The sequence below is a fragment of the Eucalyptus grandis genome, chromosome 5, assembly GCF_016545825.1.
Source record: "Eucalyptus grandis isolate ANBG69807.140 chromosome 5, ASM1654582v1, whole genome shotgun sequence".
In the NCBI taxonomy this organism is placed as follows: Eukaryota; Viridiplantae; Streptophyta; class Magnoliopsida; order Myrtales; family Myrtaceae; genus Eucalyptus; species Eucalyptus grandis.
This window is the reverse complement of record NC_052616.1, coordinates 4,069,529-4,194,309: the sequence shown is the minus strand read 5'-3', so window position 1 is coordinate 4,194,309 and position 124,781 is coordinate 4,069,529. Positions and strand designations below refer to the sequence as shown.

The 124,781-nt window shown below is 40.0% G+C and overlaps 11 protein-coding genes and 1 pseudogene across 17 annotated transcripts; 4 read left to right on the top strand and 8 right to left on the bottom strand.

The window, feature by feature from the left end:
• Positions 1 to 8,068: 8,068 nt before the first annotated feature.
• Positions 8,069 to 11,809, bottom strand: LOC104443606 (phenylcoumaran benzylic ether reductase Pyrc5). The gene is made up of 5 exons (XM_039312621.1): positions 11,566 to 11,809; positions 10,809 to 10,943; positions 9,295 to 9,532; positions 8,659 to 8,862; positions 8,069 to 8,575 (listed from the first exon to the last, which is right to left on the bottom strand). The coding sequence occupies exons 1-5, from the start codon at positions 11,746 to 11,748 to the stop codon at positions 8,409 to 8,411; spliced, it is 927 nt and encodes a 308-aa protein (XP_039168555.1). The 5' UTR covers positions 11,749 to 11,809; the 3' UTR covers positions 8,069 to 8,408.
• Positions 11,810 to 22,581: 10,772 nt separating this feature from the next.
• Positions 22,582 to 25,519, bottom strand: LOC120293480 (annotated as a pseudogene).
• Positions 25,520 to 45,763: 20,244 nt separating this feature from the next.
• On the bottom strand, positions 45,764 to 49,068 carry LOC104443605 (phenylcoumaran benzylic ether reductase Pyrc5). Its single transcript, XM_010057099.2, has 5 exons — positions 48,746 to 49,068; positions 48,045 to 48,179; positions 46,930 to 47,167; positions 46,301 to 46,504; positions 45,764 to 46,194 (listed from the first exon to the last, which is right to left on the bottom strand). The coding sequence occupies exons 1-5, from the start codon at positions 48,926 to 48,928 to the stop codon at positions 46,028 to 46,030; spliced, it is 927 nt and encodes a 308-aa protein (XP_010055401.2). The 5' UTR covers positions 48,929 to 49,068; the 3' UTR covers positions 45,764 to 46,027.
• A 13,397-nt stretch (positions 49,069 to 62,465) lies between these two features.
• On the top strand, positions 62,466 to 67,051 carry LOC104443604 (calcineurin B-like protein 9). The gene is made up of 9 exons (XM_010057098.3): positions 62,466 to 62,651; positions 63,282 to 63,451; positions 63,863 to 63,945; positions 64,799 to 64,858; positions 65,182 to 65,290; positions 65,424 to 65,476; positions 65,868 to 65,948; positions 66,306 to 66,418; positions 66,499 to 67,051. The coding sequence occupies exons 2-9, from the start codon at positions 63,373 to 63,375 to the stop codon at positions 66,560 to 66,562; spliced, it is 642 nt and encodes a 213-aa protein (XP_010055400.1). The 5' UTR covers positions 62,466 to 62,651; positions 63,282 to 63,372; the 3' UTR covers positions 66,563 to 67,051.
• Positions 67,052 to 68,860: 1,809 nt separating this feature from the next.
• LOC104443603 (cyclic nucleotide-gated cation channel beta-1) lies at positions 68,861 to 72,020 on the top strand. The gene is made up of 3 exons (XM_010057097.3): positions 68,861 to 69,577; positions 70,542 to 71,275; positions 71,622 to 72,020. The coding sequence occupies exons 1-3, from the start codon at positions 69,376 to 69,378 to the stop codon at positions 71,838 to 71,840; spliced, it is 1,155 nt and encodes a 384-aa protein (XP_010055399.2). The 5' UTR covers positions 68,861 to 69,375; the 3' UTR covers positions 71,841 to 72,020.
• Positions 72,021 to 74,314: 2,294 nt separating this feature from the next.
• LOC104443602 (60S ribosomal protein L37a) lies at positions 74,315 to 75,797 on the bottom strand. Its single transcript, XM_010057096.3, has 5 exons — positions 75,689 to 75,797; positions 75,370 to 75,409; positions 74,892 to 74,980; positions 74,742 to 74,824; positions 74,315 to 74,637 (listed from the first exon to the last, which is right to left on the bottom strand). The coding sequence occupies exons 1-5, from the start codon at positions 75,689 to 75,691 to the stop codon at positions 74,574 to 74,576; spliced, it is 279 nt and encodes a 92-aa protein (XP_010055398.1). The 5' UTR covers positions 75,692 to 75,797; the 3' UTR covers positions 74,315 to 74,573.
• A 579-nt stretch (positions 75,798 to 76,376) lies between these two features.
• LOC104443601 (SNF2 domain-containing protein CLASSY 4) lies at positions 76,377 to 82,063 on the bottom strand. Its single transcript, XM_039314057.1, has 3 exons — positions 80,096 to 82,063; positions 79,137 to 79,292; positions 76,377 to 78,694 (listed from the first exon to the last, which is right to left on the bottom strand). The coding sequence occupies exons 1-3, from the start codon at positions 81,851 to 81,853 to the stop codon at positions 76,775 to 76,777; spliced, it is 3,834 nt and encodes a 1,277-aa protein (XP_039169991.1). The 5' UTR covers positions 81,854 to 82,063; the 3' UTR covers positions 76,377 to 76,774.
• Positions 82,064 to 96,044: 13,981 nt separating this feature from the next.
• LOC104443600 (probable serine/threonine-protein kinase PBL19) lies at positions 96,045 to 99,764 on the top strand. 3 transcript variants are annotated; one of them, XM_039314147.1, is made up of 5 exons: positions 96,045 to 96,256; positions 96,641 to 97,186; positions 97,954 to 98,214; positions 98,565 to 98,687; positions 98,840 to 99,764. In XM_039314147.1, exons 2-5 carry the CDS (start codon positions 96,836 to 96,838, stop codon positions 99,269 to 99,271), a joined length of 1,167 nt encoding a protein of 388 aa, XP_039170081.1. In that variant the 5' UTR covers positions 96,045 to 96,256; positions 96,641 to 96,835; the 3' UTR covers positions 99,272 to 99,764. The 3 variants fall into 3 exon arrangements, with proteins under 3 accessions (XP_039170081.1, XP_039170082.1, XP_039170083.1); XM_039314148.1 differs by having other exon boundaries at positions 96,626 to 97,186; XM_039314149.1 differs by lacking the exon at positions 96,045 to 96,256 and adding an exon at positions 96,263 to 96,446.
• Positions 99,765 to 100,959: 1,195 nt separating this feature from the next.
• Positions 100,960 to 105,151, top strand: LOC104443597. Of its 5 annotated transcripts, none has more exons than XM_039313114.1 (3): positions 100,960 to 101,094; positions 101,209 to 101,322; positions 104,684 to 105,151. In XM_039313114.1, exons 1-2 carry the CDS (start codon positions 101,027 to 101,029, stop codon positions 101,318 to 101,320), a joined length of 180 nt encoding a protein of 59 aa, XP_039169048.1. In that variant the 5' UTR covers positions 100,960 to 101,026; the 3' UTR covers positions 101,321 to 101,322; positions 104,684 to 105,151. The 5 variants fall into 5 exon arrangements, with proteins under 5 accessions (XP_039169048.1, XP_039169046.1, XP_039169049.1 ...); XM_039313112.1 differs by having other exon boundaries at positions 101,209 to 101,344; XM_039313115.1 differs by lacking the exon at positions 104,684 to 105,151 and adding an exon at positions 104,285 to 104,634.
• On the bottom strand, positions 102,657 to 105,786 carry LOC104443598 (beta-amylase 3, chloroplastic). Its single transcript, XM_010057090.3, has 4 exons — positions 105,212 to 105,786; positions 104,666 to 104,876; positions 103,910 to 104,020; positions 102,657 to 103,675 (listed from the first exon to the last, which is right to left on the bottom strand). Exons 1-4 carry the CDS (start codon positions 105,730 to 105,732, stop codon positions 102,887 to 102,889), a joined length of 1,632 nt encoding a protein of 543 aa, XP_010055392.2. The 5' UTR covers positions 105,733 to 105,786; the 3' UTR covers positions 102,657 to 102,886.
• Positions 105,787 to 111,302: 5,516 nt separating this feature from the next.
• Positions 111,303 to 115,793, bottom strand: LOC104443596 (poly(U)-specific endoribonuclease-B). The gene is made up of 8 exons (XM_010057089.3): positions 115,550 to 115,793; positions 115,347 to 115,433; positions 115,185 to 115,253; positions 114,635 to 114,709; positions 114,461 to 114,529; positions 113,195 to 113,806; positions 112,640 to 112,711; positions 111,303 to 111,738 (listed from the first exon to the last, which is right to left on the bottom strand). Exons 1-8 carry the CDS (start codon positions 115,682 to 115,684, stop codon positions 111,505 to 111,507), a joined length of 1,353 nt encoding a protein of 450 aa, XP_010055391.2. The 5' UTR covers positions 115,685 to 115,793; the 3' UTR covers positions 111,303 to 111,504.
• Positions 115,794 to 119,722: 3,929 nt separating this feature from the next.
• On the bottom strand, positions 119,723 to 121,346 carry LOC104443595 (FCS-Like Zinc finger 3). The gene is made up of 2 exons (XM_010057088.3): positions 120,851 to 121,346; positions 119,723 to 120,238 (listed from the first exon to the last, which is right to left on the bottom strand). The coding sequence occupies exons 1-2, from the start codon at positions 121,120 to 121,122 to the stop codon at positions 120,052 to 120,054; spliced, it is 459 nt and encodes a 152-aa protein (XP_010055390.2). The 5' UTR covers positions 121,123 to 121,346; the 3' UTR covers positions 119,723 to 120,051.
• Between the last annotated feature and the right edge of the window lie 3,435 nt (positions 121,347 to 124,781).

Here is a 124,781-nt window from a genome sequence, read left to right as displayed (position 1 = left end):
CTTCCTTCATACACTTTCAAAAGGTGTCTTTCCATCGTAAGATATCAAGACGAAACAGTGCATTCCAATCACACCCCATCATGGACGTACTCATTAAGTACATCATCTCCCACTCAGACATGATGAGCTTGATAATGTTTTATCAAGAATATAATGCATTCAACATTCATTAACTTTACAAAACAATTCATACTGGCAAGTAAGCTGTGCAACCAGTAAGTACACCTGCACTTGGGAGCTCAAATTATGCACTTGTTAGGGATGACATAATGGCTACAACCTTGAAAAGAAATAAATAATCGATATCCTCACAGTGCCTCAAACTTATTTTGTTACATCAATCCAAGTATATCTATCCCTTAAAGATTATACTTGACTATTCTCACAACACCATATATTTATAATTATATCCACAACCACATAACGCAATATAATTGGTCGACCAGTAAATACATGTGATAGATGTAAAACAATAATAGTCTTCCTTCGCACTCATGTTTCTCTCCATTTCAGAACAACTACTTTCTTAGACACGTCCCATAAGGCTATATCTATTCATGACCGCCGATAACATGTTAAAGTAGCAATATCGATCTTTCACTTTGAGAACATAGTCAGAAATAACGTAGGGCACAAAATGAGGTAAATTATAAATTACCTCAAGGGCTCACACAATGAGTAAATAGGGATAATTTTACTCACCTTCCCTTGTCGGTCGAACAATGCACGTGTAGTATGAATTACATGTTATAGTGGATTTCTCTTTCTTTAAGGGTGTATGTCATTTATTAAATATATCCACTATACAAATCTTAGCCTAAATATAGTCACGTGCTTCTCACGTACTCATGTTTAGCTTGAGTGCTACATCAGCTCGCTTTCTATAGCGCCCAATTAAGTACTCGCATCCGGCATCTTTCAAACATACATAATTGTGGGACTATCATGTTCGGTCTTATTATAAAAGAATCACAGATCTCATCTTGACTCCATTCAAGACGACATATTCTTTTATGTACTAAACTTGCTTTTCCGCATTCATTTGTACATAACGTCTCATCTCAACGTGCTAACTATAACACTTGAGGTGATTGCTCGTGTGAGTGAACCAATCATTGCCTACTAACATACTTTTCAATAATATATGGGTGTATGTGCTAGTCTCATAATGGATTTGTACTTATTGATAAAACATTAAGTCACTAATAAACAAACAAGTACAATATATATGTCCACAAATACATAAACCAATGATCCTCTACAATAACACATATCATATTCTACACAATTCTAGTGACATCTTGTGGGTCAAGAATATGTCTTTAGGAATAGCTTTCGTAAATGGATCAGCAACCATTCTATTGGTTGAAATGTATTGTAGGATCACTTCTTTCTACGCTATTATATTTCTTATGAAGTTGTTCTTTATGTCAACGTGTTTCGTCCTTCCATGACACTTGGGATCCTTCACATAGGCAATGGTTGTTTGACTATCACAATGAACTATCATCAGTCTTGGAACCTCAGTGACAATGGCTAAATTTTCCAAGAAACGTTTTAGCCATACTACTTCTTGCACTGCAACAGAACATGCAATAAATTCTGTCTCCATCGTAGACAATGCCGTGCATGTCTGTTTCTTGCTATTCAAAGAAATTGCACCTCCATTAAGCAATAACGCATATCCAGAAGTCGATTTACGGTCATCTAGGTCTCCACCCCAATCAACATCTGAGTAGCCTAATAGGCGTAAATCATTCCCTTGGTAACAAAGTCGATAGTCCATGGTGCACTTCAAGTATCTCAGGATCCTCTCCACTGCTTTCTAATGTGCTTGACTGGGATTTGATTGATATCGGTTGACTAATCCCACGGCATAATATATGTCGGGTCGAATACATATCATAGCATACATCAAACTTCTGATCGCACTAGCGTAAGAAACAATTTCCATCACTTTAATTTCTTATGGAGTCTTAAGACACATTTCAGTACTTAAGTCTTCACCTTGCATGACAGGAGTATCAATGGGATTACAATACTGCATATTGAAACACTCAAGAATTTTCATTATATAAGACTCTTGTGATAAAGTAATGAGTTTCCTTGATTGATCTCTTTCGATCTTAACTCATAATATATAAGTAGCTTCTCCCATGTCCTTTAATTGCAAAATTGGAGGACAATCATTTTTTTATGATGATAACCAAAACCTTGTCATTTCCGGCCAATAGAATATCGTCCACATAAAGTGATAAAATCACAAATTTATCTTTGGACCGCTTGACATATACACAGTGATCTTCTTCGATCATCGTGAAACCAAAAAGTTATTATGACTCGATGAAAACAAAGATACATTTGTCTAGATGATTGCTTAAAGCCATATATTGAGCGATGAAACTTGCAAATTTTATGCTCATGATCTTTAGCTATGAAACCTATTGATTATTTCATATAGATTTCTTCATCTAGTTCTCCATTGAGAAATGCTGTCTTTACATTCATTTAATATAATTCAAGGTCCAAATGTGCAACGATGGCTAGGATAAGGCGTATTGAGGCAAACCTTACAACTGGTGAAAAGGTTTCCTCATAGTCTATACCCTCTTGTTGAGTATAATCTTTCACCACAAGACGAGCCTTATACTTTTCAATGGATCCATTCGTCTTTCGCTTAATTTTAAAGACCCAGTTGTTTCCAATGGCCTTGCGATGAGGTGGTAGATCAACCAAGTCCCAGACATGATTTGCCTTCATAGATTCCATCTCATCTTCTAAAACTGTTCTCCATTCTTCCTTATCAAAGGATGAGAGAGCCTCTTGAACAGTCTTTGGCTCGGCATCGTCTTTCTAAGTAATCATAAAAGCTTCCCCTTTAATCTCAAAACGACGACGATGAATACTTTTACGATTACTTTTACGCAACTGAATTTCTCTTGAATTCAGTTCGTCAGGCGATGCAACACTCCCACTAGGTCTTGTATGTTAAGGTAAATCTTTATTTCCCTCTACAACATTAGTGGGTGTGTTATTAGGGTTTTCCATCTCATGTAATTGAAAATCCTTATCAATCTCACCTCTACTAAGAAAATCGTTCTCCAAAAACGTGATATCCCGTGACTCCATTTCGGTCACACTTCCATCAGCTTGTTAACCTATGAACACATACCATTTGGAGTGTTCAGAATATCTCATAAAGATACATTTCTTCCCTCTATGACCTAATTTACCATATTTATGGGAAGAATCATGAACATAAGCTGTACATCCCCATGGACATAGAATACTTAAATTTGGTTTCCTACCAGTCCACAATTTATAAGGGGTGGAAGTGACCGATTTTAAGAGCACTTGGTTAAGTACATAGGTAGCAGTCAATAATGTATCTCCCCAATAGGAGATAGGTAAATTTGCTTGAGTCATCATAGACCTAACCATTTCCAATAGCATTCTATTCCTTCTCTCCGTTACCCCATTTTGTTATAGAGTATCAGGAATAGTCAATTGTCATATAATTCCCTTTTTATCACAAAGAGTATTGAATTGCTTAGATAGATACTTACGTCCATGATCGGTTCTCAATACTTTATTGTTTTGTTCAACTAATTCTCTACCATCGTTATATATCGACTAAAGCAATCTAATGCTTCTAACTTAAGGGAAATCAGAAAAATATAACCGAAATTCGTGAAGTCATCTATGAAAGTGATGAAATATGAGGCTCCATACCTCGCCCTCACATTCAAATGACCACAAATGTCATAATGTATGAGTTGTAATGGAAATTCGGCTCTAGTCCATTTACCAAATGATTTTCTAGTTGTTTTTCCTACTATACAATGTTTACATACGGGTAGATTAACATTAGTGAGTGTACTTGCATCAATCTCAATATTACTAGAAGATGCAATTAAAGAAAAACAACCATCGATATTAACATTGTATTGATCATAGTCAATGTCTAACACCATAAAATCATTCGATACATGACCTGAACCATAATAAACTATTCCAAACAAAATGTCAACACAATCACCATAGAAATTTAATACATAACCTAGGCTGAGAAGAACAACTACGGAGACCAAGTTTCATCGAATATCCGGAGCATAGAGGACATCATGTAGGAATAGGCTTCAATCACCACGTAAAATTAATTTATATGTGTCGATACCCTTCACTTCAATTTTTGAGTTATTCTCAACATATATCTATCTTCTTCCAGGCTGTATCCGACAATACTCCACAAATGCTTCTCGATCTCTAGCTACATGGTCTGTTGCTCCTAGTCTACATTCCACATTAGATGAGATTCAGCAAGTATTGTAGTGCTAGAAATAAAAACATTACTTAAAGTAATGGAGTAATAGGGTACCTCTTTCGGCTCAGTGCATTCACAAGCAAAGTGACCCATTTTGCCACAATTGTAGCACTCCATCTTGGCTTTGTCCTTCTTCCCACCACGTTTCTTGCGTTGGAAAGTCTTAGCCCTTTTAGGTGTCTAATCAGTACTCTTCCCTTTATTGTTGAATTGATGATTCCTTTTGCATTTTAAACCTGAAGCCTTGCACGAACTCAATTCAGCAACATAAGCATGGGTAGAAGATCTCGCAGCCTCTAGGCACTCATCCTCTAATTCCAAATGACATGCAATATCATCATAAGTGACAATATTCTCATTATGCGTCATATTGATTTTCATATGCTACAAATTATTAGGAAGAGACCTTATAACAACCTGAACTTGATGTTCATCAATAAGGGAGTGACCTGCCGACTTCAACTCACGAATGATGTTTGACATCTTCCGAAGGTGTTGCCTCATCGTTATATTTTGGTGCTTTCGATATGTGTCAAACTTGATGGTGAGTCTCCTCAACTTAGTGGCAAATGTATCCCCAAACTTATCTTTCAAGGCAACCCACATTGCTCGAACTTTATCATAACTTTCAAACTCATACATGAGATCATTTTGCATACAGATCAACAACATGATGCGAGCAATGCTATTTTTCTTTTACCAAGTTTGATAAGTTTTTAAATCTCTCATGTGTTGAGCTGAAGTTCCATACTCAGGTTCATCCATGATGTGGTTGAGGATTTCCAAAACCTCTTGCTTCTCAAAGATGTACTGAACCTTTCGGTGCCAAATATCATAATTGTCACCGTTCAACTTCTCACCCTTATTGAGGTCAGCTATAATGGTCTTGGATGCCGAAACCATAATCAATTGCTATAACACATTAACATAATAAACGTAGAATCAATACTAGCACACTTTTCAGAGTAACACACATATTTAATTTGCAGCAAAGACAAACTAAATCAATGATAATTCAACAAAAGAAACAAAAATGAAAGTTCATTATGTTCTCAATCAGCTCCTATGTACGATTGTTCTATTATCATTAATTAGTTTAATTTGCTCAAATTTTAAGTTATAGGTGAGAACTCCTTCAAATTCTACCAACCTACGAACTCCCACTAGAAAAAATAATTACATGACCTCATGTAATTTTTATATTTTTCCATTAACACAAAAGCATAGCAAGATTTGAACCAACGTACAAAAATAAATCATGTTACAACTTCAATTAAAAACACAATTCAACATGAAACGGAAAAACAAGGATTTTCTACCATTGTTCGAATTTTCTTGGAACTAGAAAATTGCAAGTATATTAAATTGTATACATACTACCATCAAACCAAGCTCTACATGGCATATATTATATCATTTTTATGTAGGCAAGCTACTGTATTTCCAAAACCATAAGAAATACAAGCTACAAAAAGAATAAATAACATATTTAAACCCCAAACATACGCGTACTCAGGGTTCCCTACATATTTTTTATACATTTAAAAAACTCAAAAATATAAAATAAATTTACCATAGTATAGAGAACAACCATACAAACCAAACGCCGCCGACCACGCTCCATCCGACATCACACGCGTCCACACGTGTTGCCTGAGTGTGCGGCGCGTGTGGCGCACGCACCAGTGAGCCTAAAAGGCTCTTGGCCGGTCCGACCGTTGACCAGTCAATGAATGAGTCAGGTCAGGTCAGATCACCGGTCAGGTCCTGGAAGGGTCGAGTCTCGGGTTGGGTCTCCCACCGGCCATCAGCCGACGAACTATGCCAACGGTGACATCATCACTGACGTCATTCGGCGGTTACTGACCATTGGATGATGTCTCGATGATGTCACAGTGATGTTAGCACGCGTTGTTTCATTGATGCGTGCGTGACAGTCACACGCTGGCATGCCCAATGGGTCAGGCGTGTGGCACCTAGCCACAGTGGCTTCTGGCCGTGTGAGTGGGCGCGTCCGGCGTCCTCCGATGGCACTCTACCCATCGTCAGACTCGTCTCAACGAGTACTTTTATCCTGTATAGTTGAAAATTTATTTTGGCCAAAAAAATATTTCGAAAAATGGCCAATACTGTACAGATGTATGCAACCTCGAACCCGTTCTTCGCTTCGGTTCGTTTTTGACGATTCAGATAGCAATTCTGAGCAATAAACATCCAAACAATGTATATTTCATACTCTTGATCTCAATATCAAATGATAAATGAGAAAATTCGATGAAAAACGAGGCAAAAATCACAACCAGGCTCTAACACCAACGTTGTATGAAAGTCGGGCGGAAGACGACTTACCTGTTTCCGATGTGCAATCAACAATTTACCCTGGAACGATCATTGAATTACGGATGAATCATGAATAATATTATGTCATGTTGGTCTGAATGTAATCACAAGGAAAACATCTAATTTCCACAGTGTAAATGCCAATTGTTCTTGTAAAGGAGAAATGGAACGCCTTCCTTTTTCTTTGATGGAAAGGGGACAAGAAATGGAGAATTTCTGAGCGTACGTTCTGCCAACCATGCCAACGCTTATCTTCAGAAGACTTTTATACAACTCCCTTCGTACCCTTTCAAATGGTGTCTTTCCATCGTAGCATATCAAGACGAAACAATGCGTTCCAATCGCACCCCATCATGGACATACTCATTAAGTACATCACTATCCCGGCAAGTGAGATTAGGTAACATATTCCAACAATGGTGATACTACTGAAAAAGAACATTTAAAGGACTAACTAGTTTATGTTTCCAACGAATTCATGATCAAAGAGCTGGGCAAATCGTCCAAAATCGAAATTGAGCACTCAAAACTCTTTACACAGTCGTGACCATTTCAAAAAGAAAGAAGTGAAGTCTACAGATAGATACCGTCCATCCATCTCATTTCATCAAAGCGGAGCTCAATATGAGATCGTGATGCACCTAAACCAGCGAGACAAGAATCAAGGTAACACCAACCTATATCATCAGTCAAATGCTGAACGAACAATAGTAACTTGAAATTGAAATTACTAGGCACAACACGACCTTGATATTCCCAGCCGCTTTAATGGCAGCAACAATCCTGTCTTGGTCCTTTACTTGCACTCGCCCCATAGCAGAGATTGTCATATCGACCTGCTTGATTGTATTCAGTAGAATCTCTTGATCGTATATGTCTCCCTGAAAATCAAATAACCAAGAGTATGCACAAACGATCAATGAAGTTGGCAATCACTTGACTTACCGAATGTTGTCTGAATTTGACCTAGAAAATTGATTGTTATGTCGATCAAACATCCATCAAGGTAGAAAAGAAATCGACAGCCCTGACTTGTGATGGCTGCATGTTCTCCACGGAATTCAAGAACGAAATCTTTTTACAGTAATTGATTGTTACTTCCTGACAAAATAAGCTATTTTATATTTCTTCATTAATTATTCCTGATTTATGGTGGGTTTGGAAAAACTGAACCAAAGACATCCCTAAGTAGACAACAATCCACAAAATGCCGGACTTTTGGGATAAGAAATTGGTTCGAGAGTTGTCCAGATTTATAGCACATGCCTCTTTTTGTTCGTGTTTGTTCCCTGCAGCCTATAAAAGCCCCCAAAAACATTAACGATAACTCGTTTGTGAGGACTTCATTAATCAGTTTACGTTTGTTTTAACTTGTCATTCTTTAAAATTATCCATAATCAGCTCACGACGGAAATTCATCCTTGCTAACACGTTAAGTATCTGACTTCACGATAGTGGTCATCCGTGAATCATTTAGACATGAAAGACAATACGATACACAAAAATAGAAAAACCCATGTCTTTGTGTTAGCTCGGGTTGGCCCATGAATCCAATATCAATCTCCAAAACATAAGTAATTTCTCCGAGCACTTCATAGGATGTCCTCAAACTTTGGGGTTGTACATGCCATGTGATGATCAGCAGAAGCAACATTTCACACTAGGATCCTGAGAAGTAGCATCCTATTTTATTTATGATTCAAGCCGATGTGAGAAATTTAACAAGCACGGTTGGGTTCGATAATCAAACAAATTGATCCAGATACTGATCCACAGTCGTGTACTTGACATCAGGGTAGAGCTCTGAAGCTTCCACTCCGAATGATGGCTCAATCTCGAAGTTGGTTTGGTCTCCTTTCACGAAAACAGCATGGAATACTGCCAATGCATGATTGAGCGGAGCCGCCGCCTCTGTAATAACCGGAAAAGCATTAAATCTTAGAGAGAACAGAGACGATTCATGCACTTAAATCCAATAGAAATGCAGCCCTAACCTTGAATATTCTTCAAAATATCCTCATCTGGAACATACACCCTCTCCAGGGTCTTGCCGATCTTTCTCTCCCACAGTGACACAAGCTCATTAAAAGAGTAGATGTTGGCAGGAGGTTTGATGTACAGAATTTTGTTCAAGGTCCTTGGATCATCCACGGCTTTAATGGTATAGGTGCCAATGTCATCCTCCTTGTTAAATACCGCTGCATATTGACATGGAGAGTTTTAGAATTTGGCTAATAAATAAATCACAGAGCCATTGATCTTCCTAGGGTTACTTTTGGCTCGAATTGAAGAATAATTCTCTCAATAAACAGATTCATTGAACAATCGACAAACAGATGCATCCATATGTTCTTTTCTCAACCAAATACATAAAGAGAACCTTTATGATCTGCCCACTAGGTGGTATTATGCCATGATAAACCACAACACACTCATATCATCTACTAGTCTCTTAAAGTGAAGACTAATGGATGTAAGAGTCCTAATATCTCCAGACAAGGACGTTGCCTCGGAATTCTCAAGCTTCAAGAATTGCCCCTCGCACTAATCACTACCGTAATTAAATCGTGATTAATGTACAGAAAAATCTTAACTATTTAAAATGTGCATTTCGATGAATTGCTTCTCACCTTTTACATTTCCATCCCCTAAGATGACAACTTTATCTCTAGGGGGAGCTGTAGCCCCGAGCTGTGACAATGTCCTAAGATAGTCACCTGCAAAATAGTTAGAAACCACATATGTATAAGGGATTCCCTCAGCCTCAATAAGGCGGCGGATCTTGCCCTTGATAGCATATACAGTTTTTGCTGGCTCCACAGCATGGCCACAATCCGCATCATTTCCAAACTCTGAAGGCAAGAATCTCTAGAAAAAAAAAATTAATTGGAATCAGGAGATACATTTTTATTAGAAAGCAACAAAAAACTAGAGCAAAATCCCCTCATCCAACAAACTTACATGAGTTCTGGCAAAAAAGGGAAATCAAACTCATATGAGACTATGTTTCACTTTTTTCTTTAACATGTGACTATAACAGAGTAAACAAAGAAAACAAACTTACATAAGACTGAATTTAACCTTTTTTTTCATAAACGGACTATAATATAGTAAAAATAATTATAAGTGAGTCAAAATAGCAATTAAGTGATATTATAAAAGTAGAAGAAAAGAAAACTGAAGATTTAGTTGTTAGGCCAATAGCCAGATAACTCTGGCAAGTATAAAATATGCAAAGATGCTGCTTGCTTGTACACTTTTCACAAGAAATAAATTATCAGGTGAGTACATTGCCTTATGTGAGCATGCTAAGCTCCACTCTTTACCGACCGTCAACCCCCTAGGCAACAACTACTAAATTATCCACCAGTTGGGTTTTGAAAACTTATTTGCTATAATATTAATTTTACCGAAAAAAAAAACTTTTGAAAGAATAGGTAGTTCATGTTTCCCATTATTGATCAAAGAATGGGGCACATGACCATAATCCATATCGAGTGCTTGAAACCTTTTACTGTTTTCTTTGACCTAGAGGAAACCCAACCATAGTGAATCCGACATTGTCCGGTACTTGGATTTGAAATAGTTAGCCTCAAATTTCAATAACAACTTCTATAGAAAGTCATGACCGTTTAAAAAATAAAGAAGTGACCGTCAACCCCCTAGGCAACAACTACTAAATTATCCACCAGTTGGGTTTTAAAAACTTATTTTCTATAATATTAATTTTACCGAAAAAAACCTTTTGAAGGAATAGGTAGTTCATGTTTCCCATTATTGATCAGAGAATAGGGCACATGACCATAATCCATATCGAGTGCTTGAAACCTTTTACTTTTTTCATTGACCTAGAGGAAACCCAACCACAGTGAATCCGGCATTGTCCGGTACTTGGATTTGAAATAGTTAGCCCCAAATTTCACTGACGACTTCTACAGAAAGTCATGACCGTTTAATAAAGAAAGAAGTGAAGTCTACAAATAAGTAAGTCAATCCATCCCATTTCATCAAAGTGGAGCTCACAAGGAGAACCTGATACACTAATACCAGAAGAAAAAGAGTTAAGCTTGCACCAACCTATATCATCAGTTAAATGTCAAACGAGCAATGGTAACTTGGATGAAATTATTATAAACAGCACGACCTTGATATTCCCGGCTGTTTTGATGGCTGCAACAATCCTATCTTGGATCTCTACCTGTGTTGGCCCCACAGCAGAGATTACCACATCAACCTGCTTAATCGCAGTCAACAGACTCTCTTGATCGTATATGTCTCCCTGAGAATCAAATAACCAAGAGCATGGACAAACAATCAATGAAGCGACCAATCATCAATCAATCCTATCTTGGCCAGTAAGAAGACTACGAAAAAGGATAGATATGAAGTCCGATGCAGATAAGACTTGAATACCTTCACCAGACAAGAAAAAAGTATTATAAGAAATGAAGCATCCACAGAATTGTCGTCCATGCATTGCCTACCAAATTTTTTGAAAGGTTATAGCAAGGGATTTGCGGTGACATCTGAATTACAGGTTAGTCACATTCACTTTTATATACAAGTTCATTTAGGCAGTACGTAAAATATGGAAGTTTTCATAAGATTTGTTTAAAAATGTATTCTATTCGTACTTCGTATCAGAATGCGAAGCTGAGGTGATTCGTTAGTCAATGTGAAAAATGGCCAATAATACAGGGACAAATTACTAGAGGAGGGAAAATGAAACAGCAAATATCAACTCGATCTTGTGAAAGATTGAGATAAAAGGCGACTCTGATTTTACGATTAAAGACATTTCTCGAAACGACGGATGAGATTAACGGTAGGGGACGCTTCAATTCATCAAAGGAGCACCAAATGCGAGAAACGAACAGGATTGCATCAGAAGAACTACTCACGTGAACTAAATTGACGCCTAAGCTCTTGAAACCTTCAGCAATGTTGGCCTCGGCTGGGTCGGAGAGAGTGGACTCCCTCACGAGAGCGAAGGTAGGGTGACCAAACTTAGCACTTGCTTCCACGATGAACTTTCCGATGCGTCCGGTGCCTCCGATCACCAGGACTCTGCTCTTCTCGGCCATCTCAGAGGGTGCTTTCACAGTGGAGGCGTCGTTCTTCCCGGCGATCTTGGACTCTGTTATACCTGTATGTGTGCATGTGTGTGCGCGCGTGTATATATATATATAGAGAGAGAGAGAGAGAGCTAAAAGGGGGTGGGCTAAAAGGTGGCGGTTCTTGTCTTCGTGACAGGATAGAGTCATTGGATGATTCCGGAAGGGCGTAATCGTCTTTTCATTGAAATGATTTTTCTTGTTGAGATAAATCCTTCATTGGAAAAATGGTACATGGAAACTGGGAAAATAGACAGAAGATAACGATTTTGTCTGATTTTAGTGATGAACTAAATTATTGTGAAGTAAGATAGATTTTAACTTAGCAAAAAACAAGAAAATTTAATTTTGATAGTGCTATGAAGTTAAGTAATCGTAATTGATGAGGAAATAGTTGAAACCACCTTTTTACGTTGACTTTTATCATATGAAAAAGATTAGAAAATGGTATGAAATGGGCAATGAGCTACTCCACATTTATATGATAGCATGATATAATACGGCTTCATAGCTGCTATGCTATTGTTTCGAGGTTCAATAAATTCTTTTTCCTAGGAGGGTTGACACAAGATTACCGCTCTTTAATTGGCCAACCAAAGATTACTATATTTGTAATTCATAACCTCTATGGGAGAAAAAAGCAACAACGCGAGTGTTGAAATATGGAATGATTAGTAGAAAGTTGTTAAACCTTTCACATGTATACCAATTCAATTTTATAATTTTGATTTGATCAATTTAGTTCTAGATTTTTTAATGATTTACCTTGTGATACAATCTTAAGTAGCACCAACACCATACGCAACACGCAAAATGACACGACCCGACATGCCGACACGTCGTTTCTAAAAGAAAAAAGTCGAACACATTAGGATACATCATATATTAAATATATATTTTTATGTATACATGATAAATTATCATTTCTATGATTATTTCAATCAAATTAATTTGATTCAAATTCACAAATAAATAAATAATAATAATAAAGACTAGAATGAATTTACACTAAAAATTGTGAATTATAGGAAGTGAAAGTCAAAAGAGAAGAGAAGATTAGGTTTTCTCCTTTCTCCCTTTTATTATTTTTATTACTATTTATTTTTGTACATATTTACATTTTGACTTGTCGTGTATTGAAAATATTTAAAATCGACCCGTGCGTGTCGAAATCTCGTGTCGGAATTTTGGACCCGCATGTCAAACCGTGTTGGAAGAGTTAACCACATGTCAGATTTTTTTATATTTGTTGACCACATATCGAAACGTGTCAAAGTATAACACCGGACTTACATGTCGGGAGAGTTGATCACAAGTCAGATTTTTCAACACCCGTTAACCACGTGTCAGAACATGTCAAAGCATATTGAACGTGTTGTGTTTTCCCCACAATTGGACGCCAATTGCCTCTTAATTCAATCTAATTTGGCCTCTATAAATTTCATTGTTAAGTCCCTGATCAAATTGGTATTTTTAACTGACCTATCTCTAACCTCTAAGCAATTTTTTACTGTGCCGCAATGATCTCTACAGATGAGCACGATCGAGTAGCCGATGCTTGGTCGAACTCTCAAGTCTATTTGCCTTAAAATCTTTTAATGACTTCCCTATATAGTCTAGTTATCTCATGAGTGATCAACTCTGAAAATATCACTATAGGCACGTCGATAAAATGCCCAATTTATTCAATTGAAAGTAGAATCGAAATTCTAGAATATCACAACTCTTCCCATCTTATAAAAATTCCGTCCTCGAAATTTAAACATTTACAAATCTTAAGCAAAAAGATGAGGGTACAAACGCCTCATTGACTTTTCAGTCTCCCAGGTTGCTCCTTCAGTACTGTGGTGTTGCCAAACCACTTTGACCATCGGGATGGTCTTTGAACGTAGAACTTGCTCTTTTCTGTCCACGATCTGAATTGATCTTTCAACGTATTACACTCGGTCATCCACGTCTAATTCCTCAAAATTAAGCACATGCGTCGAGTCAAGCTCGTACTTCCTCAATATCGACACGTGAAAGACGTCGTGCACTTGCCCCAATCTCGGTGGCAACGCAAGACGATACGCCAGGGTCCCGATTCTCTCAAGAATCTCAAATGGACCTACATACCTTGAGCTCAGTTTTCTTTTCTTGCCAAAGCGCGAAGTTCCCCTCATTGGTGACACCTTCAAAAAAAGGTGATCACCAACTTGGATTTCAAAAGCCTTCGACGCTTATCTGCGTAGCTTTTCTGGTGACTCTAAGCAGTCTTTAATATGCTCATGATTATTGCGACGGCATCCACTGACTATTGAACCAACTCTGGGCATGTGATCTTTCTCTCCCCAACTTCATCCCAACACACTGGTGTTCCGCACACTCTGCCATACAATGCTTCAAATGAGCCATCTGGATGCTCTACTAATAACTGTTGTTGTAGGCAAATTCCACGAGATGAAGCTGCTCTTCCCAACTTCCTTTAAAATCTTGCACACAAGCTCGCAACATGTCTTCGAGGGTCCAAATTGTCCTCTCGGACTGGCCATCCGTTTGAGGATGATATGCCGTACTGTACTGAAGTTTTGTACCTAAAGTACTTTGCAAGCTCTTCCAAAAAGCAGCGGTGAATCTCGGGTCTCGATCTGAAGTTATCGTAAGTGTCACTCCATGTAGTCAAACTATCTGGCGCACGTACAACTCAGCGTGCCTATCCAAGTCAAGATCTTTTCACATTGCAATAAAGTAAGCCGACTTTGTCAACCTATCGACTACTACCCAAATAGAATCATTACCTCTATGACTCCTTGGTAATCCGGTTACAAAGTCCATCATGATATACTCCCACTTCCACTTTGGAATTTCGAGAGGTTGCAGAAGTCCTCCCAGCTTACAATGCTGAGCTTTGACCTGCTAACACATCAAACACTTGGCGACATGTTTTGCGATGTCCGCCTTCATATCAGACCACCAATAGTGTTGACGCATATTCTGATACATCTTGGTAGCTGTAATTACTACAATGAGCTTCTAATAAAATATCATCTCTAAGCTTCAAATCATCAAGTACAACTAATCGTTCTCAGAACTTCAGTGTTCCATTATCAGAAACCTTAAAGTTAGCCTTCCTTTCTTCGATATCCTCTTGCAAAATTTTCTGAACATCCGGGTCTGTTGGCTGAAGTAGCTTAATCCTGATCTACACATCTGGCTCAATTCTGAGGGTGGCCATAAGATGAGAAAGGTGGCTTACCTTAAATTTGAAAACCGAATCTCGAGCTCTCTCGATTAGATTCCACTCCTTAACCAATAAATCAGCAATTGAAGACTTTCGGCTTAAAGTGTCAGCGGCCTTATTTGCTTTTCCTGGGTGATATAGAATATCACAATCGTAATCTTTCAAAAGTTCCATCCATCGGCGCAGTCTCATATTCAACTCCTTTTGAGAGAACACGTACTTGAGACTTTAATGGTCCGTGAAGATCTAAAATCTTTCCCTATACAAGTAATGTCTCCAAATCTTCAACGCAAATATGATTGCTGCGAGTTCCAAGTCATGCGTCGGGTAGTTCAGTTCATGAGGTCTCAACTAGCAAGAGGCGTATGCAACAACCTTACCATATTGCATCGACATGCAACCTAGTCGTCTGAACGACGCATCACTATAGATCTCGTACCCTTTAGGACCAGATGGAATCGTCAGCAAAAGTGCGGTAGTTAGCTTTTGCTTCAACTCTTGGAAACTACACCCGTACTTGTCTGTCCACACAAATTTCTCGTCTTTCTTCTGAAGTCTTGTCAATGGCGATGCTAAAGCTGAAAATTCCTCTACGAATTGTTTATAATAACCTGCCAAACCCAAAAAAAAACTTCGGATCTCTGTTACGGTAGTCAGTCTCGGCTAGTTAATCATTGCTTCAATCTTGGACCGGTTCACGGAGATTTCTTCTCATGAAATCACGTTACCTAAGAACACAACACGAGTCAACCAAAACTCGCATTTACTAAACTTAGCATACAACTGATGAATCCTTAAGGTCTGGAGCACTAATCTCAAATGATTCTCATGCTCCTCAGCACTTCTCAAATACACTAGAATATTATCAATGAACACGATCACAAACTGATCTAGATATTCCTTAAACAATTGGTTCATCAAATCCATAAAAGCAGTTGGAGCATTCATCAACCCGAATGGCATCACAGTGAACTCATAATGACCATACCGAGTACGAATGCTGACTTTGGAATGTCTTCTTTCCTGATCCTCAGCTGATGATATCATGTCCTCAAGTCAATTTTCGAAAATATCGACGCTCCTTGTAACTGATCAAACAAGTCGTCGATCCTCGGCAATGAACACTTGTTCTTGATCATCACCCGATTGAGTTGTCGATAGTCGATGCACAAGCGCAACAAACCATCATTTTTCTTGACAAATAGAACTGGCACTCCCCAAAGTGATGCATTAGGACGTATAAATCCCTTATCCAATAATTCCTGCATCTGCACCTTGCAATGGTGTAGATATGCTAACAACATACTCCAGCAATTCAGGACTTAATCCTATCAACTTAATATACTACTTGACAATAAAGGAATGAGTTGCTCCTGGGTCAAATAAAGCATAAGTAGAATGGTTGTTCAGCGAAACCATATCTGTAATCACGTCAGGTACAGCCTCTGCCTCTGCCTGACCTTGAGTGATAACAAACACCATGCCTTGAACTGGAGGTCTGAGCTGTCCTCCTTGCGGTACATTCTGAGGCGCATACCCTCTAATCTGTCCTAACGGTGGTGGCGGCAGTAGCTGCGGTTGTCCTCTTGGTCTACTAGGACAATCCCTAACCATGTGGCCCTATTGGCCACATCCAAAACAAACACATGGCCTTCAAGGGCATAGAGCTGTACCGTGTCGCCTTCCACAAAAGCGACACAACCCATTTTGATTTGGCCCTAGCTAGCCAACACCACATTTTATGTTGGGTGGGATCTAAAATCTACCTCCAGTCATGGGTTTCTTTCCATGACGAATCGCATCTCTGTTTGAATTAAACCTCAATCCAAATGAGGCGGCTTGTTCGTTCAAACTCCTCTCCAGCAGCTAGGCTTGATTATAGATCTCTCGGTAATCCTTCAAATCAAACAGCATCAATGGTTGTTTCAATTCATTCCGAAGGCCATTCTTGAACCTTCGAGCCTTGTCTTTAGAGTCTTCGATCAATCTTGGCGCGTACTGAGAAAGTTCAGCGAATTTGACCCCATATTGGTCAACAATCATATTACCTTGGCGAAGATGCTGAAACTCCTCCATCTTTTGTTCTTGGGCTACCCGAAAAGTACTGATCATTAAATGCTCTGAGGAAGGCGTCCCACACCGGGACCACACCTTCCGAAAACACTGACTCTTTGGCAGCTCTCCACCAAATGTTGGTGTTACCTTGTAGTTGGTACACCGCCAATACCAATTTCTCTTCTTCGTTACACCTCAAAAGTGCAAATGCCCTATCCATATCCTGAATCCAAAGAGAGACAGTCTCTGGATCTCCAGAACATGTGAACCTAGGCAGGTTTAGCTTTAAGAACTGTTCCACCAGCTTGTGGATCGATCTCTTTGCAGCCACATTCTTTGGCAGAATCTCAGCATGAGCGACAACAAGTGCGGCGACAGGTGCGGCAACGGCTGCGGCCTTAGAAGCGACAACAACAGCAACAGTAGCGGCGGCTACAACAGCGGCAATGAAGGTGGCAACTTGATCCCAGGCCTGTTGCCCCATCAGTTCTCTCATGGCGTCCAAAGCTTGGGTGATCCCAATGGTTCCCTGATCACCTGAGGTTGCTACCCCAGCACCAACAGGACGTGGTGTTACGCCACTCGCGCTAGCCTCAATTGGCGTTTTACCACGACCTCCTCGAGCATCGATCATCATCGACGTCCTACCCCGAGATACAGGCCTCACGATTCTCTTACTAGGAGTCCTCTACTCATGATCGCTCATGGCTCAGTTTTCTACTGAAACCTGTCTTCCAAATCCACACTAGATTAGAAGTTGAGCGATCCACGTAACAAGCAATTCTACCAAACAACTATCACAAACATGCACCAGCATGAATTTAAAGGCATTTCCTACTTACTATCCCATGAACCATCGCACCTTATCACTCCAATTTCTAACAACCACGCTTTGATACCAATAAATAGGGATGTCACGTCCTGATCCTCCAAGCCCGTGCCCATCCCTGCTTGGTCAATATATTAGCGATATCCCAGGATGCATCGTCGACCTATTCATTTTAATATACGCATGCGAAAGCAGTTATATAATCCCCAAATAATAAAACAATGGGATAAGAAAGTAGGACCGCGAATTTTTAAAACCATAACCACACTTATATACATTGCATGCCAGAATGCATATATTACAATCCAAACTACCCAAGTCAGGTCCTACACACAAACCAGTCAAAAAACAAAGTCTGCAAACATAGGTGGGGTTTTCTCAAACTACGGCTACTCGTCCTCCTCAAACTCCTCTTGCTCCACAGCCTCATCCTCATTAGAGCCTTTTGCCGAATACACCGGAGAATCTGGATCATCAAGCTTAGGATCCTTCGGGTCCACCACCGATCCGTCCTTAGGGTCTAACATACCATTTCCAAAAGCAACCTCCATCACATACAGAGGTATCTCACATTCTGGTATAGGGCCCTCCCTTTGGCCATTATGATAATGGCAATACCATGACTGGTATTGATGGGACACATTTTTGGGTAAACTCGCATCAACCCAGACTATGGATTTCATCGACACATATTCTAGTCCTTTGGGGTGCCCATGTATCGAAATGTGGTAACTATGTTCTGTGAATTTCTTTGATTGTCCAAAATGTTCAGGCGGGGCTGCCATCTATGGGCCTAAAATTATTATCCCACAACAGGGTGAGACAACGTCTCAGCAAGTTGAACCCCCTAAGACCTGATTAGGAAGAAAATACACCCTAAGGGCTGCTAAGCACAATCAAGCATTAGAGGACTTACCTTGGCCTCCACTTCTTCCAGCAAGTCAATTCAATTAATTACTGACAACCACATCACCCAATCAAATCAGATCGAACCATCGATCAATCGACTTAGTCGATTACATGTCATCATGACCACTCCTCGGTCAACTCAATTAATACTATCTATAATGTCCTATCAAATCATGACCGCTCACCCAAAGCTAAAAATACATATAGTATAGCTTGCCAAAAACTAATAATTTATTTCGCTCGCCCAAAGCTGATAAATATATATAGCTCGCCCAAAGCTAATAAGAATCGATCACATATATAGCTCACCCAAAGCTGATAATAATAAATTACACATATATAGCTCACCCGAAGCTGATACTAAAATATATAACTTTGATCATCGAATCAATTTATCATTTTTATCATACCTGATAAAAATAGCCGTATGTGGGTACACAGTCGGCTTTAGCCAAAATGCAATAATTTCAAAATTGAACTTCCTCTTTGGTTTATTTGAGTCTAGAAATATGTTTTTTTGGCGCCGTAGACCCACTCCCGATAAATATTCAATTAATTATTAAAATTAATAAAAATTGGGATATATAACCAATTTCACAAAACACAGCCAATTTGCACAAAATAATAATCAATTAATTAAACGGAATGCACCACTGCAATCGACATAAAATTCTGGTCACCAACTATCCCGATCTAATTTCTGGAAATAATTAATTAATTAATTAATTACGCAAATTAATAAATAAATGCAATAAATGCAACTTAGGCCCGGTAAAGCCTAATTGGAAGCCGAGACAAGCCCGGAAAATTTCCGAACCACTCTAGTTTAATACTAGAGCTTGTCTAGGCTCTAATTGCACTAACTATCTACCTAACATGCATCAACAATTAATTAAATTCACTAATCAAATCTAACTAACCACATAATCCTAGTTTAGTCTAAACTAATCAACCCCTAAGCATAATTAACTTACTAAGCAGTAATTAGTGAGTTAAACTCACTTGATTAACGAACCGTTCAGTTCGAAACAACGGGGACGCGGCAGGGCTCAACTATCTCCAAAGCGGGCTTGGCAACCAAGGTTCAAAACACCTCCAAAACGGACCAAAGATGCTGCTGGAAACCCACTTCTTCAGCTATTATTTTGGGCTTAAAGAGAGGAAAACAGGGGCTGGTTGGGGCGAGCAAGGGCAACGAAGGCAGCAAAGGTGCTCAGCGGCAAATGGCGGGGCCTCACGACAACTGAGGTGAGCTGGACGGTGGCTCGTGCTGGCTGAAGGGCTTGCTAGACGCACGAACAAGGCGAATGAAGACGGCTAGGGAGTCGGGGTCGCGCAAGCAAGGTGTGGTGGCGCGCGCAAGGCGGGGCGGCGAACAACGATGGGTGGTGGCTTCTACAGTGGCGAGGACTTCTCTGCAGATTTGGAAGTCCTCAAAGCACAATGAAGGGGGAGGAAGAGGCTGTCGATGACAAGTGAGGGAGAGGGAGAGATGAGGGGACAAGGGGCCTATCAAGCCTTCAACCTTATCAAATTGGTCCCCTTGACCATTCCCTTCCACCAGCTGCACCCCTTAGCTAAAAATTAGCCACCAAAGCTCCATTCTAGAAGCTTGAATTGGTCCATAAGTCATGGGTCGTGGGGGGACTACAAATTTCATGTGTTTTCCCAACAATTGGACACCAATTGCCTCTTAATTCAATCTAATTTGGCTTCTAAAAATTTCTTTGTTAAGTCCCCAATCAAATTTGTATCTTTCCTCACCAATACAACTCACTTGCATCCCAATTGCACGATCAAAAATGGTCCCTGACATTTTCTGGACAAAAACAGCCTTACGGCAACTTTTTCCCAAAAAATCTCGGTTTGCAGAAAAATTTTCGGAAATTGAGTCGACGTTCTTAAAATGACCTGTGACATGATAAAAATTTCAATTTTTGAAATCAAATTCAAATTCGCGGTCAATTTCAATCCAGCGCAATTTAAGCGTGACCTAAGCTACCGAGTAGCTTTCAGAACTTTTTAGTGCAAATGACCCGTGGTCGATTTTCTTCAAGCCACAATGAACCCACTCAACACATTGGCAACTCTAGGTTGTCGTGAAAATCTCGAAGATTCAAATACAGACACACAGTACCAAAATGATAGAAAAATCAATCTAGTGCCGATCGACGAGAATTTTGCAATTTATTGGAATCACCCACTTTTAGCCACACATCTTAGCTCTGATCTCTAAGTGATTTGTAACTATGCCGTAATGATCTCTACAAATGAGCATGACTGAGCAGTCGATTCCTAGTCGAACTCTCAAATCTATCTGCCTTAAAATCTCTGAATGACTTCCCTATATAGTCTAGTTATCTCACGAGTGATTAGTTCTGAGAATAGCACTATAGGCGCGTCGATGAAATGCCCGATTTATTCAATTGAAAGCATAATCGAAATTCTAGGATTTCACAAGGCACGTTCACCCGACTCATTTTGGGGACTGGTTCTCTTAACCAACGCACGACCATTCAACATCGGCCCAAAACACCATGCATTGTACTCAAATGCCTCAATTAAAATAGTAAACATGGTCTATTTTCTTCGTATAAAAAATACACGATAAAATAATTGTGTGTGGGTACACGGTCAATTTGAACCAGAAAAACTAATGCTCTTCCTTTTAAAATCCCACGGTTTGATATATTCTTTAAAACTATTTTCGATATCAAAACCCGACGCTTGGGATTTTCTAATTAAATATTCAAATTTCACAATTTTGGAATAAATAACCAAAATTTCAATCACCACTCAATTTGCACAAATTAACACTCAATTAAGTAAACCAAGCACACAATTGCAATCAGCACGAAATTCCAGTCACCGGCTATCCCGATATATTTTTTGGAAAATATTAAATAATTAAATAAATACTAAATTTAACTAAATAATTCAATTTTAATGCAATAAATAGCAACTTAGGCCATGCTAATCTAACCACCTAAACGGGCCTAGAAATTTTCCGAACCTATCTAGATAAATAGTACGACTACTTTAGTCCCTAATCTATCCGTTCTAACCACCTAACATACACAAACGGATAATTAAATCACTAATCTATTTTAACTAGCCACCTAAACCCTAATTAGCCTAAACTAATTATCCACTAAGCGTCATTAACTCCCTAAACATATTTTAGCAAGTAAACTCACCGGTTTAGCGATCCAGTAAGTCCACAACGACGGCAATGAAGAGGCGGGCAATAACCGAGCCTATGGCAACACCAAATGGAGACCAAACGGGCCTAAAAAGTCCACAAAGCCCGGAGACTAAATGGACCTAAAAACAGGCCACGAAGCCCAAAGACCCTTGCTAGCTTCGGCTTCTGCTCCTAGGCTCGAGAGGCTACTTGAGCGGCTGGCTGGCCTGGAAACGGCAAGGACAGGTGGACGGGGCTGCTGCGAGCAATGACCGGCGATGGCGATTGATCCGACGGCCTGGATGGTGACCTGGCAAGCTGCGACGGTGGCCTGAGGCAACTTGGGACGTGACTAGGCACAACAGGAGGCGAGATAGGCGGGACAACGCACGCGGGCTCACGGGTGGCACGATGGGCTTGCGAGCGGCGAGCGGTGGTCCTAGCGGCTCCGGCGGTAGTCGACGGTGAAGGGGGATCTGCTGGCCGGTTTCTCTTGTTTCTCTAAGCTTCCCAGACTCTCAACAATCGTTAAGTAGCTCACTTGAAGAAGACGAAGCCAGTTGCACCTTGGAGGGTCCCAAAATGCCTAAATATCCCCTTAGTTGATCATTGCATGCCCCCACCACTTGGGCTGTCATCCATGGCCAATTTGCAGCCCTCAATCTTCCTCAACACACTTCCCAAATAGTCCAAAAGGTTGAGCCCCCATGGCCTACGAATTTTGTACATTGGCCACTCAAATTGATTCAATTCCCCTCCAATTCTCCCTTAATTGAACCTAATTTGATGCCCATAAATTCAACCAAGATGCCCACACTTGAATTCACATTTTCCCTCATCAATTTATCCAACTTGAATCCCAAAAACACGACCAAAAACGGTCCTCTGATTTTCCTGGTCAAGAACGGTCCTACTTTGAATTTTCGCCAAGAATCTCGGTTTGTAGAAAAATCTTCGGAGAATAAGTTGACATTCCTTAAATGAATCGTGACATAACAGAACTTTCAATTTTTGAAATCGAGTTTAAATTCGCAGTTAATTTCAATCTAGCGCGATTTTAGCGTGACCTAGCCTATTAGGTAGCTTTTAGGACCCGTGGTCGATTATTTTCGAGCCACATTGTGCATCTTCGACACATTGACAACTCTCGGTTGTCGTGAAAATTTCGAGATTTCAAATACGGGCACAGGATACAAAAATGACAGAAAAATCGGTCTAGTGCCGTTTGACAGAAACTTTGTAATCAGGCGAAATCACTCACACACTAATCACATACCTCTATCAAATCAACCTATCTTCGATCTCTGATCAATTTTGACGGTGTCATAGTGACCCTTGCAGATTAGCACGGTCGAACAGTCAATTTTTAGTCAAATTCTCAAGTCTATTGCATAAAATCCCTTAACAGCTTCATCAGATAGTCTAGTTATCTCGTGAGTGATCAGCTCAAAGAAAAGCCCAACTTATTAAATTGAAAACAGAATCCTAAAAATCAAGATGTCACAATACACGTGCTTAAATCTAATGAAAACGCATCCCTGACCTTGAATGTTCTTCAGAACTTGCTCCTCTAGAACATAAACCCTCTCCAGGGTCTTGTTGATCTTTCTCTCCCACAAAGACACAAGATCATTAAACGAGTAGGTGTTGGCAGGAGGTCTGATGTATAGGGTTTTGTTCAGGGTTCTCAGATCATCCACGGCTTTGATGGTATATGTGCAAATGTCATCCTCCTTGTTAAACACCGATGTGTATTGACAAGGAGAATTTTAGAATTTGGTTAATAACTATAAGCCATTGATATTCCTAGAGTTACGTTCAGCTCACATTCAAAGAACTTTCTCAGTAAACAGAATCACCAGAGAGCTGCATCCATATGTTCTTTCCTCTCCCAACTACATTAAAATAACCTTCATGATCTGCCGCCTAGGCAGTATTGTGCCAAGAAAAACCACAGAATTTTCATATCATCTATTAATATCTGAAAGAGAAGACTAATGGCCAACATCTCCAAATACAGAAGATGCTTGGAATTCTCAAGCTTCAAGAAGTGCCCCACTCTGATTACTACAATAATTAAGTTGTGAAAAATTTCCAAAAAAATCTCAATGAATTAAAATGCGAATCTCAAGTTGCTTCTTACCTGTTACATTTCCATCCCCTAAGATAACAACTTTATCTCTAGGGGGAGCTGTAGCCCCAGGCTATGACAATGTTGGGAGGAAGTAACCTGCAAAAAAGTTAGAAGACACATAGGTATAAGGGATTCCCTCGGCCTCAACAAGGCGGTGAATCTTGGCCTTGATAGCAAATGCACTTTTTGCTGGCTCCACCGCATGGACACAATCTACGTCGTTTCCAAACTCTGAAGGCAAGAATCTCTGAGGAGAAAATTAGTTGAATTAGAAGAAACATTTTTATTAGAAAGCAACAAAAACTAGAGCATATTCCCCTTATCGAACAAACTTACATGAGTTCTGGCAAATAAAGAAAACAAGACTGAATTTCACATTTTAATGTGTTACTATAACAAAGTAAAAAATGATTACAAGTGAATCAATACAAGCAACAAAGCAAATTCGATCCCAGAGGTATTAGAAAAATACAAGAAAAGAAAAATGAAGATGTAATTATTAAGGCATTTGCCAGATAACTCTGTCCAGTATAAAAATGCAAACATGCTGCTTGCTTGGACACTTTCACAAGTAAAAAAATATCAGGTAAGTTGATTGGCTTTTGTGAGCATGCTGAGCTCTACTCATTATAAACCATCAACCCCCAAAGCAACGACTAAACTATCCACTAACTGTGTTTTGGTAACTTATTTACAACAATAATAATATCACCGAAAAAAGAACATTTGAAGGATTAAGTAGTTCATGATTTGCATTCATGATCCAAGAGCTGGGTAGATGACCATGATCCATATTGAGTGCTAGAAACTCTTTGTTCTTTTCGGTGACCTAGAAGAAATCCAACCACACAGGTTCTGAATAAATAAAGCCTCCTGGAGTTTGTAAGCAGCCCAATATCCATACAAGGACCGAGATTGGGGAGAGCACGAGTTTGGGGTCAAAGAACCTTTTTGTTTGTGTAAAGATGTCGATCTCCGAGTAACACGTACGAATATGTATGAATTCATCTAGATGGTACACCATTCATCCATAATGAGATGAAAAATCGACTCCAATTCTAGTGGTAAAAACATTTCTCGGAAATGCGGAACGAGACATAACGGCAGGCGACGCTTTGATTTTCTCAAAGCAGAACCAAACATGCGAAGCGAACACGATCGCACGGGAAGAACTACGCACGTGAACTAAATTGACGCCGAGGCTCTTGAAACCTTCGACGATCTTGGCCTTAGCAGGGTTGGAGAGAGTGGACTCCCTCACGAGAGCAAAGGTAGGGCAACCGGACTTAGCACTGGCTTCTACGATGAACTTTCCGACGTATCCAGTGCCTCAGATCACCAGGACCTTGCTCTTCGCGGCCATCTCTGAGTGGTTTTCACGGCGGAGGCGCGGTGTTTTCCGGCGAACTTGATCGGCTTCTAGAAGCGACTCTGCTGTGACTGGAGAGAGAGAGAGGGGGGGATTAGCGTCGACTCTCGAAGGGCATAATAGTCTTTTCATTGAAATGATTTTTTACCGCTTTCAACGAAAAAGGTACATGTAAAGTTTGCAAATAAATAAACTTCGATAGAAAAAAAAAAGTTTGAAAATAAACAATTCGCCAGAAAAAAAAAGTGAAAAAATTAAACAGAAGAAAATCAAATACGTGTGAAATAAGCCAAAATAAGAAAATTTAATGGTGCTGAAGATTTAAGCAATCATGTAATTTTGAAGTGTGAAATACTCGAATTAATTTCATATTATGATTTTATTTTTTCAATTGCGTATCAAACCATTACGTTTAACATTGGTTTTTCAATTGTCTAGTAAGGAAGAAGTGATCACATTTTAGATTTACTTTATAGTATCGAAAGAAGGAAGTGATAATGGTCTAAAGGGACAATGAGCTATACAATTAGTTCACAAATCCTTAACAACAACAACAACAACAACAACAAAAGAGAGCAACCTTGTTAGATTCATTGAAGGATTGAAGAGCGAGCATGATTTAAGTGAATCAGGCACATAACCCAATAATCTGTTTATCATTAAATGTAAAGGATTTTAAGATTGGACCGTTACTTAATTTGTAAAGTAAGCGAGATATTTGGAAGTTCCATGATCAAGAAAATGACGCACGCCCACTATCAGACCAGCTGCCTATCATTTTCCTGAACTCAGCCTAGTACGCTAGGAGAAGGGCTTCACGGGAATCAAGGCGGGGAGAACCGTTTAAGGTTTGGTCCGGTCTCCTCCAGTTATCATTATCTCATTTTACTGTTGGGGTTAACTCCGATAACAGAAGCAGTTTAAGGACATGCTCAAGTCCAGTGTATCAAGCCATTACATTTAACATTGGTTTTTCAATTGTCTAGTAAGGAAGAAGTGATCACATTTTAGATTTACTTTATGGTATCAAAAGAAGGAAGTGATAATAGTCTGAAGGGACAATGAGCTATACAATTAGTTCACAAATCCTCAACAACAAAAAAAAAAAAAAAAAAAAAGGAGAGCAACCTTGTTAGATTCATTGAAGGATTGAAGAGCGAGCATGATTTAAGTGAATCAAGCACATAACCCAATAATCTGTTTATCATTAAATGTAAAGGATTTTAAGATTGGACCGTTACTTAATTTGTAAAGTAAGCGAGATATTTGGAAGTGCCATGATCAAGAAAATGACGCACGCCCACTATCAACGAATGGTCGGGCTTTAGAGATAGGAACTTGGTTCGAGAAATTGTCCAGGTTCTTCATCATGCATTTGCCTTTTCTTCTTCTTGTCAGTTCCACGCCTGCAAGATTCCTTGAAACATTAACATCAATTCGATAAATCCCAAGTATCCATAAATTTTTGTTTAATCTCGTTATTTCTAAATTTATCCTTAATCTCGTTATTTCTAAGTTTATCCTTAACCAATTCACTTTGGAAATTTCATCCTTGCTCGCCAAAAAAAAAAAATCTGCAAAGCGAAACCTCGGGTTTCAATTATGACGAGATTTTTTAGGACATGTAAAGTATTCGAAGTTATATTAATCTCTGTACCTTCACCATTTTCTTAATCAAGTATCTATAATTTTAATTTTTATAATCAAGTGATTCTACTCATGTAACATGCCTAGTCGATCTCTCCATCATCAAATTCGGCCAAGTCCAATTAACATGTCTGTCGAATGATGCCAAAATGTGTTGTGGATCATATTGCCTACTGGTTGTTGAAAACTCTATCCAAAGCTTAGATCCCCATACTTTTCTAGTCAATTAATTATTTTTATAAGTAAGCAATATTTGATCAACATCACATTCTGGCAGCCTTAAACAATCACGTCAATCGAATTTAATGTTGAAAAAACTTGATTAGATATTTTTTGAAAATTAAAAATAATTTTAGAATAATTGAAAGCGTGGGGAAATCATTAGAAATATTAGTGAATTATAGGAACGAAAAGTATGAAACTTTTGTAAAAATATGGGAAAATATTGGATAGTCAGTGTTGAACGGGCAGCTTGTGTAATTTCAATTTTACTTTTCCACTTTAATTTATGTAACAACAACCATGTAAATTGGCTTTTTGCAACGGTTTCTGATTTAATAAAAAAAATCTTCAGATTGTCCAGATTCATGAAGATGTCCCGATTCATCATTTTCGAAAGGTGGAGGTATCTACAAAAGTCTTTGAAGCATTAATGAAGTTGGGACCTTTCAAAGCATTGACCAATTGGTGTAAATCCTGCTAATCTTTATAAAAGTAAATATGAAGAAATTTAAAAGTAACACCTTTCAATACAATTACAATTAGATATTTTAATAAAATCGCTTGCTTCAATGGGGGCTGCCCGGGCCATCTTCATTTCCCTGAACCCAACCTAGTATGTTAGGAGAAGGGCTTCACGGGGATCCAATGGTGGGTCCCCTCCCTTGTCGGGAGTTGGCGGGGATACCCAATGGGGACTTTATCCCGTAATTCCCAGTTAAACCCCCTGTAAATGGGGGCTAACTGGGCACCCTGGGATGCCCTATTCAAGGTAGAGCAGTTTAAGGACCTGCTCAGGTCCATATATTTTAATAAAATCGCTTGCTTCAAATAATTAACTTCAAATTTTCAAATCAAATTTAATAAGACTTAACATGTGCCTAAGGAGCACTCTTTGACATTTTCCTTTTATCCATCTCCTTAATTTAGTAAATGGTCGTCTAAAAGTTCATCCAACTATAAACACTCTAACATTGAGAGATTTACGCCGACATGAAACTATATGGGCAATGGTAAAAACGATCATCAATGGGCCATTTAAGCCTTGACGGTCGGTGTGAAAAGAATTAGCCAACGAACATAAGAATTAAGAACCTTAAATAGCACGGGCATAGTTATATGCACATTAAAACGTATTACAAGCTAAAGAAAAACCCCTTTTAGCATGTTATCACAAACAAACAATTTTCAAAAGGTAGTTATATGTCTTAGTCAAGTACACCAAGGCCATTTTTTTGGATTAATGCCCTGAAAAATCCCAAACCGGTACACCTATAACAAATATACCCCAAACTAATTTTTTGACGATCAAAAACCTCAAAATAGTACATTTTTGACAAATTTACCCCAAATAGTATTCTTTTAATCAATTTACCCTACATTAGTTTCTGTTAAATTTTACTGTCAAATTATTAAGTTGAATGACATGTGACAATTCGTTGGTGTACCAATTTGGGATTTTACTCTCCATTAATCACAATTATACAAATTTTGTAATTTTTTGTGGTATTAATTCAATTTAATTAAGGGTATATTTATCACAAATGTACTAGTTTGGGGTTTTTGGCGATATTATAAATTAGTTTAGGGTAAATTTGTCATAAGTATACAAATTTGAGATAAATTTATCATAGGTATACCAACTTGGGATTTGTCATAGTTAAAAAAATAGTTTAGGATAAATTTGTCACACATATACCAGTTTTAGGTTTTTTAAGGTATTAACCTTTTAAAGGTATTAACCATTTTTTTTTTTTTGGAAAAGACCATCAAAAATTTCAAACTATACTCACTCTTACACATTTACCCTAGCCTAGTGCTATAGTAAAAGTGAACAGTGATTTGCTACAGTGAAACTATACGGATTCAACGGTCTCGTCCATCACGAGCATTGTAGCTACACACTGAGTCATCCGAATTGTCTTCTAGGAGATGTGTCTCGTACTTCTGTTCAAGGGCTTCAAGGTCTTCTGGTGAGAGGATTTGGTTCAGTCTTGACGAGGATGCTTGTTCATGAGCCCAATGTGATGCTTCTTCTTCAGCCCAGTTTGTATTTTCATCTTCTTGAAGGTCAGGAATTCTTGGCTGAGGCCAATTGGATGGCTCTGCATAGAAGGATGTGTCCATGCTTTGGAATTGTTCGTAGGGATCTTGGGACAGAGGTCCTCCAAAGCGTGCATAGGGGTTCCTGGGTGGACTGGACAATGTCATCTTCACTTGTCATTTCAGGCTCTTGGAACGATGAGGCTTGTCTGTATTGTCCGAGTGCTTCCTTAGCTTCTGGTGCTCGGTCATAATGATCCCACGTAGTGGGTGCATTATTCCAAATATCTTCGGGAATGGTCTTGTTTTCCTGGCACAGGATTCTTTGGAGTTCTCGATATTCGTTTTCACAGAGTCGAACAGATCTAGGATAAGATCTGTAAATCCGAGCTTCTCGACTGTTCAAGTTAGGTTTATAGGCTGTGGTTCCTATTTCCAGTGGTGCATTGAGAATGCTTCCATTATTTCTGCAAAAATTCCAAGGACGTCGAAAAAACAGGATGGTATGGACTTCAGGGTTTGGCGTCATCGATCTCAGTTCTTTTTCTAAGTCTTGTTTCCAACATGTAGGGGGATAGAACCAATTTAGAAATTCTAAAAGATTTCTATCACATTCCTTTTCAATGTTTCTTCCGAGCAAGAATATCCTTGTGAGGTTAGCAATGAATCTTCTGGTTGGGATTTCAAAAGCTATTAGATACTTATTGGTTAAGTACCATAATAACGTTTTGAGCTGCTCAGGAAAATCATCTTCCTTCCGGATAAGAGGATGAATGAATGGATAATTCATATTTAACCCAAAAGGATAAAGAATCGAACCTCCATTGAATCTCGAATAGGTCCGTGTGGCTTTGCCACATGAGGTTCTCCGGGTTCTCAGCAAGGCTGTCGTTACGGATCTCGATTCCGCCGAATAATCTCGGGGGTATTTCCAGCTCGTGAATCTTTGATGTTCTCGATTTTGTATTTTACTCCATGGTTGAGCATGTGGAAAGCAGGCCTTTTGATATACATGTTGATCTCGGCTGGTGCTTTTGGCCTTGATAAGAAGTCAGCAAGTACATTCTTCTTTCCAGGAATATGCTTAGTTTCAAAGGAGTATTTTGAAAACCATTCAGCCCATCTAAGCAGTTGTGAATTTGGAATTTGCTTTTGTTTAAACTTGGTCATCTGAGGAAAAGATGCCATGTCTAATTCCACCAGGAAGTGGTGGCCGATGAGATGAAACTCAAACTTTTTGATTCCATTTTTTTGCTAGGATTTCTTTGAAAGTGGAATGGTAATGCATTTCAGCTTGGGAAAACTTTCCACTTTTATGAGCACAAAGGAGTCTCTTACCATCAATTTCTTCAAAAAGAACAGCCGTCCAATATTCATCACTGGCGTCAGTTTGGAGAATTCTTTTGCCTGTTGACGGTATTTGTAATGGTGGGAGATTCTCGCATAATCTCTTTGAGTTCAAAGAACTGCTTTGGTCCGAGTTTTTCCCCAAGGTGGAGAATTTTTCTTCAGTATGGATTGCAAAGGGATCAGAAACTTTGCAATATTTGGGACAAAAACCTTGAGATAGTTAATTATCCCAAGAAATTGCTGGACCTGCTTTGTTGTGAAGTTATCCTGAGGAAACTTCAATAATTCTTGAGCGATATGTGGCCCTAGGTAATATGTACCTTTGTTAAGGTGCATACCAAGAAATTCAATTTCGTCTCGGGCAATATTCATCTTCCTTTGCGAGAGCATAATACCATGCTTCTTTACGATTTCTCGCAAATTGCTCAAGGAGTTGGCGGTGTGACTGTTCATCGGGCGTAGAGCGAATATCGTCAATGTATACAGTTGCACTTGATAGAATTGGTTGGAAGATGCGACACATGGCCTTTTGGAAAAGGGATGGTGCTACCTTTAAGCCAAAAGGAAGAACTTTCCATTGGAAGTGTTGGTTCGGAATACGTAATCTGTCTTGGATCTGTCTTCGGGATGGATGCCAATTGCCAAAATCCGGCTTTGAGGTCGAATTTGGAATAGATGTGGGCTTTGGTTAGACCACTAAAGAGTGAGTCTCTAGATGGTAAAGGGAATTTATCATCTTGGAGGAAAAGATTGAGGGGTTGATAGTTGATTACCAATCTCATTTTTCCTCTGTTTTGCTCGGCACGCTTATTGACATAAAAGGCTTCACAAGCCCATTGTGAGTCAGAAACTTCAATAAGGCCTTGTTGCAAAAGTTCCGAGCATTCCCTTTGGGCTAAACCCAAATGTTCTGGTTTCATTCCCATATGGCTCGCCTTGGTTGGGTTTATGTCTTCATTTTTTTTTAAAGGAAGGCGAACAAAGAACTCCGGGTTTTTCCATAAAGGATGAGAGCACTTTTGAGCAAATTCTGCATGGGATTCTGAACAAGATTCTAACAATTTTTGCATAATTGGATCTAGTAGACTCATTTCAATGGAAAACAGTCTCTGGATATTAACAAATTCAGAGAATTGATCTTTATATCTAAGACCTTTTCCAGGAATGCTGCGAAGCTAGGAGATTTGAGTCATGATGTCCCACCCAATTATCAGATCTTTATTGGGAAGGTTAGATCCAAAAATCTTTGCAGTTATGGAACCTTTGCGGGAAGAAGCTGGACGATTTGGGAGTGGTTCGACATTTGTGGAGAAAGTATCTCTCGACACTGAGAAGTGAAATATCGATGTAAGGGGTCCAGAATTCTTCGGGAAGAATTTTGGTATCTAGGATAGAACAACTTGCTCCCTGTGTCAATGAGAGCAATAACGGTGATAGGCTTAGCAAACTTTGATGTAAGGATTTTTACGGGGAAGTGTGGACGGTGAGTCGCTCGAAAATATGTCAGATTTGGTTCGGGGATGATGGTGATATGTGGAAAATTTCTTGGACTCGAGTCCGACTCGGTTTCACTTTGGAAGTTTGGTAAGAGGGAATGGCACAAAGAGTTTGGTCGATGGTTCTTCATCAGCAGAGAATAAGGATTCTATATCATCATTTTCGAGAGAAATACCTATTTCGTTCTCAATATGATGGATTAGATGATTCTGACCTTTTCTCGCTTGAGGGCAATTTTTGGCAAAATGTCATTTCTGATTGCAGATGTAGCAACGATTTGATTTCTTGTGGCTTGTGCGATCCTTTCTTTTGCGTAGGTATCGCCATTTCTTCTTTTTCCGGAAGTGCTTGGAACCATGCTTGGATTTCTTTATCCAAAACTTCTTGTAGTGTTTCTTCTTCCGAGAATATTTGCCACATGTACCATCACAGTCTTTCTTGGAGCATTTAATTTTCAGCTCTTGACGGGGAGCGGGCTGATTCGAGGCGTCGTCATCGTGATGTATGTTTGCACCATCTTGCGTTTTAAGCATAATTCTTCTAGGCATAGATGGATTTCTTGCTGTATTTCCCCTAAGGGAATATCTTGTACCCGCCTTTGCTTTCCAAAGAACGATCTTTCAACCATCTGGGATAGTTCTTTCGGGATGGAAGTAAGGAAGACATGCTTCAAATTTGGGTCTGCTCCAACTTGATAAAAGGTTTGAAGCATTAATTTAAAATGCTTATCAAGATGTTTTTTCTGGATGGAGCAGCATCTTCTTTCAAAGAACTCTCTTCTTTTTATCTCTATGAGATCACCGGGTTTTCCCACAAAGACATGATATAAGAGAGTAAGGGCATGGCTGAAATTAGGTGACATCGAAATGAATCGGGTCTGTTCGACGGTGATTGCCACGAACTTCAAGCTTCTGTGAATCTTGTAACAAAATTGTACAAGACATCATTCATATCATGATTGGTGATAGATGGGTCTTGACCATGTATGAAATTCTTCAAGACGGTGCGGCCATTTCGGTAAGGAATATCATCAATGGTGAAGAATTGTTTTGATGTAGTGGACACATGGGGAGTGGAGTTGCGAGTAGGATTGCTTGTCGACCCATTTCCATATCGAATAATCGGATTCCATGTCATCATCGGTGGGTCAGCCATGAATATGGATGAAGTGGCGGGTGCAAAGGGGAGGGTATCGGCGTAGGAATTGAGAAGGATGAGGAGGAGGAAAAGGATATTGACGACTGTTTGATATCATGAGAAGTTTGCTCTCTGCGGGAGCAAAGTTTTTGGAGGATCGGGTTGTTCAGCTTTGTTGGATAACGAGTGAGGTTCTGGTGCCTAAATCCTTTAGAAAAGATTCTAATGGATTTGATAGCATCATCATTCCGGCCTTTCTCTTATAACAATGGAACTTGATTTTGTAGGCGATGCCTTTTCGGGTGATGCCTTTTCTTTCCCCTATCTTTGCGGGGTTTTGATACGATTTCGTAAATTTGCCATATCTCGGTTCTCTTCTATAAGGATCACGGTGGAATAGTGGCAAAAATGGAGGTTTGAGGTGGTGGGGGTAAATACCCGGTTTTAACGGGAGGTGCTAATGGGTCGAATGGTCGAACCTTCCTTCTTCAAGAAGCTGGATTTGGGTTACGAGCTTTTCTATTTCGGTGTGGACTTTCGAGATAATGGTACCCAAGATGTTGTCCTAATTCCAAGGCGTGGAGCCTTTTCTGGAATTCAGAAAGTATCTTCTTGGTACTTTCATCATACCTTCGGAGATCTTGTTGCACACTTCCAATTTTGGAGTCAATTGCCTTGAAGGCATTGTTTTGTGCTAACATAGTCTCGATTGCCAATTTAGAACGACTTCGGCAGAGGTTTTTTTCTGTTTCCCATGTTCATCTATATCGGTGGGAGTAGGAATTTTAGGAACATGGCGATATCGCCATGAGGATCAATAAACTCTTCGCGCGGGGAATGAGAGTTTAGAACTTTCCTTGACAAGAGGAGGAAAGTCGGTATCTGAAACATAGCAATTGAAGAAGCGAGATGGTACTTCTTCGGAATTTCGAGGGGGTAAGAATGCTTCTTAGCCCATTTACGGATTGGCTTATAGAATGGAGAGAGGACTTGCTTTTTCGGGGAGGAGATGGCGGTGGTGTTTTTGGTAGATCGGTGAGTCTGGGATGTAGTTTTAGACTCGGTGGTGGAGGTGGTGTATAAGAAACCATGAATTGGTATTTGTCACATTCACCAAGAGTATCAACGGAGGAATCTCCGTCTAAGTACCTTTGGAACATCTTATCCTTTGGCCTTTTCCGTCGAGGTGGGGTTCTTGCAAAGGATCTACCTCATCGGGGAATTTGTACAAGTGAGAACATTGACAAAAAGGATCCCAAAATAATGACCATAATTGTCTTTATAGTAATGAACAGGATGTCCATCACCATCAAAATGCCTAACATGCTTTTTGGATCTGGCTCGGAAATAGATTGAGGAACACATGGTTCAATCATGAAGAGAGTTTGGAAGATAGAAGGACTTTCTTCCTTTTCCTTACCAAATTTGATGGAAACAGTTCCATCCTTTTTTCTTACGAACTCTGAGTCCGTAGACTGGAAAGGTTTGTTATGCTGATGTAACTTTTCGTAGTTGGTAATCCAGGTCTCTGGAAGGAGCTTGGCCAACGTATCCTTTGGGATCTATATGGGAACATGGATACAGGATGCTGGTCATTTTGCATGGAAATGAACAAGGCATCTTCATTACCATTGTTGAAGTTGAGGTCAAGTGCATGGTTTTGTACTCGATAAACCATCGGTAATGTAGTGTTGCCGCTACGGAGTCGGCGGTTTGAGGGCTCCAGTAAGTTGAACTTGGACTTTCATAAAAGAAATGGCGGGGATCCGAAAGAGCGATGTTGAAGTTGGGATATAGAGTGACAAAGACTGTTTCGCATTCAAGGTAGTTTGAACAAGTACCAATGCAAGCATTTGGTATTGTAAAACCTGGTGTCTAGCAATGCTACTCTTGCCACAAGCGGCAAACCTTTTCGACCGTGGAAAGTCGAGCAAGACGAACAGCTCCATAATGGACATGAGTGTATCCTGTTGAGCCCATTGTCCGGGAAATTGCGGAGGGATCGGAGAGTAACAAAATATTCCTTTTCAAGTAGCGGGAATAGGATCTTTGGTCGAATTTGGAGGATTGGACATACTCTTTTACTTGCTTTGGGGTTTGGTGAATAAGTTGGCGAATGGAGCGAATGGGTGAAAATGAAGAGGTTGGTTTTGCGAAAGCAGAATAAGGGTTCATGAGGGGAAGTTGGGTTTCAGAAATCTTGGTTTCATCACTAAGAGAGACTTCATAAAGATAGTCGATCTTAGAAGCATTAGAGACACGAAACTCAGGAGGGGTTGAGGATGAAGACGAAGGTGTAAGGGACACTGGTGCTTCGAGGATTTCAGGTTCTGTAGACATGATGAGAAGAGATCTTCTCAGCACTGGATTCACCTATCAAGCGCATGGAATGGATAACATTAAAAACGAAACCATGGCTCTGATACCATGAATGGGGTTGTTCGCCCGCTGTGGGATGCATACCTGCAGTAAATTTACTCTCCTTCCCTGGTTCTAAGTCTAGGTCCATTCATGGTATCAGAGCCATGGTTTCGTTTTTAATGTTATCCATTCCATGCGCTTGATAGGTGAATCCGGTCTTTGAGAAGATCTCTTCTCATCATGTCTACGAACCTGAAATCCTCGAAGCACCGGTGTCCCTTACACCTTCGTCTTCATCCTCAACCCCTCCTGAGTTTCGTGTCTCTAATGCTTCTAAGATCGACTATCTTTATGAAGTCTCTCTTAGTGATGAAACCAAGATTTCGAAACCCAACTTCCCTCATGAACCCTTATTTCGCTTTCGCAAAACCAACCTCTTCATTTTCACCCATTCGCTCCATTCGCCAACTTATTCACCAAACCCCAAAGCAAGTAAAAGAGTATGTCCAATCCTCCAAATTCGACCAGCATCCTATTCCTGCTACTGAAAAGGAATATTTTGTTACTCTCCAGATCCCTCCAGAATTTCCCAGACAATGGGCTCAACAGGGATACACTCATGTCCATTATGGAGCTGTTCGTCTTGCTCTGACTTTCCACGGTCGAAAAGGTTTGCCGTTGTGGCAAGAGTAGCATTGCTAGACACTGTGTTTTTACAATACCAGCATGCTTGCATTGGTACATTCAAACTACCTTGAATGCAGGAACAGTCTTTGTCACTCTATATCCCAACTTCAACATCGCTCTTTCGGATCCCCAGTTACTTTCTTTTATGAAAGTCCAAGTTCAACTTACTGGAGCCCCTCAAACTGCTGACTCCGTAGCGGCAACACTACATTACCAGATGGTTTATCGAGTACAAAACCATGCACTTGACCTCAACTTCAACAATGGTAATGAAGATGCCTTGTTCATTTCCATGCAAAATGACCAGGCATCCTGTATCCATGTTCCCATATAGATCCCAAAGGATACGTTGGCCAAGCTCCTTCCAGAGACCTGGATTACCAACTACGAAAAGTTACATCAGCATAACAAACCTTTCCAGTCTACGGACTCGAGTTCGTAAGAAAAAGGATGGAACTGTTTCCATCAAATTTGGTAAGGAAAAGGAAGAAAGTCCTTCTATCTTCCAAACTCTCTTCATGATTGAACCATGTGTTCCTCAATCTATTTCCGAGCCAGATCCAAAAAAGCATGTTAGGCATTTTGATGGTGATGGACATCCTGTTCATTACTATAAAGACAATTATGGTCATTATTTTTGGGATCCTTTTTGTCAATGTTCTCACTGTACAAATTCCCCCGATGAGGTAGATCCTTTTGCAAGAACCCCACCTCGACGGAAAAGGCCAAAGGATAAGATGTTCCAAAGGTACTTAGACGGAGATTCCTCCGTTGATACTCTTGGTGAATGTGACAAATACCAATTCATGGTTTCTTATACACCACCTCCACCACCGAGTCTAAAACTACATCCCAGACTCACCGAGATCTACCAAAAACACCACCGCCATCTCCTCCCCAGAAAAAGCAAGTCCTCTCTCCATTCTATAAGCCAATCCGTAAATGGGCTAAGAAGCATTCTTACCCCCCTCGAAATTCCAGAAGAAGTACCATCTGCTTCTTCAATTGCTATGTTTCAGGATACTGACTTTCCTCCTCTTGTCAAGGAAAGTTCTAAACTCTCATTCCCTGCTGCAGAAGAGTTTATTGATCCTCATGGCGTATATCGCCATGTTCCTAAAATTCCTACTCCCACCGATATAGATGAACATGGGAAACAAAAAAAACCGCCGCCGAAGTTGTTCTAAATTGGCAATCGAGACTATGTTAGCACAAAACAATGCCTTCAAGGCAATTGACTCCAAAATTGGAAGTGTGCAACAAGATCTCGAAGGTATGATGAAAGTACCAAGAAGATACTTTTCGAATTCAGAAAAGGCTCCACGCCTTGGAATTAGGACAACATCTTGGGTACCATTATCTCGAAAGTCCACGGCCAGAAATAGAAAAGCTCGTAACCCAAATCCAGCTTCTTGAAGAAGGAAGGTTCGAGACCATTCGACCCATTAGCACCTCTGTTAAAACCGGGTATTTACCCCCACCACCTCAAACCTCCATTTTTGCCACTATTCCACCAGATCCTTATAGAAGAGAACCAGATATGGCAAATTTACGAAATCGTATCAAAACCCTGCAGAAAGATAGGGGGAAAGAAAAGGCATCACCCGAAAAGGCATCGCCTACAAAATCAAGTTCCATTGTTATAAGAGAAAGGCCAGAACAGATGATGCTATCAAATCCATTAGAATCTTTTCTAAAGGATTTAGGCACCCAGGAACCTCACTGTTATCCAACAAACGAACAACTGATCCTCCAAAAACTTTGCTCCCAAAAAGAGAGCAAACTTCTCATGATATGAAACAGTCGTCAATATCCTTTTCCTCCTCCTCATCCTTCTCAATTCCTACAGTCGATACCCTCCCCTTTGCACCAGTCACTTCATCCATATTCATGGCTGACCCACCAGATGATGACATGGAATCCGATTATTCTGATATGGAAATGGGTCAGACAAGCAATCCTACTCGCAACTCCACTCCCCATGTGTCCACTACATCAAAACAATTCTTCACCATTGATGATATTCCTTACGTAAATGGCCGCACCGTCTTGAAGAATTTCATACATGGTGAAGACCCGATCTATCACCAATCATGATATGAATGATGTCTTGTACAATTTTGTTACAAGATTCACAGAAGCTTGAAGTTCTGGTGGCAATCATTTCGAACGAACAGGACCAGATTCATTTCGATGTCACCTAATTTCAGCCATGCCCTTACTCTCTTATATCATGTCTTTGTGGGAAAACCCAGGTGATCTCATAGAGATAAAAAGAAGAGAGTTCTTTGAAAGAAGATGCTTTGCTCCATCCAGAAAAAACATCTTGATAAGCATTTTAAATTAATGCTTCAAACCTTTTATCAAGTTGGAGTGCACCCAAATTTGAAGCATGTCTTCCTTACTTCCATCCCGAAAGAACTATCCCGGATGGTTGAAAGATCGTTCTTTGGAAAGCAAAGGCGGGTACAAGATATTCCCTTAGGGGAAATACAGCAAGAAATCCATCTATGCCTAGAAGAATTATGCTTAAAACGCAAGATGGTGCAAACATACATCACAGATGACAGACGCCTCGAATCAGCCTGCTCCCGTCAAGAGCTGAAAATTAAATGCTCCAAGAAAGACTGTGATGGTACATGTGGCAAATATTCTCGGAAGAAGAAACACTACAAGAAGTTTTGGATAAAGAAATCCAAGCATGGTTCCAAGCACTTCCGGAAAAAGAAGAAATGGCGATACCTACGCAAAAGAAAGGATCGCACAAGCCACAAGAAATCAAATCGTTGCTACATCTCGCAATCGAAATGACATTTTGCCAAAAATTGCCCTCAAGCGAGAAAAGGTCGAATCATCTAATCCATCATATTGAGAACGAAATAGGTATTTCTCTCGAAAATGATGATATAGAATCCTTATTCTCTCGCCGATGAAGAACCATCGACCAAACTCTTTGTGCCATTCCCTCTTACCAAACTTCCGGAAACCGAGTCGGACTCAGTCCGAAGAAATTTTCCACATATCACCATCATCCCCGAACCAAATCTGGACATATTTTCGAGCCGGACTCACCGTCCACACTTCCCCGTAAAAATCCTTACATCAAAGTTTGCTAAGCCTATCACCGTTATTGCTCTCATTGACACAGAGCAAGTTGTTCTATCCTAGATACCAAAATTCTTCTGAAGAATTCTGGACCCCTTACATCGAGATATTTCAGTGCGTGTCGGGAGATACTTTCTCCACAAATGTCGAACCACTCCCGTAATCGTCCAGTTCTTTTGAGTGTTCCATAACCGCAAAGATTTTTGGATCTAACCTTCCCAATAAAGATCGATAATTGGGTGGGACATCATGACTCAAATCTCCTAGCTTCGCAAAGCATTCTGGAAAAGGTCTTAGATATAAAGATCAATTCTCTGAATTTGTTAATATCCAGAGACTATTTTCCATTGAAATGAGTCTACTAGATCCAATTATGCAAAAATTGTTAGAATCTTGTTCGTAATCCCATGCAGAATTTGCTCAAAAGTGCTCTCATCCTTTATGGAAAAACCCGGAGTTCTTTGTTCGCCTTCCTTAAAAAAAAAAAAAAAAATGAAGACATAAACCCAACCAAGGCGAGCCATATGGGAATGAAACCAGAACATTTGGGTTTAGCCCAAAGGGAATGCTCGGAACTTTTGCAACAAGGCCTTATTGAAGTTTCTGACTCACAATGGGCTTGTGAAGCCTTTTATGTCAATAAGCGTGCCGAGCAAAAACAGAGGAAAAATGAGATTGGTAATCAACTATCAACCCTCAATCTTTTCCTCCAAGATGATAAATTCCCTTTACCATCTAGAGACTCACTCTTTAGTGGTCTAACCAAAGCCCACATCTATTCCAAATTCGACCTCAAAGCCGGATTTTGGCAATTGGGCATCCATCCCGAAGACGGATCCAAGACAGATTTCGTATTCGAACCAACACTTCCAATGGAAAGTTCTTCCTTTTGGCTTAAAGGTAGCACCATCCCTTTTCCAAAAGGCCATGTGTCGCATCTTCCAACCAATTCTATCAAGTGCAGTTTGTATACATTGACGATAATCTGCTCTCTGATCTCCCGATGAACATACACCGCCAACTCCTTGAGCAATTTGCAGAAATCGTAAAGAAGCATGGTATTATGCTCTCGCAAAGGAAGATGAATATTGCCCAGACAGAAATTGAATTTCTTGGTATGCACCTTAACAAAGGTACATATTACCTAGGGCCACATATCGCTCAAGAATTATTGAAGTTTCCTCAGGATAACTTCACAACAAAGCAGTCCAACAATTTCTTGGGATAATTAACTATCTCAAGGTTTTTGTCCCAAATATTGCAAAGTTTCTGATCCCTTTGCAATCCATACTGAAGAAAAATTCTCCACCTTGGGGAAAAACTCAGACCAAAGCAGTTGCTGAACTCAAAGAGATTATGCAGAATCTCCCACCATTACAAATACCGTCAACAGGCAAAAGAATTCTCCAAACTGACGCCAGTGATGAATATTGGACGGCTGTTCTTTTTGAAGAAATTGATGGTAAGAGACTCCTTTGTGCTCATAAAAGTGGAAAGTTTTCCCAAGCTGAAATGCATTACCATTCCACTTTCAAAGAAATCCTAGCAGTCAAAAATGGAATCAAAAAGTTTGAGTTTCATCTCATCGGCCACCACTTCCTGGTGGAATTAGACATGGCATCTTTTCCTCAGATGACCAAGTTTAAACAAAAGCAAATTCCAAATTCACAACCGCTTAGATGGGCTGAATGGTTTTCAAAATACTCCTTTGAAACTAAGCATATTCGGAAAGAAGAATGTACTTGCGACTTCTTATCAAGGCCAAAAGCACCAGCCCGAGATCAACATGTATATCAAAAGGCCTGCTTTCCACATGCTCAACCATGGAGTAAAATACAAAATCGAGAACATCAAAGATTCACAGAGCTGGAAATACCCCCAGGAGATTATTCAGCAGATCCAGAACGACAGCCTTGCTGAGAACCTGGAGAACCTCATGTGGCAAAGCCACACGAGACCTATTCGAGATTCAATGGAGGTTCGATTCTTTATCCTTTTGGGTTAAATATGAATTATCCATTCATTCATCCTCTTATCTGGAAGGAAGATGATTTTCTGAGCAGCTCAAAACGTTATTATGGTACTTAACCAATAAGTATCTAATAGCTTTTGAAATCCCAACCGTAAGATTCATTACTAACCTCACAAGGATATTCTTGCTCGGAAGAAACATTGAAAAGGAATGTGATAGAAATCTTTTAGAATTTCTAAATTGGTTCTATCCCCCTACATGTTGGAAACAAGACTTAGAAAAAGAATCGAGATCGATGACGCCAAACCCCGAAGTCCATACCATCCTGTTTTTTCGACGTCCTTGGAATTTTTGCAGAAATAATGGAAGCATTCTCAATGCACCACTTTGGAAATAGGAACCACAGCCTATAAACCTAACTTGAACAGTCGAGAAGCTTGGATTTACAGATCTTATCCTAGATCTGTTCGACTCTGTGAAAACGAATATCGAGAACTCCAAAGAATCATGTGCCAGGAAAACAAGACCATTCCCGAAGATATTTGGAATAATGCACCCACTACGTGGGATCATTATGACCGAGCACCAGAAGCTAAGGAAGCACTCGGACAATACAGACAAGCCTCATCGTCCCAAGAGCCTGAAATGACAAGTGAAGATGACATTGTCCAGTCCACCCAGGACCCCTATGCACGCTTTGGAGGACCTCTGTCCCAAGATCTCTACGAACAATTCCAAAGCATGGACACATCCTTCTATGCAGAGCCATCCAATTGGCCTCAGCCAAGAATTCCTGACCTTCAAGAAGATGAAAATACAAACTGGGCTGAAGAAGAAGCATCACATTGGGCTCATGAACAAGCATCCTCGTCAAGACTGAATCAAATCCTCTCACCAGAAGACCTTGAAGCCCTTGAACAGAAGTACGAGGCACATCTCCTAGAAGACAATTCGGATGACTCAGTGTGTAGCTACAATGCTCGTGATGGACGAGACCGTTGAATCCGTACAGTTTCACTGTAGCAAATCACTGTTCACTTTTACTGTAGCACTAGGCTAGGGAATGTACTGTGAATGATACATTTACTCTTTATCAAGATTCGATTACATGGATGACAGAAAGCAAATGATATTAACATGATGCTAAACCGACGTTGTTTTTGCTAGAAAATCATTTGATAAACCTTGTCAGAGGATAAATATGTCAAACAACAAGAAAAAGTTCATAGTTTGGGGATTTTTATGTTACAAAAAGAAGTTTAATATATATATATATATATATATATATATATATATATGTCACAATTGACATAATTTGTATATTTTTTTGTGGCTTCTTTCTTCTTTTTTTTTTTTTTTTTTTTTTGAGAACCCCAGGAGTAGCAACATATATGCACTCCCGTAGACCAGAAGATTCAAAAAGAAGGGAAAAACTAAAAAGCATGCGGAGAACAGAAGCATTGCACGAGTCCTACCAAACGAAAGTGAATAATTTGACCGGGGTTAGGTGCGTAGTGCCCATGGTGCATGCGTGGTAAAGTCTCGACAGAATTGGATGAAAACTACCGGACGCAAATAATAATTATTATTATTAGAAATTATTTTTAAAAAAGAAATAGATTTTTCTTTTTTTCTTTTTTTGGATGAGTTTCTGAGAAAAATTCATGTTTAATAATTGATGTAAAATTTCTGTTCCAGGAATAGAATTTTGATACAAAATTTCTCCTTCCTCGGAGGCGGCAGATGACAACAACGGTAACCGGCGACGGATGGTGGACAACAGTGGCGGACGGCAGGCGATAGCAACAGGCAAGTGACTAACTAGTAGAGAGAATAAGCAATAACAAGAATTTTCACTTCTCATTTTTGTTCCAAACCTATTTCTAGATTAAAATTTATTTCAAAAATATAAAAATAAAATTACGTTATCAAACAGATTTCTGTTCCATAAACAAATCCGAAATAGAAAATTATTTGGAACAGAAATAAAATGGCTGTCATACACATCCTACAACTCGCTTTTGTCAACTAAGGCTTGATGCTGAGATGATGGGTCAAAAGAGGTTGCTCAAATTGGAGCCTATGTCCTAGTAAGGTTTCACTCCCGCATTAGGGATGTCAAGGGGTGGGAATGGGACTGCGTTTACATGATACTGGGCCCAACCCAAAACCCTATAGGCACGCGATTGACTTGACCCAACCCGCTTAAGACTCGAATATCATATAATACAAGAGAACGGGTAAAATGGTTCCATTGAAGGTGTAAAATCAGAAATTTATTCAAAGCTACCCTACATAGAATGTCAAAAAAGCCTAACCCGGCCCAACCCTACCCCAACCCTCATGATACAAACATCTAAAAATTTGTATCCAAAGAAAACTAGGGTCTGGTCAACGTGGGCTTTTTTGACACCCCTACTTGCGCATATGGCTAAAACCAAGTCGAGTTACTCAAGAGTAGCTTGAGTTCGACTTGCTTAGTTTTGAGTCAAGCACGAGTTCAAATCCCTCAAGTATCTTATTGAGTTGAGTTTGGGCTTTTCAATACTTAGCTCAATACCTTATTGAGCTTTCATTATTAAAAGCATTTGATAACTATAACAATATATATGATGATATAATATTTGAGCTTATAAAATCCAAGCTCGAGTTTTGATTGAAAGTTTGACTATAATCAAATTGAGCTAGGGTATTATGAAACCCTAAGTGCCTCCAATCATCAGGAGTTTGCTCTAATCGGCCATCGGAGAGTTTTCCCAGCAGGAGGCATGGTTTTTCTCGGCGAACTTGCTCGGTCTCTGAAGCGACTCTGCTGTAGAGAGGGGGGGTTCTTGTCTTCATGATGGATTGTCAATGGATTTTGATTCCGAAAGGGGCATAATCGTCTTTTCAGTGAAATAATCTTACTTGTTGAGACAATCCTTCACTGGAGAAAGGGCACATGGAAAGTGGGAAAATAAACAAAAGATAACAATTTTGTCCAATTTCAGTGATCAATTAAGTTATTGTGAAGTAAGATAGATTTAACTTAGCAAAAAACAAGAAAATTTAATTTTGATGGTGCTATAAATTTAAGTAATCATAATTGTGAAGTGTTAGGGATTCTATTTTTACTATGAAAGACCCCCAAATCCTGTATACTTATTACAAATTTATCTTAAACTAATTTTTTTACCATCAAAAAACTTAAACTGGTACACTTGTAATAAATTTATTTCAAATTATTTTTTTATCACAAAAAATCCCAAATTGATAGATTCTGACAAATTTACTCAAAACTAATATTTTAACAACAAAAAACTCAAAACTGATAAACTTGCGACAGATTTATTTTCCATTAACTTCTGTCAAATTTTACTGTTAAATTTGCTAACATGGATGACACATGATGATATGGCATGTCCATAGGGTAAATATCATGAAAAACTCAAAACATATACTTATGATAAATTTAACATTACTTTTGTAATAAATTTAACGATACACCTATAATAAATATGGAATTTTTCGTGATATTAATCCTATGAATTATTACGTGGACTTGCCATGTCACCATAACACATCACAATGTGTCATTTATCTTAACAAATTTAATGGTAAAATTTGATGGAAGTTAATAGAGGAAAAATTTATCCGTCACACCAGTTGAAAAGTTTAGCAATTGTCACGAGTTTATCAATTTAAAATAAATTTATCATAAATATATTAGTTCGAAATTTTTATGATCAAAAAACTTATTTAGAATAAACTTATCACGAATATACTAATTTAAAATTTTTCTTAATATTAACTCTTTAATTTTTTGGCCAAGGTTAACTACATTCACAATTCGCAACCTCCACTGATAAAAGCAAACATCACGAGAGTTGAAATGTGGAATGACTCGACAACAATCGACCTATATTCATTCAATCCTCAACTTTTAAATTTAACTTTTAAATTTAATTAATTTGATTCTAAATCTTTTAACAATTTACCTTCCAATACAATCAACAATGCAACACAACCAATACTAACGTTAAAATTTTAAAAAAATTTAAAAAAAAAACACCAACTTAAATAAAAAATCTGAATTTTTATTTTTTTTCCTTCTGTTTCTTTGCATTTCTTCCTACCTTCTTTTTTTTCCTTCTTTTTTTCCCCGTTCTTCCCCTGCCAATCGCCAGGCCTGCGCGAAGGCCACGACATCCTGGCCAAGGGTGGACCTCATCGTCAAAGGCTCCAATTCATTACCACACCAAGGACGCACCACATAAAATACACAAAATCAGAGAAACCCAATGCCTTTCTTTTTGCTTTCCCATAAATAAAAAACGATATCAACTCCAAAACAGAAGAAACTTCTCCAAGCACTGCATAGATGCAAACAAACCGAATGTTCATAGTATGTCCTCATATTTGAAGGTTGTACATGCCATAAGATGATCAGTGGGAGCGACATTTTACACAAGGATCCTAACAAGCAGAATCCTATAATATTCATGATTCAAACTGCTGTGAAATATCAACCAATCCCAATCAGTTTCGGCTATCAGACAAACTGATCAAGGTACTGATCCACGGTCGTGTATTTGACGTCAGGATAGAGCTCTGAAGCTTCCACTCCGAATGACGGCTCAATCTCAAAGTTGGTTTGGTCTCCTTTCACAAAAACAGAATGAGATATGGCCAATATCACATTGAGTGGAACTGCCGCCTCTGCAATATCACCAGACAAGTAGACCGATCAACATCAGAATACTTAAATCTCAGAGAGAAATAGACAATTCTACATGCTTAAATCAAATAGAAACGCATCCCTGACCTTGAATATTCTTCAGAACTTGCTCCTCTGGAACATAAACCCTCTCCAGGGTCTTGCCAATCTTTCTCTCCCACAAAGACACAAGATCATTAAACGAGTAGGTGTTAGCAGGAGGTTTGATGTACAGAATTTTGTTCAGGGTCCTCGGATCATCCACAGCTTTGATAGTATAGGTGCCGATGTCATCCTCCTTGTTAAACACCGCTGTATATTGACAGGGAGAATTTTAGAATTCAGTTGATAAATATAAGCCATTAATATTCCTAGAGTTACTTTCAGCTCGCATTCAAAGAAGATTTTTCTCGGTAAACAGAATCACCAGACAACTCGCACACAACTGCATCCATATGTTCTTTTTTCTATCAAATACATTAAGATAACCTTCACGATCTGCTGCCTAGGCGGTATTGTGCCAAGATAAACCAAATAACTTCCATGTCATCTATTAGTCTCTGAAAGTGAAGACTAATGGATGTAAAAGGCCAACATCTCCAGATACAGAAGATGCCTGGAATTCGCAAGCTTCAAGAACTGCCCCACTCTGATCACTACCGTGATTAAGTTGTGAAAAATGTACAGAAAAAACTAAAAAAATTAAAATGTGCATCTCTCAAGAAATTGCTTCTTACCTTTTAAATTTCCATCCCCTAAAATAACAACTTTATCTCTAGGGGGGGCTGTAGCCCCAGGCTGCGACAATGTTGGAAGGAAGTAACCTGCAAAAAAGTTAGAAGACACATAGGTATAAGGGATTCCCTCGGCCTCAACAAGGCGGCGAATCTTGGCCTTGATAGCAAATGCAGTTTTTGCTGGATCCACAGCATGGACACGATCCACATCATTTCCAAATTCTGAAGGTAAGAATCTCTGTGAAGAAAATTAACTGAATTAGAAGAAACATTTTTATTAGAAAGCAACAAAAAACTAGAGTATATTCCCCTTATTGAACAAACTTAAATGAGTTATGGCAAATAAAGAAAACAAACTTACTCGAGACTGAATTTCACGTTTTAATACGTTACTATAACAGAGTAAAAATGATTATAAGTGAATCAATACAAGTAATGAAGCAAATTCGACCCCAAGTGCTATTAGAAAAATAGAAGAAAAGAAAACTGAAGATTTAATTGTTAAGGCATCTGCCAGATAAGTCTGTCGAGTATAAAATATGCAAACATGCCGTTTGCTTGGACACTTTCACAAGTAAAATATTAGGTAAGTCCAATGCCTTTCGTGAGCATATGCTGAGCTCCACTCACTATGGACCGTCATCCCCCAAAGCAACAACTACTAAACTATCCACTAACTGGGTTTTGGTAACTTATTTACAACAATAATGAAACCACCGAAGAGAGACCACTTGAAGGATTAAGCAGTTCATGTTTTTCATTCATGGTCAAAGAGCACGGTAGATAACCATCATCCATGTTGAGTGCTTGAAACCTTTTAACTTTTTCAATGACCTAGAGTAAACCCAACCGCAGTGAAGCCCGCACTGTCCGGTACTCAGATTTGAAATAGCTGTACTCAAATTTCGCTCACGACTTCTACACAAAGTCATGACTATATATAAAAAATAAAAAAAATAAAAGGAAAGAAGTGAAGTCTACGGACTTAAAAGTCAAATCCATCCCATTTCATCACAGCAAATCTCACGAGGAGAAAGCGATGCACTTGTACCGGGAAAAAAAAAAGCAAAAAAAGAATAAGCTATCGCAATGAAATTATTAAAAAACAGCACGACCTTGATATTCCCGGCTGCTTTGATGGCAACCACAATCCTGTCTTGGTCCGCTAGTTGCGCTTGCCCCACAGCAGAGATTACCACATCCACCTGCTTAATCACACTCAACAGACTCTCTTGATCGTATATGTCTCCCTGAGGATCAAATAACCAGGAGCATGGACAAACAATCGATAAAGTCAGCAATCGTCAAAAAAAAAAAAAAAAATCCTATTTTGGCAGTAGGAAGACTAAGAAAATGAGAAAAACACGATCCGATGCAGTTAAAACCTTCAATACCTTCATCAGACAAGACAAAGTATCATGAGAAATAAAAAGACAACCATCCGTAGTATAAATAGGCACCTAACGGTTCTTACCAAGGCATCTGAAGAACAAATCTGCCACGTTTACTTCTACAAAAAAGTTCATCTACACAGTACATTACATATGGAAAATTTCACAACATTTGTCTCCAAATGTACTCGTTCCTATCAGCATGCGAAGCTGAGATGATTCGTCAGTCAGCGCGAAAAATAGAGAAACACCAAATCGTAAGGTGACTCCGTCAACTGCGATCTTGCGAAAGATCGAGATAAAAATCGACGCCAGAGACGTTTCTCCGAATGACGAACGAGATCAACGGCAGGCGACGCTTCGATTCCTCGAAGCAGCACCACATGCGGGAAACGAACAGAGATTGCACGGGAATGAATACTCACGTGAACTAAATTGACGCCAAGGCTCTTGAAACCTTCGACGATTCCGGCCTTGGCGGGGCTGGAGAGAGTGGACTCCCTCACGAGAGCGAAGGTAGGGTGACCGGACTTGGCACTCGCTTCCACGATGAACTTTCCGATGTATCCGGTGCCTCCGATCACCAGCACTTTGCTCTTCTCGGCCATCTCGGAGTGGTTTTCACGGCGGAGGCACGGTGTTTTCCGGCGAACTTGATCGGTTTCTGGAAGCTACTTCGCTGTGACTGGACAGACAGCGGGAGATAGGGATGGGGAGAGAGCGCCAAAAAGCGGGGTTTCTGTTTCGACGATGAAGCGTCACATTTATTGCATCCTAGAAGGGTATAGTCGTCTTTTCAGTGAAGTGATTTTTTCTTGTCCCTTCACTGGAAAAAGGGTACGTGGAAAGTCGGAACTTTGCAGAAGAAAATTAAAATGTGTGAAATAAGCCAAAATATGAAAATTCAAATCTAAGTTTGGAAGGTGCTGGAAATACAAGTAATCCTATGATTTTGAAGCGTGAGAGACTCGAATTAATTTCATATTATGATTTTATTTTATTAAGCCATCGCAGTAGACATTAATTTTTCATGTGACTGGAAAGGAAAGAGTTTTTCATATTAAAATTTCTTTGATTACGCATTAAGCCATCGCAATTAATATTGATTTTTCATGTGACCAGCAAGGAAATAGTTAAGAGCGAATTTTAGATTATCAGATCATATTAAGAAAAAAAAAGTGAAAATGGTATCAAAGGGCAATGAGCTGCTCTCCACGCATGTTTTTGTGTTGAGCAATCTTTTTCGTGTTGATCACAAGATTGCTGTTTTTCATTTTCTTGGAAAAAAAGAGAGCAATCTTGTTAGATTTGTAATTCGTTCGAGAATTCAAGAGCAAGCACGATGTAAGCAAATCATGAACATGACGCGATAATCTTTTTATGATTAAAGTTAAAGGAATTTAAGTTTAGATGTCCATTCGAATTGAAAATGGAATTTTTATTTATTTTATAAAAAGTTGGTGAGATATTTCATAGTACCGTCGTCGAGAAAAGGACCCAAAAATCTACGCCCACCGTCCGTAACATGGTGCGAAATAATTCATTGATTCAGTCCACTAATACACAAATGACCGAGCTTCGAGATGGGAATTGGTTCGAGATTCTGTCCAGGTTCATCATGCACATATGCCTTTTCTTCTTCTTGTCGGTCCCACACCTACAAGATTCAAACATTAACATCAATTCGATAATCCGAGGTATTCATAAATTTTTGTTTAATCGTACTATTTTTAAGTTTATCCTTAATCAACTCACAACAGAAATTTCATCCTTACTCACTCCAAAAAAAAATGCTCGGTGAACCCCACATTTCAATTACAAGGAGATTTTCTAAGATAGATGTTTAAAGTTATATTCACTGATGTACCTCCGTTACTTTTTCGAATGAGTGCCTATGCTTTTTAATTTTTCCAATCAAGTGATTTTGCGTAAGGGTGTGCAAAAGAATCGAGACTCATCCAGACCGCCTAAAACTGGATCGGAATCGTTCGAATCGGTGGTTCTTGAGGAAGGCCCAGTTCCCAATTCCATTTATGGGAACCGTGGATACCGGTCCGGTTTCTAGTTCTATGGGCGGATCCATCCACCGCCCACCAGCATCGAATCGATTATATTAAAATAATATATTAATTTTAATATTAAAAAATGAAATTACAAATTAACAAACCCAAATCAAATAATTAAAAAAATTAATTAAAATGGGAAAAAAAAGTCCAAAACGCACCAAATGGAGAGGCGCTGATTTCCAATCAAACCAAATAGAGAGGCGCCGAAGCTAAAATGTCCAAAGTGTAGTTTGACAAAACGTAAGCAAGCATGTGAAGAAGCAGGGCTGCGGGAAAAGGAGAAGAAGAATGGGAAAAGTGCCAAAAAAAGTCCTAAACCTTTTGTCTTTTGCACCGATTTAGTCCTAAACTTTTTTTTTTGTGCCTATTCAAACACCTACAAGATTCAAACATTAACATCAATTTGATAATCCGAGGTATTCATAAATTTTTGTTTAATCGTACTATTTTTAAGTTTATCCTTAATCAACTCACAACAGAAATTTCATCCTTGCTCACTCCAAAAAAAAAAAAAAATGCTCAGTGAACCCCACATTTCAATTACAAGGAGATTTTCGAGGACAGATGTTTAAAGTTATATTCATTGTTGTACCTCCGTTACTTTTTCGAATGAGTGCCTATGCTTTTTAATTTTTCCAATCAAGTGATTTTGCTTAAGGGTGTGCAAAAGAACCGGGACTTGTCCAGACCGCCTAAAACTGGATCGGAACCGTTCGGAATCGGTGGTTCTTGAGGAACCGGTCCAGTTCCCAATTCCAATTTATGGGAACTGATGGATACTGGTCTGGTTCCCAGTTCTATGGGTGGATCCATCCACCTGCCCACCCAAACCGAATCGATTATATTAAAATAATATATTAATTTTAATATTAAAAAAATGAAATTACAAATTAACAAACCCAAATCAAATAATTAAAAAAATTAATTAAAATGAAAAAAAAAAAAGTCCAAAACGCACCAAATGAGAGGCGCGATTTCCAATCAAACCAAATAGAGAGGCGCCGAAGCTAAAATGTCCAAAGTACACTTTGACAAAACGTAAGCAAGCATGTGAAGAAGCAGGGCTGCGGGAAAAGGAGAAGAAGAATGGGAAAAGTGCCAAAAAAAGTCCTAAACATTTTGTCTTTGTACCGAGTTAGTCCTAAACTTTTTTTTTGTGCCTATTCAAACACCTACAAGATTCAAACATTAACATCAATTCGATAATCCGAGGTATTCATAAATTTTTGTTTAATCGTACTATTTTTAAGTTTATCCTTAATTAGCTCACAATAGAAATTTCATCCTTGCTCACTAAAAAAAAAAAAAAACTGCTTGGTAAACCCCGCGTTGTAATTACAAGGATATTTTCGAGGATAGATGTTTAAAGTTATATTCACTATTGTACCTCCGTTACTTTTTTGAAGGAGTGTCTATGCTTTTTAATTTTTCCAATCAAGTGATTTTGCTTAAGGGCATGCAAAAGAATCGAGATCCGCTCGGACCGCCCGAAACCAGTTGTTCTTGAGGGAATCGGTCTAGCTCTCGATTCCAATTTATGGAAACCAGTGGATACCAATCCAGTTCCCGGTTCCATGGGCGGATCTATCTATACGCCCACCCGGACCAGACCGATTATATTAAAATAATATATTAATTTTTAATATTAAAAAATAAATTACAAATTAACAAACCCAAATCAAATAATTAAAAAAAAAATTAAAGTGGCAAAAAGTCCAAAGTACACCAAATGGAGAGGGGCTAATCTCCAGTCAAACCAAATAGAGAGGCGTTGAAGTTAAAAAGTCCAAAGTACACATTGACCAAATGTCAAGCATTTAATGGGCAAAAAGCAAGCACATGAAGAAGCAGGACTACGGGAGGAGGAGAAGAAGAATGGGAAAAGTGCCAAAAAAAAGTCCTAAACATTTTGTCTTTGTGCCAATTTAGTCCTAAACATTTTTTTTGGTACCGATTTAATCCTAAACATTTTTACGTTGTGCCAATTTAGTCATTTCCAGCCAATTTTGACCGGATTTTGCTAACTGGACGCCGACCGACTGACGTGACCCAATCAGCGCTAACGTAGACAACTTTTAATAATATTTTACCATTTTTGAGTTTTTTTTATTTTTATTTTTATTTTTTCTTCCCTCTTCTTCCTCCGGCCGGTCGTCGGACCTCGGTGACCGACCAAAGGCAACGACCGGTGAGGTCAAGGTTGACCTTGCCGACCACCTCGCTAGTGGCCGCAAGGGTGGCCTCGCGCTGGGCAAGCCTCGCCCGATCTGGCGAGGGTCGAGCCTCGCCCATGACCAGCGAGGGCGAGCCCTGCCAGCTCGGTGCAAGGCCAGCTCTCTCTGCTCCGCTATCCGATCCCAATCTCACCCTAGAAATTTCCTCCCTCCACTCATCGTTGTTGTCTCTAGGGTTTTACAGGAGCTCGGGGGTGTCCATGGTCACGCAACTCTAGCCTCGAATTTTCACTTGGTTTCTCTCGCGGCGACGATCCGTCGGGCGAGGCTTGACCCTCGCCAAATCCAGCCCCGACGATGTGCCCAAGGAAAGGGACTTCCTTTGTGCAAAGGCACAATTCTCCCGTTTCACATATAAATCGTTTTCCCAAAGGGTTTGGAAAACTCGATTCAAATGCTCGACATGTTCCTCGAGTGTCCAACTATATACAACGATATCATCAAAGTAGACCACAACAAACCGATCAAGGAACGGGTGTAGTAGCTTGTTCATAAGAGTGCCAAACATAGCCAACGCATTGGTCAAGCCAAGAGGCACGACGAGGAACTCGTATGATCCATAGCGGGTCACACATGTGGTTTTCGGCTCATCCCCTTCGGCAATCCGAACTTGATAGTATCTTAATCGAAGATCAAGCTTGGAGAACCATCTGGCTTCCTCGAGCTAATCTAACAAGTTGGCTATAAGAAGGATCGGGTACTTGTTCTTGACGGCAAGCTTGTTTAATGCCCGGTAATCGATGCACATGCGGAGAGATCCGTCATGTTTTCTTTGGAACAAAACCAGGGCACCAAATGGGGCCTTGAATGGCCAAACGTACCTAGCATCGAGTAGCTCTTTGAGATGTTTCCTTAGTTCTTCCAACTCGGGAGGAGTCATGCGATAGGGTGTCATGGTCGGCGGTTGAGCATCGAGCACGAGCTTGATCCAATGATCCACTTCTCTCCAAGGAGGCAGCTTCTTGGGCAGCTCGGCTGACATCACGTCTTGGAAGGCATTGAGGACTCGGGCCACCTCTCCCGGTACCTCATTCTCCTCTGCGGAAATAGTTAAGAGCATATTTTAGATTATCATATCATATTAAGAAGAAAAAAAAAGTGAAAATGGTATCAAAGGGCAACGAGCTGCTCTCCACGCATGTTTTGTGTTGATCACAAGATTGCTGTTTTTCATTTTCTTGGAAAAAAAAAAAAGAGAGCAATCTTGTTAGATTCGTAATTCGTTCGGGAATTCAAGAGCAAGCACGATGTAAGCAAATCATGAGCATGACGCGATAATCTTTTTATGATTAAAGTTAAAGGAATTTAAGTTTAGATGTCCATTCGAATTGAAAATGGAATTTTTATTTATTTTATAAAGTTAGTGAGATATTTCATAGTACCGTCCTCGAGAAAAGGACCCAAAAATCTACGCCCACCGTCCGTGGCATGGTGCGAAATAATTCATTGACTCAGTCCTAAAACACAAATGGCCGAGCTTGGAGATGGGAATTTGGTTCGAGATGCTCTCCAGGTTCATCATGCACATATGCCTTTTCTTCTTCTTGTCGGTCCCACACCTACAAAATTCAAACATTAACATTAATTCGATAATCCGAGGTATTCATAAATTTTTGTTTAATCGTACTATTTTTAAGTTTATCCTTAATCAACTCACAATAGAAATTTCATCCTTGCTCACTCAAAAAAAAAAAAAAAAAACTGTCTGGTAAACCCCGCGTTTCTATTACAAGGAGATTTTCAAGAACAGATGTTTAAAGTTATATTCACTATTGTACCTCCGTTACTTTTTCGAATGAGTGTCTACGCTTTTTAATTTTTCCAATCAAGTGATTTTGCTTAAGGGTGTGCAAAAGAACCGGAACCCGCCCGAATCGCCTAGAACCGGATCAGAACCGTTCGGAACCGGTGATTCTTGAGGGAACCGATGGATACCGATCCGGTTCCCAGTTTCATGAGCGGATCCATCCACCTGCTCACCCAAATCGAACCGATTATATTAAAATAATATATTAATTTTTATATTAAAATAATGAAATTACAAATTAACAAATTAACAAACCCAAATCAAATAATTAAAAAAAATAATTAAAATGGGAAAAAAAGTCCAAAGCACACCAAATGAAAAGGCGCTAATCTCCAGTCAAACCAAATAGAGAGGCACTGAAACTAAAAAGTCCGAAGTGCACCTTGACAAATGTGGAGCAATTGGTGGACAAAAAAGCAAACACGTGAAGAAGTAGGGCTGCAAGAGGAGGAGAAGAAGAATAGGTCAAGCGACGAAAAACTAGCAATTTTGGTCAAAAATCAAAGTTGTTTCCCGTCAAGATTGGAGCTTTCGAGAAAATGATATTATTATTATTATGATATCGATTCCATGGATCCATCCGGGAATCGAACCGAACGAGCAATCCGGTTCCCGGGTAGATCCATGCAACTAACGGATGGATTCCGGTTCTAATTTTTTGGAACCGGTCCTTAACGGGTGGTTCCTAATTCTAGATCGAGAACCGCCCGCCCGGACCATGCACACTCCTAGTTTTGCTCACACAACATGTCTAGTCAATCTCTCCAACACCAAATTCAGCCAAGTCTAAGTAACATGTCTGTTGAATGGTGCTAGAATGTGGAGTAGATCATACTACTTGTGGTCGTCGAAAACTCTATCTAGAGCTTCGATTGCCATGCTATTTTCTATGTACGTGTTGTTCTCCTACTTATTCATCATTTAGTGTGGGTGTTCATGTAGGTAATATTTAATCAACATCATATTCCGACGTCTTTATTGGTCCAGTCAATTGGATGTGATGCTACAAGGATTTGATTAAATATTGTGCATAAATAAAAAGACTTTAGAACGATTGAAAATACGGGGACTTTATTAGAATGAGTAGTGAAGGACACGAAGGAAGAGTATGAAAACTTCCATAAAATTTGGTAAAATATTGCATGGTCAGTGTTGATGGCAGCTTGAGTAACTTCAACTGTACCTTTCCACTTAACATCTATGTAACGACAACCATGTAAATCGGCATTTTGCAAAATCATTTGGTTTAATCGAAAAAGAACTTCTTCAAATTGCTGGGCTTAATAGAGAGAGCAAGGAATATGGTTTTTGAAGATGTCCAGGTTCATCATGTTCGAAAGGTGGAGGTAGTCCTGCTTGCCTTTTCCTTTAGTTCCATCTACCGAAGTCTCTGAAGCATTGATGAAGTTTCGGAACCTTTCAGGGTACTGACCAATTGGTGTAAACCCTGCCAACTTCTATAAAAGAAATATGAAGAAAAGTAAAAATAACGCTTTTCAAAACAATTTAAAAATTAAATTACTAGACATTTTAATAAAATCGGTTACTTCAAATAACGAACTTCAAATTTTCAAATCATATTTAATAAGACTCCATGTAAGCCTAAGGTGCACCCTTTGACATCTTCCTTTTATATCGGGATCGGCCGGTGCTTATCCATCTTCTTAATTTGCTAAATGGTCTTTGAAAAGTTCATTCAACTATAAACAATCTGACATTGAGAGATTTACGACAACATGAAACGATGCGAACAATGGTAAAAAAGATTATCAATGGGCCATTCAGGCATCGATGGTCCGTGGGAAAATAATTAGCCTGCGAACATAAGAATTAAGAACCACAGTAGGGACATTATTATATGCACATTAAAATGTCTTATGAGCTAAAGAAAAATCCCTTTTTAGCATATGATCACGAACAAACAATTTTCGAAAGGTAGTTAATATATCTTGGTCAAGTACATCAAGGCCTTTCTTTTTTTTCTAAAAAGATCGGTGAAAATCTTAAAATATTCTCACTGTGACACATTTATCATTAACATTTTTCTGTAACATCAAAAACTCCCAAATTTATATTCGTGCGACATATTTACTCTTTATTGAGGATTCGTGCCTCTGCGTGGTTGAAGTAAAATAAAACGACCTTATTTTGACTAAAAATAAGATCTATTTTGTAACATTTCTATTCCAATGAACAGTTTCTTTTAGAAATAGTCTTTTTCTATTTTTATTTTTTGCAATAATTTATGAGTAAAAGAAAGCATTTGGTAAATATACAAAATTTATATTCTCGGAATAAGTCCAACGAATTTTTTTTATAACATATAATTTCTTTTAATTTTTTAATAATTCCTCCTCTAGTAGGTGACAACCAATGGCCAACATTCGGCGGCCGACAGTGGGGGCAATGGATCGGGGGCTCTAAGGAAAAAGAAGAAAAGAAAAAAATGACTTATTTCTAAAAATTGTTCATGGAAATAATAAATTACTTTTTTCTACCTCTTATTTCTATTTCAAAATTATTCACTAGCCATTTTTTTATTTCAAGAAATAAAAAAATTAATTGACGTTATCAAATAAATTTTTATTTTTTTATTCTAGAGAACAAAAGAAAAAAATTGAGAGAAATATGAACATTACCAAACAAAGCCTTGATAAAACCTTAGGTAAATGTATTATACATGTATAAATCTAGGGGTTTTTGACGTTGCAAGAAAAATTTTAGGGTAAATGTGAAATAATAGATATAAATTTGGGTTTTTATGTTACGACCAAAAATTAGCTAGCATAATTTTAGACTTTTTATGACTTTTTTATTTTTATTTTAACAGATATATGCTGACGATTCAAAAAGAAGCAGAAAAGCATGCGGAGGACAGGAGACAACTACGACTACGACCACAAGCGTGAACTGCACAGGGCCCACCAAACGAAGGCGAATTGATTCGACGGGGTTAGGTGGGTGATGGGTAATGCTCCCCGGCCGCACGTGATGAAGTCGCGACGAAACGATGGACAAGATGAGTCCGCGGAAGCTGCTCTTCGCTAACTCGCTCACTTTCGTCAACCAGGGCTTGATGCAGAGATGGGCCGAAAGAGGTTGCTCGAATTGGAGCCCATGTCCTAATCTGTAACAATGGCCTATGAAGGGTTCACTCACGGATAGGGGTGTCAAGGGGTCGGGACGGGCCGGGTTATCATGATATCTTACCAGGCCTGAAGCCCGATAGGGGCATGAATGGCTTGACCAATGCGCCCGAGATCCAAATATTATATAATACAAGAGAACGGGCCGGGTAATTTGGTTCCATTGAAGGGGCAAAATCAGAAATTTATTCAAAAGTATCCTATATTGGGGGTCAAAATAGTCCGAGCCAGCTCGACCTAATGATACAAACATCTAAAAAGCCCTATCCAAAGATGACTAAGGCTTAACTCCAAAATACCCTTGATTTTAGGATCAGATTAGGTTGGGCTGGTGTGGGCTTTTTTGACACCCCTACTCATGCATATGGCTAAAGTCAAGTTGAGTTACTTGAGAGTAATTTGAGCTCGGCTCGTTTATATTTGAGTTGAACTTGAGGTCAAATCCCTTAAGTATCTAATCAAGTCGAGTTCAAGCTTTTCGATACTTAGCTCGATACCTAATCGAGCTTTCATTATTAAAAGTATGTAATAACTATAACAATATATATGAAGATATGTTATTCTAGTTTATGAAACTCGAGCTCGAATTTTGATTGTAAGTTTGACAATAATCAAATTGAGCTCAAGTATTTTGATACCTTAATTGAGTCAAATTTGAGTAGGAAAATTAATACTTGGAAGAGCTCGAGCACTGATAGCTTGAATTTGGCAATGTTGTATTGACTCGGCTTGGCTCGATTACACCCTTATCCTACACTTATTGACATGAAAAATGTTTAAACTTTCCTTTCTTACTCAATCTTCCTATTAGATAAAGAGAAAATATTCAAACTGGTTTTCACTATCAAATTTATCCACCAAATTGTTGTAGATTTTCTCTACGTCGATACAATAATCAATGGATTTGCTCTACTACCTCCCATTAAGCTCTCTCTCTCTCTCTCTCTCTCTCTCTCTCTCTCATTTTTCCTCAACACTCACGTATTTGTTTGCCTCTTTTACACATTTGTGTCTCTAAATATAGACATAAGATACCAGCATTCATGAATTTATAACTCGTCTGCGAGAGAAGTAAACTTAAAATATTATATATATATATATATATATATATATATATATATATATATATGGTTCCTTATATGTTTGTTAGAAAGTCTAAGAAGGTAAAAGAATGGTGAATCAATTATTCCACGAATGAACACACATAAAATATCTCATACATTAAATAACAGAAGAAAAACTATCTCATTTGTAAATGGAACTTATTGCTCTGTGTCCAGTTAGTGCTTTATCAACATTTTTTTCGTTTCTTCTCACATATCTATCTGTAATCACTCTACTTTCGAATCATTAAATTCTGACATCTACTAGTGAAATGTTACCAGACAATCGATATTGCCGACCAACAAGGTACCATCGAACAAGTCATGTGAACATGCTTGTACAAGATGAGTGAGGTTGTCCTCCCTTAGACCAAGGCAGAATGATAGCCTGTCAAGTCTTCTCTCTCTTCTGGTCGGAACCTCCGGAAATGCGTAATTGTTTTGGTCAGGATCCGACACTCATTATCGCGTGGCCCACATGGAAAAATCAAAGTGGACCCATAGAAAATCGGAGCATGAAACTCCATGCCTCTTTTTTTAACTCAAAAGGCAGAATAAGACGTGGCCCGCTAAGGGAATATTCTGCGGGATAAGAATTATGGTTTCCATAGCAGTTGGGACAATTTGCCCCGGTCCGCAGGTCGAAAGGTTTATGCTCGATCGTTAGATGGTAGAAAATGACCAAAAGAATCCCGTCGAATCGGCAAGGGAACCAACCGTTAATCAGCACCGTGCGTGAAGCCGTTGACGGGAGCTAGCAGTCTCCGATCAAAATCCAATTGCAAGCCGGGCATCCGCCGGGATGGTTCGTTTTGTTCGTTCATAAGCTTCATGCATGCCCGATTTGACTCCAACTCGATCACCCAACCCCATGATACCGATTCATTTCACGAGGCAACTCTAAAGCGACGGCCGTATTCTTGTTATCCGGCGGCCAAGAAAGCAACTTCATCCTCGGACATAGACCCAGGATACGAGAGGAATTTGAGACGGTTAGCCAAGAGTTTCGAGATCCTTTTATTAGTGATGTCACAAAACATAACAGACCGCCAATCTTCGACTTTATAAGCATTCTATGGCTTTGGAATCGGAGGAATGAACCTGCTGTTGAGTTCTTTAAGCAGATGACAGTGGATGAAAATACTCGGCATCATTCGACTGATGGATACTACAAACAACAGACGGAATAAGCTAGGCATACCATGTAATCTCAATATTATAATTGTTAAAATGAGTCATAATCCCATATATTAACCCTGCAATAATTTGAATGGCTTCTATATATGAATCATAAATGAGTTTTGAAAAGTAAAATCCAAAGAAATATGGATATGAGTGATTCAATTAGTAGCTTGCTATGAACTCAAATTAAAAACGAAGCGGGTTCAAACACAACAATTTAAGGAGAAAAATTATTAAATATTGATATTTGATCAGGTTGAGTTGAATATGAATTATGTATATATAAATGAGTTAATTTGAGATAACTAAATTTTTTACTCAACTTATTCATTTGGCAGGCCTACCCGATAACGTTTGGTGAGGGATCTTGAAAATATAGAAGTCGAATTTTGAGTGGGCGTTGACTCTCCAAGACGTCCACGGGCTAACTCCACCTTCTTGCTCCTCCACAATTATTTCGTTTTTAGAAAAAAGATCGTAGTAGGCCCTCCCCGATCATTTTGGGGTTGGCAACCGAGATTACAAAATACAAATTCGATGCTGTCTGCTTGAATTATTGAGAGCGGACACGATCGACGCGATCGACAAATAGGGAAGCCGCGCAATTTGGTCTCGATTCGTACGCCGACGTGGTGCCACCCGTTGGCCGCCATGTGGGAAGGGTCGTTTGGAAAAGTCCACCGAAAGAAAACTTGGGGTGGCGCTAGACGGCGAGAAAGTAAGAGCCAAGCAACGTCCTATGAAAGAAAAGGTGATTTCTTTGGGATCGAATCTTTGATCATTTCCGTTATGGTTTTCTTAAAATTATAAATATTAATATCACGAAAAACATAAATTTACATATTTATAACAGATTTACTTCGAACTACAATAAATCTTAAATCGATACACTTATGATAAATTTACCCCAAATTAATTTCTCGTTATATTTTACCATCTAATTGCTGAATTAGAGATAAGATAGCGAACATGTATACCGGTTTAGGGTTTTATTTTTCGTTTGTCATGAGTGTACTAATTTATGATTTTTCGTGGTATTAATCAAATTTAGCGGAAATTAAAAAAGAATAAATTTGTAACACATGTATCAGTTTGGATTTTTTTGGTGATCACATATATTGGTTAAGGATTTTTTGTAATAAAAAATTAGTTTGGTCGTAAATTTGTTACATTTGTATTAATTTAAGATTCTTCGTGATATTAAACCAAATTATAATAATAAGAAGAACTTATTTGTGATATCTCATGGATATTCCATGAGCAACATTTTAGAGTATCCAAAGATTAATTTTAAATTTATGCGTGTAATTTAGCAAATTGGGAAACAAAAAGGTGGGTGAAATTCATGTGACCGTGTGTCGTTGTCGTCATTTACTCGTGTGTTTTCTAACAAAAAGGATCTGATGCACTTGCATGTGCACACGCTATCTTTAAAGGACATCCATACGACTTAAGATATCGTTGTCTTCTTTGGAAGGTTTATAAATTACATGCACGCCCTGTTCTAAACAAGCAACATTATGTTTTGCGATTATTAAAAACAGACCGTAAAAGTACCGACCGTGTCATGTAAAAGGCCTAATGTCCATGTTGGTGATTTTTGGCTAAAATTAGTGGGTTGACGAACTTATTCTTTTCAATACCAAACTTTTTGTGAAGTTGTATAATGAAATCTTTTGAGAAAATTTAGATCAAACACATTATCCATCATTCAAAAAAAAAAATCTAATCTTGAATTTTGATTAGATATGGAGGATTTCCTCTTTCAGAGATTTAAAGCAAAAAAATATACATAGATATGATTAATAAATATAAGTCATTGATCCTCTCAAAATTACTAATTAAATAGGAAACAAAATTCATCAGTTATTGCATTTGTATAAAATTGCTTTGTACGGCTACAATTTTGGGAGCATCCCAGGGAATGAATTAGACTAGCTGAACTTAAATCATCCTTTCTAGCCAAAAAAAAAAAAAAAAAAAAAAACTCAAATTATCCTTTATAAAAGCATGAAAAGTGTTTATACCAAAAAAATTTCAAAAGTGTGTATAATCTGCAATCCTTCTAGAAAAGGAAAAAAACCATTATCTTCATAATTCCTTTATTACATTCACATACAACAGAGATAACAAACAACACTTCCCTTATATCATCATAATTTTAGAATTTTATTTTATTCTTTAACGTAGTAATTTTGTGATATTCTAAATAGGTGCAGAAGTAAATTCAATTTTACCTATCCGATTATCCGAATACATCGAGATTAAGGAAATTTTTTTGGTCAATAAGGAAATTCATAAAATATTAATTTAAAAAAAAATTAGGGCACAGATGAGAGCTCATGGGACTCTTTACGAGGTCCAAATAATTCAACAATTTTCCAGTGGCTTCTCCAAATTCCTCCTCACCAACTTTTCCGACTTCCAGAAGAAAAACAAAAACAAAAACAAAAACAAAAAACGTATTCAAAACGATTTCCGCACGGTCAAAACTCCCCCCGCATGGATTCCTGTCCGTCCGATCGAAACATCCTCGGCCCTCTGATTTCGCCTCCCCACCTTTCTCTCTCCCCCGGTAGGATACGCGCTTCTTGGCCGCCTTATTTCACCCCCTGCAAGGCAACCTTCGAAAAAAGGAAAAATCTTGCAACCATTAACATTTAACACGTCCTACCAGCTTACTGTGGGTTACCAGATCTCTCTCTCTCTCTCTCTCTCTCTCGAGACGCTCTCCGTTTCTTGCTCGGAGGAAAAAGGGGCACTGTCCGACCGAAGGCTTGATTGGCGAGCGTTGTAAGCAATCTCGCGCCTTTGCTTGATTCCTGCTCTTTCCAGCCATGTGTTCTGGGGTGTTGCTCTCTGGGGATCTGTTCGTCTCCAATTTGTGTGGCCTTTGATGATGCTACGGGCTCTGGTTGTGGTTTTAAGTGGTGGGTGTCGTCGATTTCTTGGGAGTGTTTCGTGTGCCGGTTGCTAGCTGGACGTGTCCAGTTGATCAGAGATGGGATGCTTCGTGGGTGCCGGTGGACTTCTTCTTCTCGGTTTCGTCGTCTTGTTCCAGATGGAAGAGTGTCGGAATTTGGCTGGGTAGATAAAAGTGTGTGTGTGTGGATTTCGTGATTAGCTGTGCTTGTCAGGTAGCTAGTTTAGTGGTGGAACAATCGAGGCTTTGTTTGATCAGCGCTTCTTCTTCTTCTTCTTCTTTTCTTTTGTCTCGCTTGTTGGGTGCCTGCAAATCTCACGGTTTGCTATTGGGAGGCCAGAAGAGAATGCCTTGGTGGTGTTTCCGATCGAACCAAGAATTTGTCTTCTGGTTTGCTTGTTCCGTTTTCTTTTTCTTGTTTGGTTGCAAATTAGGTGGCGTTGATTGAGTCACTAGCTGATTGGCATGGTCGGTTGTGAATTTGGTTTGTGATTTTGCAGTTTATAAAAAAGATGGTTTCGGCGAGTACGTCGTGTTGAGGCGTAGGCGCCCAGTCCAGTTGTGGCTGTTTATCTGCTACTTTTTCAGTAAATGGGCTGCTTCCACTCTACACAAAGAAGACAATTCCCTGGTTACGAGGACCCTGTGACTCTTGCCTCGCAGACAGCTTGTGAGTATCTCTGAGAATTCACCAGTGGCAAACGATTTCAGTGTCGCTTTCTGGTGCTTTCCTACTATTGCTTTAGCCGTGCAATAGTGATAATTCTGAGTGAATGGGTAATTTTAACTCTTGGAACCAAACTCTATTCCAAAGCAATCAGCTTTTGTCTTGCGCTAATTCAGAAAAGTTCACTAGCTAGCCTGCATGTGACTGTAGGAGGTAATGTAACTTTCTGCTTAGGTTTGAGATACAATAGGACTGATGCGACTGTGATCTGTTCACAAATTTCTTGGTTGGAAATCTGAACACATGCTTTATCATCCTTTAATGATCATGAAGGCTAGGGGTGAGAGTCATGCTTGTCTTGTCAGCAATTTTTTCCTTCAATTATCCTGACTCCTATCAATTTGCGTTTCTCAGTCAGTGTCAGTGAAGTTGAAGCACTATTTGAGCTATACAAGAGCATCAGCGGCTCTCTAGTTGACGATGGGTTGATAAATAAGGTAAGATGCACCTCTGATTGGTGAGGAACACTTAATTTTTTATCGTGTCATTGCACAGCGTGCTTTAATTTCATTTTCTCACCTTAATGTCTTCTCCCTAGAAAATCTAGAATATATAGAAGAAGATTTTTCCGAGGATAAGGAAATGTGTGCTCTTCAGCCAGACTCAGCAAATTTTTCTTGCTTTGTTGACCCAGTGGGTCTTTCTTGCAATGCCATTTTGCCTGCTTTTATAGTCCTTTCTTGGAGCAGAAGACTGAATAATGTGTAAACTATGCATTTTGGTATCATGTCTCAGGCTTTTGTGACTAATAAGTCTGTGAGCTAAAAGCGCTTTCCCCCTTTCCCTTTACAAACTCTTCCATAGGCCAATCTTGTGGAAAAGTAGATGACACTTATTTTTTTATCAGTTAATAATTGCATGGTCATCTTACCAGTGAATAGTTAATCTCAGAAATTCATAGTGATCTGTAAGCAGACCGGTAATCTCATGATTAGTTCGGTAGCATAAATTTTGTTTTTCTTCATGTTCTGATAAAATTTCAAGTTAAAGTAAAACGGAGGTACGATGGCAGGGAGGACATCCATGCCCTCTGCTCTCCTGCATGTCCCCTTCTCATAGTTCTCTGAATCCAACAACATGTGGATCCAAAGCATTGTTGAAAGCAACTTAAATTGTACTGTCGATTGGGGTTGAGGGAGGGGGTGGGGGATGATAATAGGAAAAGTCTCCATTTTGAGATATATGTTCAGTCCATTCATTTTTCCTTTGTTTCTTGTGTGTGTTTTGATTTGCTCTTGTTCGCAAATTCTGGTTCATTTGTGAAAAGAATTTGCTTACCTTGTATTCCAGGAAGAGTTTCAGTTGGCTTTATTCAAGAACAGGAAGAAGGAGAATCTCTTTGCCAATCGGGTAATTGACTTGGTTTGCTTGTTTCTTTTCTTATGTTGCCCATGCCTTTACATGTCATGTATGTCCATGAGTATTCTGTGTTTCCTCTTTGCTGTTATAAAATCCTCCAGATATTATGTTGATTTGGATAAATTTCAAAATCCTGGTATAAAGTTTTCCCTTCTATAGTAAATATTCTGCAATTGAATAAATCTGCCTCAAAATTGGATTTACCATTAAGTAACTCAATTATCCAATTTACTTACTCTGTGCCCATTCAGCATAATACCTTTTGTTGAGTAATTAGCGAATTGCACTCCTAATTTTTGTTCTCTTGTGTGCAGATCTTTGATCTTTTTGATGTTAAGCATAAGGGATCCATTGACTTTGGTGACTTCGTTAGATCTCTTAATGTCTTCCATCCAAATGCTTCTCAAGAAGATAAGATTGATTGTAAGTTCACAAAGTGCAGATTTTGTGCTGGCTACCATAGAATTCGATTTCAATTGCCACCCTTCTCTTGTTCCTCACTTTTTTTCTAAGCATATTATTCTTCAATTTTGACACGTTTATTGCTCAATTGCAGTCTCCTTCAAGCTATATGATTTGCATGGTACTGGATTTATCGGACGTCAAGATGTAAGTGAGATGCAAAGTTCATCGAGCGATAGTTACAGATGCTATATATTAGCACTACCTCAACTGCTTTCTCTCCAATAAGAACCTGTGTCAGAGTATAGAATAGAAGGATAAGAATTACACTCGAATCATCTCAATTCAATGGGGACCATCCTGAATAAATGTACTTGGTGTTTACGTTCTGTGTCAACTATGCCCACGGTCAAAACACCCTATTCAGTTGATTTTGTCCCTCCAATTTATATGGTATTCGTAAACCAAGCGATTCAATTTTGAAATTAAATGCTTGACTCATGATGCAAGCATTAGGTAATTTGTAGAAAAGAATGTCTCGCTGATTGATGTATGGATTACCAGTTTTAACAGTCTCATTTGGTGCTTGATTTGGCAGGTCAAGCAAATGTTGATTGCCCTTCTATGTGAGTCAGACATGAAATTGGCTGATGACACGATTGAGATAATACTCGATAAGGTGAGTCGCCTTTACTTGGATAGGAGTAGCATCAGACAGGAGGTCTTACTGTGCTGGAAGGATTGAAAAAGACCAATTATATCCATGAATTTTTTGCTTTTGTAGTTTTTGGCCAATTATTAGGTTGAGACAGTAAGTCTGTCGCTTTACTACTGAAGTGATCTTATTTCGAGTGGTTATACATTTTGAAGTAATAAAAGATGAAGCTTAGTGATGGGAAACTCTGTCGCCTATTTAAGCAGAAGCACGGCATTGGACATCCTTCCAGGAAGGCGTGCATGTCCATCCCGTTGTGCGGGAACTCTATGTGTCCCGATCCATGTCTTTGTGGATACCTAATTTTTTAATTGTCTGCAGACTTTCTTGGAAGCTGATGTGAACCAGGATGGGAAAATCGATAGGGATGAGTGGCAGAACTTCGTTTCCAAGAACCCATCGTTGTTAAAAATCATGACCCTCCCCTATTTGAGGTGATTCCCTTTTCCCATATGCTCGTCCCTTTGCATGGTCATCTTCGATATATTTATTCTGCTCTCCTCTTGAACTACAGGGACATAACGACTACTTTTCCTAGTTTTGTGTTCAACTCTGAAGTCGATGAGATTGCTACGTAGAGGAAGCGGGGGTGCGGGATGTTTAATGCCCCTAGACTTCAGTACTAGAGATTGCTTTAATTTAGAAATGATGGAGACAAACAGAGTTTCAGGGTCGACATGGTTTTTTTCTCCCCTGTTTCAATTTGCTGATGGCTAGAGGATAATATCTCGAAGGTCTGCAGCAGCAATGTAAAGCATCATTGATGGGATTGGCAATTTGTAGTCATTGTTTTTATGTCTAACGCAGTCGACTAGTGCACGGCATGGCACGGCAAGGGTGTTGCATCGAGAGCGTTTCAATTGTATTGTGATGACATGCCTTGTGGAGGCAACTATGTGAGAGTTTGTGTTTGTTTGATTGAAATGGATTTGTCCACATATCAAGTGAGAATAGCGAGACAGTAAAACAGAGATGAGAAGACGAACTTATCAAGTGGAACACGAGTCTTGGAAACCCCTACACTTCATACGAGATGATTGTCAAATAGAGACAACAGGCATTAGGTATTTCTCAACTTTTCAAATTGTTCAATTATCTTATTTTAATTTATATATTCAACTTTAATTCTATCTTATAGTAAACATTCAATCTATAAATTAAATATTTATATTTATTATATATTTTAGGTATTTTTGTATTTTATGTATGTTAGTATAGTTTACTATTTGATAAAATTTTATTAAAGAATAATGAAAGGGGAAAAAAAGAAATAATAAAGAAAATAATATTTAAAACAAGGAAAAATAAATTAAAAATAAATTAAGGAATAGTGTTACGAGAGATTTTCTTCACTTCCGTTTATGAACATTTAGGTTCATTTACAATGATATCTTTGTTTATATATATATACACATGATATGTTGTGAACATATTCGACTTTAGTAATAAAAATCACCAAATAATTGACAAGATGTAAAAAAATCACAGGATTTCATATCTTATCATATTAAATCTTATCCTAATTAGAAATTCAAACGATCAAATGTAGCCTTAGGGTCATCTGACCATATGCATCGTCCATGTTGGTATTTCTGTTTTTAGGATTTATATATTGAGCTGTGTTTCGCATCCAATTCTCATCAAGGAAGGAGTGTCGTGGCGTGGCCTGGCTATGACTAGGAAGTTCAGAATTTGAGTGGTTCTCATTTCCATTCGTTCCCACATACTTAGTAATATGAAGTAGATTTGGATAATAATGGAGCGACTAATTTGAGAAAATAAAAATAAAAACAAAAGTTTCAAAGATTTTGTAATGACTTGATCCAATGAAGATGGGAAGCGATTGTTGGGGCCAAAGAGGGTTTAAACAAAGAGTGCGTTTGGGACTTGCTTTGAAAATGGGCTTTGGACACCTAAAGACCTTTTGGCCAAATATTGGGTGTTTGGGAAAATTTTACAAACCCCATTAGGAGAAGGCTGAGCCTTCGATAAACCCTTGTGAAACATTGTTCATCTTCTTTGTTGAGGCAGATGTATGGGTTGCGCAAGGTTGCGGAGGGCCGGCAACGTAGCAAAGAGAGGCTAGCGATAGTCACAATAACCCAAGCGATGGTCGCTAGTGAGTCACGTGACCTCCGGCCTTATCTAGGCCGCGCGACCCTCGTCGAGACCCTTGCCTGAGGTCACTAGGGTCACATGACCCCCGGCGTAGCCACCCTCTCCGAAGGCCTTGCCTGGGTCACGCGACCTTAGGTGAGGGTCTTGCCGAGGGTCGCAAGACCTAGGTGAGACCTTAGGTGAGGGCTGTTGCGCCGAGGGTTGTGTGACCCTAGCCGAGACTTCACCGAGGTCATCGACCACAGGCGAACTCGTCGAGGCTACGCAACCTCAGGCAAGGGTCTCGCCTGTGGTTAGCGACCTTGACGAGGTCTCGGCTAGGGTAGCGTGACCCTTACCGAGGGTCACTTGATCGCAAGTGGCCCTCACTAAGGCCACGCTACCTTAGGCAAGGGTCTTGCCTAGGTCGCCAAACCCCAGGCGTCCTTGCCGGTGGTCTCTAAGGGTTGCTTGAGGTTTGGCAATCTCAGACAATGGCTGCCGCCAACCATTATTTTGCTCCAGGATATTTCGCAATGAATTTTTATGTTACGATTTACCAAATATAATTTACAATTTAAAAAGCCTCTTTAAAGCCCTTTATTTTTTCTAAAGGACTTTTCCCAAAAGTCTAACCAAACACGCCCAAAGTATGGCTTTGACCGTAGGATGGCATGGTGGCAAGAATGAAACAAATCCCACGTCACTTGGGTTTGATGAGATGATGTGCTATTAGCGCTAGTCTTAACGACCAATAAGGATTTTTTTTGGGCAAAACCTAGAAGAACAAAATCATACAGGCTTTGGCCTGAAGTGAATAATATCATTGACAAGTGAGGCTAGAGGTCGGCTCTTACAATGGTGTCAGTGCCAATAACCCAACTAGAAATGTGAGGTTCAGGGACAAACTATGCGAAAGCTGGTAGGCTTGTAACGATTCAGTTTGAGGAGGGCGGGAGTGATCGCTGGGACCAGAAAGGGGCTAAACAAGGTGCAGCTCCAACTCTAGGATTAGGGATGAACTGCGTCGAAGTTGTTGGGCCTGTAACGATTTGATTTGACAAGGGTGGAAGTGATCGCCGGGGCTAAAGAGGGCTCATGAACCGCGTGGAAGCTATTGGGCCCGTAACGATCCGGTTCAACGACGTCGCTCGCATATCACGTGACATCACCGTGACTGCACAAAGCTTCTGAAGCTTTGAAAGACGCCGACTTTGGAACTCCTCTGAAGAACATTTTCTACACCGCTCTCGCGCAGAGACGCTGGCGACGACGGCGGCGAGAGAGAGAGACGATGGCGGAGACGAGCACGAGCAGGAGGAGCGGCGGCGGCGGCGGGCAGATGAACGGAGAAGCGAAGGAGAGGATAGCGGAGAGGCTGTCGTCCCTGGAGAACCTCTACTTCCCCCGCGCCGTCCAGCCACGGGCCTCCGGTTCCGCTCAGCGCAAGTCCATCTTCCTCGACCTCCTCTCTCGCGACGTCGCCGTTTTCTTAGGTCTCTCTCTCTCTCTCCCTCTGTGCAAGCAATCGCGTCGATTTATTCATTTTTTTTAATGGGTGATTTCGTAAGGTCTGATTGTATGTTCCTATTCCAGCGGAATCAGTTCAATATGGAAGGTGAAGGAAAGATATGTTCACATTTGTATGTGATTGTGAACAGAGAATTGGAAGTGTCGCTGTTGCTAGCGACTGATAGATGAATTAGTTCCGGCGATGTTGGGCGGCGTGTCCTGAAGTGAGTTTGTGTGATAATAAAATGAATAATCTGGGGCGGGTTTAGTGTTTTTTTTTTTTGGGGGGCGGGGAGGATGGGGGATGTGTTTGGATGCTTTCTATTGAATTTTGTGGACCTCAAGAAGAACAAGGTGGATGTTATGATTGAACACTTGCGATGTAGTTTTGGTAGAATCACGGAATTTTAATGTTACTCGATTTTGGGTGATGCTTGGTTTGTGTCTTGGGACGGGTGGTGATCTCATCATCCTTCTGTGGTCTTTAGGCCCGTTTGTTCGGGCTGCGGGACTTGATGGGGGTGGCTGTGAACTTATATTTCATTGTGTTTGTGCTCTTTTTCTATCCGTCAGTGCACCCATTCTCCATGGTCATAGTGATTAATTCGTTGAATCTACCATCCTCAATTAGATTCCTGTTCTTCCTTTGTGAGTTGATTGCTTTTATCTTTAGTGTTCTCGCAATGATGAATAGTTGGATTTGATATAATTCTCTATAAGCTTGTTTCAGATGACATTGATTTCCCTTGTTTTGAGATCCTCATATGATGAGGATCGCACTCAATGTAATGTTCTTATGGCTTTTGTATGACTCTGTGTTTGTTCTAGCATGAGAGTTTCTAACCTAGGCGGTCAGATTCCTACATTATAGGCCTTTCTAGAGCTAGATGGTAAATGAGAAATTTAGTGATCTTAATAACCGCCGTTCCCTCTTTTGTTGATATACAGAACGTTATGGAACTCATTTGACGAGCGATGAGCTTCGAGAATTTGATGCGCTCAAGGATGACTATGAAATAAACTGGCATCTGAATCACCTGAGGACCATCATGAGTCCAACTTCGGATGAGTTACGGTCGAGATCAATCACTGTTAAAAATCGCAGGAGAGCTTACCTTAATAAGCTAATATCTGATGGGCAATACTTTTCGGAGGATGCTATGAGGGGGAGAGAGCCATATTTGCACCATGAGTATGTGGGGAAGTTCCAGGATCCTAGTGGGAGGAGTATGGCCAGGCCAGGGGAGAGGTGGTCGGAGACATTGATGAGGAGGTCAGAAGAAGCTTTTTTGGTTGCAGAGATACGGAGGGAGCAGCAAAGGTTAGGTGTTGCTGAGAGGGACTGGATTGGTATGGAAAGAAATCAAGTGGAAGAGGTGGAAGAGGAAGAAGAGGAAGAAGAGGAGGAGGAGGAGGAGGAGGAGGAGGAGGAGGAGGGTTTGGAGCCAGCAAAAGGAGATCACAGCATGAAAGCCAATGGATCTGCTGCCCCTTCCAATCGCGAGGAGGAGGAGGATGAGGGGGGTTTGGAGCCAGCAAAAGGAGATCACAGCATGAAAGCCAATGGATCTGCTGCCCCTTCCAATCGCGAGGAGGAGGAGGATGAGGGGGGTTTGGAGCCAGCAAAAGGAGATCACAGCATGAAAGCCAATGGATCTGCTGCCCCTTCCAATCACGCGGAGGTAATTTGTGAAGATTGTAATCCTCTTGGGCTTTTAAAACTCCTTCTAAGGACTCTATGGGTTCCCTATTGCTTGTCCTTTCCAATACAATACAAACCCTCAGTGTAAGACATGAAGCAATATTTTCATCAATATTAATTAATCTGAAGAACTGAAAGATAATTCTGGTGGCATGGACGGATTAGATATATTCATGAAGATAAATGATATCATTGAGCAAATCAGAATTCCAACTGTCATGAAGACCCTTCTCTTTCATGCAGGACAAAGGTTGTTTATGACGTTTTTGAGTTCATTTTGTACCCTAAAATGGTAACCACTTGCATTGTTGGATGACGGTATGCAGACTGCCGCTGCAGGGCAGATGGAAGGCGAAACTTTATCTGCTATGGAAATTCAGGACCAGATGGATCAGTTCACTTACATTATGCAGCAGAAGTTTTTGTCAGGAGAAGATCACCAGCACTTGGATTACTCCAAAATAGATGAGGATGAGACCCTGGATGATCACTGGCTTAGGGAGGCCAATGACGATGCCGAGGAGAAGTATTTTGACGAAGATTGAGAATGTCATGTTCAGTGATTCATCATTGCCATCATAAACTATGCATCTGCTCTATCTGTTGGCTGAGTTTAGCGAGTATCCATCCGTGGGTTTAGTTTCGTTCTCTCCATTTTGTGTAGATGATAATATTGGCATTCTGATGATGAATCTGGTCGATGGCATGCGACCTTTACGCTGGAAGGGACTCTCTCTCTCTCTCTCTCTCTCTCCAAGCCCACTCATCTGGCCACGTTGGTATCGTAGTTGTAAGAGTGCTTTTGTTTATGTTTATGTTCAAAAATTGTTTCAGGGAATGGAAATAGAAAAAACTATTTTTGTTCCGAACAATTTTTTACCCAAAAGACGCGTTTGTAATCTTGTTTCGAAAATAAAAATGAATAGAAAAATTTAAGGAGAAAAAAAGAAATAATAAAGAAAATAATATTTAAAACAAGGAAAAATAAAATAAAAATAAATTAAGGAATAGTGTTACGAGAGATTTTCTCCACCTCCGTTTATGAACATTTAGGTTCATTTACAATGATATGCTGTTTATATATATATATGTTGTGAACATATTCGACTTTAATGATGTGAATCACCAAATAATTGACAAGATATAAAAAAAATTACAGGATTTCATATCTTATCTTATTAAGTCTTATCTTAATTAGAAATCTAAACGATCAAATGTAGCCTTAGGGTCATCTGATCATATGCATCGTCGTCGGTATTTCTGTTTTTAGGATTTATACATTGAGCTGTGTTTCGCATCCAATTCTCATCAAGGAAGGAGTGTCGTGGCGTGGCCTGGCTATGACTAGGAAGTTCAGAATTTGAGTGGTTATCATTTCCATTTATGCATCTGCTCTATCTGTTGGCTGAGTTTAGCGATTATCCATCCGTGGGTTTAGTTTTGTTCTCTCCATTTTGTGTAGATGATGTTATTGGCATTTTGATGATGAATCTGGTCGATGGCATTAGACCTTTATGCTGGAAGGGACTCTCTCTCTCTCTCTCTCTCTCCCTCCGTGCCCACTCATCTGGCCATGTTGGTATCGTAGTTGTAATGATTCTCCATCAATCGTGGGTCGCCAAATAGTCATCTGTTAATTTTGGTGGCAAGGATTATTTCTTTTGTTCTTTACCGAAGGATGTTGCCTATGATGGATGGATGGATGGTCGCGCTGACATTACTTTAATAGCAAAGCCTTCTTTCTTCTTGTAAAATTTTGTAATGAATTAGAAAGAAAATTTCGACCAAAAAAACAGAAAGAACTGGAAAGAAATTTCAGGTATTGATGATATAGAGGTGATGTTAGAGAAATATGGAGAACACACTTGATCGCAGATTGCAATTGCTTTGTTCATCAGCCTGCATTTATCAAGAAAGTTGCTATTTCAAATGCTCAGTACCTTTTTTAAAATAGGATTCTGGATTCTAAAAATTATTACTTATCACCTATGGAAAGACACTACTAGCGGTCACCTTCAGGATATAGAATGTCTTTAATTTAGCTTTCCCGATGGGCTTTTAAACTACAAAGTCTCTTGAAGAAATATTGAAGTGTTTTGACAAGCATTTTGAAAGAGCTTTATAATTATTATTTTTTTCTTTTCAAAATTATCCTTATCAATTCTTTATTTTTCTGATTTTACCTATTCTTGTAACTATTCATCTTCTTCACGCAAGGGTGGTCGTCGAGGCCAAATCTAACCGAGGGACTAATGAGTGGCTAGTGAAGGGCCTACAAGGGTTATGCAACCCATGCGCCCTTTGACGACTCTCGCTCAAGGTTGTGCGACCCCAGGCGACGATCGCTTGATTTGCACGCCACTCGAGGTGATGCGACCTCAGGTGGCCCCTCACTTTGGTAGTGTAGCCCTTGTCAAAGTCGCTTGAGGGTCAACAGCCACCAACGGAAGGGTTTGATTTCTTTTCTAACTAAAAAATACAAGTACCATAACTAAAGTCCATTGCAAAAAAAATTTGGCCAAAAACTACTTGAACCCAAAATTCATTAGCTAAGAGTAAAACTTGCAGAGGCTTAATCCATCATTAATGCTATTAAATAAAATGCCATATAGAGGTAACCAAGCACAATTTGTATTCCCCAAAGGGCTTTAGAAGGTTGAGTGAAACTTACAAGGGCTTAATCCATCATTAATGTTATTAAATGAGATGCCATATAGTGGTACTTGATCGAGCTATTTTGACAAGAGTACTAGCACATGAATTACTAAAAGTGTCACTAATGAGTTCTCGCGAAATGGTGTTTGCAATATCCCCGACCTTAGACAAAGTGCTCGAGTTCATTTAATTCACGCGTCAAGACTAGCCTTTCTACATAAATTTCGATACTAACACAACATCAGCCTCTGGCCAATTCATAAAAATTGGCAAGAAAGGTGGAAGATATTATGTACTGGGAGCAAATAGGAATCTGAATCGCACGAATGCCGGGATACAGTCTATCAACAGGACCAACAACAACAAAAAAAATAAAAAATTGCCAATAGAATCTTTAAATTGACGATCAAAACATGACATTCTGCCGATCAGACAAAAAGGCTGCAGACAGGACAGTTGCTCTATCTAATTATGATCCTAGCAGATGCTTTTAAATTAAAAAAAAAAAAGAGGAATGAAAGCGAAACAACAACCGAAGAAGAAGATGCTTTCAAAGAAAACGTCGTTTTTTTAATCTAAGCAATAAGCTGCTAACAAAAATGGTTGAAGTGGCGAATGGCCATTCAACTTTCAGTTTGCTCCCTCAGCCTCCGGATTGTACTCCTTACCGTCACAGCGCTAGCAGTGCTGTAACATAGAAATTGAAGACGAGAAGAAACTAATTCAGTCATTCGTCCTGACATGGATAAGGCGAAGCACGAAAGAAACGGTATCGAAACAAGATATCTCACTTCAAGGTGTACGCCCCGCCTGCCTTGATTTTACCGCAATCCTTGCATCCCCAGACTCCTACAGCCTTTCTCTTCACAGCATACTGTGAAGAACAGAGTTAGAAAGACAATGAAGAAGCAATACTACAAAACAGCATCAAAAGGATTTACCTTCCCACAAAACTCGCAGAAATATTTACTGTGTTGGCTGACCTCCATCTTCTTAATCTGCTTACGCAGACTCGCCCCATAACGGGTGCCTGCAATTCGCAGCAAGTCGATCCATTCAGCAACGTCTCGTAAAGCAAATGACTTTGGCATTGGACCTTAAAGAAAATTCCACTAGACCCAATTCCTATCCCTATCTTGAGGCCACAAATCTAATCATCCTCGCAAATTTGCGACATAAAGATTCCCGGATTGCCCAATACGCGACAGAGTTGAATCAGAAAGAAAGCAGTGCCAACAGGCCTCTGCACTATTTCAGCACATCCAAGTTCATCAACAGAAGTCCTTAATCCAACCCACGTCTCCCTTTCAGACACCAATGCCCATAATTCCCGAGGTCGGCACGGTCGACGCCTTGCATTCATTCGACAATTAGCTATTTGCACCTAGGAATTGCCTATAAGATCGTCGCGATCCTTACCGTACTTGCCGACAATGCCTGCCTTCTTCGTCCTCTTGGTCTGCAAACAAAGCAAACGGTGCGAAGTGCATTGAGTTTTTCGAAAAACTGGAAGAGACCCTCAAAAAACGCAAACACAATGCACGTAAACGACCCAGTTGCGGTCGACGTTCGAGCTCATATATGCACGTCATCCCGCTCAATCGCATCATACGATCACAGAAAATTGCGCGAATGTGGAGCAATAACTCACGTCATTGCACAAAACGAAGACGTCCTAGAACAAGACCATGAAGCTCCACTGCAAATCTAGAGAGAGAGAGAGAGAGAAAGAGGGAACCATGGCTGGCGTGCGAGATGGAGCAGCAACCGAGCGGAGGCGGCGACTGGAGCGGAGGCGGCGACTGGAGCGGAGCAGACTGTTTAGGGTTTGGCTAAAACCACTTTTATTTCGCCTTTTATACGTTTATGTAGTCGCACACTTCGATTAGATTTCCAACGAACATAAATTGGGAAATTTCGAATATGGCCCCTGAAGTTCTAGCCCGGTCTCGATCGACCCCCTGCTCTTTACTTTTCTGTGCAATCAGCTCTAGAGATCTGTGTCAATCGAGGCCAAATTGATTGCTATTAGTATTTGAGCAGGGGGATCGGACCAGATCGAACTGAGGTCGCGACGTTTACTCTAGCATGCATTGCCGAAGTTAAACGGCGAGGATAAAATTATTTCTAAATCGGTCACGATTTGGCTAGAAATTCAAGCACTCTAGAGCGAATTATCAGAGTTTGAGAACAAAAAATCAACAATGGCAATGTCCTCCGTCGGTCTAGAGGGCGACGATTCTTCCAATTTCAAGAAGCACGATGAATCTGTGAAAACTCCTAGTTGGAGTAAAAATGAGGATTTAAGATTCAAGGTTCACTTTAAGAATTGAATTTCACCCAAACGATAGCAATTTAGCACGGCTTTCGCCTTGCCGACACCTTCCATTCGGTTGAAATTCCCGACAGACACTACCGGCATCACGGACATTTAATGAGATGGACAGTAGAAATTTCATTTCTCAAAAGGAGCACATGCCAAGCCATGCCGCATTGGTGGTGTCATCTAGACATCTGTATATCTACAAAAGAATGGTCAGGGACCTCACAACCATAGTGTCAATGGAACCCCGACCCAAAACAGAAGAGAACTATAAGTAGAAGACCATAACCTTGTAGCTTTTTCCCTTCCCCTAAAGTGGCAGAATATGTGCAAAGAGACATCCTAAACAGATGTCCGTGAATGGTCCACCAAAATGTCTTTAGAACCCCTACCCAAAACAGAAGAGAACTATAAGCTATAAGTAAGAGAGCATAGTCTGTAGCTTTTTTCCTTCCCCTGAACTCGCAGAATCTGTACAAAGACATCCTAAACAAATGCCTGCTAAGTGTCCACCAAATTAAAAAAAGCCTCGATCAAGTTAGACTCCTTGGGCTGGTTAATTATCTTTTCAAACATATCGCTGAGGGTAGAATGATGTATCAGCTCTTCCAGGACTTTATCATCCGATCCCGTTGAGGTGACTTTTTGTCCAGGATTGCCAGTCCCATCCGATGAAGCGAACACTAACTTGGACAACCTGTCCTTCTCCACCTGTCGACAGTATTTCTCAGCCTCCATTGTCCCAGAAGTGATCAGATGATAAATATAGACTACATTCTTCTGTCCAAGTCTGTAGGCACGGCTTATGGCCTGCCTCTCAACTGACGGATTCCATACAACATCTACTAACACGACCCTTGAAGCACCCACCAGACTAATCCCTTCGGAACATGCTTTTATAGAGGCAAGCAACACCCTCACTTCACTCGTTGGGTCATTGAAGGCATTAATGGAGGATTGGCGCTGCTTGATGTCAGCCTGTCCATCCATGTACAACAGTTCCTTGCCATCTGTCCAATGAAAATTGGACTTGAGCAGGTCCCTTATAAAGCTCAAGGGAACAATGAATTGGCTAAAAACCAGGACCTTTTCATGCGTAGCCTCACAAAGACGGATGAGTTCCATAAGAAATCTGGTTTTGACCCCGGCTTCTGGTTTCTTTCTAAGGCTTTCTAACTCACTTATGTCAACTGTTAACCCTTCACTCTCAGATACAGAGCACTGAGAGAAGAGAGATGGATGAACGGATATCAAGGAGACAAGGTGACTCAAAAGAAACGGATTCTTCATGCTTTGCACATTCTCAAGGAGGCTCTTCTGTAATTTTCCTGGCCGAAGAACAATCACAGAGTCCTGCAACCCAGGAAGTCTTTCTTGAAGTATGATACCTTTGTGTACATGCACGAATGGATTAATCATAGCTTTGAGCTTCTCTAGTGCATCCTTGTCCTTTTTTAGTATAGATCGGGCCATCACATCCCATTCCTCTCTCACCTTGCTTCTTTTGCGTCCATGCTTTACAGAAAAATTACCATAGCACTCCAGTGAAATTCTTTCAGCAAATTTTGGCCTCACCAAGCAGAGAGTATTAAAGAGCTCGTCAAAATTATTCTGGAAAGGAGTTCCGGACAGAATGATGCGTCTTTGTGTTTCCACTTTACACAAAGCCTTCCAGATCAGGCTCTGATCATTGCGAGGAGTATGTCCTTCATCAAGGACTAAAAGACCAGGAAACTCTAGAAGTATTTTCCTCTGCTCATCTTCAGTTGTATGTCGAGGTGAACCAACTTTCCTATTTTGCCCCGTAAGGGACTTGAAGAGTGTGTAACTTATTCCCAGGATGCTGCTTTCTTTTGTCCATGAATATAGCTTCACCATACGAACATGTTTGGTGCTCTGGTCTCCATGTTTAAGAACACTCAAAGCTGCCTTACTTTCCTTCCCAGAAAGCTCCGGATTGTTGAGATTATGAAATGGTATATCCTCCTTCCACTTTTGAAACTCTTCTTCCCATGTGAGGAGCATGCTCCGAGGAGCAATGATCACGGGCCGGCAACTTGGAAACAGTTCCATATACGTTCGAAGAAAAACAATAGTCAGCCGAGATTTTCCAGTTCCAGGAGCATGTGATATGATACATCCGCCATCACAGCCAACTGTTTTTTGCCTTCTCAGCTCATCAAGCTGAATGCCTCCTGCTATATTTCTCCAAATGAACTCGAACCCTTCACGTTGATGTGGATACAAGTCACTCCTTACATCAGGAATTAAGTCCCAAACCGTGCCATGCACATTGGCCGAGGGAAGGCCAGCTTGGAGATTGCAACTGGAGTCTTGAGAGCGAATCTTTTCAAGCAAATAGTCCTCGTAATCATATCTACCAAAGACTCTTTGCCCTGACCTTTCCAAGGGATCATTACTCTGAAAAGTGTAGGCATAAAGATAGAAGTCATAAGCCTCATAAGATTTCTAAATCATAAAGCAGATGAAGAGAAAGTGAACTCTAATCAAATTTCTCTAATCATCAGTTAATTAATTAATGACTGAACCCAAGAAAATATGAAGAAAGCAAGTCACGAAAGTATCCTTCCTTAGAATTTAAGCTACATCATCTCAAACTGGATTCATTTAATCCACCCTTTGCTATATTTTTTAAGAGTAGAATTTACAGACAGCGCAATCTAATGGAAATATGAAATTCTCTCCAAATCCACTGAACATGAATCCAAACTTAATCTATGTCATTTTAAGTGGGATAAAATTGCAGATCGAAAGAGTACGTTCTCCTGAGCTGACACCCAGGGTAGCCAACACAGAGGAATCAAAAACCAGGTCATAAGCAGAAAAGGATTTCAGGGCTTACAAATGGTGGTACAACATATTTGATCTCCAGCTGCAGAAACAAGCAATGTTTGCATCTGACTCCGGTTTCTTCATCGAGAATAAACTCATGATTCCCCTGACTACAAAGGGTCACTCTATCAAAGTCAGGCTGAGGGTCAACATCTTTGCTTTCAACCTGGGAGCAAAGATGAGCTACTTTAAATCAGTCAAACTTATGGCATCAAAAAAGCTCTTGTGACGTATATGTAAACTAAGATATTAACATATTACAAATTAAATGCAGATTTCTAGATACTGAGGTCTATCAAATAAACCAGGCCAGGATACTATCATTCTGATGCAGCGGACTTGTGTTGAACTTTTAGCACGTGCACAAGAGAATTACTCCTTGTAATCACATATGGAGAGAGCAATACAGAAGTATTAAACACCAGTTTTGTGTAAACAGACGTGATGTTTCACTAAATCATGCAAAAAATAAGGCAACCCAGAGCCAAGAAAATTAGCAACTACTGATGCGATGAATCAAATATATTCCAATTTGAAATGATGTCTTTCAAATGTGTGTCAAAAGAACATTGGAGGTCCTGGCTACCAGAGCTAGAAGGAAGTATACACTTGAGGCTGCTTAGTCATCCGGGTATGCAAATACAAGGCTAAGTTGCCTGTGTTTGTTTAGGGCGTGACACGCTGACAGCTGATATAATAAGTGCTTCGGATATAGCCTATTTCCACAAAATGCTGAAACTTGACAACATCCCAGCTCAGAAGGAAATCTAACACAATCTCCACATGAAATTAGACCAAAGTTTTCAGTAAGCATGACAAACTAATTCATAACGTGGCTCCACTATAATGTGAGAAAAATGAAGAATTGCAGTTACTCTAAACCAAGCAAAATGGTCTTAAAATGATGACAAAGTATAATTATTGCATCCTTAATTTAAAAGGAAGAGAGATGTTTCGCTCTCCACTTACCAGATCGGCATTATAAGAGTCAATCTCACTAGCCCGGAGACAAAAGTCAAGTTCATCCCACAGCTTGTCCAGTTCTTTCTCGTAATCTGATTTCTCCACCTGCTTTGGTTCCTCTTCTCCAAATGTAAATTTCAATGGAAGAATCCATTCATTGCTTTGCCTATTTGTTTCTCCTTCACAAGTTGTGTCTCTAAAAGCATCTGCTTCTTTGGGGGTAATCTCCCCCTTATCCCATATAGAATCCACCAGAATTTTGATGACATCGTAATCTTGGGGAGAACGAACGCGCTTTCTCTTGGATAGGAATGGAAAATCTTCACCATTCCCACATTCCTTCAGCGGACATTCTGCACCATCATCCATGTTTGAAACAGCTTGTCTCTTAATGGATTTGGATGAAAAATTTTCTGGGTTGTGCTTTTCACTATGAGAGATGTCGTCATCTTTATCGTCCTTAGATTGATCTATACATGACTTCGATCTAGCTTTTATATAGTTTGACACGGCAGCAAATTCAGTTTTGTCTCTTACACAGTGACTGTCCTGATTAACGAGAATTTCATCTCTGACATGGCACTTTTGAGATAAGCCAAGATCCTCATCATCATCATCATCATCGTCAACATCAAGTGGATGGCTGAACGTGCCAACCTTCATTGTATCCCTCCATTGCCTCCCAAAATGTGATCGAGTTCGTTGTGCCACACAATTGCGCTCTTCACCAAAATTAACAGCACTCTCTTTGTTGCCATCTTCATCACTAAGAGAACCACTCGGGATTTTCAAACCAAATGCTTTCCTCTTCTTCAAATCCGGCACGGGTGTCCCTTCTTGAGGTCGGTCAGAAGCACTTTCTTCTTCTATAATGTTATGTGGGCTTGCTTTCCTGTTTTTCAAATCGGGCGTGGGTTTCCCTTCTTGAGGTCCATTGAAAGCACTTTCTTCTTCTGTAAACTCACATTGGCTCGAATCTTTACTATCTCCTACTTCCTCCTCACTAGAAGAACTCGAGTTATCCATGCTAACAGAACTCATTGATTCCTTGCCCACGTAATCCTCATCCTCATAATCTGTGATGTCATCCTCACTCGACGACATCTCATCCTCACTAGAAGACGTCTCCATCTCATCCGACACCTCAATAATTTCAATATGGTTCTGTTCCTCATCGACCTTTGAGGCACCGGTATCTACCATTCCTCCACCAGGAGAGGACGTCAAATTTTCGTTCTTTCCACCATCACATTTGGAGCCACCACTTTCACCAATGCTTCCATCTCCCCCCACCACAGCAGCCCCACTATTCTCAAGAGGACCCTCTTGATTCCCGCACATTGTCGAATCCGAACCCAACACAGCGCGATCCTCGACCGGCTCATCACTAGAAACAGCCTCTTCATCACGATCGCCGCAGGCAGAACCGGCACGCGGCCTCCCTAATTTCACGCCGCAAGAACTCGACGCCGCAGAATCACAAACCCCGGTCCCCGCGACCACGCGCAGCGCCCCATCGCCACCGCCGCCCAAATCACCAGAATCGCCCGAGTCAATCGATATCACGTCCTCCGCTTCCGCCAAACCCTTGCTCGAATTCCGCCCCTTCTGCGACGCCGGAGACGCTACCCCCAAGAATTCCACGTCCCCGTCGACACCTCCCGCGACGACTGCTCCCTCCCTCCGACGACGAGGACGATCGCGACGGCCGCCCGAACGGGTCTGCGCCCGAGTCCGCTTCGCGACCGGCACGGTGTAACTCATCTACGAAGCAACACGAGAACGAGAACCATCCGTCCCTCAGCCATAAACCAAAAATATAAAGAATAAAAAAGAATTCGAGAAGCGCAACCGCATTATCGTCTACACTGACAGTCCTCAAAAAGCAACAGGGGTTAAAAAAGGAAGGAAAGAAGAGGAGAGAGAGATCAATGCCTTGGCCGCGCGCGGAAGAGCTCTCTCGAGAAAGAGCGGAGGCCGCAGGCGGGCGCGCCGGGAGGGGAGGGCCGCCGGCGGCGGCGAGATCGCGGGAGGAAGGGGGAAGGAAAGAGCGCGAACGAACAGTGCATGCAAGTGCCAAAGGGAGGGAGGGGGAGGGAGCGTTTCGGCAGTGGAAACGGCGTGGACTCTCTTTGGCGTCCGTGCGTTGACTGGCAATCGTCAAGGTGAAATGGCGGAACTGCCCCTGCCGCGGGGTACCCCGGGAAGGGGAGAGGGGAGGAAACGACGTCGGGGAGGGGAGGGAGCGTCGTCGGGGGCGATGTCCACGTCGCTCGTGCAAAAATGAGGGAGCCTAGGATGTTTCCGAGAAATTACCATTTTCCCGAAAAAAAAATTGCTATAAATAGGAATCCTTGGTCAAGCCGCTTGCTATGACTATGAGTAAGGAGTAGGACTTAATTAGAAGAAATGATCATATGATAATTTTTAATCTACAATTAGAATAACAATGTATTTTAGACCATAAAAAATCAAATAATAAATAATCATAAATTGTTATGATGCTCACTTCATTAAGAATTTATGACTCGCAATAAACTTATTCTTATAGTAACTCAAAAACTATCATGTTGACAAAGCCCGTTAATTATTACAAGAGTCTAAATGGTCAAAGGTTTACATTTAATTTGTACCCAAAAAACTTTTACTCCTTACCTCAAATTGCCAATAATAATAATAATAATAATAAAATCAATTATTATGTTTCACATGCTAAGATTGACCTATCTTAATTAGCGCCTCATTCTAGTAAACATTATCTAAACTCGCTAATCGAGACCATTTAGTCATTCGCTATGGCTCTTGAATGATTTTAGACTTTTTTCCAAATCGTTCCGAAAGGAATGTCTCGTTTGATGGTTAAAAATATAATAAGCCATTGGTGTAAAAACAGATTCTGAGTTTAAGCAAGAGTTTTACTTATGCTTTAACTCAATGATAGCATTTGTATTATTGAGTTTATCTACTAGCTGTTACAATAATCATGTGGACTAATTCAGAATATTTTGAATTTTGAATTAGTCTGTTATAGTAATAACTACGATAATAATTACATGAAATATGAATGAACTAATTTAAATATTTTGAATTAATTGGCGATAGTAATAATCACGGTAATAACTAAATAATAAAAGTATTAATTAATTCAAAATATTTTGAATTTGAACAAGTCATAACGTTGTTATTCTTAACAATTGATATGTACGAGTCGGACATCTACACTACGCGACCACAGCATGAATTTTGCTAAAGTGTTTTCTGAATGCAACTGTCACAGAGCCCCATTTCGATCATTCGTTGTAGGCTCGCCGGATGATCAAGTCAACCCATAATATAATTATGTCTCTTCACTCTTCTAAACGGCGGCAAAATCGAAAAATCCTGAAGCGCTGGTGGCTTGCACAGGACCTAATTCCAGAATAGACAGAGGAATCATGATTCTAAAAGAATCCGTCTATGCTGGTCAGTGAAATGATTTATTTTCTGTTCTTTTTGAACGGAGTTGAACAACGAGCGGATCTGCACGGAAGGGACCGAGCACAAGGAAAACGTTGTTGCAGAGGGAAAGAAATCATGAAGATCTGCTAATGCCGGTCGACAGCTTATGTAACTCTGTATAAATGAAGAAAAGCAGGGAGAAGACAAGGACGAGGAGGAGGACCCTCCGTGTTTCGTGCAAAATCGAGGTTGTTTCTGATGGTTTTGAGTTTCTTTTGTACCCTAAAACGGTAATCACTCAGATAGGTGGACGGTGTTAATGGAGGGCGAAACACTTATCTGCTATGGAAATTCAATATCAGATGGATCAGCTCACTTTGTTGGAAGGTATGCTCGAGAGTTCGGGAGATTTGCCGGGAATTCGATTTGATTATAATCGTGTGCTAAATCAATTAAGGATTAAATTGACATATTAGATTGATTTGTAGAATATTTCATTGCCTTTTCTTTATGTACATCTTATATTATAATTACAGAGATCTGTACATTCAATACAATTGAAGAAATACAAAAAATTTCTCCCCAAACTTCTTCGCTTCTTGCTTCACCTCGCTTTCTTTCACACTTACTTTTTATACAGCAGAAGTTTTTCCGAAGATCGCACCACCACCAGCACCTAGACCTCCAAACTAGACGAGGACGGGAGCCTAGAGGATCACCGGCTTAGGGAGGCTGGCCAACCACAACGCGGAGGTGAAGTATTTCACCGAAGATAGATAATTTAATGCCTAATCACTGGTAGGGGTGAGTATGGTCCGAGTGGCGGTCCCCAACTGAAGATCGGGAAACCATCACTAAGGACCGGTTCAAAAAATCAGAATCGAGAATCACCTATTGATTCCGTGGTCCAGTTTGGTTCTTGGGTGGACCCATGAAATTGGTCTCACCAAAAATCTACCAAATATCTATATCTTCATTCATTTGACCATAAAGTCCATACCGTAAACAACCTCCCCACGCATCAAGTATACGTTGCCCTATCTATTTATCGTTGCAACATATAACAAGCAAAATCAGAAACCCTATATATTTTGTGGCAAAATCAGAAAGTAAAACAAAAAAAAGTATGTGGAACCGGTCTTATTATAAACCAAAATCAGAAACTATAAGCCAACGTTCTTAATAAGAACGAAAGAAAATGAAAACAACCACTACAACAACTAGATACTAGAAGCAGCTAGAAGCGAGAATATTATGTTGAAAGTGAAAGAAACTAAAAACCAAATTAAGAGTTAGAAACCAAAATAATAATAAATTAATTTATATTTATATTAAAAATTAGTATATTATTATAATATTAGTCCAGTCCGAGGGGATGGGTGGGTGGTTCCGCTAATTGAATCGGGAACCAAATTGGTACCCAAGGAAGCAAGGAAGCTCGGACACATTTGAAGCGCTTCCGTGTGTTGTGTCGGACATCTTGACAAGTATCGGACACGCTCGGACACGCGGTCAACGCGTGTCGGAAACTCTGACACTTTTCGACACGCTCCAACGTGCGTGCTCGGAGGTTTGTGGGCGGGTCTGCAGGTGCGAAGGGAAGAAGGTGATGGAGAGTGGAGGCAAGGGTGAGGAAGCCAAGGCGATGTCGCGAGCGACGGCGAGGGAGGGTGCGATTGCTGACTGTAACACTGAGAAGGTCGACTGCAACGTCGAGAAGCCTTCTCGATCGTCTTGATCGGCTGCAACCACCGACTATAACACCAAGATGGAGAACCGCAATGCCGCAATTGAGGGCTGGACGCGAGGCTATGACGGCAAAGTGGGGAACGGAGGTGAGGCAACGGCAAGAGGGGTAGAGACCAAGCAAGGGAGAGGAGAAGATGATTGCTAGGGTTTTTGCCATTTGGGCCGTTACTTTACTGATTGCTTTTTCAATTTTAGGAAGAAGAGCAAGGAGAGAGACGACGGCTTCTAGGGAGGAAACGAAAGCCTCGTGTAGTGTGACTTCAATCTTGGGAAGTGACAAGTGCAGGTGGTGGGTGGGGGTGAGGGAAGAATGGAGAGGGCGCAGGCAGTGGGTGAGGCGGGGGAAGAAAACAGAGGGTGAAATAAGTGGGCGGGATCCATTTAGCCCCCAAAAATATTGAATGTTAAATAACTTTATTAATACATGGTAAGGCTAAAAAATAAATAAATAGGTGGATTAAAAAATTATTACGAAAAATAAAAGCACTAGATGTTAAATAATGATATATTTTGATCATCGTAAAAAAATATAAATTTATTTTGACTATAATCTCTCATTAGTTATTTATTTCATCGAAAACTTTTGTTAAAGTCAAAAAATGTCTTTCCCATTTTTTATGAATAAACTTATTAATGTTATTAGTATAGATTTATTATAGGCTTTATTATTATTATTATTATTATTATTATTATTATTATTATTATTATTATTATTATTATTATTATTTATGAATTTGAATAAATTAATTTAAATATAATAATTAATCATGTATATATAAAATATATTTAATATACAACGTATCACAACGTGTTGGAATTCTTTTTTTTCTGAGAAATGACGTGTTGGCGTGTCGTGTCGCGTGCCCGTGTTGGTGCTACTTAGCTGGTACCCATTAGTTCCCTTAAAAATTACCGGTTTTGGACTAGTGCGGTCTGATTTTGTGTGATATGGCAAGTTTCGATTCTTTTTACACATTCCTAGTGACTCATCATTGCCATCTTAAACAATGCATCCTCATTCCCTCTCTCTTACACCCTCCCTCTCCCCTCCTTCCCTTAAAAATTACCGGTTTTGGGCCGATGCGGTCTGATTTTGTGTGATTTGGGCAAGTTCCGATTCTTTTACACGTCCCTAGTGACTCATCCTTGCCATCTTAATCCCCCTTTCTCTCTATTTTTGCTCGTAAAGACCTCTGTTGACTCATCATACAGCGACCATTTGCTTTTTCCGGGTCCTCGATTCCCCTCTGCGCGGGCTCCAAAACTGGGTATTCTTAGAATACAGAGTGACTGGCGACGCGCCAGTACAAGATCAATATCTCGAAAACTGAGTTATTCTAAGTAGAATTGTACGCAACGAGCATCTTAAAGCGTACTCGTTCGCGATTCGTTTACGTGTGCGTCGGGTTTATTCCCTTTCCCTTTCCATGTAAACAGCTAAAAAAGGGGTCGACCTCATGCATGCACGAGGAATGGCAGTCGAGAGAGGCTGCGCAGGTAGACATCAATTTTCTTTTTCCTCTTTTCCCTCCCCACTCGATGAAAGGGACTTTGTTCCGTTAATGGATATCGTGCGTCAGTTTTCCTTTCCTCTTTTCCCACTCATGAAAGAGACGAATTGACATTTGAGGATTGAAAGAACCATTTCACTACGAAAAGTTAGAACTTTTGGTAATTGTGGAAATGGTTGATAAATGTAAACAATACCCATTTTTACCAAAAAAAAAACAATACCCATAAATTTTATATATAGGTACGAAAAGAGAAAACTCTTTCTAAAGCAGTTTCAATAAAATACAAAAGATTCAAATTTTAGTTTCGGAACACTTGAGAAACAGAATGGAATCATGAATTGATGCATTTGTTCGTGGATACAGTATTTGGGGATTAAGTAATTGAACATATTAGGCAAGGAAATATATACACCCTAGCAGTAGGACATCCTCTTTACTTTAAGGTGAGCCCGCGATTCATCTCTAATGGTCCCCATAGACCTGCGCTTCGCCAGTTTGTCTCTGGTGCATTTGAATGGCCTATTTGACATCCGTGTTAATAGAATCACTAGTCCATCGCAATTAGCTATTTTCTATTAGGCTCGACAAGGTCCAACCCAATTATGTGGCCCATCAGATCCTCTATTTAACATATGACATGGCTAAATTTAATTAAATATATTATGGGCCATCTAATTATGACATCCAATTAGGTATGGAGAACTCATATCCTAAACCTGGATGACGATTGAGATTTGGCAATTTTAGGGTCCGTCTCAGTACTCTACATAAGGTCTCTCTTTAGTGGAGAATGTTGGCATTTAATTACCACATTCTCCTATTTTCCACAAAATTGTTGAAAGACAAAAACACACCCATCACGACTATTAGAGAAGAGCGGCGGAAATTCATATCTTCAAGAAAACATCTTTTCTCTCATTGGATCAATAATGGCTCCTTCTTTTTTTTATTTGAGTACGCTATATTTATCAATTTAATCTCATGTTCATGTGATTGAATAAACCAATCTAATACCACATGTTATAATAATGGGATTGAAATTCAATCAAAATGAGAGAAAAAAGGTCTTCATGCGGGTATGAATCTTCACCACTCTCCTCTACACCTCTATGATAGTTGTGATGGGTGTGTATTTTTTCGCTCAACAATCGTGTGGAAAGTAGGGGAAACAGGGTGCCAACATTTTCCTCATGAGCTGATGACATTGTTCATATCACGACCAGTCAAGTTGGAAAAATGAATATAAATGGCGGACAAAGGCTGACTACGGGGTGATACGGGTTTGTGTTGGATGTTTGCTTCCTCTATGAAGTCACTTTTGTAATGTTGATTAGGAAAAGGAGTTGCTGTCGTTCACCATGATGCTTCCTGAATGCTGCAGATGTCTGGACTAATTGAGTATAGTTAATGAAGTGATTTTTAGTATGGAGTTCAAGTGCTCCAGGATCTATACTTGGAACTCTTTCGAATTGAATTATCAGCAAAAGATTTCCCTATGCTTGCTTATGGGCCCGTGCTTCATTGGATGTTGTGCAATGCTATCAGTCTCAAATGCAGTTTTGGTCGTGGGCCTTAGGAGTTAGTATCTCACATTCTTCGCGACTTCGTTAGATTCTCATTCCTTTTGCATCATAAATAAGATGCCGCCTCTTGCCTGGTCAGGCTTGTCGAGGAGTTCGACAAGCAAGTGAAGGTGTTGGATGACCTAAATGATCAGGACACCCAAAAGATGCCCGACGAAGAAAAGCAATGAATGGTTGGCTTTCAGCTTTTAGATTCTGATGTCAAAATCACTTCTTACTGCCGCTCTGTTTCAGCAAATGACAGTCATTTTGCTAACATTTTTACACCTCATTTGCAGATGAAACAGCTCAATTCTCATGTTGCTCTAAAGAAGCAATAGGTATTATCAATGGAACGGTTTCTGATCACAAAAATATTTCAAATCTCAATGAGTGTTGCTCTTCCAATGTGCATTTTGCGAGTGTAAAGTATTTCCTCTCACCGTGTATTTCCTTCTCATAATGCCAAGCTGTTGCTCAAGGTAACTATGCAACAGGCAACTTATAGATTACTGGGAGCATCGCATTAGTGCATTGTATCCTGTAGTACTAGCTTCCCTAATCCCAAGTGATGTGCTCTTACCTTTCTTTCCGGTAACCTGCTCAAGCCTTTTTAACTTTGATGCAGATACGCAACCAATGTTTACAAATTAATCTAAACGATGGACACAATGAAGGGTTTGGGGAAGATATTGGGTTGCTAGCCACTCAAGCAAAGTTGAAACCCTCCCCATCTCAGCATCGATCTCATCTACTTTTTTGCTCTATGACACTGGAAAATCTTTGTGCTTGCAAACTGACTTTCGCCCTTGGCTACATTGGTATCAATCGCACACAGTTGTTCACAAGATTAGACTTTGTTTATTTTGTAACATGCCACATCATGTTCCTCTTGACATGTGTGGGTTTGACAAGTGTGGGTTTATTAGCTAACAGCAAAGGTTTTAATACCAACTGAGCTTTCAATTTGGGGGGCAGTGCACCAGTTCAATGTGACAGATAATGTTTATTGCAGCTCTTTTGCTCAGGAAAGTCTGCTGTCACTGTGCGCTCACCTCTCATCTTGATGATCCATCCTCTAAAAGAGTATTGTGCGGTGCCCACTGAAATGTTTTCTTTGGCAGATATTAAATGCGCTTTGATCTTGTGCTCTTGCTGTATACTGTCTTGACTTTGTTTCATCTAGTCATTCAACCTGTAGAGTTTGTGATGGCATTTCGAGCGTGCAGGATCCTCCTTGGAGTCAGGGACAAAATTCTTGACCAGCTTATTCAATTTGTTTTCCCATGATAAATAATATTTGTTAGCACAACAGTCACCAGAACATTTTTTGCTAACTACTTGAATGCTAAGTTTCTCACATCTTTAATCTGGGTGTTAGCAAGTACTCAAGGAACTTGGCAATTGGACACTGATGATCACAAGTCCCGAATGAGGATTTTAAGGGAAAAAACAGAAAATAAGAAGGTTTCTGGTCCTAGAGGGAGGGGTCCTGAAGCTTTAAATATATGGATGGTCTTCTAGAGGTGCATCAAACATCCAACCGTCAATTGTAACTAATCATTTTTTTCCATGCTACACAATCTGAAACAGCCTACCTTTATCATATCACTTTTTGGATTAGTGAGATTTCCAGTTTCATGTTCCTGTTTTCATTCTGTATACTGCTGCGACCAATGTGCCAGAGACGCTGGTTTGCCCAAATACGACCTGTATAGATCGTCCTAAGAACAGCAGAAAATCAATTTTTTCCATAATACCCACGTCATATCTCCCTCTAGGCAGGGAAGTTCCACTTCCATGTTCCCAATTTCGTATAATCTACCGAAGCAATGACGCTTCAGTCATGTTGGTTTGCCCATCCTTAATTTACTAGTTTTGCACTTCTATGTTGCAATCCTTTGACCTTGGACATTTTCATGAGACTATTTGGCTCAAAACTCAAAAGCATCATTACATCTGTGCTATCCTAAATTCCTAGTCCTTCAGTTTACTTACTAGTTTGAAAACTCAGAATTAAGTTCCAGAACTGCAATCCATTTTCCTTCGTCTTTTGTATTGAAAGGACTTGATGTTGTCAGATAAGTCCATATGAGAACCATTATTTCATTCTTGCAGCTATCACAAAATCAACAGCTAATAAATCATGGAAAGTGGACTATGACTTGGACGAGACTGATAAAGCCATTGAGAGGTCAAAAAAAATTCATTTGCATCCAAATGACTCTTATAAAGATTCTAAATTTATGATGACTCAATATCTGCAGGTACTCTTGTTTGATGCAAGGTTGATGTAAACTAGATGCTAAATCCTATCCTCAAAGTTAAAAACTTCAGATAGGACTTGATATTGAGTTGATGAACTTCTTTGAACAGGGTGCTATGTGTACAGACATGGGCTCCAGGAAATCTGGTAGCAGAGACATATTCATTGATTGGAGCATCTACAACAGAAGCAAAATCTAACTCACTTTAAGCTTGACAATCACCTCTTCCTCTCTGGTCTGTGTCTTCATTACGAGCGGGATGCTTGCCCTCCACTATTGGCTTACAAAAACGAGTTGAGTTTTCATTTCTACATTCTAGACCGTGCAAGACACTACTGACGTTGGAATTGAGATGGCGGCAACTGCCGAGGTTCAGTTTGTTTCTGAAAGCAGATTCTCTTTCTCGCTATGTCTTGTTGCTTCTTATTCCCATGTGGGAAGCATGCGGATTGAGAAGAATCTAACCCAGCGAGTTATCCATTCAGACTGAGAATATAAGTAGGATTGTCCATGAACTGGACTCCAGGGACGGACGGTGATGCAGCTCCCTAAATATTTGTTTGACTTCAGACACCTGAACTGAAGTTTGGCCACTTAGAATTTCATAAAGCCAAAAAGTACAGTAGAGAATATGTCCAAGGATCACATTTTAAACAAGAGCAGACCACTTGAAATTGGCTGAAGATCCTCCATCCCCACATCATGCGTTCATTGGTATCTCAACAATTTCAACTGCGGATGTCCTCAGTCATAAAGAACAAAAAATATACATCTCTCATTCACATGGTAATAATATGGTGACAACAATGGGAACACCGTACTGAGACATGGACTTTGGAATAAATTAGTCGAAAAGCAAATTGAAAATGCTACATAATGTTTGGGTGTGATTACAACATGTTTTTTTTTTTTCATGAAAAATGGATTAAAGCGTGCCGACGCGTCGATTCCGAGTTATATCTCATTGTGTTCTACTATGTCAGGTTCGAGTTGTGATTGGAGTTGCAGCCATCATTACTTTAAAGGTAGGAATTGGCTCTTCCTTCCCCTTCAAGTGTAGGATGAGTCCTCAATGCATGTTGTGGAATTTTGACTTTGTTAAGGAGAGGCGGGATGTCAGAGTTGAATTGCTGTGCACGTTTAACTTTCATGCAAGTGTGGATCCACTTATACTGTACTTAGTCAAACTTGACTATGTTTGGATGCCAAGCCTGATGTTCAACTGCTGATTTTCCATATCTTTATCTCGCTGTACACCCTTTGACGATCAAATGTCGCGACTTATACTGAGGAAGAGCGAGTTGAATGTTCGCTTGGCAAGAACAAGTTGAATGTTCCCCCTCGTCCCAAGAAAAAGGCGGTCCACTAAATTCACCTTAAAGTCGTCCATCATGTGCTCTTTGCATCATTATTGGAATTGATACCTCTGAATTCCCCTCGATGCCTCTCTCGGTTTGTAGACCAAGTTGGGACAGAGTCTGTTGACCCTGGAATGGGAGCAGTGCGTCCTAATGGATCACTTTCCGTATTTAGTGGAAAAGCAGCTCCTTTCATGTGGAAGTCCTGTAGGATGGGAACCCCAAAACAACTGTCTCAAGCTATGCTAAGGTTCAATGTTGCTTTGCTCCGCCCCTTCATTTCATCATGTGCCAATTTGCTGCACTTCCTGTATTGCTTTCCAGCTGGTGCACCCAAACAATCTACACGGAAACTACTATGCTGCGCTCATCGGTAATGATCGGCTGCTTAGTGGATTCCAGGTGTCATTCAATTTGGCATATATCTTGGCTGCTTCTACTGGAGATAAGTATGGTTTCCGAGTGAAATCAAAATCGAAGAACCAAACTAGTTCCCGCGTGACCAATTTCAGGTTCTTGGACATATGATGGGTGTCAAATAGGTTCTGGATTTTAGATAGAAGTAGAAACTTGGAACCCGAAATCCATAATAAGTTATTATGTTTTTCTTATTCTATGTCTTTAGGTAATCCTGCGATATTTATGTAATATAAAATCATTAATCTGAGCTTTCATTTTCAATGATATATATCTTTAAATTTCTACTTTATTAATATTTCATAATTTTCACGTGTCTAAATATGATTTACAATTAAGGATTACAATAAATGGTGATCTTTAGAGATATAATTCGCTGCAATAATTCAATTATGAGTATATGTGGAAACTGAGTAGATTTGAAAACCAACATTGTGACGTAATAGATTTCAGGAACTTGCACATGTAGAATAGGTTTTAGGTTGGAACCTGAAATCGCTTGCCTCTAGTATTTACCGAGTCTATTAGCACCCAATGACAGCCGAGGAGGGAAGGTAAATCTGCTGTAATTTCGCTAAAAGATAATGTAAAAATCGTTTGCTGGAGTATCATGTTAAAAGGGATTTCTGCAGGGAAAACGAGATCAGAATAGGATAGCGGAATCAAACGCAGTAAGCGCGATATCTCCTCATCGCGTTAGCACGACGATCACAACTAGTCAACCACTCTTTTTTTCTCCCCTTTTCAATCCTTCCAAAAGTAAAACTCCCCGGGTCAATTTAAGTTCACGTAATTTTGTTGGGTCTTCTTTTTTCTCGAGTCTTTCTACAGGTTTTTCTCGTTAGCAAGCACAAATTCCTGATCCGTATCGGCATGAATCGGATTGACTTTGATTTCGCATTTGGACAAGTCGGGTCGCTTTCCAAAGTGTGGAAGAGAAACGAAAGGGGCCAAAAGATGCCGTAACCCGTTTATGTGGCTACCGATCTTGATTGGATTGGATTGGACGAAAGCAATTCGATTCGACAGGCCACGGTTTCCAGGAAGGAGGAAGGCAAGAGGGCCTACTCATTATTAAATTACAACTTCTCCGCATCGTAAGAAAATTGACATGTCTGTACAATTTATTGAACGCCCAATTACAAACCGGGCCTCCGTGGCTCGTTTCCTTTGACCTTTTCGCTTCGGCCAGGATTGTTTTCCTTGTTGCAATATTATAATCTGCATAACTACTTCCATCCTTGTCAGAAACACAAATAAATTGTCTCGATTCTCCCTCCTCGGCCCGACGTCGGAGGGAAAAAAAAAAACAAGAGCTGGCGATTAAGAAATTATATACGGAAGTGACGTTCTGAGATTGCCCTTTGGACTGACTTTTTGACTTTGAAACCGGCGACCTTTGAAGCCGTTCCGCCGGTTTTGAATAGCCTTTTTTTGGACATTAAAGGCCGAGCTTACACCGATGATTTGAATGTCGGCACGCCTTCGCATGTCATTCCGTCGGAAATTCGCCTATAACAATTTCGCTGGTGACTCGTTATTTTCTTGTTTTCTTGTTCGCTTATTACGCTCCCGATTCAATTTTTAAGGGGGGGCATGGTGCAAACTTTCAAAACAGATGGATTCACGCTGAATATTTAAGGGTATTTGGATCTCGGGTCTAGTTTGCAAGTTTCTAGAGTGGGAAAGCGGTGAGTTGGTGAGAAGCTTTGGTCCACCAAAGTCAACTTGACTTGAGCAAATTAACACCAACATGAACAGACCATGACCTTACCATGTGATTGGCCTTAGTCTACACGTTTGACTACTCTTAATAGCAGTTCTCAGTTAGGCATGTCCCCAGGAAAGAGAAAGGTAATTGATGCGTAGATGACTCGCAAATCCTCAAGCTTTAAAGTCGATACGTAATTCAAAGAGGCACCTCCTCCTCCCATCTCTACCCGGCTTGTTACTTAGCTGAGATTAGGCATCATAAATATACACGCAATGGACTTTGAATGGTAATGAGCGCACTAATTATTAATTACTGAGTGATCCATAACCACCTACCTTTTTACCTAAATAAAGTGATGCTCCGAACCATTGCTAAATTAGAAATCGATACGGAGATTGCAAATTAATTGAGAAATTGCACTTGAAGCATGCATGTTGCAGATCTAAATCAGGGTCAAATCTGTTCTATGAACCTAATTCTTAATTGAAGAGAGGAGGGTAAAAAGGTAAAAGAAAGGGTAAAAAGGTAAAAGAAAGGGTCGACGAGATAGACAATTAGATAGACCAATATGAACTTTCTATCCTATTTCCTAACATATGAACCGTTGAAAATTAATGTTGCGCTTTCCAAAAACTTGTGCTAACTTTTCAAGACAATGATGTTCACGATCCTTATCATTTGCATTTTTTAGGGCGACGTATCCATTAAGCAAAACATTTATTAGGAGATTTAGGAAGGAAAGACTAGATTAAAAAAAAAAAAAAAAAAAAAGGCCATCGAACTAAACTGAGAAAGTTAAAATATTAATTTGTAAGTGGTCTTTTCGGGAAATGTAATTTACTAAAAAGAAGAACCAATTTTTCATCTTCTAAAAACATAACAAATAAAGATTTGCATTTAAAACTCCTTAACAAAGGAAACGTTTTAGCATAAATATAATTAAAATGGAGCACGATATTTTTTTTAGTATAAATACAATATTTTGTACCATATCATTAGCTGTAAGAGTTATTCGTAAAATTATATTATGAAAGTATGGAGCAACTAATTGATGTAATGAAAAATTCACAATCACGATATAAAATATTATATGGCATAAATATTATACTATCTTGGAACGCTTATAGAAAATAAAAGTTTTTGTCTACCTACCGTGGAAAAGCATAAGATTATGTTTTTATCTTAAGCAAAAATACTTATTAAATACAAACGAGCTAGAATTAAATAATAGAGAGAGAGGGAAGGATGAGGGCAATTAATTAGTGCACATATGTTCAGCTAATTTCTACGGAGAAAAGTTAATTTTTTTCTCGTGACAAGGAGAGTCCAATTCTAGTAAACTACAATGCTAAGTGGCAAGCTTAGAGGCAATAGTCACATAAGATTTCATCACAAATTAAATTTGGGCACACCTGATTCATATAGAAAATGGTATGTAAATTTTCTACAAGTCATCTAATACACAAACCAAGTGTGTACACATCAATTGTTAAGTTTGGTTGGTCTCATTCGAAAATTTGATATAGTTTACTTTATAAATCAACTTGGATATATTCGAGAATATATGATAATTCAACTTTTCAAAAGTAGTGTCATATTATTTTAAATTTTTGGTTGAATCACAAAGAGTGCTTTTGATGCCAAGTGGACGAGCATTGCACATGCGGAGTTTAAAATTATTACACACGATCCTGGTGGCCTCTGCCTCATGTTTCATATTGTGCAATAGAATCTTGCCAATAATACCTCGTGATCTTGCATGACAAAATTTTTAGTCCCCAAATATCAAATTTCTCCATTCCTACGACGGCGGGCCTACTCTTTTTTCTTTTTTTTCCTGGTTTTTTGGGGTATGGAAAGTGAATGCGGTCCACCACATTCTCTTGCGCATTTTATCTTCGGGCACGCCCATCCTCGTCGGGCAGCCTTTAAGGTTTCCCGTAGTCGTTTTCAGACGAGAGGACGGGAAGTGCCCGGTCGCACCCCGCGGGTCGGCTTGTCCAGACGAGACGATCCCGACTTCTTTTTTTCCTAAAGTCAAGATTCAAAGGCTGGCGACGCAACGCTGAGGGCGACCCTCACGCGCTTAGATGGATGAAAACAAGAACCGGAGGACCGACGGAGGAGTCCTGGTGAGCGGATGTTCAGGTACTGGATATGAAGGGTCTTCTCGGTCATCTCGGTCTTCCATGTCGTTGAACATCAAGTCCTTCTCTCCCTCTCTCTCTCTCTTTCTCTTTCTCTCTCTGTCTCATCCCCGGATGGGTGTTGAATGGATTGATGAGCTTTTGCTAGACAAGTTCATTTTTACTTTTTGCATCTGGGTTTTGTTTTGCTGGTCCTCTCTCTCTCTCTCTCTCTCTCTCTACCCTTCTTTTCTCTCCTTTTGGGGTTCAAATTCCACGCTTTCTCTTCGATGACACGGCTTTCACACCTCAACCCTTTGAACTTTCAATCTTCTGTACAATTTCTTGAGCTGAAAGTTTAGCTTTATATTGAGCTAAATCATCATTATAGCTTGTTCTGTTTCAGGCACTTCCACGGATTCGTCAACTTGGGTTTTACCCTTTTCCTATCTCTTATATCCTCCTCTTGTTTGCTGCGAAGGATCTCTCCTTCGCAACCCATTTGCATTCCCTCTGCCGTAGACAGATTGATCTTCCCAAAAAGGTTGAACTTGGGTTCTGTCCTGGGATTTTCTTGAGAATTCGAATCGATAGAGAAAGAATGATGATGTGCTTTTACTTCAAGAACAAATTCAAGAGCAAGGACAAAGCTGTATCCGCCCCGGAAATCGGGACCGGGCAAGAACCCGGCAATTCGGCTCGGACGACGAGGTCAATGAGCTCATTGCCATCCCCTAGAAGAAGCATACCTGAATTGTACAAAGAAAAACAGCACACCATGAGGGTTTTCACCTTCGAGGAGCTGAGGGAAGCCACCAATGGATTTAGCAGGATGTTGAAGATCGGCGAAGGCGGTTTCGGGAGTGTTTATAAGGGCACCGTTCGCCCTCCCAATGGTAAAGGTCGTCCTCTCGTGGTTGCCATCAAAAAGCTTAATCAGGCTGGATTGCAGGTGATGATGGCTTTTGTAGTTCAATCATTTTTATCACTGTTGAGTGCTTGTAGACTTTTTTCACATCTTTGTAGCATTGGCCTTCTTTCGGAAGTTGGGTCGTTCTGTGTTGTTGCTTGTGATTGCATTGGTTCTGTAATCTACAGTTTGATTTAATGAATCATTTGCAGTAGATGAGGAATTAGGATTGACAGATACATACGAAATTGTAGCAGATGGAGGATATTGAACAGGTGTTTCATGTGGTGAAGATGCATTTGATTATTTATTTATTTATTTTGGCTAATTGTATTTGGATTATGCATAATCTCATCTACTTGTCTTAGTTATTGACGCGGAGTTCATGATCTGATATGGCTAACAGCAATTAATTCACATTTAATCAAGTCGGTGTCCTATTCGGTGTCTATAGTGTAAAAATTTTCGAAATATTGCTGCAAATGAACACAGATGAGGAAGCTGGTGCGAGTGCTTATGCCTAGGAATAATTAGGAAAAAATCCGATAACTGAGAGAAGATGCGAAAAGCGGTACAACGTTTTGCACTTGAGAGGATCATCAGCCCCGGCATTGTTTCTGGCATTAAATTCTGGAGATAATGGTGGCTACCTCTTTCTAGGGCACTGTTTTTGGTTTCCTAATGTTGAATTCGATGGCAAAATAGTATCCTCACAATTTCATTTTATCAATTTAGCTGTATCTGTTGTCCACCCTCCAGACCTGAGGATTGATTTCATTTTCCAATGGGTGTTTTCTTTCAATGTGCAGGGTCGTAAAGAATGGCTTACAGAAGTTCAATGTCTTAGCATTGTGGATCACCCGAACCTCGTGAAGCTTTTAGGATACTGCTCTGTGGATCACGAAAGGGGTGTGCAGCTCCTGTTGGTCTATGAGTTCATGCCGAACCGGAGCTTGGACGACCACCTCTTCAACCGGGGTTTGCCTACTTTGCCCTGGAAAACTAGATTAGAAATCATTCTTGGAGCAGCTGAGGGACTGGCTTATCTGCATGAGGTCATGGAACCCAAGGTACAACTTATGGCCAACGCAATCGAGTTAGTTGACAACATGATTGTATCCGTTTCAATTAGGATGTGTCTTTAATGTCTGAGTACATAAAGCTCTAACTCCATCTATGTATGTCTATATATATATGATGGTATGATTTGATTAGCATTTTCGGTAGGATTTTAAGGCACTTGAGCCTGGTAATTTACTAAAAGGATTGAAATTTCCCTATCCATCTGGGAACTGTTTCTCTGATCCAATGTACCTACTTAGTCAAAAGAATGCAGCACAGCTTCTGAAGGTGTTATTAAGCTGGAGTCAACCGTCATGTTTACGTATCGCTGAAGCAATTCCTGTGACTAATTGTGCAGGTAATTTACCGAGATTTTAAATCATCCAACGTCCTTTTGGACGAAAACTTTAACGCGAAGCTATCTGATTTCGGGATGGCAAGAGAAGGGCCAGCAGATGACCGCACTCATGTGACTACAGCGGTAAGAGTTATCAACTGAAACCTCTGTTTTAGACACATTTTTCTGTTCTATAGGCATCAATGTAAAGCATGATTAATAATCGGTAAATAACTGAGAATCACCCTAGTCATAGACATGACGGCATTTTCCTTTCTTCTGATAACTATAATCAGGTGGTGGGAACATACGGTTACGCTGCACCAGAATATGTCGAGACGGGCCACCTAACGATCCAGAGCGACATATGGACGTTTGGGGTGGTGCTCTACGAGATCCTCACAGGGAGGCGGGCGGTGGAGAGGAGCCGCCCGCCAAAGGAGCAGAAGCTACTGGACTGGGTGAAAGATTTCCCTGCGGACAGCAAGAAGTTCATAATGATAATGGACCCACGGCTACGGAATCAGTACTCTTTCGCTTCAGCTAGGATGGTCGTGAAATTGGCGGAGAGTTGCTTACACAAGAATTCAAAAGAAAGACCCGCAATGAGTCAGGTGGTATTGACCTTAAAGCAGGCAATAGAGCTATCAGGAGAGGCAGCACCTTCTGTCACTGGTGGGAATGCTGAATCATCCGGTACTAAAAAAGTTGGTCAAAGGAGGAAGTAACATGAATCAATCTAATCCATGGAGGTCTGCTACTTCCATGTCGAGATCGGCATAAGTAACTAAAGTATCTCTAGATATACAAAGGACGCAATTGTGCAGGAAGAAGAGAGAGGCGATGCGGATGCGCGATGGAATCTGTTAATTTGATGTAAATGTTAGAGCCATTACAGAGCCTGTGAGGAGAAATTTCAGGAGATTAATTTCTATTCTTTCCTTTTTTTTTTCCTGTGGTCACTGAGAATCTGGGGGAAATTGTTCTCATTGCTGTGTAAATCAACCTTTTCTGGTCCTCTGTTTTTTTTTTTTTTTTTTGGTAAGGTTTTCTGGTCCTCTGTTGGTTCTGTTTTTTGCAGTTGTTGCTGTTGAGGTGGTTGTGTTTGGACTTTTTCTCCTCCTTGATTTCCAACATAGAGATGGTGTTGGGGCACTTACATATGATATGTGGCATCAGCAACTCAATGGAAGATGACTTATACTTTGTAATTATTGCAAATAAGTCTTAAAAGTTTTGCAGAGCTATAACGAAGATTCCTCTGATTTTTAGGATGGCGCACTCTCTATATATGTCACATGGGCAACTCTCGACTGAACATTCTTTGTGGAACCTCTGGACTGATTTGCTTCAGATAAAAAATTTATGACAAGGGCATTAATCACTTCCATAGTGGTGGTAGGCCTACAACAATCGTGGGGTTGTGTTAGGCAATAACCATAAAAGAGGGTTTTGTTAATTAGTGTTCGACTAGTACTAAATGAGAATCTAAGGATGGAAATGACAATTCTCAATGCACAATAGATAACTCTTGATATTGAATATATATATATACTTACTTACTGTAATTAAAAACACAACTTTCTAAGCATAATTATTACTTCCTATTAAAACTATTTCATGGAAAATGAAAACTGAAAAATATTTTCTATAACTTCTTTCACCTTACTCTTTTTTTGCTAAGCACATTTTCCTTGTATTTTTATGTTTTTTTTTTTTTTTTTTTTTTAAAGTTGAGTTTTTTTCTTCTTCTTTGGCTGGTCATCGACTTTTGCCATGGTCTGTGACCCACCAACATCAAGGAAGAAGAAGAATAAAAAAAAAAAAAAAAAGAAAAGGAAAGGCTAAGGAAGAAGGAAAAAAAGGAACGGAAAGCAAAAAAAAAAAATTGAAATTAAAAAATCGATTAAAAAATAAATAAATAAATTATTAAAAATGAGTGTATGTAGAAAAAGATTCTCTTTACAAAATGACGGAAAATGTTTTCTAACTCAATTTCAAATTTTAGCAAAATGCCAAAAATATAATTATTTTCCTAGAAAATGGCACCACTAAAAACGCCATATTATTCGCGAAACGAATGGGCATGAGAGATATGTGCTTTCTATTATTTTACTTTAAAAAAATAAGATAAGTCTTAAACTCCTTCAATGTAAAACTAGCCTTCTGCATTCAATGATGGATTAAATGAAATGTGCGCTTGGAGTTAACTTAGCAATTAAGTCAATCCACATGTTAATCGGGGGTAAGTGTGTAAAATACGCGACGGTGGAATCAATGAAAATCCTTTAAAAAAAAAAAAAAAAAAAGATGTTTGTCGAAGACTGGGCTTAAACAGTCATTTTGGGCCCATGGGCTCCGGGCCCAGTTCATCGGGCTTCTTCTTCTCGTCAGGTACATTCCGCGGGGGAGAAAAACCTTGAAGTTCGCCTTTAAACCCAGCAAAAATCCTCTCTCCGATTTCCGCTCGCCGGCCGTCTCCGATGAAGAAGACCTTCACGCTCCTCCACACCGTCGCCACCGCCGGAGTCTTCTCCGCCATCTCCTTCTGGTAACGCTCGCTCCCTCGCTTTTTCGTCGTATCCGAACCGGCAGCTCCTCGGATCGGAGGTCGGAGCTCCGAGCTCGGAGGCGGCGTCCTGATCGGAACCTGCTTTTGGCCTAGGTACGGGTTCATGTTCGGGAGAGAATCCGCTCGCAAGGAGCTCGGCGACCTGATCGACGGCCTCCGCAGGAACAGCGGCGACGGCGGTGCGGACTCCGCGTCTCGTGCGTGAAAGTACGTCTCATTCGATGCTCAGGTTCAGTTCCGAGCTCGGCGTGTGCTGCAGATTTTTAGCATTTTTTTTTTTGGGTGGCGAGAATTGTGTTCTGATCGCGCCTTCGGATTCGGTGACTGCGAGCGGAACGAGAAATGTAGTTTCCGGTTTTCTGATGAATTCGAGGTAGGATCGAGATGAAACGGTGCGGTAGCAGAGATTCGTATCTACTACACTGGAGCACGTCTCGTCTGAAAACACGATCGATTAGCTTAATTGGATTTCGTGCTTCTTTTCCTCCCTTGTACTGTCAAAAGTTATGGAAATGTACACAAGCTTCTAACCGAGGCTGCACTACTCCCATTACATACCCCAATAGTGCTGCCATTCCCTGTTTATTATCAGATTGGAACATGCTTTTCCATGTCTTTGTATGCTCCTCTCTTAAACTGTATAATCGGTACTGCCGTGCTAAGAAAGAGCACATCTAAGGTACTCTGAATAGTTCATTTCTTGGCTAGAAGCATTGCATCCTTGTAATTACCAAGTTGAAGGGATCTTTCCCTATGCTATGTCTTCTCAATCTTATGTCATTATTGGCAATTTTATTTATTTTTGGTCAGAATTGTCAGCAAGTAGTCAGTTAATTTTACTACTGGTATGAGGAAGAGAGTTTTACTGCTCAAAAGTTGGCCCACATATTTCATTCTCCTTCCTATTTTGAAAAAAAGATAAAACCTATTTATCAGAAATACAATGACCACCTGTAAAATGATTGTCGTTCACGTAATTCATTAACCTTGAAAAGGATGTGGACATTGGATAAGTGGGCTTAGTCTGATTAGCATAGAGTAGAGTACTCTCTGCAAAAATAGATGTGCAGTACAACCATATCATAGACATTAGCCTTCAAAGTGCGATATCAATAATAGGTCAGAAGTTTGAAGCCTGTATGCAAATGTGTCTTTGTATTCATTATATAATTTTTTTTTTTTTAACACACTGACGACCTTGCTGGTACTTTCATGAGCAAAACCGGTTAATATTCAGTGTGACCCTGAGAGTAAGGTCTTAAGGATGTTGCAACAGACCAGGAAAGTTAGAGTTCTGGATATTCAGTTTAACATATTGACATGGTAAGTGTCATCTTGTTGAAATGGATGAAAAAAGTAGCAGCCACCCCTACAACCCTTCAGAAAAGGTAATAAGAGAAGAAACGCTCCCAAATTTTTTCTCTGGAGAGTTGTTTGGGGGGAAAGACGTACTGAAGAAGGCAAATATGGAAAACAAATCAGTCTTGCATACAAAAGTTGCTATTGTAGTTCAGATTCTGTCAACCAAAGAGCAAACGAAATTTGAGAGAAAAAGATGGACTATAGTCAACCCAGATATTGGGTCTACCCCTCTTCCTGTATATTGCATGATTTCGGAAAATTACACAATTGACCCATACATTTTTCATACTTCTATTTCTAAACGTGTGGCATGCCATGCCAGAAAATTTGTTGTATATTTGCTATGATAGTATAATAGTTTCCACACTATGCTGCATAGTCATACATTAGCATGCCCATATACTGTTTTCTACACAAGAGCAGCCTCCTTGATTTTGGTGGCACTTTTCTCTTTGATAAAACCAATGTAGAGGTCAGTCCTGCCCAAGTCGGACTCAGATAGTCTGTTGTTCCCACCTTCAGACATGCTTTTCACAAACCCAGCTAAGTTTCGCCAGTTATTCTCTTCAAACAACCTCTTATTCATTCTCAAATATGTGAAAGCACTCAACGAGTTGCCAGAATCTGACCTACTTGTTAAGAGAACTTGTGCGTATGCACCTTCATCATATCTCTCTAGTGCATTCTCCCCAGCAAGGTCTGTTCCTGCAGTTTTAGCTGCCACCTTCACCTGTCGAACTAACCCTTCTGGAGAGCAATTCGCGTGCTCAGGCTGTTCTCCATCTCTCATTTCCATGCACGTGAAGTTCAGCACAACCCCATGTTTTCCCATCATTCGTGCAATTGGTAGATACCCATCATGATATCTGGTGTTATAGTATCCAGCTGTCAATTCAGCTGCGTGGGATCTTGTTCTGTAATGCCAGTGAATACCAGCCACTTTTCCTGAGAGCTTTACTTGGGTTCCTTGGAATACTCCTTTTGCAGCTGCTAGGATTCTGTCACCATGCTCTAATAGCTTTTCGGAGTACCATTCTAGAAAGAACTTTCCGTACTCAGTGTTCCATGTCCCTTCCCGTCTGAAGAACCCAGTTTCTTCGGGAAACTGATTGTATTGTCCAGAGTCATGGGGTCCAGACTTTCCCCAGTCCATGTGCCCTAGTGCCTCTGCTGATGCTTGCAGTGAAGCCCTCATGTACTGCATTAAGACAAATCAGTGTCAACAGTGAGATTTACCAGAATTCAGTAATAAAAGTGACTGTTCATGCTTATTGATTTAATCATCGACTAATTTATTAGTATTGTACTCTATTGTTTATCTGTTACTAGTTGATTTTGAGCAATAAGTGGTCATCGTTATAATTTAATCATTGGACTATTCCAGAAACAGTGGGGTCAGTGTAGATTGAGAATCTCTTGTCCAAACATTTACCTTGTCATAGCACTGGAATTCTCCAATTCCAGGAAACCTCCAAGTTCCGTTACTTTCAGGATAAGATGGATATCTCAATTCTCCGCAAGGACCCATCCCAACTTGAATTTCCTGCAGTGAAAACCAAAATTAATATATGCGCTTTAAGAAATACAGTTAATACTCATGGTAGGAAAATGTTCTCAATTATAATTATGTAGTCAATCAAGGATATTTTAGACATGTTTTTAGATGCCAGTGGTCCACCACTTGGATAATAGCACACTCTTGTGATATTTTGATGCTCTCTTCATGATTTGATTTTTATCTTTTGTGCCTTTCTTAAATCTTCACTAATAATCCGGATGCACCATTTTCTGCTTAATGCTTGTGTAGAATCCATTCAAATGTGTCCAAGTGGCTTGCAGTACTTGAAATTCCTATATGGTTTGAAGGGATGGTTACGCCTCTCTAGGTGAATTCTTAATGCTAATGCTAAGGCAAAAAGCCCGGTTGATGATGAAGCCTCTAGCTTTAAGAATGGAAAGTTTTGCAGGGTAAATACATATTCAGGGGAGTGGATAAAAAGATGTTTGCTACAATGTTTTCAATTTGAGAAATGTTGCAATGAATTGTGTCCAAAATATCTTCGTTAGGTCTGCTATAAGTTAGAGAGCACTCCTGAAAGTTGTACTTTGCTGGCTGCTTATAAGGATTGGAATTAAATAGTACTTTTAGGTAGTAAATTAAGCGTCATGGGATGTGATTGATGCTTACCGCAAGAACACTGCCCAGGTCACCACTGAACCTGTCCCGGAAGCTTTGCATATAGTCTGCATAGACTTGAATGGGTGTTCTTCCTCTCAGCACTGGCAATGAATCACAACCTAAGGAGATGTACTCGGGATTTCTTCTGCCAGATCCGTCTGTGTAGACCAGGTCAGGATTCTTACTGATTTCTTCGAGCGCCCACGGAGGTAGAGGAATGCTAGAATCAATGAAGAAAAAAGTTTTCACAACCTTCATCCATGGCACAATAATCAAAGGGAAAAGTTATCCGTAATTTAAGACAGTATCGATTTGAAGTTCTGGAATAAGAAATTAGAAAATGCATGAATTGGGCAATTGCAATTTTTTCTGTTTGAGACACTAGCTCAACTTAGCGAACCTACCTGGCAGCAAGAAGGTTCTGATTCTAATACTTAATTCAGCCATGGTGAAGTATCTTCTTGATGGTTAAGTAAGAGGCGATTGTGATTTTGATTCATGACTTAAACTAGTAAATAAATGAACAAGGAAAGATGCTTCGAATTCGACCCATACCTGCAGGAATCACCAACGTTGCCTCCGCACTGATGGAAGGACATGACTACTTGAAGCTTCAAGCCATGCATTGCCACCATCTGCACCAGTTCCGCATACCCTTCCCAGTTGTACTGCATCGGTCCATCTTTCTCCACTAATCCCCACCATGCGTCCACCATCACCCCTTCAACTCCTGCGCTCTTTAAAGCCATCAAACTCGCATTCATAGCCCGCGGCTTGTTCAAATTCCCTCCGTGCGTTACCGTATCAAGTGGCAACATGATGTACACCGGAACCTTTGTGCCTTGCTGGCCATGAGAGACCGTCAGAGCATGGAGCTTTTCCAATATATCTTTCCTTGTCACCTCCGTACTTATGCCTCTTTCCAAAATCTCATGCATCGAATTTTTCGCTCGGAGACGCCGTGAGGGCTTTATTTGTGTGAAGCTAACCGTGCCCAAGATTTCATCTGGGGTTTTGAAGGATTTGTTATCTTTCAGATTGATGAAAGACGTGGATGAACGTAGGGTGAGAGCCATTTTGGTTCTGAGATTTGTGGGAAGTGGGGAATTGTGGAAATGATGAAGAATGTGTCTTTATTTATAAAAGGAAAACGTGTTTGGCCTTTTGAAGGAGAAAACGATGGTGGGCTCAGGGGCATAAAAGTTAAAAAGCGCAAAAATATTCAAATCCTCGTCGGCTCAACTTTTCGATCCGAGCCATTTGGATTGATCCCGTCCGTTTCTGTACCCTTTCAACACTCATTGTGATGATAAGAGTGCGAAGACTTCTCGTAAATGTTCAGCTTGTAGCTAGTCGACGATTCCGTCTAGTCACCTCTCATAAGTAATCTTCAGCCAAAAACATTGCTTAAATGTCTAAAAACTTAAACGAACCGCTCTGACCGCTCTGACTCTTGGCACCTGTTATCCTAATTATTATATCTTAGAATAACCTCATCCTAAGAGAGTCAAAAGGCAGAAATAATTTCGGTACTTATGAAAGTAGTAGTAAAAGTACGTGATATCATCCTACTTGGCCTGGGAAGCAATGTTTTTTTCCTGAACCCTTCAGCTCTAGGATTCATTCTGCATGACTGTCGATACGAAAATTACTTTGCATATTTTCACACAGCTCTTGTGGTGAAGCGATGGGGGCGTCGCTGCATGGCCAATAAGAGACCTTTGATAGGCTTTGCTTGGAATGATTGGTTACTCCATGGATTGCTTGCCCGCATGCATAATCTCACATGTGCTAATCGCTTCGTGGAGTCATAATTTAACTTGGAGCTACGCCTACTCTTCTGCTATTTTATTTATCATTTTGAATACAGTAACTTTTGCGGTAAATCCAACCTACTTTTGCTTTTATTATTCATTCTTCATCGGATACATTCTTGCAGCCCGCACCGTTTGCACTCTTATCTCCTGTACGTGATAAACAACGGGTGGCTTTGCTTCGTCAAGGTCCGGGCAAACGTCACAGAAATTAGCCTCCGTCCCTGGGGTCCTTCTTCTCCTTTCTTGAAATTCCATTCTTGTGGACGAAAAAATCGAGAATTTGTTGTTGCCGAGAAAATAGACAGAATTATGAGATTTTTCTTGGTTTTGGTTTGCTTAAGATAAGAGTGCGTGCTGGCCCTTTTCGGGCCGAGTTCTTGCGGTCGACAATGAAGCTGCTCTCTTTCCGTGCTCTTCGGTTCTTGGATTCTTGTCCCCGTTTGCTTTCGAGCTAAGAAAGTTCAATTTCTGAAACTGATTCGCCATATGACCTTTTCTTGCCGCGTTTTAATGACTTGCTTTTCTCTTTTCGGGTTTGTGATTTGTTGGTCGGCCGTGAAAGGATCGAAAGTCACATCTCTCGTGCTGAGTCAATGGTGATATTCAAAAAGTTAAGATCTTCAGCCATTCCGTGTCTTTCATTATAAAATTTGCATCTTTTTCTCATGCACAAATCTACGGGTACGAAGTGGACTTGTTGTAATTACTATCTTCACTTCTCCTCTTCTTGATTTCTGCTATAATCAGCGAATAATCTCCTTCTATTCATACATACCCAATAAGGATTTCACCATAAAAAATTATCAATAGAAAAATCACATCTCTTAAATCAAAGTTATTCAACTCAGAAGATAAGGAAATAGTGCTCATGTTTCTTCTCATGTCGACATAATATCTAGAACTATAAAAGAGATAGAAACATTATTATTTTATTCATGTAACGTAGTAATTACTTACCTCAAATAAGAAATTCTGAGGTGCTGCACACTTATTTTAGCTTTCAGTATAGATTTTATTGTGTTTTCAAAATGTGATTGACTTGTTCTATTGGATTAAGAAATACTTTTTTCTTCCCAATCTATCTATAATTTCATATATACACAGTGGCGGACGCGGGAATTTATGCTTGGGGGCAGAGTCGCGCTTTAATTTTTCACCACAGTGCATACAAGGATGCAACCCAAATATTGATGGTGTCAGATTTCTACCGCTCAGATGAATATTGTTCTTCATGAAAAATAAACACATCGTCGACTAACTAAAAATGACCAAATCAGCCCGTAATTTCGGCCATTTAGAAAATTCATCATGGATTAAGCATTCACAAATTGTGCTTTGTAAAGTATATTAAAAAATAGTTACCTATGTGTCATTTAGATAATCCTCTGATAACTTTTGTTGCTTCATCTTGTGATCCCACTTTCATGATCAAACAGTATCCAAACGATGAGATTGTTCTGCACATCCTACTGTTGAATTTACAGAAGATATTATGAAAAGAAGCACAATGGAAGGTATATGTTGTTACTTTAAGCTCAATACACTGCTTTCTCTCAGATCTTTCACTGGAAATTTTTTTCTCAACCCAATTCTCGTATGTGGTTGCGGGAATGACTGTTTGATTTTGATGTATCCTACGATAATCTTCGACGTGATCTATGTTTCTAGCTAGAAAATAATTTCACCATTCTAATAGAGGAAAAGTGACCCTGCACTTGATACTCATGCAGTTATTGTGTTCAAAATTTAATTAAGTTTTCATTTCAGGAAAAAAAAACTTAGAAGTTTAATCTCCATGAAGAGAATTTACATGAGATTGTAGGAGAAGTGAAAGGAACTGCTTTTGCCTTGGAATTGTTCACCTTTAGAGATCTAATTGTGCCGACGATCAAGTGCATCGAGAGGGTGGGACCTGAACTGGTGGTGATATCTTGGAATTTCTGGACAGGTTGATGTGGATGTAATGGTCCTAATTCAAAGGAGGGTTTAGCTGTTCCCACCGTGTAAACCCTAGGCCTACCATTTCCCCATTTTCTTGTGGAGGACGTGAGGCCTTATCTCCTCACGCTGAAACATGAGGAATAAGCACCATCAATTTTTTTCAACTTGAAAGACAAGGATAGACTACACTTACTGATGGAAGGGGAGGCTTAGGGTGCTAAATCTTTTTGTTCATAATGAATTATATAACTAAGAAGAAGAAGAAGAAAGTAAAGAAGCCAAAGTACGATAAAGAGCAACTATTGGAAAAAAGAAAAAAGGATGAGAGGTATATTGTGGTTAGGGGTGAGTGGTTCTAAGGTTTGTTCAGATTCCACTTGAAATCTGGAATTTACCATTGAAACAAGTTCACTAATTTTTAGAGCCTGAAACTTATCTTGCATACTTGGAAACTTAGAGTTTACCCTATCACAGGTTTCGAGGTGAATCTAGGCTCCACCTGTATTATTAATTGAACTATTGCAGTAAATCATTATTTTAATGGTTACTATTTTACTACAATTCACTAATCACAATTCATATCTAGATACATAAAAAAACGTCAAAAATAAATATAGTAAGAGTCTCAGTCATATATCTCATTGGAAATGGAAGCTTAGACTAATAGTTCTATATTACACACTTATCATTAGACATTATGAAATACTGTAGGATCACGCGAAGACATAGAATAAGAAAAACACAGAAACTTGTTCACATTCTCGTCAGATTAGGTTTCCCAATTCTTAGAATCTGAAAGTGACCTTGCGTATTATTAAACCTAAAACCGAATTGGTTTTCACCAATGTAATTCTTCGATTTTTATTCTACCTTGGAATCATGCTCAACCCTAATCGTACCTACTAAAATCGGACACATATCATATATGTTCTCCCTTTGGGCTACCAAACTAATATACACATCAAAATTCTATTTGGGACCACAAGTTGGGTCGACTTAATCCCAACATCAATACATCTAGAGAAGTCTTTGGTCAATTCGACGAGGAGTCGTGTACCATTAAACGCATCGGCCACGACACTAAGGCTCGTGTCCGTCTGTCTCACTTCTATTGGCGAATTGCTATTTTATTCTTACTAAAATTGGGCTTTGCTCCCACAACCATACGGATTCTTGATAGGAAAATATGGCTGTAACTCAATTGACCGTGGACTTGGTTCGAACCTTAGCAATGACAAGAGCCGCAGTTCTCTTCTCCAGTACAGAAAGCAAACGTTAAAGACGGTTAACCTGCTTTCTCTGTCTCTGTCTCTGCCTTTGGGGTGGACCCATGTGAAGGAAAATGTAATTTGACTTGCTTCACTTTCCATGGAAAGTGAGAACTTTAAATTGGCCTTTTGCATTCAATCTCACACCTCCTTCCTCCTCTTTTTCCCCCTATTGCTCGTGGTTCCTCATTGTCGAAACTTGTCCGCGTCTTTCTTCGCACATGCTCGTGGTCCCTCCATGCCTTTACATGTGTTGAGCGTGTACTTAGCGTGAAAGCAAAATTTCAGAGAGAGAGAGAGACAGACAGACAGACAGGCAGACAGGACAGACAACTTAGGCTACCAAGATCGACAAATCTGGGTTACGAAATTCATTTTGCAAAGTAACATTAGATTGTAAGCTAAACAAGATTTTGGGTTTGTCTGGCTTAAAGTTTGGCATCATTAGGTGTTTCGGTGATGTTGAACTCGACACTGATCAATTGAAGCAGAAACTGTTAGGGTCACTCCATAGTTAAGCGGCCAACAATATCAAGTCTATCGCCAATCGACGCACCAAATGTTCTCTTTCATTCTTTTGATCATGGCTGATCAGATGTTTCGGATGCTGATGAGTGTGTCTCAGCTACTCCTGACAGATAAACTTCTAGACCGAGCGTCTTTAACAGGTTAAAAAAATGAATCAAGGAAAAGAAAAACATAATTCCATGTTCCCTACTATCCACGAACCCTTCCTGCCAAACGATATAGCATTCAAATATCAAGACTCGCCTCTTGTATACAGAAATATCTTTCAAAGTATCGAGATATTTCTTGGAATCTGTCAGTCTTAGGTATGGATATTTATGCTGGCCGTTGCTGCATGTTCCCTACTATCCATGAACACTTCCTGCCAAACGATATACCATTCAAATATCAAGACTAGCCTCTTGTATACAGAAATATCTTTCAAAGTATCGAGATATTTCTTGGAATCTGGCCGTCTTAGGTATGCATATTTATGCTGGCCGTCTTCTTTTCTCCAGTTCAGGAAGCCGCATCAGGCAGTCCTTATCTATCGTTGTCTGCTGGCGACCAAAAACCACAGGCCTAGAGAAAAAGAGAAGGATCCATAGAGAAACTCAAAGGGAGAATCGTGAGACATTAAGAAACATGTCCAAATAGTATATTTACTGCAGAGAATAGTATCTTGCCTGTGTTGAACTTCGGGAAAAATGAACCATGCCCCTTATTTACCCAATTCGACTTGCTAATATGAAATTCAAACAGAAACGGAGCAAGTTATTTTCCATCAATGATCAGTCAACCTCGCCTATATCCTGCTTAATATTACGAAACATTGCTTGTAGACAACTGTCGGATCATTTGAAAGATCAGAGTCTGAAAAGACAGTCAACTTGCGTGGAGAAACACGAACTGATGGAACGACGTAAAGGCTTATCTTCACAGTGAAATACTACTCCACAGTCGGCCGGATTCGGGAAAAGAGCCATGAGCCATTAGGTCTCTTACCTCTCTTACGATTATGAAACACTCAAATCAAGGAAACATCATGCGAACTTGCATTACATGAGAGATTGATATGACAATGCGTAGGTCTACTACCAAACATCGTTAACAGGAGAAAATCCACGAAATGATGGCCATGCATTATTAAAATGTCATTATACAAAAACATCTTATGTCATTGGACTAAAACGTTTGTAGACTCCTGCAAGCAGAATGAGCTTTCCTCTTCACTACAGCCATCCAGCGAGAAAATTTCTGATGATTACAACACAGCTCTTGAGAGCAAAATGACAATACTCACGATAACCAAATTTCAGCACTCAGATATAGGGAACACCGATCCAATTCTATCCCCGAACCTATAGCATTTGATGTTAACAGAATATGGACCCAGCTGAACGTGGTTGTCCTCTCTACCCACAAAATAACATAGAGTATAGAGGGCAACTTCAAACTCCGGGGTTACACCAACTAATGTGCTGGACACGGATTTGAGAATCCCATTCCATTCAAACTGAACAGTGAGCAACTGGGTTTCAGAGTCCGGCTGCATGTGCAATGACGAGAAATTATTAGTTGAAAATGCAGTTAAGTAAAAGATCACATGTTAACTTAATATTTCCGATTCAATTATAAGAGTAATATACCTCATTAAGTTTCATCCAATATATACCATATTAGGAACAGGCAAAATGCTCGGCTCCACTTGGAAATATGGTAATTGTCAATTCGCATTTAGATAAAACAGGGGAACACATGGCAGGTATGAGAACATGGAAAACTACTGGATTAGTGAGCGTACTGAATAATACCCAGTTTTTTTTTTTGGTTGAAACAATACCCAGTTGATGCACTGCATATGGAAGCACATTCCAGAAGAAGCATGTAAGGGGATTCACTACTGGATTAGGACAACACTGTCAAATATATCACTATGTAGTTTGTGAAAGAACTATGTAATTCCCCCGAATATCTTAAAGAGATTCCTAATTTTTCAACATGTGAATATTGACGAACGTCAACATGCAGTACAAGTCCCTTCTAATAGCCCCTTGGTTCAACAGCTCAACTCCAAGAAAGAATGCCCTCCAACCTACATGAAACAAGAGGCACGGCAGCTACAGATTCCTGCAGTCACTAAATTCCAGGCCTATTATCTCTCGAAATATGATTGATCTAGAATATATATCATGCAACGAATATATTGCAATAGAAAAGAATCCCCACAGAATGCAGCATGTCACAATGCTTGGTACTCTAGATGAACATTATCCAACTTATGGGCACGTGTGCTTTCCCAGTGCTTCGATGTCAAAAGGGAACGCTTAGTACAGTAGTGACGAGAATCTAACAGAAAAGAACGTGCAAAATAGAACAACCGATTATAGTAGAACATATACCCAAAAGCTTGGGTTACAGACAGGTATGATAGGATTGCTATTACTTACAATCTCCCCACGGCGTCGAGGAAAAATGTAACCTTGATAATCAACTCTTCCTTTTGCCTCTTCTAGGTAAAACTGGAGAGGCGACAAAAAAAGAGAAGTGTGAGAAATAAATAAAAATGAACAGACCTTACCAAAAAAAAAAAAAAAAATGAACAGCAACTTTGACTTTGTTCATAGCATATAATTTATTCTACTTCTGTCACGGTGGAAAGACACATGCCAGATGATACTGAGTCTAAGACAGAAAGAGAAGTACCAAAGGGAATAATGTACAAACAAGTTTCTACTTTTTGGCCTTTCGGTTAAGATGCATCTCAAAATACTTTTCAGTGATACATGTAGGTGCAAATGACCAGTAAGAACTAAAGTCATCTTCTTAAAACTATGAACCTACACTGTTTAGTTAAGTGCATCAGTAAGCAAAGAATAAACAAAGTGATGGCAGAATCTGAAACTAATTCGACAGTTCCAATTGAAAGATCCAAGTATTATAATCATTTACCTCATCCTTATTTTAAATATGAGCAAGAAAGGAAATGCAGCTAGATAGGTTACCTGAAGCCAATTATGGAAGCCAGAAACTTCTTCTTCTTCACCACGTTGCTTGATTTCCCCAACAAAAACATGTTCAAAAGCAGATGAGGAACTGGATGCACCACCCCGGCCATAAAGATCAAACCACAGCCGCATCATCACACTTTTGAATTCTTCACGGTCACCAGATACCATGCCCTTGGATGACAAATACTTGTGAAGATACTTGATTGGTGCTGTTCTGCTAATTTCTTCAATAAAAGCAACCTGCTCCTGCCTCTCTTCAGATGTCACAGTTTCTTTACAACCTCCATTAGGATTGTAATTATCAAGAAGAGAACAAAAGCGAGAATAAGTAGGCTTTCTGAATACATCTTCACTCAGCCAGCTAAATAAGCTTCCCTCTGCCATGTCTTCCTTTTGATAGACCTTCTTTCCCTCAGCACAATCTATCTGATAGTCCTTGCCTGGTATCAATCGGTTCAAATCAAGTTCCCAGAGTTTGCTACAGGCTTGTGATAAGTCAGACAGTTCCTCCTCTGTGGGTTCTATGCCTGAACCAATTTCAACCTCATCCGAGTACTCCTGCTCACTAGGAGGCCGTTTGTATCCATGCCAGTGATCCATCTGAACCTGAATGGGTAGATTAAAGTTCTTAAAATGACAGAAATAATAGCAACAGGTCAAGAACACAATAACCAGAGATGTTCTGTCAGGTAATACTAACGTTAAACATCAAATAGATTATGGTTATCATGCTAGCACAATGCCAAAATCTTGTTGTGGATTGTCTAGGGTAAACACCCAAATAAGGACCAGCAAGATGATGATATGAAAAATCCTTCACAAGTGAAGCTCCCTCTTCAATTATTACTCTTTCTTATTATTATTATTATTATTATTATTATTATTTTTGGCGTGTTACTCTTTCTTATTAGGTTGGGCATAAAGTAAGTGATCTATACATGCCATATATCAGTCCCCAAATCGCCCACAATTCGAACCATGTTCATATTGTCTAAGGTGAACAAAAAATAGATGAGTGTAATCAGTTTCACTTCTTATCTGCTGTTATCCTATTTCTTCCTAATGAAAACTCACCTTAGCATCAATTTCATCTATATCACAAATGTGAATCTGTCCGGCCATGATCTCTTAGCACAAAGAGAACTAAGCTAAGAATCCAAAAACTCATGACACTACTTTAAATTTGATTCACAAAAGGAACTTTAGAAAGCAGTCCACATATCACTATCCTTCAAATTGTTTTCTGATATAACAAGAAACCTTGTGAGGTTGCCTCTGATGCTTTCTGCCGACAGTTTCCCAGTTGTCAGTATTCTCCTGGTCGTCCTCCTGTTAAAAGTGATCACACAAAATTTCATTTTTGTGTCTCGTAATAGGGTCTCTCATATCAGAAACAGGACAAGAAAAAGGGGAAAAAAAAAAGAAACTGCAGACCTTTCTGTTCCAAGAGGTTTGGTCGTAGTTATGTCGTCTGCCATCTTCATGAGTTTCATACCCCTGATCTACAGCCTGCGGCAATTGGAGAAATATTGAAGACAAAATGCAGATGATAAAATGGAGAGGCAAAAGCAAAAGCATGAAGTGAAAACCACGACAACCAGCTCCAGAACACAATGCACTATCACTACCAAAGCAAATGCGGAAAACAGGGACCCCAAACGAATCCAGCTACACACAAAAGCATCACATACTTGACATTGAAACTGTCTTCACATGCCTACTATATATTATCACCATTTGTGTGATACTAATAGATACAATTTAATCGGAGATAAATCATATCGATAATGACTGTCAAATTCGAGGAGGTTGTAGAACCGACGCGGTACATGTAAACCTCCGTACATACATTTGCAAGCCCCTGATCCTAGAAAGATCCCACCTACAGTAGCTGAACCACTCAAACAAAAGCCTGGATTAACACGCAGACCACTCCACACTGCGCAGATCCAATCCAACAGCACCGATCGAAACTAAATTTTACCACTTGGGGCCGCCTCGAAGGTCTCGACTCCGCGCTCCCCCACCCCGCGTGCTCATTCTCGCTCTTCTCCTGCAAAACCACATCCCGATCAGGCCCCCAGTTTCAAATCCTGCACCACAAGAAATAACCCAAAAGGGTTCGATTTCAAATGTTGAGCCGAACCTCCTCGTTCCACGAAGTACGGCGATATCCCTGTCGTCGATCCTCGCTTCCCCGTCCCTCGTCGCCGTCCTGATCTCCCGACACCACCTGCCAAAAAAAATAAAAAAGACATTCTCGTTTCACCACCGATCGCCAGCACCGATCACGTCCGTCACAGGGAAACGGAGAGCAGAAACGAAACGGCTCGATCGACGGGCACCGACCTCGGCCCAGGTGGATCTGGAACGCTCATCGCGCGACTGCTGCTGGTCGGAGTCTCGGTTCTGGTCTTCGCGGTTCCGGTCTTCATCGTGGCCGCCGAGGGCCACGTCGATCAGGCCCTTGATCAAGCCCTCCATTGCTGCGGAGCGGGAACAGATATTTTTCGCGGAGAGAAGGAGAGGAAGAGAGTGTGTCTGCGTGCGTGATGTGATCTGGAGAAGAGTTTGACTGGGAAGGCAGGCAGTTGAATAACGTTAAAGAAACGGATAGGGCGAGGCGGGTAATGGCAATCTCGTGAATTTGGCCCCGCCTTCCTCTGGTTCTGCCGACAGTACGTAATCCTGAGACGGGGTGACACGTGTGTTAGATTTCGTTAGATTAGATTAAGATCCGATGTGAATTGTGACGATTTATCTGTTCACCGGGATCTGAAGTCACGTACCCATGTCCGTGCGTGTCACACATGCGTTAGATTGCCGGACCGTGAAGCCCTAAGTCAAATCCTGGAGAGAATGTACTTAGATACAGAAGTTCGGTAAACTTTTGTTGCTTAAGTGTTACAGCATACTAATAAAGGGAGAGCACCACTATTTATATACAAGGCATTCTAATTATCATCATTAATCATCTCGTGATCAAACGGTGAAAATCCACTCTCCTCAACTACCTTCTATCATTATACACTTTTCATATTGTCTTTAGGAGGAATTTAGAATTCTCATTAAAATAAGTCTTATCGATTATCTAAGTTATCTCTTTGGTTGGTTGAGTTTCGAAACCTCCCGTCTATGACATTCTCTCCCTTCCATTCGAAGGATGCCCTTGGCATTCTCAACCTTGAGTCTTTCACTGGTCCATGCCCAATCCCATCCTTCTTGGGTTTTTGATGTCACTTGGTCTTTCCCTTCTTGCTTTAGTGAATTCTTATTCGACAAGTAACTCTTTCTTCAGTTTGGCCATTTCCATCTCGCTCAACTAGTTCTCACTTCCAAAAAAAGCACATGGATGGGCATCTTACTTAGAGCTAGAGTAGGTTGCTCTACTCCGCCTTTGGCTCCTTCAAAGGTCGTAACATCACCTTTGACTCAAGTACGAGCTCCTCAACTCTTGAACTATCTATCATCCATGAATTGTATTATGGAGATGCTCTTGGTCTTCGTCAACCTGCAGAACATTGGTACCACCAATGGGCAATTTGGTAATTGATGACAGTGAATTGATTTTTGTGTTGATCACGACATTCACACTATCAAAGAATTTCAAACCCAAAATAAGATCATAGTCATCGAGCAGAATTATCTTGATAAAGAATTTGTCGTTCCCATCACCAATGTGTAGCTTCACATTCCGAACAATGTTGACGCTTGGTACACCATATGAGTTGACCGCGTTGAACCAATGTTCAATTAGTTGCACTTGAAATCCCAAACTCTTTGCCGCTTCTCTCAACAAGAACATGTTCAATGCACCATAGAGTTTTGTGTTACTAATCTTGACTTCCGCGAGTGGCAAACTTGTAGTTGGAGGCTTCTTGGGTGGTGCTTGAGTCTTCACTAAGTTGAAAATCTTTACTACACCAAGCCGCTTCGTCTCTTCTCTTGCTTTGGTGTCTCTTCTTCCTCCCAGCATCGAATTGCCAAACCCTTCTTTGGGCAATTTTGAGCAAGTGTGGGCCTTCACAAAAGAAACACTTGATTGGCTTTCCATACACCTTACCTTGTGGCTTTGTCCACGTGCGACTGGGAGGCCTTCCTCGCTTATCCCATCGACCATGGGTAGCTTCCTCTTCATCCTCGTCATGATAGTGATCCGCTTCCCCACCTTTTTCCTTGGATCTAGGATTTTTCAGACCGATGGAAATCAATCAAGGGCTCGACTATGGCAAGAGCTCTCGTTAGCTCTTTCACTCCTTTGCAACCTTGCTCAAGGCTTAAGCCCATCCATGAATGTGAATAGTACCTTGGACTTAGTCATATTCAGAACCTTCAACAATAGCTCGGAAAACTCGTGCACATACTTATGAATATCTTCCCTGTGACAGAAACGGTGAAACTTACTTCGGGCATCATTCTTGGCACATTCGAGGAAGAATTGTTCGTAGAAAGTGGCAAGAAAGTCGGAGCAACGAATGATCGGTTTGGCTCCCTGCCTTTCATCATTACACCACCCCCACCACCAAAACAAAGCAACATCAGTCAAATACATAGATGGAGTTCGTACATTAGTCGTGTCATTCTTGATTCCCATGGTATCGGAGTATTGCTTCATGCCCCGTAGGAAGTTGTTCACCTCTTTGACGTACTGGTCTCCCTTGAACTCCTTTGCCTTAAGAATAATCCTTGTACTCGCATCATGGTCACCGCTCCTTGTGTCATGGCCGCCTGGCAAGCCTTGAGCTCATCTTTAACCATCTTTAACTCTCTTGCCATGAATGACTTGTGAGCTTTTAATTCATCCTTGACAATCTCAAGCTCCTCTTGAAGGTCACCAATCAAGGTCTCGAGGGCATCACCTCTTTCGTTCATCAACTTGATCAATTGGTCCTCAACTATCGTCCATTCTATTAAAAATACAAGACTACCATCTACCCCATTAAATACAAGAAATATCTTGAAAAAAAATATACATTCCCAATACCATCCCTAAATGTACTTTAGAATATTCATGAAAAACCTTAAAGGCCAGGACACTTCATATCTTGCCTATCATCTGGGCTATCTTTTCGATCGGTCGGATCTCGAAACCTCCGATCCGTGACATCTGCATGATGCTCTGCTTCGTTCATAGGCCATTGGGGGGAACGTTCCAAAGCAATGAGAGCGGTATCCTGTCGGCCGACAAAAAGAAATAGCTCGTACGTTAGGCCCAACCCAACCTTGCGTTGAAGAGCAAAAGTGCTATCATCGTATTCACGGAAAAACTAGGAAGAGAGAATGTCTGTGTGTTCTTCAACGTCTTCTCATCAGGCCCAATCAAATTGGCCCAAGGCATGACCGGGATTGGCACCTAGCAGGCCATTACAGTGAAGACTAAGATCGCAGGAAGCTTTGGTTCCTTCGTCCTTTTCCTTTTGGCAATATATAACTGGAACAAGGTCCCAAGAAAAACTAATGAGATAGCTTAAAAGATTGAGGGAGGAATAGAGGAAGGTATCTTCTTTTCACCAACCACTCACTTCTGTTTTCTTTTCTCTGGTGCTCTTGATGCTTCTTTAGTACTGATTTCATGGAGTCAAACTCTGTCTGGATTTCTTGTATCGAATTGCATTGAGCTGTTTGATGATGATGTGATGCATTATCCTCATTGATTGAAGCAATGTAAATTCCGAGTGTTTTGGCTTTTTTCTATGACTCACATTAGCTTCGAGGGAGAAAATAAGTCTTGGTTTAGCCTAAACATGAAAAGTAAATCCGCCTTTTCCGTGTTTGGAATGTTCAGTCGTATTAGTGAGTTCGTGATGATATAGTGAGCTTATGAATTAAATCAAACTAAATCGAAATGCAAAGAGATAGATGAAAGTCCCAAAACCCAAGAATGGATTATGTTCATGACACATCTTAGACACCAACTTCAATGGAGACCATATTGGACATTTTTATGGTATCCAAGGATCAATCTCTTGATCAAAACTTGTCATCATTCCTTCTATTTGTTTATAATTCTTAACACAATGTCATGGTACACTAAAGATTTTACAATCAATGAGCGAGATTTACTTTATTTTCATCCGACAATCAAGGGTCGGGAATCCATTCTCCAAGGATCCTTGAGAACACCCAGGTCATGATTACTTTCTATTGCAGGTATTGTGACCGCCATGACTGCCTCAATCATGATCATCATCACCTTGTTCATCATCATCTTCAAATAGAGGAGGTGAAACCAAACCAGACACGTGAAATTTGACTCTTCACACCCCCACGGCACCCACCCCAAAAATAAATGAATAAATAAATAATAAAAGAACTTTCAAAGAAGCTTCCCTTTCCCTGGAGGTGATCATTCACTTCTACTTTTAATTCTCTCAAGACCAGGTCAACATCGCCTCCATTATTCTGGGCACTGCTCTTGACTTCCGCTCGTGGTTTTGCTAAAGAATTTCTTCTTTGCTCTCTAAGTCTAAACTGAACAGAAACCGCAGGGGGAAAAGGAGCGAAGAGGGAGCAGCACCATCATGGAGGTAAAGAAAGATAAACCAGGCTCACTCATTGTTATATACTTTGAGGGCTTATACATGAAAGAGTCCCAACAAAAACAAGCAAAAAATAACAAGAGCGAAACTGGGAAGATCCTCAAAAACAGCAATCTTCCCCTCTTCAGCTACTGTACACTCTATTCTCTTCCTCGGCCTTCTTCATGTTCCAGAGAGGCCAGCGACATAACCATCATCTTTTTCGATACAATACACGCGACTAAAGCTTAATTACAGGCTAAAAGAGTATTGGTTATATGTATAATATGTATATATATGTATATGATCTTCAAACTTTATGGAACACTCGGATCAAACGGCAACGACGGTTCTACTGGGTAAGTGCGGGTCCTGAGCTTCGGGAGCAGAAGTGGACTTGGCGTGCTCCTTCTTCCTCAGGGCCTTCACGGAGGAAGAGAGGTTCCAGCTCCTCTCCTTGGTTTCCTCCATCTCTATTTGCTCCTGCCTGCAGTCCTCGCTGCAGAACGCTAGCTCCCCTCTGCAAATTCGCAACGAAACGTCAAATCAGCGTCAACCCTAGAAGAAACCCTTCACGAACAGACTGCTCCAAAGGCGCACAAAAATTTCGAGGCGCATTCTTTCCTCATATGGTAAAAATCCTAGGAAAGCCGGCCGGGCACGAGACTAAATTTGCTATATATTTGACTTTCGTTCTTTCGAATCTTTGACAAAAGAAAATCGGACATTTCTAGCATTGTATTTTCAAGATATCATTTTCAGGCACGGAGAGCGCATGGCAGGCTTCTTCTGCAGATTTTAATCTCTCTCTCATCCCGCAAATAGGGCAGTGAATTTTTAGATCGCTATCTAAATGATCAAACCCTGGACCTCAGTATGTTCTTAAATTGCTTCGTCTAAATTCTTAGGACGTAAAATTCGGGATATCCCCACCTAGATGGGGGAAGAAAAACACACACCTGGGGAATATCCACATAAAATTATAACAGAAAACGGTCAAGTACCCAAACTGCGAAGTCCCCTCGAAATTCTAGAACACCAAAACCTGCGCCCTCGCGGAAGAAAGCCGCAAACCTTACAAGAAGGGCAACAACAGAAACAGCGACCCGACCCAACAACCAACCAACCTCACCTGTACATGAAGATGTCCCTGTTGCTCCCCAACCTCCTCCTGCAGAGGAAGCAGGTCTCCAGGAAATGCGGCTGGTGGTGGTCCTCGAACCTCGCGTCGTAGAACCTCGCGGTGGCGGGGGATCTCGGCGAGGCGACGGGCGACGACCTGGCCACGTTCTTCATCGGCGCGTGGAAGCTCTCCGAGAACCCGGCCTCCATGTCGGCCAGCCAGTCGTCGTCGTCGTCGTCGGCGATGAAGCAACTGCTCCTCGTAGCCGCGCTACCATCCATGATGAAAAATCCTTCCTCGACCCCCTCTCTCTCTCTCTCTCTCTCTCTCTCTCTCGCTGTTCTTCTGGAAACGGGCCGTGTGATTTTCTCTTTATCGCAAGATTTTGTGTAAGCGAAGGAGACGAAGCTATAAAAAGCGCTCTCCTTTTATGGAGTGGGAGAGTGGAATAGGGAGAGGAAACACCGGCCAGGTTTCAAGAAACCGTGGAGGAGAATCCATTGGCTGAGAAAAAGATACATGCATCATCAATCTCGAATTGGCAAAAAAGAAAAAACGAAAATCGCGGAGGGACCCGAAGTTACCGAATTCCCCCTACCCCCTGCCGCGGAATGACGAAACGGCCATTGCGCCTCGAGCCTCGTGCCCGCTTCAGCCCGGTGCGGATGGCGCGTTCGTAAATAAAGAGAAAAAGGAGGGCGGGAGGTGACGGCGATCCTTTTTTAGATCTCCTCTCCATCTCTCGAAAGCCAATGAAAAAAAAAAAAAAAAAAAAGAGGAAGAGAAAAAGAGGAGCGGAGGGGGCCCCACCCACCACCTAACCCCCACATGATTCGTCCGGTATTAAGTTCTTTTTCCTCTTTTTTTTGTTTCCTCCTGTTCTTTTTTCTTGATTCCCTTTTTTTTTTATTAACGTCAGATGTTCCGACGACGGAATCAGGCTTCCGCCGGGCCCCACGCGGGGCGCTTTTGCGCGTTAACGTCACGATCGCACTTGCAGCGTTCGTCCTTCCGGTCCAAGAAAACTGGAGATAATTCTCCGGGACCGGCACCGGAAACATATCCCTTGGAATGCCAGATGGACTTTGCCTTTGTCATTGGATTACCGGGATCGGGCGTTAGGGACCAATCCGGCGATGCCCTCCCGCTAAAGTTAAGTCCATATCCCCAATCCTATGATAGGTAGAAACAAGCTTGTACATACTAATCCCCTATATGGAGTAATGGGGTGTATTCGGATGATTCCGGGCAATTGAAGAAGACGTGATAACGTCGCATCGTTCTCACCGACGGTGAAAAAATTGGGTTTTTCGTCAAATCGAATTCACTACCGCTAAAGGGAATTTGGTAGGTTGGTGGAAAGACACCCCCGTCTTTCTTAGTAGTTTTTTTTTTTTTTTTTTTGGAGTCATCAATGCTGATGTGATTTTTATTAACCCCGTGAAGATGGGCACTCGTGAATTCCGGGAGCGTGCGCTACACGCCCTAGGGACGGCGAATGAGGCCCCACCGTTTTGGCCGACCTCAAGCTTCGAGTCCAACTCCGCCTTTCACATCGCTTCCCTTTTCTTCTCTTAAAAAAAAAAATTGTTAAAAAAAGGAAAAAGGAAAAAAAAAAAGGCGGATTCGTTCGTCGTTTTCTTCGCTTTTCCTCCACTTGTTTTGATAAATGAAAAAGGGAAGGACCAACTTGGGGATGGGGCCCACCCACCTCCCCGGGGAAACCGTCGAATTCGTGGACCCTGTCCCCCACCCTCTTGATTAGGTCGTCGTGGGCCTCCAACTCGATGCACCCCCCCTTTTCTTCTTCTTCTTCTTTTTTTCTTTTTCTTTTTTGGGTTAAAACGTATCCATTGCTTCTATTTGCCGGTTATCAGCTCCTTCCTCCAAAACAAGGGACAAAATTTTAAAAAATGAAAGAAATCTGTCCCTCTCCTTTTAACCGAGGACTTGGTTATTTTCCAAGCCTGGCCTGGTCATTTCCCTGTAATGCGTCCAGGATGTTTCACATGGCGGCATCATCGCGGGGATCCCAGTTGAGCCCCCTTTCCCTTTCGGGAGTTGGCCGGGGTAACCCAATAGGGTCTACCTTTTATTTTTTACTGGGAAAGAAACCGAAGGGAACAAGCAGGTTCTCCCTGCTTCCCTATTTAAACCCAGGAGCAGTTTAAGGACCTGCTCAGGTCCAAAGGGACAAAATTTTAAAAAATTAAAGAAATCTGTCCCTCTCCTTTTAACCGAAGTAAATGTTTAGAAAAAATTAACTACAAAAAAATCCTAAAAATACATTATATTTATGTCAATTTAATTCTAAACCTTTTAATTTGATCGATTTTTATAACCAAAACCAATTTTTTTTTGTTAAATTTAACCAATTTAATTATAAACCTCTTTAAAAATTTATCAATTTAATTCTTCTAATCAATGTTGATCAAGAATCACTGATGTGAATGCCACCGATGCCACATGGTACATCAAGGGTTGATATAAATACTTTGTAAAATTTAAAATAATTTTCTAAATTCTCTTATATTTTTTTAGTTTATTATATTTTTCTTTCTTTTCCCTCTTCTTGTCTTTTTTATGAAATTTGACGAGGGTTGCCAGTTGACACTCACTAGTCACATGGGAGGTTTGATCAACCCTCGTTGACCTTAGGTAAGGGGCCTTGCCTAGTGGGGCTTAGAGGAAAAAAAAGGAAAAGGAATAACAATATTTTTGAAAAAATTATAAAACTTGTTCACATTAGCAAAAGCTGTGCTATGCCATGTTAGTAGTCTATACCTAAAATTAGTCAAAATGATTAAATTGGCAAATTGACAAATCGGCCAATGTTTATGACCACATTGACTAAGTTAAAATGTTTATAATTCAATTGATACAAATTCAATAGTTTAATAATTTTTTTCTACATTTCCCCCACAATATTATCTATATGATGCTTTAATTTGGTCGTCTGGATAATAATCAAGATAAGATAAAATAGAATATTAAATTTTCTAAATAATAAGAGCGGACCTATATAATCCTATCAAGTGTTTGGCACACTTCATCATAAGATTAAAAAATAAATATAATATTCAATTAAATTATAAAATTATAAAATAAAAAATTTGATTAATTAAAGGCCGTGGAAAAACTCTAGATCTAGGAATTGTGGCCACCATTGAAAACGGTGAGCACCAGCATCACCATGCAAATCAGTAAATCTTAAACTATGATAGAGAGGGTGGATGGGGGAATTTTAGGTGACCACTAGAGTAGTCTTTGCATTGCCTCAAATCGATCGAGGTCCTAAGTTGTCAATGATACCAAAGATTTACAGTTGCTTCATCACCATCACCATTACCATCTTCCCCTCTTCCCTTGAGACGTCCAACACACATTGTAAGGATTCTAGCATTGTTAATGAAGTGGTGCAAGTGGAGCCAAAGTTCCAACCACCATGTTTGAGATGGCACAAGCAATGCTTCAATTAGTTCCACAGATGCCTATGAGAAAACTTCTACCCTATTTGTCTAAAAAAGCCAGTCTTGAGCATTAGATTCGATGAGTCCATGATCCAAAGGAAGAGGCACCCAATTGCTAGCGTATGAGAAGCAAAGATGGGAGAAGTGGAAGAAGAGGGCTGACAATGAATCAGAGAGGTGGAGGCATCTATGTAATGTAGATGCTTACAATATCTTCTTCTCTTTTTGTTAAGTTCTTTTTTTCCTTAAAAAAAAATTCCTATCCAATCCGAGCTTATCCCATCCCCTCCGCAGATTTTTATTGGCGTTTTATCCATATGTATCCAAATTTGTCCGATCAGGCGGACATTCCAAAACATTAGATAGGATAACAAATTATCTTATCCATACTAAAATCCGGACTACCAAACGTGGTTCCAGCACAGGTTCGTGTCGCTGTAGAATCACACATGGCCATGAATCATCAATTC

Excerpts from the sequence above, each read along its gene's own strand:
- LOC104443600 (XM_039314147.1), top strand. The coding sequence starts at position 96,836 with ATGATGATGTGCTTTTACTTCAAGAACAAATTCAAGAGCAAGGACAAA. Across the intron at positions 97,187-97,953 it reads TTAATCAGGCTGGATTGCAG|GGTCGTAAAGAATGGCTTAC; the intron begins GTGATGATGGCT and ends TTCAATGTGCAG. Across the intron at positions 98,215-98,564 it reads ATGAGGTCATGGAACCCAAG|GTAATTTACCGAGATTTTAA; the intron begins GTACAACTTATG and ends CTAATTGTGCAG.
- LOC104443604 (XM_010057098.3), top strand. The coding sequence starts at position 63,373 with ATGGGCTGCTTCCACTCTACACAAAGAAGACAATTCCCTGGTTACGAG. Across the intron at positions 64,859-65,181 it reads AGAATCTCTTTGCCAATCGG|ATCTTTGATCTTTTTGATGT; the intron begins GTAATTGACTTG and ends TCTTGTGTGCAG. Across the intron at positions 65,949-66,305 it reads TTGAGATAATACTCGATAAG|ACTTTCTTGGAAGCTGATGT; the intron begins GTGAGTCGCCTT and ends AATTGTCTGCAG.
- LOC104443602 (XM_010057096.3), bottom strand. Across the intron at positions 74,825-74,891 it reads TCTGCGAGTTTTGTGGGAAG|TATGCTGTGAAGAGAAAGGC; the intron begins GTAAATCCTTTT and ends TGTTCTTCACAG. Across the intron at positions 74,638-74,741 it reads GGCGGGGCGTACACCTTGAA|CACTGCTAGCGCTGTGACGG; the intron begins GTGAGATATCTT and ends TCTATGTTACAG.
- LOC104443603 (XM_010057097.3), top strand. The coding sequence starts at position 69,376 with ATGGCGGAGACGAGCACGAGCAGGAGGAGCGGCGGCGGCGGCGGGCAG. Across the intron at positions 69,578-70,541 it reads CGACGTCGCCGTTTTCTTAG|AACGTTATGGAACTCATTTG; the intron begins GTCTCTCTCTCT and ends GTTGATATACAG. Across the intron at positions 71,276-71,621 it reads CCCCTTCCAATCACGCGGAG|ACTGCCGCTGCAGGGCAGAT; the intron begins GTAATTTGTGAA and ends GACGGTATGCAG.
- LOC104443605 (XM_010057099.2), bottom strand. The coding sequence starts at position 48,928 with ATGGCCGAGAAGAGCAAAGTGCTGGTGATCGGAGGCACCGGATACATC. Across the intron at positions 47,168-48,044 it reads AAGCAGCCGGGAATATCAAG|AGATTCTTACCTTCAGAATT; the intron begins GTCGTGCTGTTT and ends TTTTCTTCACAG. Across the intron at positions 46,195-46,300 it reads AGTTCTGAAGAATATTCAAG|AGGCGGCAGTTCCACTCAAT; the intron begins GTCAGGGATGCG and ends GTGATATTGCAG.
- LOC104443595 (XM_010057088.3), bottom strand. The coding sequence starts at position 121,122 with ATGGATGGTAGCGCGGCTACGAGGAGCAGTTGCTTCATCGCCGACGAC. Across the intron at positions 120,239-120,850 it reads AGGGACATCTTCATGTACAG|AGGGGAGCTAGCGTTCTGCA; the intron begins GTGAGGTTGGTT and ends GCGAATTTGCAG.
- LOC104443598 (XM_010057090.3), bottom strand. The coding sequence starts at position 105,732 with ATGGCTCTCACCCTACGTTCATCCACGTCTTTCATCAATCTGAAAGAT. Across the intron at positions 104,877-105,211 it reads AACGTTGGTGATTCCTGCAG|CATTCCTCTACCTCCGTGGG; the intron begins GTATGGGTCGAA and ends CATTGATTCTAG. Across the intron at positions 103,676-103,909 it reads AATTCCAGTGCTATGACAAG|TACATGAGGGCTTCACTGCA; the intron begins GTAAATGTTTGG and ends GTCTTAATGCAG.
- LOC104443597 (XM_039313114.1), top strand. The coding sequence starts at position 101,027 with ATGAAGAAGACCTTCACGCTCCTCCACACCGTCGCCACCGCCGGAGTC. Across the intron at positions 101,095-101,208 it reads TTCTCCGCCATCTCCTTCTG|GTACGGGTTCATGTTCGGGA; the intron begins GTAACGCTCGCT and ends CTTTTGGCCTAG.
- LOC104443596 (XM_010057089.3), bottom strand. The coding sequence starts at position 115,684 with ATGGAGGGCTTGATCAAGGGCCTGATCGACGTGGCCCTCGGCGGCCAC. Across the intron at positions 114,530-114,634 it reads AAACCTCTTGGAACAGAAAG|GAGGACGACCAGGAGAATAC; the intron begins GTCTGCAGTTTC and ends CACTTTTAACAG. Across the intron at positions 112,712-113,194 it reads GCTTCCATAATTGGCTTCAG|TTTTACCTAGAAGAGGCAAA; the intron begins GTAACCTATCTA and ends TCGCCTCTCCAG.
- LOC104443606 (XM_039312621.1), bottom strand. The coding sequence starts at position 11,748 with ATGGCCGAGAAGAGCAGAGTCCTGGTGATCGGAGGCACCGGACGCATC. Across the intron at positions 10,944-11,565 it reads TAGGCGTCAATTTAGTTCAC|GGAGACATATACGATCAAGA; the intron begins GTGAGTAGTTCT and ends TTTGATTCTCAG. Across the intron at positions 9,533-10,808 it reads AAACAGCCGGGAATATCAAG|AGATTCTTGCCTTCAGAGTT; the intron begins GTCGTGCTGTTT and ends TTTTTTTTCTAG.
- LOC104443601 (XM_039314057.1), bottom strand. The coding sequence starts at position 81,853 with ATGAGTTACACCGTGCCGGTCGCGAAGCGGACTCGGGCGCAGACCCGT. Across the intron at positions 79,293-80,095 it reads ACTCTTATAATGCCGATCTG|GTTGAAAGCAAAGATGTTGA; the intron begins GTAAGTGGAGAG and ends CTTTGCTCCCAG. Across the intron at positions 78,695-79,136 it reads AATATGTTGTACCACCATTT|AGTAATGATCCCTTGGAAAG; the intron begins GTAAGCCCTGAA and ends TACACTTTTCAG.